A 144,179-nucleotide genomic window follows, 5' to 3' on the forward strand; every position below is an offset into this window, starting at 1 on the left:
TGGGCTGCTGACTGCCCCCAACAATATTTGGGACAACAGACAAGCTTTGGGACCCACGTACAAAAGCGCCGGGTGGCTATGGACCATGAGGCTGTGTACCCCACAGACACTGGACTAAGGATCCCTTTATTAAAGAGCGAGTCACTCCCAAACCAGAGATGTGAGTCTTACCTCCGAGAGCCACTTACCTGGCCCTAGCCAACCGGACTCCTGACCCAACCCCAAATGGGTTGGGTGAGGTACCTCAAGTCTGGGGTCCTTGTTAGCTGGAGGGCTCCTGCCGCGGGGACTTCGGATCTCTCTGGGGCCTCCATTAATGTCAACTACAAAAAACGCAGAACTATCAAATAGTCAAAATCACTCTTTAATCAAGGGAAATGGGGTTCGCGCTATTAATGCGACAACAGAGCTGCTTCCCATGACTGTACAGAGTCAAGACGCCCTGGTCACCAGCCCCTGGGAGTGCCACCGACTCAGGATGGACTCAGGGGAACAAAAGAACTTGGGGAACCTCTAGACCCTTTGGAAATCCAGGGGCAGGGAAAGATGAAGGACATCACTATGGCTACAAGGAAAATGGGAGTGTTCAAACTACAGTGACAGGATACAATCATAGCTAGAAGCTAGGGTGCAAGAGAAGGGGCTGCTTACAAAGGAAAGGATGGTTCATGCCCAGGTCTGACCTTCCTGAGAAAGGTTCTAATACAATAGGGGAAGCTACCAAAAACAAAGAAAGTCCTTAGCATATGCGTATAAACCCAGCAGTTCTATGGCTGGATCAAAGGGCAGACATTCTTTTTGTACCCTTTGGGAAGGTGTTAAATGTTGGAGGGGATGTGGCAAAGTTGGGAAACTAATGCATTGCTGGTGTAGTTGTGATTTGATCTCACTGGTGCTGGGTTTTTACCCCAAAGTGATAAGGGAAAACACTTGTACAAAAATATTTATAACTGCACTCTTTGTAGTGCTAAAAATTTTGGAAAACTGAAAGTATTTAATGGTCACAGTTTATATCAGATTAGTACATAATCAAATCTTAAATCAAAACTTTTGTTCTTAGAGGTCTTTCTAATTGTATCAGAGACCTCTTCCCAGGTAGCCCAGACCAAGCCTAGAATTATCCTTTTACATCCATTGTAAAGTATCTTACTTTCCCTGACAATTCAGCCCTGGATTCCTCAATTCCTTGAGGCCATTGTAAAGCTAATCAGTCATCCTTCCCTGTCCTTTATTCCCCAAAAGGTATATAAGACCCCCAAGTTTAGTTACTCTTTGGAAAATTTCTAGAGTGGGGGATGTTTTCCAAGAGACACTGTTCCCAGAGTCTCAGAGCTTTGACTCTGTGTGGTATGAAGGTCTTGACTATGGGTGGTGGAGGAATCTTGAGCACAGTCTGGTCCTGATTAAAGACTTGGCCTTTCTAACTGCTTTAGTGTTTCTGTGTTTTCCAAAACTGACACCAGGAACCAAACCTCCATCTCATTTCCTAGTCTGCAGCTGGATACTCAGGTGCCCCCAGAGCTCTATTCTCTTATCTACTTACTAAGGGCAAGGGTTGTTTCCTCTTCTTTGGATACTTAAACACTTAGCACAGTACCTGTTACAGAATAAGTACGCAATAAATAGCACAATTCTGTCTGTCTATCTATCTGTCTATTTGTCTCTCTGTATGTTGTCTATTCATCTGTCTGTATCTTTGTTCATCTCTCTGTCTGTCTCTCTGTCCATCTGCCTTTTGTTTAGTCTGTCATTTTAAGTGAGTATTGTGCAATTAGAATTTTGAACCCCAGGATTCTCTCTCTCAGCATCCCACTTTTTTTTCATGTTATATCCATCTGTTTTGGGGATAAAGTTTGTGTGTGACACACACCGTCTGTCTCTTTTCCTGTGAACATGGCTGGGAAAGCAGGCTACACTTAGCCTTTTACTTTTTTCCTTTTATTCCTTCTGCTTCAAGTGATTACTAATAAATCTTATAAAATATATAATAATGACTTGGAGTCATTGGATATAAATTTAAATTTACATTTCAATTTAAATTTAAAATTTTCCTGTATTTGAATAATGTGACACTCTGTGTGACCTTGGGTTAGTCACTACCCCTCCCCCCACCTCCTCCCGCACCACTAGGGCTTGGTGGTAGTCTTTTTCTTTACAAGCAGCAAAAAGCTGAGTGGAGGCTCAGGGAGTCCCTTTCCCCAGCAGGCCTCCCCTCTTGCTCACTCCACCAAATTTTTGGATGAGTGCTAAGGAGTACACTCACCATGACAGTACTTTTCTAGTAATCACAGCTCTTACAAGGAAACTATTGTCTTCCTCTTCCTCCAAGTTCTCTCCTGGATGGCTCTGCCCTTCCCTGAGCTTCAAGAAGGTGGGGCTATGACAAGCTTCTGTGAGATCACTGGCTTTGTTACCAAACATTCCCTTGTTGCTGTGACAATGGGGCCCAAACAAACTTCAATCTCAGCCAGCTGAGGCTTGTCACCCTTGGCACTGCACTCTCCAAAGAGGACCATAGGTAAGTGAGTGAATTTACCCCTCTCACTGCCATCTCCTTGACCACAGAGAGAATCCCGTGTCCTTTTTGTCACCAGGGCTCCCTTCATCCCTGGTTTATTGCTATTCTCTCATCTATGCCTCTGCCATTCTTGCCTATTAACCTCTTTCAGACTCAAGTTTCCTTATTTTAAAAATGAGAATAATCAGCATTGGCATTCCCTATACAGCTTTGGTAAGGTTTTCTCCATCTCAGAAAAATGAATTCTTCTGTCATTATTATTAATTCAAGGAATCTCTGTCCTGGTCCTAGGAAAGAGGAGGGAGGCAACAAAAAAGATTGAGTAAAGACCAGGAATGACAGAAAAGTGGGAATGCCAAGTATACACAGTACCAGGGAACATCATCATCTGCAATGGGGACAAACTAGAAGCCTTCCCAATAAGACCACCTCTATTATTTAACATTGTACTAGAAACTTTAGCTGCAGCAATTAGAGAAGAAAAAGAAATTGAAGGTATTAAAATAGGCAATGAGGAGTCCAAGTTATCACATTTTTAAAAAAAAACATTATTTTCATTTGGTCAATTTCACACGTTATTTATTGGATGCAAAAATCATTTTCTTTTTTTAAAAAATATATTTTATTTGATCATTTCCAAGCATTATTCGTGAAAGACATAGATCATTTTCTTTTCCTCCCCCCCAACCCCCATAGCCGAAGCGTAGATCCACTGGGCATTGGATGTTTTCTTGATTTAAATGCATTGCTTTGTTGATAATATTTGGATTAGAGTGTTCATTTAGAGTCTCTCCTCTGTCATGTCCCCTCAACCACTGTATTCAGGCAGTTGCTTTTCCTCGGTGTTTCCACTCCCATAGTTACACAGAGACTGATACACTGTGGTACAATCGAAGGTAATGGACTTCTCCATTAGTGGCAACACAGTGATCCTGAACACCTAGGAGGAATTTATGAGAAAAACCACTATCCACACCAAGAGGAAACAGTGTGGGAGTAAAAATACCAAAGAAAAACAACTGCTTGAATACATGGGTCATAGGGATATGGTTGGGGATGTAGACTCTGAATGAACATCCTAGTGTAAACAACATGAAAAATAGGTTCTGATCAAAGACACATATAATACCCAATGAAAGTGTGTGTTGGTTGTGGGAGGAGTTGGAGGAGGGGAGAGAGGGAAATAATGTGATTATTATAACCAAGGAATAATGTTCTAAATTGACTAAACTCATTCAAATGAAAAAATAATGAAACTGAGTCTGAAAGAGTTTAATAAGCAAGAGAAGCAGAGGCATAGGTGAGAGAATAGCAATAAACCAGGGATGAGGGGAGCCCTGGTGACAAAGAGGACACTGGATTCTCTCTGTGGTCAAGGAGAGATGGCAGTGAGAGGGGTAAATTCACTCAGTTACCCAACTTCCTCTTAGGAGAGTACAGTGTCAAGGGTGACAAGCCTCACCTGGCTGAGAGTGAAGTTTGTTTGGGCCCCATTGTCATAGCAACAAGGGATTGTTTGGTAACAGAGCCAGTGACTTCACAGAAGCTGGTCTTAATTCCACATTTCTGAAGCTCAGGGAAGAGCAGAGCCAGCCAGGCGAGAATGTGGAGGCAGAGGAAGACAATAGTTCCCTTGGAAGAGCTGTGACTACTACAAAAGTACTGTCCCGGTGAGTGTACTCCTTATTAATCTTAATACTCTAAAAAATTTTGGTAAAATAAGGAAAGAAGGAATCCCACCAAGTTTTTATGACAGAAATATGGTACGTATACTTAAATCAAGAAGACCAAAAACAGAAAGATAATTACAAATAAATTTCCTTAAATGAACATTGATGCAAAAATCTTAAACTGGCAAAGAGATTACAGCAATATATCACAAGGATTATTCAGAGGTCGGTATTTATAATAGGAATGCGAAGCTAATTTTATATTAGGCAATCTATCAGCAAAATTTACCATATGAATTATTAAACCAACATAAATTGTATGTTTATCTCAATAGATGCCGAAAAAGCCTTCGACAAAATAAAACACTCATTCCTGTTGAAAACACTAGAAAGTGTGTTCCTTTTTGTCCCTATTTATTTTTCTCCATATATCTGTTAACTCTAATTTTTGTAATATTTCATTCACAGCTTTAACCTCTTTCTTATTTATTTTTTGTTTTGATTTATCTAAATTTGATAGTGGTTGGATCAGGTCTCCCACTAATATAGTTGTACTATCTATTTTCTCCTTCAATTCTCCTAGTTTCTCCATTAGAAATTTGGGTGCTATACCATTTGGTGCATACATGTTGATTAGTCATTGTCTATACTCCCTTTTATCAGGATGTACTTACCTTCCCTATCCCTTTTGATCTGGTCTATTTTTGCTTTGGCTTTGTCAGAGATCATGCTTGCAACTCCTGCCTTCTTTCTATCAGTTGAGGCTCAATATGTCTTACTCCATCCTTTAATTCTGACCTTGTGAGTATCTATCCGCCTTATGTGTGTTGCTTGCGTTTGGATTCTAATCCAGTCTGCTATTTTTCTACGTTTCATGGGTGAGTTCATCCCATTCACGTTCAAGTTATGATTGTCACTTGTGACTTCCCTGGCATTTTGATCTCCTCCCCTAATTGGGACCTTTCTTCTTTTGCTATAACCTTTTAAACTGGTAGATTACTTTAAATCAGTCCCCATAATCCCCTCCCTTGATATGCTTCCCTTTCTAGTCCCTCCCTTTTTGTTCCCTTCTTTTTTTAAAGTCTGTTAATTTCTCTTCCCCCTTCTCCTTCCCTACCTTTTTGAACTCCCTACTCTCTACTCCCCCTTAATTTTCCCTTCCCTTTTACCCTGTTGTATAAGATAGAATTCAAGATCCCAATGGGTCTAGATGCTCTTCCCTCTCAGATTTGATTTCATGGAGAGTAAGGTTTAAGTCGTGCCAATAAACACTCTCTTCCTCTCATTCTTATAAGAGAATTCTTCCCCTCCCCTTCCCATGTGTATCTTTGTGGGAGAAGTATTATTCTATTTAATTTATTTCTACTTCTTCTAGTATATCTTGATACCATCACCGATTCCCTCCCTCCATTTTTTCGTACTGGCTAAGAGAAAGAAAAGAGGATCAGTGGAATAGACTTGGGGTAAATAACCTCAGCAGGACAGTCTATGATAAACCCAAAGATCCCAGTTTTGGGGACCAAAACCCACTTTTTGATAAAAACTGCTGGGGAAATTGGAAGACAGTATGGGAGAGATTAGGTTTGGATCAACATCTCACACCCTACACCAAGATAAACTCAGAATGGATGAATGAACTGAATATAAAGAAGGAAACTATAAGCAACTTAGGCAAACACAGGTACTTGTCAGATCATTGGGAAAGGAAAGACTTTAAAACCAAGAAAGAGCTAGAAAAAAATCGCAAAATGTAAAATCAATAATTATGATCACATCACATTAAAAAGTTTTTGTACAAACAAATCTAATGCATCCAAAATTAGAAGGGAAGCAACAAATTGGGAAACAATCTTCATTACAAAAACATCTGACAAAGGTCTAATTACATAAATTTATAAAGAGCTAAACCAATTCTACAAAAATCAAGCCATTCTCTAATTGAAAAATGGGCAAGGAACACGAATAGGCAATTTTCTGTTACAGAAATCAAAAGTATTAATAAGCACATGAAAAAGTGTTCTAAATCTCTTATAATCAGAGAAATGCAAATCAAAACAACTTTGAGATATCACCTCACACCTAGCAGATTAACTAACATGACAGGAAAGGAAAGTAATGAATGTGGGAGGGGATGTGGCAAAGTTGGGACATTAATTCATTGCTAGTGGAGCTGCGAATTGATCCAACCATTCTGGAGGGCAACTTGGAACTATGCCCAAAGGCCGATAAAAGACTGTCTGCCCTTTGATCCAGCCATAGCACTCCTGGGTTTGCAACCCAAAGAGATAATGGGGAAAAAGGCTTGTACAAAAATATTCATAGTCGTGCTCTTTGTGGTGGCCAAAAATTGGAAAATGAGGGGATGCCCATCAATTGGGGAATGGCTGAACAAATTGTGGTATATGTTGGTGATGGAATACTACTGTGCTCAAAGGAATAATAAAGTGGAGGAATTTCATGGGGCCTGGAACAATCTCCAGGAATTGATGCAGAGTGACAGGAGCAGAACCAGGAAAACAATGTACACAGAGACTGATACACGGTGGTACAATCGAAGGTAATGGACTTCTCCATTAGTGGCAATACAGTGATCCTGAACACCTAGGAGGAATTTATGAGAAAAACCACTATCCACACCCAGAGGAAACAGTGTGGGAGTAAAAATACCAAAAAAAAACAACTGCTTGAATACATGGGTCATAGTGATATGGTTGGGGATGTAGACTCTGAATGAACATCCTAGTGTAAACAACATGAAAAATGGGTTCTGATCAAGGACACATGTAATACCCAATGAAAGTGTGTGTTGGTTGTGGTAAGAGTGGGAGGAGGGGAGAGAGAGAAATAATGTGATGGAATAATTCAATGAAAGGATTATTTCATTGAATAATGTTCTAAAACATTATTCCAAGGAATAATGTTCTAAATTGACTAAACTTCAAATGAAAAAATAAGGAAACTGAGTCTGCAAGGGTTTAATAAGCAAGAGAAGCAGAGGCATAGGTGAGAGAGTAGCAATAAACCTTGGATGAGGGGAGCCCTGGTGACAAAAAGGACACTGGATTCTCTCTGTGGTCAAAGAGATGGCAGTGAGAGGGGTAAATTCACTCAGTTACCCAACTTCCTCTTAGAAGAGTACAGTGTCAAGGGTGACAAGCCTCACCTGGCTGAGAGTGAGGTTTGTTTGGGCCCCATTGTCATAGCAACAAGGGAATGTTTGGTAACAGAGCCAGTGACTTCACAGAAACTGGTCTTAATTCCACATTTCTGAAGCTCAGGGAAGGGCAGAGCCAGCCAGGAGAGAATGTGGAGGCAGAGGAAGACAATAGTTCCCTTGGAAGAGCTGTGACTACTAGAAAAGTACTGTCCTGGTGAGTGTATTCTTTTTGTGACTTCTAGAAAAGTGCTGTCCTGGTGAGTATACTCTTTATCTCTCATCCAAAATTTTTGGGGAGGGAGCAAGAGGGGAGGTCTGCTGGGGAAAGGGACCCACTGAGCCTCCACTCAGGTTTTTGCTGCTTGTAAAGGAAAAGATGGCCCCAATTCCTAGTGCTGTGGGTGGAGGTGGGGGGTAGTGACTAGCCCAAGGTCACACAGAGTGTCACGTTATTCAAATACAGGAAAATCTTGATACTGTAAATTTAAATCAATATCCAATGACTCCAAGAATTAGATTTTATAAGATTTAATAATAATTACTTGAAGCAGAAAGAATAAAAGGACAAAAGTAAAAGGCTAAGTACAGCCATCTTTCCCAGCCACGTTCACAGGAAAAGAGAAGAGAGGGTGTGTGTCACACACAAACTTTATCCCCAAAACTGATGAATGTAACAAAGCAAAAGTGGGATGCTGGGAAAGCAAATCCTGAGATTCAAAATTCTAATTACACAATACTCACTTAAAATGCCAGACTAAAGAAAAGACAGACAGAGAGATGAACAAAGAGACAAGAATAAATCGCAGATAGAGAGACAAATAGATAGATAGATACATACACAGACAGAATTGTGCTATTTATTGGGTACTTACTATGTAACAGGTACTGTACTAACTTTCAAATAAGAAAATAGAACTCTGGGGGCACCTGAGTATCAAGCTGCAGACTAGGAAATGAGATGAAGGTTTGGTTCCAGGTGTCAATTTTGGAAAACACACAAACACAAAAGCAGTTAGAAAGGCCAAGTCTTTAATCAGGAACATAGTTTGCTCAAGATTCCTCCACCACCCAGAGTCAAGAACTTCATACCACACAGAGTCAAAGCTCTGAGACTCTGGGAACAGTGTCTCTTGGAAAATATTCCCCAACCCAGAAATTTTCCAAAGCGTAATAAACCTTGAGGGTCTTATATAGCTGTTGGGGAATAAAAGACAGGGAATGATGACTTATTAGCTTTACAATGACCTCAAGGAAATGAGGAGTCTAGGGCTGGATTGTCAGGGAAAGTCTGATGCTTTACAATGGATACAAAAGTTTAATTCTAGCCTTGGTCTGAGCTACCTTGGAACAGGTCTCTGATACAATTGGAAAGACCTCTAAGAACAAAAGGTTACTTAAGATTTGATCAGGTACTAATCTTATGTAAACTGGAATCCTTAAATACTTTCAGTTTCTCAAATTTTTTTTGGCACTACAAAGAGGGCAGTTATAAATATTTTTGTACAAGTCTTTTCCCTAATTATCTCTTTGGGGTAAAAACCCAGTAATGGTATTGTTGGATCAAAGGACAGGCAGTCTTTTAAAGCCCTTGGGCATAGTTCCAATTGCCTTCTAGAATGGTGAGATCAAATCACAACTCCTTTGTCACATCCCCTCCAATATTTATCACTTTCCTTTGTTGCCCTATTGGCCAGTCTGCTAGGTGTGAGGTGGTACCTCAGAGGTGTTTTGATTTTCATTTCTCTACTTATGAGAGATTTAGAACTCATGTCCTTATTGATACTTTTGATTTCTTTATCTGAAAAGTGACTGTTCATGTCTCTTGCCCATTTATCAATTGGAGAATGGCTTGATTTACAATCGACTTAACTCCTTATGAATATGAGAAATTAGACCTTTGTCAGAGGTTTCTGTTATAGATTTTTTCCAATTTGGTGCTTCCCTTCTCATTTTGGTTACATTGATTTTGTTTGTACAAAAACATTTAATGTAATCAAAATTATTCATTTTACATTTTGTAATATTCTCTATCTCTTGTTCGGTCTTGAAAGCTTTACTTTCTCATAGATCTGACAAGTATACTTTTCTATGTTCACATAATTTACTTAAAATTTCCTTTTTTATCTCTTGTTCGGTCTTGAAAGCTTTACTTTCTCATAGATCTGACAAGTATACTTTTCTATGTTCACATAATTTACTTAAAATTTCCTTTTTTATATTTAAGTCATTTACCCATTTTAAATTTGATATAGGGTGTTGTGACTCTTAAAACTGCTCAGACTGTACCTTAGAAGATTTGGTTAAGTTTTTCCCCTATTTTGACAATGGAGATACTTGATCAGGAATGTATTGAGATCTTTTAGAATTACTCCACCCTACTCAGACAGTGCCTTAGGGGAAGATAAAGTTGAAAACTCCTGGTTGAACAATGAAAAGTCACTAACTCATACTTATAGTGAAGCTCAACCTTAAGCTAGGTCTATTTTTAGATCTAATACAAAAAGGTGCTCAGTACCTATAAAAGTTAAATTAGTACCTAAAAGGTCAAGCAACTTACAAAAGGCAAGCTTAACAAAAGAGGTGTGAAGTTCTCAATAGATTTTATCTAACCAGAGAAGGTGAGAACAAAAGAAAACGAGAACTAAGAATGGGCAGTCCTGGGGAAAAGCGTCTACTGTGATTGGTAGACGTGAAAATTTAGAGGAGGTGACATAAGAGAAAATTTCTTTAAAAGGAAGGGACTTATTGAGTTGGAGGGAGTTTTTGGATTGGAAGTTAGTTGGGGTGGGAGTTCAGAGGTTTGGAGCTTGCTTGAAAGCAATCTTGTGGTGAGTGATAAAGACTGACTTGTTCTCCCTTAGGCTCTGGCCTAGGCTCTTGCGACTATTTTATCTTTCTCTCTGTCTCTCCTTCCCTTAATTCCTTCATTTATATTAATTAAAACCTCCATAAAACCCAGCTGACTTGGGTATATTCATATTTGGGTATTTTTCCATGGTGACCACTTATTTTTAGATTTTAAGTCATCTTTACAGTTTGGCCAAAACCTTTACAGTTTTGGCAATTCACAGTCTTGGCAAACCACATTTTCACGGTTACAGTGTAAGATGTAGATCTAAACTTAATCTCTACCATAGTGTTATTTTTTTTTAAAAAAAACTCTTACCTTCTGTCTCAGAGTCAATACTTTGTCTTTTGGCTCCAAGGTAGAAGAGTGATAAGGGCTAGGCAATGGGAGTCAAGTGACTTGCCCAGGGTCACACAGCTGGGAAGTGTCTGCGGCCAGATTTGAAACTAGGACCTCTGCTCTCTAGGCCTGACTCTCAATCCACTGAATCACCCAGCTGTCCCTTCCCATACGGTTTTCCAGTTTTCCCATCAGTTTTTGTCAAAGAGTGGAGTCTTGTCCTCAAAGCTAGGATGTTTATCATACACTATATTACTGAGGTCATTTACCCCAAGTTTATTCCATTGGTCCTTCCTTCTGTTTCTTAGTCACTAGCATGTCATTTTCATGATCACTACTTTATAATATAGTTTAAGATCTGATACTGCTAGGTCTCCATTCATGACATTTTTTTCATTAGTTCCCCTGATATTCTTGATCTTTTGTTCTTCCAAATTAACTTTGTTATAATTCTATAAAAATGTTTCTTGGTAGGGTGATAGGTATGGCACTAAATAAGTAAACTAACTTGGGCAGGATTTTCATTTTTATTATATTCGCTCTTTCTACCCATGAGCCATCAATGTTTTTTTTTCCAATTCTACAGAACTAGTTTTAAGTGTGTGGAATGTGTTTTGTAGATGTGTTCATATAATTCATGTGTTTGTCTTAGTGAATATATTTCTAAATATTTAATATTGTCTAGAGTGATTTTAAATAGAATTTCTCTTTCTAACTCTTGCTACTGAGTTGTGATGGAAATATATAGAAATGCTGATGATTTACGTGGATTTATTTTGTATCCTGCAACTTGGCTAAAGTTGTTATTTTTACTAGTTTTTAGTTCATTCTCTAGGATTCATATAGTAGACCATCATATCATCTGCAAAAAGTGATAGTATAGTTACCTCATTGCCTACTTTAATCCCTTTAATTTCTTTTTCTTCTCTAATGGCTATAGCTAGTGTTTCAAGTACAACGTTATATAACAGAGGTGACTTGCATCACTCCGGATCTTACTGGGAAGGCTTCTAACTTGACCCCATTGAGGATGATGCTAGCTGATTGGTAAATATATACTGTTTATTAATTTTAGCAAAGGCCCTTCTACTCCTCTACTTTCTAGTATTTTCGATAGCAATGAGTGTTGTATTTTGTGAAAGACTTTTTCTGCATCTGTTGAGATAATCATGTGATTACTGTTGGTTTGGTAATGATATTGTCAATTAAGTGGATAGTTTTCCTAATATTAAACCATTCTGGTTTAAATCCCACATGATCATAGTGAATAATCTTTGGGATAACTTCCTTGAGTCTTTTTGCTAGTATTCTATTCAAGGTCTGTTAAAAGTCCTTCTTTGTTTCTTTTGTCAAAGAGTTTGGGGATATGATTAGGGTTTTGACATCAAAAGATGACTCTATTGAAAATATGAATAACATGGAAATAGATTTTGAACAATGATACATGTGTAACCCAGTGGAACTGCTTGTCAGATCTGGGAGGGGGGAAGTGAGGAGGGGGAATCATGAATCTTGTAACCATGGAAAAATATTCTAAACCAAAAAACATTTTTTTTAGTTTTTTTTTTAATATATTTTATTTGATCATTTCCAAGCATTTTTCATTAAAGACATAGATCATGTTTTTTTCCTCCCCACCACCCCCATAGCCAACGCGTAAATCCACTGGGCATTACATGTTTTCTTGATTTGAACCCATTGCTATGTTGATAATATTTGCATTAGAGTGTTCATTTAGAGTCTCTCCTCTGTCATATCCCCTCAACCGCTGCATTCAGGCAGTTGCTTTTCCTCGGTGTTTCCACTCCTATAGTTTATCCTTTGCTTATGAATAGTGTTTTTTTCTCCTAGATCCCTGCAAATTGTTCAGGGACATTATGCCGCCACTAATGGAGAAGTCTATTACTTTTGATTATACCACAGTGTATTAGTCTCTTTGTACAATGTTCTCCTGGGTCTGCTCCTCTCGCTCTGCATCACTTCCTGGAGGTTGTTCCAGTCTCCATGGAACTCCTCCACTTTATTATTCCTTTGAGCACAATAGTATTCCATCACCAACATATACCACAATTTGCTCAGCCATTCCCCAATTGATGGGCATCCCCTCATTTTCCAGTTTTTGGCCACCACAAAGAGCGCAGCTATGAATATTTTTGTACAAGTCTTTTTGTCCATTATCTCTTTGGGGTACAGACCCAGCAGTGCTATGGCTGGATCAAAGGGTAGATATTCTTTTGTCGCCCTTTGGGCATAGTTCCAAATTGCCCCCCAGAATGGTTGGATCAGTTCACAACTCCACCAGCAATGAATTAATGTCCCTACTTCGCCACATCCCCTCGAGCATTCATTACTTTCCTTTGCTGTCATGTTAGCCAATCTGCTAGGGGTGAGGTGATACCTCAGAGTTGTTTTGATTTGCATCTCTCTGATTATAAGAGATTTTGAGCACTTCTTCATGTGCTTATTAATAGTTTTGATTTCTTTATCTGAGAACTGCCTATTCATGTCCCTTGCACATTTATCAATTGGAGAATGGCTTGATTTTTTGTACAATTGATTTAGCTCTTTGATAAATATGAGTAATTAAACCTTTGTCAGAGGTTTCTATGAAGATTTTTTCCCAATTTGTTGTTTCCCTTCTGATTTTTAGTTACATTGGTTTTGTTTGTACAAAAGCTTTTTAGTTTGATGTAGTCAAAATTATTTATTTTACATTTTGTGATTCTTTCTATGTCTTGCGTGGTTTTAAAGCCTTTCCCCTCCCAAAGGTCTGACATGTATACTATTCTGTGTTTACCCAATTTACTTATGGTTTCCTCCTTTATGTTTAAGTGACTCACCCATTTTGAATTTATCTTGGTGTAGGGTGTGAGGTGTTGATCTAGTCCTAGTCTCTCCCACACTGTCTTCCAATTTTCCCAGCAGTTTTCATCGAATAGTGGATTTTTGTCCCAAAAGCTGGGATCTTTGGGTTTATCGTATACTGTCTTGCTGAGGTCGCTTTCCCCCAGTCTATTCCACTGATCTTCCTTTCTGTTTCTTAGCCAGTACCAAATTGTTTTGATGACTGCTGCTTTGTAATATAGTTTGAGGTCAGGGACTGCATGGCCCCCATCATATGTGGTTTTTTTTCATTATTTCCCTGGATATCTTTGATCTTTTTTTGTTCCAAAGGAATTTTGTTATTTTTTTTCTAAATCAGTGAAGAAGTATTTTGGTAGTTCAATGGGTATGGCACTAAATAGATAAATAAGTTTGGGTAGGATGGGCATTTTTATTATATTGGCTCGTCCTATCCATGAGCAGTTAATGTTTTTCCAATTGCTCAAGTCTAGTTTTAGTTGTGTGGAGAGTGTTTTGTAGTTTTGTTTATATAGTTCCTGTGTTTGTCTCGGGAGGTAGATTCCTAGGTATTTTATTTTGTCTGAGGTGATTTTGAAAGGGATTTCTCTTTCTAGTTCTTGCTGCTGAGGTGTGTTGGAGGTATATAGAAAAGCTGATGATTTATGTGGGTTTATTTTGTATCCTGCAACTTTGCTAAAGTTGTTGATTATTTCAATTAGCTTTTTGGTGGAATCTCTAGGTTTTTTTAAGTAGGCCATCATGTCATCTGAAAAGAGTGATAACTTGGTCTCCTCCTTGCCTATTTTGATGCCTCCAATTTCTTTTTCTTCTCTAATTGCTACTGCTAGTGTTTCTAGTACAATGTCAAATAGAAGAGGTGATAATGGGCATCCTTGTTTCACTCCTGATCTTATTGGGAATTCATCTAGTTTATCCCCATTGCAGATGATATTAGCTGATGGTTTTAGATATATACTGTTTATTATTTTTAGGAATGACCCTTCTATTCCTATGCTTTCTAGTGTTTTTAATAGGAATGGGTGTTGTATTTTATCAAATGCTTTTTCTGCATCTATTGAGATAATCATGTGGTTCTTGCTGGTTTGCTTGTTGATGTGGTCAATTATGTGGATGGTTTTCCTAATGTTGAACCAGCCCTGGATCCCTGGTATAAATCTTACTTGATCATGGTGAATGATCCTTTTGATCACTTGCTGGAGTCTTTTTGCTAAGATCCTATTTAAGATTTTTGCATCTATATTCATTAGGGAGATTGATCTATAGTTTTCTTTCTCTGTTTTTGACCTGCCTGGCTTTGGAATCAGTACCATGTTTGTGTTGTAAAAGGAGTTTGGTAGAACTCCCTCTTTGCTTATTATGTCAAATAGTTTGTATAGTATTGGGATTAACTGTTCTCTGAATGTTTGATAGAATTCACAGGTGAATCCATCAGGCCCTGGGGATTTTTTCTTAGGTAGTTCTTTGATGGCTTGTTGGATTTCATTTTCTGATATGGGATTATTTAAGAATTCTATTTCCTCTTCTGTTAGTCTAGGCAGTTTGTATTTTTGTATATATTCATCCATATCTCCTAAATTGGTGTATTTATTGCCATATAATTGGGCAAAGTAATTTCTAATGATTGCCTTAATTTCCTCTGCATCGGAGGTGCTGTCCCCCTTTTCATCTTTAATGCTGTTAATTTGCTTTTCTTCCTTCCTTTTTTAAATTAGATTGACCAGTACTTTGTCTATTTTGTTTGTTTTTTCAAAGTACCAGCTTCTTGTCTTATTTATTAAATCAATAGTTCTATCACTTTCGATTTTATTAATTTCTGCCTTAATTTTTAGGATTTCTAGTTTGGTTTTCTGCTGGGGGGTTTTAATTTGATTGCTTTCGAGTTTTTTCATTTGCATTTCCAATTGATTGATCTCTGCTCTCCCTAGTTTGTTAATATAAGCATTCAGGGATATGAATTTACCTCTGATTACCGCTTTGGCTGCATCCCAAAAGGTTTGAAAGGATGTCTCGCCATTGTCATTTTCCTCGATGAAATTATTGTTTCTATGATTTCTTCTAAATGGTTTTGGAGTATCATATTGTTAAATTTCCAATTGGTTTTAGATTTGGTTTTCCATGTACCATTACTGATCATTATTTTTATTGCCTTGTGATCTGAGAAGGCTGCATTCATTATTTCCCCTTTTCTGCATTTGTGTGCTATATTTCTGTGACCTAATGTATGGTCAATTTTTGTGAATGTGCCATGTGGTGCTGAGAAGAAGGTGTATTCCTTTTTTATTTATTTATTTATTGCCATATAATTGGGCAAAGTAGTTTTTAATGATTGCCTTAATTTCCTCTTTATTGGTAGTGAGTTCCCCCTTTTCATCATTAATGCTGTTAATTTGCTTTTCTTCTTTCCTCTTCTTAATTAGATTGACCAGTACTTTGTCTATTTTGTTTGTTTTTCAAAGACTAATTCTCGTCTCATTTATTAGTTCAATAGTTAAGTAGAGAAAAATAAATAGGGACAAAAGGGAATACATCTTCTTTTCAGCAGCACATGGTACATTCACAAAATTTCACCATGTACTAGGGCATAAAAATATTGCAAACAAGAGCAAAAGAGTGGAAATAATAAATGCAACCATCTCAATCCAAAATGAAATTAAAATAATAATTAGTAAAGGTATATGTGAATATTATTCTCCCTTTGAGCTAATCCTGATGAGAATAAGTTTCAAACATTTCCTGTCATCCTTCCATCTTCTTTACACTGTATGAACTTTTATGTGCCTCCTCAAATGAGATTATTTAACCCCCGTCTGTGTACCCCTTTTGTTCTCTCCTATTATTCATCCAATATTGGGGAATTTTAGATACCATTCCATTCTACTCCAGTTACTTCCATACTTATATTCATTTTCCTTTTCACTGCCCTAATAGTAACAAAGTTTTTAAGAATCTCAAGCATCATAGATGTCATTAGTGTCTTAATTATGACGTTTTCATGTAGGAAAGGAACCAATTTAACCTCATAGATGCCTTAAATTTTCATTTTTCTCTTTCTCTTTTTATTTTTCCCTTTAATGGCAAATTTGGTCATTGAATTTTCATCCCAGCTCGTTTTTTCCTCTTCAGACATGCTTAGATAGCTTCTATTTCTTTAAATATCAATTTGTTTTACCCTTGGATAATTATTCACAGTTTTGCTGGATATAGTTCTAAACTGTAAACTTAGATCCTTTACCTTTGGGAAGATCATATTTACTGCTTTCCAGTTCTTTAAAGTAGAAGCTGCTAGATCTAATGTAATCCTGACTGTGCCACCATGATATCTGATATTTTTCCTTTTGGCTTTTTTGGCCTGGGAGCTCTGGAATTTGGCTATAATAATCCTGGGATGTTTTATTTTAGGGGTTATTTTCAAGGAGGAGAACAGTGGATTCTTTCCATTTCTATCTTCTCATCATATTTGTGAATATCAGAGCAGTTTCCCCCAAATGATTTCTTGTAATATGGTATCCAGGTTTTTTTTCTTAATCCTGATATACATTAAAATGATCTTTCTTGTAAATATTCATCCATATCACCTAGATTGCCATATTTATTGCCATATAATTGGGCAAAATAGTTTTTAATGATTGCCTTAATTTCCTCTTCATTAGAGATGAGGTCTCCCTTTTCATCTTGGATACTGTCAATTAGGTTTTCTTCTTTCCTTTTTTTAAATTCGATTGACCAATACTTTGTTTATTTGTTTTTTCAAAGTACCAGCTTCTAGTCTTATTTATTAATTCAATACTTCTTTTATTTTTAATTTTATTAATTTCTCCTTTAATTTTTAGGATCTCTAATTTAGTTTTCATCTGGGGATTTTTAATTTGTTAACTTTCTAGTTTTTTTTTAATTTGCATGCCCAATCCATTGACCTCTTCCCTCTCTAATTTATTAATATATGAACTCAAGGATATGAAATTCCCCCTGAGTACTGCTTTAGCTGCATCCCATAGATTTTGAAAGAACATCTCATAATTGTCATTTTCTTAAAAGAAATTATTAATTGTTTCTATGATTTGTTCTTTAACCAATTTTGGAGAATCATATTATTTAATTTCCAATTAATTTTTTTACCTCTCCATATACCCTTACTAATTATTATTTTCATTGCATTGTGATCTGAGAAGGTTGCATTTATTATTTCTGCTCTTTTGCACTTGTTGGCAAAGTTTTTGTGCCCTAATACATAGTCAATTTTTGTGAATGTACCATGTGCGGCTGAAAAGAAGGTGTATTCCTTTTTCTCCCTATTTTTTTTGCCATATATCTACTAACTCTAATTTTTCTAAGACTTCATTCACTTCTCTTACTGCTTTTTAAATTTATTTTTCGATTTGATTTATCTAGTTCTGATAGAGGAAGGTTCATGTCTCCCACTAGTATAATTTTTCTGTCTACTGTATCCTTGAGCTCCACTAGTTTCTCCTTTAGAAATTTGGATGCTATGCCATTTGGTGCATACGTGTTGAGTACTCATTGTCTATACTGCCTTTTATCAGGATGTAATAACCTTCCCTATCTCTTTTAATTAGATCTATTTTTGTGACAAGGGAATCACTTTAAAAGACTGATATATATTAATTTAAGGTCGCCAAGGAATTCAGCTATGTAATTCCTAAATGAAAAACTCAAGTCAGCCGTCAGCCTTTTTTGGAGTTTAATTACAATAGGAGCAAGAAAGGAATTAGTGATAGACAGAGAGAAAAAGGGAGAGAAGGGAATAGGGCTTAAATACCCCTTCTGTTTAGGCTGGGCCTAAAGGCCCAAGCCCTTAGATAGCTGGGGCAAAGAAAAGAGATCAGTCCCTATCACTCACGTGACCAAAATGGAGAAACAGTCTCAGAGGCCCCCACCTTCAGCTTCCTTCAGCGCAAGCTTCTCCGAGTCCACCGCCACTACTTCCACAAACTCCTCCACCCTCCTCCAGTCTCCAGACCCTCCTATCTTTAAGGAAACCATCCAAGTTCCTCCTCTCAGTTTTCCCATCTACCAATCACTGTTCATCAATTTCCCTGTGCCAATGGAGGCTCTAGCTTAACCCAGGACCGCCCAGAGGTTTCTGGCTTTTGCACATGTCTGTTGAAGGTCATATTTTCAAATGATTAAATCTTTGATCTAGGCTGCAGCCCTTACTCAATCCTGTTAGGACTGAATAGGGTGGAGATTTATTCCAAGTATCTCCATTGTATCAATTCTAAAATCAATCATGATTCAAAGAAATTCCTGTTCTATGCTTAAGCATAGGTCAAAGTCCTTTCCATTGTTCAGCAAAAGGTTTCTGTCCTAAAGTAATCTGAAGAAGGGAAGAGAAGGAACCTCCCATGCCAATGGGGTTCCCATTCCAATAGACTATCAGTAAGAAATTTTCCAAGTATGAAATATCCCAATGGTGAAATTTCCAACATTTATAAGTCTAAGGAATTTTGAGGTTTACATTTTTTACTTTGGTTTTGTCAGATATCATGATTGTGACTCCTGCCTTCTTTTTCTCAGCTGATGCCCAATAGATTTTGGGATAACTGCTTATTTTTATTCTATGCATATATACCTTCCTGGTGTGTGTTTCTTATAGACAAAATATGGTAGGATTGTGGTTGCTAATCCACTCTCGTATTTGCTTTGGCTTTATGGCTGAATTCATCCCTTTCACATTCAAAGTCATGATGACTACCTGTGTATTCCCCATCGTTTTGAGTTTTCGCTTCTTGTCCTGCCCTTTCTTCTTTTGTTATTTCCTTCTACACCAGTATTCTGTTTTTAATCAGTCCCCCTAATCCCCAAACTTATTTTACTTTCCTCCCCCCCTTCTCATTCCTCTCTTAATTTTCTTTTGGGGTCTTTTTGAGCTACCACACACACACACTCTCCCCCTTGTATTGCTTCCCTCCCCACCCTCCCTTTCTGCCCCTCCATTTTTATTCCCCTTTTGGTTTTTTGAGTATATGAAATTCCTTTCCACCTCTCTTTCCCTCTGCCCTCTTTAAAACTCCCCTCCCCATCCCATACCTTAGTTTTCCCCTCTCAGCTTCCCTATAGGGTAAAATGCTCTTCCCTCTCAGGATTGATTCCACTGAGAATAATGTTTGGTGTTACCTTTTAGCACTCTCTTCTTCTCCATCTTATAGTTATATACTTTCCCTCCCACTCCCGTCTGCCTTATTGTGTAATATAGATTATCCACATTTTCTTATTCCTTCCAAATTTATTTTGGTGTCATTTTCTCCCCTCCCCTTTTTTTATTCTTCTTTTTTTAATATATGATTTTAAACCACTTAGTACCCCAATTTCTATCTATGGATAATTCTTCTAACTACTATAATAGTAAATACAGTTTTTTCAAAGTTACAAATAACATTTTCCATATAGGAACATAAACAATTTGGCCTTATCTGAGGCCCTTAGAGAACAGAAAAATAAGACTCCTCTCTTTCTTATTTACCTTTTCATGTTTGTTGTGCTTTTTGCATTTTGATGTCAAATTTTCTGTTTAGTTCTGGTCTTTTCTTTACAAATATTTGGAAGTCTTCTATTTCGTTAAAAGCCCATACTTTCCCATGGAAGTATATAGTCCTGGGAGTTGGAGGCCATTTCCCTGTTCCTGCCTGATCAGATGTCTAAGTGAGGAATGGGAGTGATCTTTGTATTGGACTCTGAAGAGGTTTTAGCCCTGAGGATATTTTTCCCAGTCCTCTAGAGTGTCTAGCTGCTCTTAGTGGCAGGTCCATCCCCTAAGAACTTGAAGATTGCCACCCCCTCTCCCCAAGCTCTACTGCACCTCATCTCCAAGTTTCCTCCGCCTCCTGCTATGCTTAGAGTTGCTGTACTTATGGGCAGATACAGCCCCTGAGAAATTAGAGAATGCCTGGAAGAGGTCTGGGTGTGGAGTGTAGGGAGGTCTCTGTATTGAGCACTGGAGAGGTTTTAGCCTGAGGGCTTTTTTTTTGGTTTTCTGTGGCATTTTGCTGTCAGCAGCCCCCTCTCCCCAATCTCCACCAAACCCTATCTCCACGTTTCCTCAGCCTCCCAGTATTCTGAGTCTAGTTTCTCTTAGAGGAAAGTCTATGTTGATCTCAGTCAGCCTCCCTCCTACAACTTGGGAGTTTGTCCCTTACTTGCTCTGACTCTGGAAAGGTAGGTGAAGTGGGGGTGGGGTGATGAGCTTGCCCCTTAGTGGGGGAAATTTCTCCACCTTTTACCATGGAAATGCCTTAACTTTGCCTACCTTCTGTGCTATGTCTTACTGTGGAACTCTTTCGCTTCTTTGATTTTGATTTTGTCGTTTTGAGGAATGGTAGAGAGGAGAAGTAGAGTCTTGCTTTTACTCTGGAGCCATCTTGACCCGTAAGTCCCTGGATATATGATTTAAAGACTGATACCACAACTCCAAGTTAGGGGAACACAAAATAGTTTCCCTTTGGATAAGGGAAGTATTTATGACCAAACAAGAAATAGTATTATAAGATGTAAAATGAATAATTTTGATTATGTTAAATTAAAAAAGCTTTTGTAAAAACAAAACTAGTATAACCAAGTTTAGAAGTGAAATAGGTGCGTTACATAAGGGTTTAAATATACACACACACACATATATATATATATATACACATACATATACATATATATATATATAACAAAATAACAGATTTATTTAACTCAAGGGGAAAAGGAAATGGGATCAGGGAATAACTAACTTTATTCGAAAATCTGAGACTAAAACCCTAACAACGTTTTATAAATCTTCTAAACTAACTCCTTAATTACTAATTAATATTGGGGAGTGTTTGGAAGGAGTTAAAACAAACAAGGGCCTAAATTAAAAGAAACATGATTTCTTAACAATGTTGAATTTCATCTAGTAATTTCATTCAAGTGATGCTTTTTAGATTGAACATGGCCTTTTAACTTCTTGGGTACATGATGCTCATTGCATAAGTTCCCTTATCTCAGCTTTGCCTTTTGATGAAATGAAAGATTGAAAAGAATTTTCCTAAAAAAATTGGTTTATGGCAGATACCAATGACTATAATATCAACTCTTAAGTAAGAAAGATGATGAAAAATGTCTGCAAGTGGGTGTCTCAGTGGATTGAGAGCCAGGCCCAGAGACGGGAGGTATGTGAATTCCACCAATTTCACCAAAATATAACATTCTAAAGTTAATTCCATACTATGGGATTTCTTGATGGATGGTGACTGGGAAAATCTCTCCTTGGCTAAACGGACTGACGATCCAAACCTTTTAGTTTATGGGAAAGTCAGAGAAGAAGAAAAGTCAAAAAGACTAATTTCATATGCTTCAGGAATAGAACTTCTGGAGAGAAGAAAAGAACAAATGGACTTCTTTAGTGTCAATGCAATGTCCCTGAACAATCTACAGGGATCTAGGAGAAAAAATACTATCCACAAGCAGAGGACAAACTGTGGGAGATTGAGGAGAGACTCTAAATGAACACCCTAATGCAAATACCAACAACATGGAAATGGGTTCAGATCAAGGAAACATGTGAAACCCAATGGAATCGCACGATGGTTATGGGAAGTGGTGGGGGGGGAGAAGGAAAAGAAAATGATCTTTGTTTTCAATGAATAATGTTTGAAAATGACCAAATAAAATAATGTTTAAAAGTAAAAAAATAAAATATTTTGCACACACAAAAAAATGAAAATAAAGTTAATTCCATACTATGAGGTTTCTTGATGGATGGTGAATGGGAAAATCTCTCCTTGACTACTGGGACTGAAGATCAAAACCTTTTAGTGTATAGGAAATTCAGGGAAGAAGAAAAGTCAAAAAGACTAATTTCCTGTGCTTCAGTCATAGAACTTCTGGAAAGAGGAAAAGAACATCACTGATCTTCAGAGACAAATAGATCCAATCCCGCCTCAGTCGGTATTTTTATTTTTATTCTCTTCTCTCTTCTGTTTAGAGATTTGGTCCTGGGAGATGCCATTGAGATATTGGTTCCCTAATATGACATTCAAGTAATTTCACCTCCCTTGGTTGGGTCCTCATCTGGATAAGGAGGATGGTGGAATAGATGGCACCCGAGGTGCTGTCTAAGCTATAGATCCATTTAGGGTTGAAATATAATGGACTGGGTGGAGAGGGAACTGAGAGAGAACTTTTAGGTTGCATATCAGAAATGTTGGCAGTGAAATAAAGGACAGAGGGATAGCTTTCTTCAGAAAAGAATGATATAGGTTAGGGATGGAGAGTGGCTGGGGGAGATGGAGAGCATGGTCCACATGCAAGAACACTGGGAACATATGCTTATTTTCCCCACTTATCATCAAAAATCATTGACTTGGTCCTTCCATGTCCATGACCTTCTCATCTTATTTTTCTCCTTTTTCTGGTTAGATTCCTAGTGAAGAGTATTGGCAATAATTGTTTTCATTTCTATTCTTCTCCTTGTAATTATTTAGTCGTCTTTGAGCACATGATTCAATGAAATAATTCAATGAAAAATTCTCTTTCCAAAGTTACTAACCATATTTTAATTGTGACATCAAGTGGCCTTTTCTCAATCCTTGTCCTTAGAAAAAATGCTTGCACAGCAGTCCTTTGAATTTTTTTGTGTTACTAATATCTTTTTCATCACTTTCATAAGTGTAATTATTAAAGTAAATCAAGCCTAGATCTGTACCGTATTTGTGCCAGATTCCATGATATAAATGTTCAGACTGAAAATTTATTATGGGCTCTTATATATATGGATATAAGTTTCTCTGTCTGTCTATGTCTCTAGCTGTGTGTCTGCCCATGCATGGTTGGTCATTTCATTGCCATGCAGGCAAGTACTTCTATGACATTTATTGTCCAAAAAGGATGCTGCAAAATCTTGAAAAGTTTATGCCAGAAAATGTTTTTCTCCTTCCGTGATCCACGTATCACCTGCTTTTCTATCCTTCATTCTCCTTCAGGTCCTATAGCCAGTCAGGTGCCAGGTTTTATATTAACCCCATGAACATTCATCTGCTTTTCTCCACTCATATAACCTCATCCCTGCTCCCATTGCCTTTTACAGTTGTCTTCTGAAGGGTCTCCCTGCCTCCAGCCATTTTCCTCTCCATTCCATTCTCCAATAAGCTGCCAAAGGGATTTTCTTGCTCTGTGGTCCTGATTATGTCAATTCTGCACTCAAAAAACTCCACTGGCTCACTATTAGCTCTGGGATCAAATTTCAACCACTGTATCATTGACTACCACTTATAAATACCTAAAACCTACCGATCTAAACTTATCAGATGTTATTTCACATTGTACACTCTAAGGCCCAGGCATATTAACCTCGTTGCTATTCTTCACCCACAACAAATCCTTTCTTCTCCATAAGCTTCTTCGCTGTGGCTCGGAATTCAATCCATTCTCACTTTTGCCTCTTGCAATTCTTAGTTTCCTTTGAAACCCAGCTAACATGTCATCTTGTGCTATTTATGGACTTTCGTAAGCTCTCTGCACTCAAATATTGAGTTCCTCCTTTCCCCCCAATCTTGAATTCATTATGTTTTAAACATAAATATGTATATGTTTTCTCCACGAATAGGATTTAAGCTCCTGGGATCCATAGAGTATTTAATTATTTCTCTATATCCCCAGTACCTAGCCTCTGGACTCACACATAGTAGGTGCTTGATAAACATTTCTTGACCACTTCATTGCCAGGTAGGAAGTCAGGACATCCATTCACTGGCGTCTTCTGGCCAGATAGAATACTGCAGCCTCTAAAAAAGTAGGACAGAAACCATTTGATATCAAGAGCAGTCTTGGGTCCATCACCTATCCAAATCTTAGTATTGCATTCTGACCCATCCCAAACCAGATTTTTATTGGTTCCATTATGTGACCACTGTTATGACGAGTAGAAGAGAACAAAAGAAATCCTTCAGTGTAAACAGGGGTCAATCTGAAAAAAAAAATTTAAAAGCAGGTATGATGATGGCCTTTAACTGAGACAGAAAAACTAAGCTGTGACTTCCACTGAACTCCAGAATGAAGGGAGAGGACTTATGCCCTGTCACTCACATGGGACCTGCACTACTCACACTCTCATATGACTAAGAGAGGCCTCCATTCCATAGCAGAGGCTGGGGTACCGGAGAGCCACCTAGATAGGACAGGAGAAACCAAGAAGACAAAAAGGTACATAAGATTTGACTTGTCCAGAGTGCTCAAGTTCCAATGGGACAAGGGGTCAACCTGGGGCTTCCTAAAACAAGGTTGCCCCAGGAAGTCAGACTAAATCAACAATGAATTCAACTATTTTACTCTTAATCCAATTGAAGGAGAAATGATGCAGGTTAAGATGAAAGAGGAGTAAAAACAAAATGATTAGATGTTGAGAAACCATTTTATAGATTTTTGCCTACAATGTATGGGTTTTAAGGGTAAAGGACTAATATAGTCCAATCGCAAGAGCAAAACTTGGGAGAAATAAGGCCTCCTCCCCCACTTCCTCACCCCATTTGTCAAAGAGCTTTGGGGAGCCTCCCTCTCCCAACATTTTGTCAGGAAATGACTGAGAATAATTCGGCACAGGGGAGGGAAAGGTAGATTGGTCACCTTCAAGGTGATAAAAGAATGGAAATGCCTCCATCCTGTATCCACTCATATAGAGCACTAACTGATGCCAACATCCCCTGGGTCGGCAGTCACCTTCCAAGGACTGTGATGTAGAGGAGTTTTAACTCAGAGCTCAAGGTACTGGGGGCTGGAGGGCTTGGCCTTGTGGCAGCTACTGATGATTTAGAATCTCCTGCTCTACCTCAGGTGGCCCCAGGAGAGAGAGTGTGCTTGGGAGATAATGTCTTAAGTTCAGGATTTTTGTTCTGTTATTTCCTGAGTCATCCTTATATTTCCCAGTTTCTATAATCCACGACTAAGTGTGGTCCCTATTCCCCCTGACACAGCCCAGTCTGTGATTGACCTCAGGTCATCTGGCCAGGGCCCCCCAAAATTCTGTCACTAGAAGCAGACAGTTTTTGTTCCTACAGTCCCCAGCTTTCTGCAGGAACCAGCTTGTTTTCCTTGCCTTCCCTGCCTCAGAAGGACAGCCAGGGTCTCCAGTCTCCTGTGAGTGACTACAGTTAGCAGGGGCAAACAACTCTCAGCAATCACATTCACCTAATGTACATTCCCTCCTCACTTATCCTCTCCTGATGTCCAGCCTGGGATGGAGTGGTGTCAGGTCAGAATGCCTAGACTCCCAAAGTCCTCCCCTGGTCTCAGGAGCTCAGGTTGTGGCCCACACAGCTGCTCCCAGAGCTTGTTGATTGACTCTGGTAGAATCTGCCCTTGGAGTGTAGGCTACCAAGTAAAGTCCACAAAATGAGGCGGGGGACTGGAGAGAGGGAGGGAGAGAGAGAGGGAGAGAGAGAGAGAGAGAGAGAGAGAGAGAGAGAGAGAGAGAGAGAGAGAGAGAGAGAGAGAGAGAGAGAGAGAGAGAGAGAGAGAGAGAGAGAGAGAGAGAGAGAGAGAGCGCTGCCCCCCAGGGATTGATATTAATTGATTCCCAGTTCTTTGTTCCATGGTGCACATGAGTCAGGTGAGACCACTGCCAGTACCTTAGAGATCTTCCTCCAATGTTATCCTTGACTGTTCTGCTTCATTAAGCTCTTAATTATTTTTACTGCTTTTAGAGTTAACTCAGAGTCATTATTTTTCTGGGAGGTGGATTTGGAGAGTGAGGTAACTCCATTAAACCACCTTCCCATAATCCTCTGACAATTTTTTAAACTTTGATGTAAAATTTTGACTCCCAATTTTGAATCGAAAATATTCACATCTCAGCTTCCATATTTTAGCTTCAAGTTCTGATTCTGAATTGTCTTTTTGACTCCCAAACTGTTTTCAACTTTTAACATCTTCTTTGCCAAATCTTGATGCCAACTTTTTGATCCCAATATTTTTGTAAACTGCTACCTTCCATGTCAGAATCAATACTCTATATTGGTTCCAAGGCAGAAGAGTGGTAAGGGCTAGGCAATGGGGATTAAATGACTTGCTTGGGGGTCACACAGCTAGAAAGTGTCTGAGGCCAGATTTGAACCAGAACCTTACATTTCTAGGCCTGGTTCTCAATCTACTGAGTAACCTAGCTGCCCTCATTCACCCCAACATTTTGACATTTTCTTTCCCAATATCTTGGCATGGCCACCATACTCCCCAAGCTCAGGCAAACTCTAAGCAGGGAAATTCTTTTGCTCCCTTCTGTCCTTGTGACTTCTAATCCAATAACATTTGATAACTTGTAGAAGACCCGGAGAAAATTATCATCCTTGGATAGTCCTTTAAATCTGAGGTGGATATAGAGATGCACCTCCACACCTTGATACCATCGGACTGTGTCTCAAATATCATCTATCCTCTAAACTATGAGGGTCATCCCTTATGTGTCCAGGCAGACCCAGTCAGATGACCGAATCCCTGACTGAATGCCTGAGTGTTTACCACTCTAGAGTCACTATGACACAGTATCACGTTCCCGCTGCTATAAAGAGTATATAATCCCCAGAATTGATGGTTTCTGGGAGAAGCCTTTCATCTTGCTGTTTCACCTATACTATCCTCCTGGCCAGATTCAACATTACTTTCTAAATTTTCTCCTTTTATTTTTGCGCTAAGTTTTGGCATCTTGTATTCTTCAAAGGTTATCCTTCATGAAACTTGGGGGTTCATCTCTAGTACCCCAAAACAATCTGACATTTCATTCCTATAATTTACTTGCAAGTTTACCAAATTCACATCCAAATATTGACTCTGAAATTTTCACAATTGAAGTCCCAAATGTTTTTATTATCCACTTCTGAATTTAGACACTAAGATGCTTGATTACATGGGTCGAGGGGAATATGATTGGGAATGGGGACTCTAAATGAACATCCTAGTGCAAACATCAACAACATGGAAATAGGTTCTGATCAAGGACACATGTAAAACCCAGTGGAATTGCGTGTCAGCTACAGGAAGGGGGTTGGGGAGGGTGGGAAAGAATATGATTCTTGTAACCAAGGAATAATGTTCTAAATTGACTAAATAAAAAAAATGGATCTGAACTCTGGGAGACTACATCTCCCAGGACTCTCTACCCCAACTTCCTCAGACACATCCCACTTCCTTTGTGGGAGATGTCTGAGAAAGTATAAAAGAAGAGAGAAGTGTGGATTTTGGTGCCTTTTCCCAGGAAAGAGCCTTTGGTCTCTGCATTGCTGCCAGAGATCACATTTTCTCTAGCTTTCCCAAACCTTTATTTTTCTAACCCAAACAAGCCTACCTATCCCTAGAGTCTGACTTGATTTAATTTAATTCCCTTGCATAACTATACTAGAAAAGAAAGCCTGGTCAATTTCCCTACAGGGACTGGGGGAGACCCAGCTACCTTCCTTTTCCTTCCTTTTTCCCTACCTTTCCCTCCAGTTTTCCCATCAACACTATGAATATTTTTGTACAACCATTTATTATGATCGCTGTGAGGTATAAACCAAGTAGTGATATTGCTGGATCAAAGGGCATGCATTCTTCTAAAGCCCTTTTGAATGATTCAAAATTGCCCTGCAGAATGGTTGGATCAATTCACAACTCCACCAGCAATACATTAGTGTCCCAATTTTGCCACATCCCCTCCAACATATATTATTTTCCTTTCCTGTCATATTGACCAATCTGCTAGGTGTGAGGTGGTATCTCAGATATTTTGATTCACATTTCTCTAATTAGGATGGATGTACAACCCTTACTTTCTGTTTTGTTAAAGCGGGTAGGCCTGCTGGCAGCCTTCCCACAAATAGGAAAGATAGAAAGAAAGCTGCCCTTGGGGGAAGGACTACAGTCGAGGAGATGGACAAGAAACAGGCAGACACACACGTAATATTTGCCTATGGAGCTCCACAGTAAAAGCCCTGACCACTTAGCTATCAGAAGAACATGATACCACTAAGCAGTCCCAAATAAGCAATATGTGGACACAGGAGTATAGAGATTAGCTGAGAGGAAAAGCCACGATCCCTTGCAGCCTGGGCTGCAGGCACAGATCAGTCCGGCTTGAGGAGAGGAGATAATGAAAGAATTCACTGGTTCCTTAGAGCTGGTACTCTAAGAAATTGAGGAGGAAAGGTCTTTCAGGAAGAGAGAGAGATAGAGAGGGAGGATGGAGCTTGGCCAGAGCTCCAGGAAAGACAGACATAGGTGAGAGGTGATGTGGCAAAGAGGGCTGGCCTTCTGTGGAGCTCCTATTTATTTCCTTTGAGATGCAAATGTGCACAATACATAGGGATGAGTGCAAGCTTATTATCATTGGTCACTTGTAAATTACTACAAGGTATAGGTGTGGTTTGTCTCAGGCCAGGTGAGCATACTAACCTGGGGGAAGCTGGGATCAAGGGTTAGAGGCTTTACTAGCCATGCGCAAGACTGAGCATGCTCTCTTCTAAGACAATCTTTACATTCTAACTGTTTCCCTTGTCCCTAGATAGGTGTGGACTGCTACACTTGGACTCAATACTGTGTATTGGTTCTAAGGTGGAACAGTGGTAAGGGCTAGACAATGGGGCTTAGGTAACTTATCCAGGGTCACCCAGCTAGGAAGTGTCTGAGGCCAAATTTGAGTACAGGACTTCCTGTTTCTGGGAGTGGTTTTCAATGCACTGAACTCTCCAACTTCCCAGTCATGTGACTATACATCGTTTTTTATTTCATCATCTGAAAACTGCCTATTCATGTCCCATGACCATTTGCCAATTAGGAATGATTTGATTTCTTGTACATTTGAATAAGTTTGTTAAAAATTTGATAAATTAGACCTTTGTCAGATATTTTTGTTATACAATTTTTCCCTAGTTTACTGCTTCCCTTTTAATTTTGGTTGCATTGGTTCTGTTTGTATAAAAATTTAACTTTATATAACCGAAATTATTCATTTTTCATCTTGTAATATTCTCTATCTCTTGTTTGTTTTTAAATTCTTTCATTTCCCATAGATCTGACAGGAATGCTGTTCTATGTTCACCTAATTTACTTAGAATTTCTCCTTTATACTTAAGTCATTTGCCCATTCTCAGTTTATCTTGGTATAGGTGTGCGATGTGGATCTGATCCTAATTTTTCCCATACTGCTTTCCATTTTCCCCAGCAGTTGTAGACAAATAGTGAGTTCTTGTCCCAAAAGCTGGGATCTTAGGGTTTATCAAACACTTCCTTGCTGAAATCATTTACCTCTAGTCTATTCCATTGATCCATCCTTCTATCTCTTAGCCAGTGCTATATTCTTCTTCTAAAATGTATTTTGGTTTAGAATATTTTTCCATGGTTACAAGATTCATGATTCCCCCTCCTCACTTCCCCCCTCCCAGATCTGACAAGCAGTTCCACTGGGTTACACATGTATCATTGTTCAAAATCTATTTCCATGTTATTCATATTTTCAATAGAGTCATCTTTTGATGTCAAAACCCTAATCATATCCCCAAACTCTTTGACAAAAGAAACAAAGAAGGACTATTACCAGACCTTGAAAAGAATACTAGCAAAAAGACTCAAGGAAGTTATCCTGAAGATTATTCACTATGATCAGGTGGGATTTATACCAGAATGGTTTAATATTAGGAAAACTATCCACTTAATTGACCATATCAATAACCAAACCAACAGAAATCACATGATTATCTCAACAGATACAGAAAAAGTCTTTCACAAAATACAACACTCATTGCTATTGAAAATACTAGAAAGTAGAGGAGTAGAAGGGCCTTTGCTAAAATTGATAAACAGTATATATTTAAACCAATCAGCAAGCATCATCTTCAATGGGGTCAAGTTAGACGCCTTCCCAGTAAGATCAGGAGTGATGCAAGGATGCCCTTTATCACCTCTGTTATATAACATTGTACTTGAAACACTAGCTATAGCCATTAGAGAAGAAAAAGAAATTAAAGGGATTAAAGTAGGCAATGAGGTAACTATACTATCACTTTTTGCAGAATATATGATGGTCTACTGTAGGAATCCTAGAGAATGAACTAAAAAGCTAGTAAAAATAATCAACAACTTTAGCCAAGTTGCAGGATACATAATAAACCCACATAAATCATCAGCATTTCTATATATTTCCATCACAACTGAGCAGCAAGGGTTAGAAAGAGAAATTCTATTTAAAATCACTCTAGACAATATAAAATATTTAGAAATATATTCACTAAGACAAACACATGAATTATATGAACACATCTACAAAACACATTCCACACACTTAAAACTAGTTCTGTAGAATTATAAAAAAAAAAACATTAATGGCTCATGGTTAGAAAGAGAGAATATAATAAAACTGAGAATCCTGCCCAAGTTAATTTACTTATTTAGTGCCATACCTATCACCCTACCAAGAAACATTTTTATAGAATTATAACAAAGTTAATTTGGAAGAACAAAAGATCAAGAATATCAGGGGAACTAATGAAAAAAATGTCATGAATGGAGACCTAGCAGTATCAGATCTTAAACTATATTATAAAGTAGTGATCATGAAAATGACATGCTAGTGACTAAGAAACAGAAGGAAGGACCAATGGAATAAACTTGGGGTAAATGACCTCAGTAATATAGTGTATGATAAACATCCCAGCTTTGAGGACAAGAATTCACTCTTTGACAAAAACTGATGGGAAAACTGGAAAACAGTATGGGAGGGGACAGCTGGGTGATTCAGTGGATTGAGAGTCAGGCCTAGAGAGCAGAGGTCCTAGGTTCAAATCTGGCCGCAGACACTTCCCAGCTGTGTGACCCTGGGCAAGTCACTTGACTCCCATTGCCTAGCCCTTATCACTCTTCTACCTTGGAGCCAAAAGACAAAGTATTGACTCTGAGACAGAAGGTAAGAGTTTTTTTTTAAAAAAAATAGCACTATGGTAGAGATTAAGTTTAGATCTACATCTTACACTGTAACCGTGAAAATGTGGTTTGCCAAGACTGTATATTGCCAAAACTCTAAAGGTTTTGGCCAAACTGTAAAGATGACTTAAAATCTAAAAATAAGTGGTCACCATGGAAAAATACCCAAATATGAATATACCCAAGTCAGCTGGGTTTTATGGAGGTTTTAATTAATATAAATGAAGGAATTAAGGGAAGGAGAGACAGAGAGAAAGATAAAATAGTCGCAAGAGCCTAGGCCAGAGCCTAAGGGAGAGCAAGTCAGTCTTTATCACTCACCACAAGATTGCTTTCAAGCAAGCTCCAAACCTTTGAACTCCCACCCCAACTAACTTCCAATCCAAAAACTCCCTCGAACTCAATAAGTCCCTTCCTTTTAAAGAAATTTTCTCTTATGTCACCTCCTCTAAATTTTCACTTTTACCAATCACAGTAGACACTTTTCCCCAGGACTGCCCATTCTTAGTTCTCATTTTCTTTTGTTCTCACCTTCTCTGGTTAGATAAAATCTATTGAGTACTTCACACCTCTTTTGTTAAGCTTGTCTTTTGTAAGTTGCTTGACCTTTTAGGTACTAATTTAACTTTTATATGTACTGAGCACCATTTTGTATTAGATCTAAAAATAGACCTAGCTTAAGGTTTGAGCTTCTCTATAAGTATGAGTTAGGGACTTTTCATTGTTCAACCAGGAGTTTTCAACTTCATCTTGCCCTAAGGCACTGTCTGAGTAGGGTGGAGTAATTCTAAAAGTTCTCAATACATTCCTGATCAAGTATCTCCATTGTCAAAATAGGGGAAAAACTTAACCAAATCTTCTAAGGTACAGTCTGAGCAGTTTTAAGATTCACAACACCCTATACTAAATTTAAAATGGGTAAATGACTTAAATATAAAAAAGGAAATTTTAAGTAAATTATGTGAACATAGAAAAGTATACTTGTCAGATCTATGAGAAAGTAAAGCTTTCAAGACCGAACAAGAGATAGAGAATATTACAAAATGTAAAATGAATAATTTTGATTACATTAAATGTTTTTGTACAAACAAAATCAATGTAACCAAAATGAGAAGGGAAGCAACAAATTGAAAAAAAATCTATAACAGAAACCTCTGACAAAGGTCTAATTTCTCATATTCATAAGGAGTTAAGTCGATTGTAAATCAAGCCATTCTCCAATTGATAAATGGGCAAGAGACATGAACAGGCACTTTTCAGATAAAGAAATCAAAAGTATCAATAAGGACATGAGTTCTAAATCTCTCATAAGTAGAGAAATGCAAATCAAAACACCTCTGAGGTACCACCTCACACCTAGCAGACTGGCCAATAGGGCAACAAAGGAAAGTGATAAATGTTGGAGGGGATGTGACAAAGGAGTTGTGATTTGATCTCACCATTCTAGAAGGCAATTGGAACTATGCCCAAGGGCTTTAAAAGACTGCCTGTACTTTGATCCAACAATACCATTACTGGGTTTTTACCCCAAAGAGATAATTAGGGAAAAGACTTGTACAAAAATATTTATAACTGCGCTCTTTGTAGTGCCAAAAAAAATTTGGGAAACTGAAAGTATTTAATGATTCCAGTTTACATAAGATTAGTACCTGATCAAATCTTAAGTAACCTTTTGTTCTTAGAGGTCTTTCCAATTGTATCAGAGACCTCTTCCCAGGTAGCTCAGACCAAGGCTAGAATTAAACTTTTGTATCCATTGTAAAGCATCAGACTTTCCCTGGCAATCCAGCCCTGGACTCCTCATTTCCTTGAGGTCATTGTAAAGCTAATCAGTCATCATTCCCTGTCTTTTATTCCCCAACAGCTATATAAGACCCTCAAGTTTTATTACTCTTTGGAAAATTTCTGGGTTGGGGATTATTTTCCAAGAGACACTGTTCCCAGAGTCTCAGAGCTTTGACTCTGTGTGGTATGAAGGTCTTGACTCTGGGTGGTGGAGGAATGTTGAGCACACTCTGGTCCCGATTAAAGACTTGGTCTTTCTAACTGCTTTAGTGTTTGTGTGTTTTCCAAAATTAACACCTGGAACCAAACCTTCATCTCATTTCCTAGTCTGCAGCTTGATACTCAGGTGCCCCCAGAGTTCTATTTTCTTATTTGAAAGTTAGTACAGTACCTGTTACAAAGTAAGTACCCAATAAATAGCACAATTCTGTCTGTCTATCTATGTATCTGTCTATTTGTCTCTCTGTCTGCGGTTTATTCTTGTCTCTTTGTTCATCTCTCTGTCTGTCTGTCTGTCTTTTCTTTAGTCTGGCATTTTAAGTGAGTATTGTGTAATTAGAATTTTGAACCTCAGGATTTGCTTTCCCAGCATCCCACTTTTGTTTTGTTACATTCATCAGTTTTGGGGATAAAGTTTGTGAGGGACACACACCCTCTCTTCTCTTTTCCTGTGAACGTGGCTGGGAAAGCTGGCTGTACTTAGCCTATTACTTTTGTCCTTTTATTCTTTCTGCTTCAAGTAATAATTATTAAATCTTATAAAATCTAATTCTTGGAGTCATTGGATATTGATTTAAATTTACAGTATCAAGATTTTCCTGTATTTGAATAACGTTACACTGTTTGTGACCTTGGGCTAGTCACTACCCCCACCTCCTCCCACACCACTAGGACTTGGGGCAGTCTTTTTCTTTACAAGCAGCAAAAAGCTGAGTGGAGGCTCAGTGGGTCCCTTTCCCCAGCAGACCTCCCCTCTTGCTCCCTCCCCAAAAATTTTGGATGAGAGATAAAGAGTATACTCACCAGGACAGTACTTTTCTAGAAGTCACAAAAAGAGTACACTCACCAGGACAGTACTTTTCTCCCAGTCACAGCTCTTCCAAGGGAACTATTGTCTTCCTCTGCCTCCACATTCTCTCCTGGCTGGCTCTGCTCTTCCCTGAGCTTCAGAAATGTGGAATTAAGACCAGCTTCTGTGAAGTCACTGGCTCTGTTACCAAACATTCCCTTGTTGCTATGACAATGGGGCCCAAACAAACCTCACTCTCAGCCAGGTGAGGCTTATCACCTTTGACACTGTAGTCTCCTAAGAGGAAGTTGGGTAACTGAGTGAATTTACCCCTCTCACTGCCATCTCCTTGACCACAGAGAGAATCCAGTGTCCTCTTTGTCACCAGGGCTCCCCTAATCCCTGGTTTATTGCTATTCTCTCACCTATGCCTCTGCTTCTCTTCCTTATTAAACTCTTGCAGACTCAGTTTCCTTATTTTTTCATTTGAAGGAGTTTAGTCAATTTAGAACATTATTCCTTGGTTATAATAATCACATTATTTTCCTCTCTCCCCTCCTCCCACTCTTCCCACAACCAACACACACTTTCATTGAGTATTACATGTGTCCTTGATCAGAACCCATTTTTCATGTTGTTTACACTAGGATGTTCATTTAGAGTCTACATCCCCAACCATATCCCTATGACCCATGTATTCAAGCAGTTGTTTTTCTTTGGTATTTTTACTCCCACACTGTTTCCTCTGGGTGTGGATTGTGGTTTTTCTCATAAATTCCTCCTAGGTGTTCAGGATCACTGTACTGCCACTAATGGAGAAGTCCATTACCTTCGATTGTACCACAGTGTATCAGTCTCTGTGTAACTATGGGAGTGGAAACACCGAGGAAAAGCAACTGCCTGAATACAGTGGTTGAGAGGACATGACAGAGGAGAGACTCTAAATGAACACTCTAATGCAAATATTATCAACAAAGCAATGCGTTTAAATCAAGAACACATCTAATGCCCAGTGGATTTACGCATCGGCTATGGGGTTTGGGGGGAGGAAAAGAAAATGATCTATGTCTTTAACGAATAATGCTTGGAAATGATCAAATAAAATATATTTTAAAAAAAAAGAAAATGATTTTTGCATCCAAGAAATAAAGTGTGAAATTGACCAAATAAAAATAATGTTTTTTTTTAAAAAAGAGTGATAGCTTGGTCTCCTCATTCCCTATTTTAATACCTTCAATTTCTTTTTCTTCTCTAATTGCTTCAGCTAATGTTTCTAGTACAATGTTAAATAATAGAGGTGGTCTTATTGGGAAGGCTTCTAGTTTGTCCCCATTGCAGATGATGATGTTCCCTGGTACTGTGTATACTTGGCATTCCCACTTTTCTGTCATTCCTGGTCTTTACTCAATCTTTTTTGTTGCCTCCCTCCTCTTTCCAAGGACCAGGACAGAGATTCCTTGAATTAATAATAATGACAGAAGAATTCATTTTTCTGAGATGGAGAAAACCTTACCAAAGCTGTATAGGGAATGCCAATGCTGATTATTCTCATTTTTAAAATAAGGAAACTTGAGTCTGAAAGAGGTTAATAGGCAAGAAAGGCAGAGGCATAGATGAGAGAAAGCAATAAACCAGGGATGAAGGGAGCCCTGGTGACAAAAAGGACACGGGATTCTCTCTGTGGTCAAGGAGATGGCAGTGAGAGGGGTAAATTCACTCACTTACCCATGGTCTTCTTTGGAGAGTGCAGTGCCAAGGGTGACAAGCCTCACCTGGCTGAGATTGAGGTTTGTTTGGGCCCCATTGTCACAGCAACAAGGGAATGTTTGGTAACAAAGCCAGTGATCTCACAGAAGCTGGTCATAGCCCCACCTTCTTGAAGCTCAGGGAAGAGCAGAGCCATCCAGGAGAGAATTTGGAGGAAGAGGAAGACAATAGATTCCTTGGAAGAGCTGTGAGTCCTAGAAAACTACTGTCCCGGTGCGTGTACTCCTTAGCACTCATCCAAAAATTTGGGGGAGTGAGCAAGAGGGGAGGCCTGCTGGGGAAAGGGACCCACTGAGCCTCCACTCAGCTTTTTGCTGCTTGTAAAGAAAAAGACTGCCACCAAGCCCTAGTGGTGTGGGAGGAGGTGGGGGCGGGGTGGTAACTAGCCCAAGGTCACACACAGTGTCACATTATTCAAATACAGGAAAATTTTAAATTTAAATGTAAATTTAAATTAATATCCAATGACTCCAAGTCATTATTATATATTTTATAAGATTTATTAGTAATCACTTGAAGCAGAAGGAATACAAGGAAAAAAGTAAAAGGCTAAGTATAGCCAGCTTTGTAATTAAACTCCATAAAAGGTTGACTGCTGACTTGAGTTTTCATCAAGGAATTACATAGTTGAATTCCTTGGTGACCTTAAATTAATATATATCAGTCTTTTAAGGGATTTCCTTGTCACACACCCTAGCTTCTAGCTATGATTGTATCTTGTCAGTGTAGTTTGAACACTCCCATTTTCCTTGTAGCCATAGTGATGTCAATCATCTTTCCCTGCCCCTGGATTTCCCAAAGGGTCTAGAGGTTCCCCAAGTTCTTTTGTTCCCTGGAGTCCATCCTGAGTCTGTGGCACTCCCAGGGGCTAGTGACCAGGATGTCTTGACTCTGTGCAGTCATGGGAAGCGGCTCTCTTGTCCTATTAGTAGCGCAAACCCCTTTTCCCTTCCTTGATTAAAGAGTGATTTTGACTATTTGATAGTTCTGAGTTTTTTCTAGTTGACACCATCAAGTCTCTCACAGACTTCCTCTGAATGTCTCACATAGATTCCTTCTGTCAATTTCAATCTCCAGGTTTTCTACCTTTTTCTTAAAGGTATAGCAACTATCCAAAGTATTTTGTTCTAATTTTTGGATAGAATTCAGATAGAATTATTTTGTTATTATATCCAATTCTTTGCAGAACAAATAAAAGCACTGCCTTTTGCAACTGACTTAAAGAGTCTCTGAAATGTGATTTTAATGCCTTCTGCTACAACTTTATATTTTGAAAGGTTTTCATCCAAAATGTTTTGGACATTGAGTATTTAGTGGCTTAATGAATTAAATGATTCTTTTATTCATTTTTATTAAATATTTATCTTATCATAATTATCTTGTTTTTATTAAATATTTTTACTTTTCAGTGAACAGATCATGAGGAAATTGTGGGTAAGCAACATCAACTTTTGTAATGCTATTCCATTTCCGCTAGAGTTTGTTGAATTCTGAAGGAAATGTAGGATTTGTGTTTGTAGTCTGGGATTTATTGTCCCTTGGTGAATAAAGGATAGTAATCTTCTGCTGTATAATTCCAGGTACATGTTTATATAAGTAAGTATCCAGTGGATACTGAGTGACTGTAATCTACAGTGATAGATTGTGCATGCTTTGTTTTTTTTTTACCACTTTATTCCAAAATCCAAACTGATCAGTAAATCTCATGTCCTTAAGGAAAATCTTTTCATTAACCTAATCTGGAATTGCAAGGAAAAGTCCTTTCACATCTCTAAATAAATCTATATCACTCAGCATTTGTTTGATGCTTCTTTTCTGACATATTATTTGAATGCATGAAGATGTTCTATGTGGAAGATCTTTTTTTACTATGTTTGTGGATCTTGGTAGTTTCAGAGTGTGAACCTTAAAAGTTCTCAGACCCTACTTCATAAGGTTAGGATTGTGAACCTTGAAAATTCCCCATTGGGACCATTCCCCATTGGGACCAATTCTCCATTTGGGCAGTGAAGGTAAGTAGATCAGGAATGTGAGACCTCTACTCCACCCCTACTTAAGTCTGCCCTAGGGGAAGATAAAGTTGTAAACTCCTTGCTGAACAATGAAAGATGCTTAAACCCATAGGTATAGTAGGACAAAAGTTCTTAAGCTATGCCTATTTGGGGTTTATTGAATAATTGGGACAAAAGGGTGCTAAGTACCTATAAAGGTCAGACAACTGGTGAACTTACAAGGAGCAAAGAGGTGAAAACTTACTCAGAGATTCTAGTCTACTCAGGTGTGAATACTCAAAAAGATTAGTCTACTCAGGTGTGAACCAAGAATGGTCTGTGCTTTGAAAAATGTCTACTGTGATTGGTAGATATAAGGACTTAGGGGAGGTGACATAGGAGAAAATGCCCTTTAAATAGGAGCTCAGATTCATTCAGATGGTGCATTCAGATTGAGGATTGAGCTGGTGGAGGCAGCTGAGATGATGCTGACCTGGTGTCACTAGAATCCTTGCTTGGACAGATCTTGTGGTGAATGATTAAGGACTGACTGATCTTTCTCTTAAGGGTTTAGGCCTGGGTTGGCCAGGGCTGCCCTGGGCTGGCCTATCCTTTTCTCATTATTCCCCTTTTTCTCTCTTTCTCTCCTTTTCTTTAACTCCTCATTTGTATTAATTAAAATTTCTATAAAACCCAGCTGACTTGGGTATATTTAAATAATTGGGAATATTTCCCTGGTGACCCCCTTATATTTGATTTAAAAACGAAATACTGTCGTGAAAACATATTTCCTGTGGTCAAAACTTACTCATACACTCTTATATCTACGACAATTTAAGTCTTCCACTATTTAATCACTACAGTTTATGGCCTCAACTATTTTGATTATTACAAGAGGCCCTGTCTGGAAGTAAGCCATTTTTTTGGTTCCATTTGACAAATGTAGTAGCCTATACTCATTGCCAACCTTTAATATTGCTCTTTGTTTTAAAAGGTTTCTGTCAACTTCTAATCTGTGTTCATTCATTTTTTATTATGCATACTAAGAACCTCTTTCACTCTTTTTTCTGCCATTGGCAAGAAGTGCTTACCACTATAACATTGTATGGGTTTTTATTCATATATACATTCTAGATCCGTTTTGGTACATTTTATAATGCTGAAGTTTTTTTAAACCCTTACCTTCCACTTTAGAATTAATACTATATTGCTTCCAAGGCAGAAGAGTGGTAAGAGCTAGGTAAGGGCTAGGTAAGGGGGTGGGGGGTAAGAGACTTGCCCAAGGTCATACAGCTAGGAAGTGTCTGAGGCTAGATTTGAACCTAGGACCTCTGGTCTCTGGGCCTGGTTCTCTACCCACTGGCACACCAAGCTACACCCCCACTCCCTTTTTAAAACATGTTAAGGCTACTATCACATAGTTGTTAATTGCTCTAAATATGTCCTTCTTAATCTTTGACTTCAGGGAAATGGTCCGTTTCGTAAGTAGCCTGACTTTTTTTCCTTGGTGTCCTTGGGGTCACGAGTCTTGCCTGGAGAAGATCACCTTTTTTGCCAGTTTATTTCAACCTATTCTATTCTTCCATAATGTACCTTAAGAATTTTACACTCATTGAATCCAAATGACATTTTGATCTTGTTAGAAAAAATTTCCATGAGATAAGTAAAGTGACTATTCTTTCCAGTGGAACCACATAACTTGAGAGCTCATCTCTGTTTAGGAAATAATATGTTTTGGTTTGATTACCTCCTTTACTGGAAAGTCCAACTTGATTCTCTTTAGGAGTGATCATAATGTGTTTAGTGCTAGAGCAGACTTACATTAAATTGTCTTTCTGGAAGATTCCTCTTTGAGTATAAATTGTTGTTGATGTTTATTGTGTTGGTTGTATGTATTGGAGAACATCTACAACCATGTAGATATCAAGTACCACAGTGCCATTGCTATGCTTGGGTGGAGTGTATATTTGCCTGAGGCAGCCCAGCGGGAGAGTGAGTGGGACACCTGACCAGAAGACATGAGTTTTCATAGAAATTTAAGCAAAGTCCAGATTCCTCTGTTTTAAGCAGTTGGGCTTGTGTGTATGTGTGGGGAGGTCCCTGCAGAATCACTCTCTTGCTGGATTTTGTTCTGCTCTTGGATTCTTTCTGTCAGGAATTCTGGAAAGAATTTGTTCTGATCCTGGGTAAAGAGGTGGAGGGTGGAGTGGGGACCATCTTGCCGAGGATCATGCCAACAGTTTCTTCTAGGAGAAAACCTTCAGGTATGAATCTGGTTTCCTGGTCTACATGCCTCTAAGTTGGAGAAAAGAAGCTCTGCTAGACCAGGGAGAGTAAGAACAATTACTGTGGGGTTTGGGAAAGGTGAAGGTCTACAGCCCTGACTTCTAATATTTTCAGAATTGAGAATGAAATCATGTTTGGCTTGTAGTTTATACCAGATATCTCCCTCAGGAAATGGGTCTTCTCCCCCTACCTATCAATAACCCTTCCTGACACAAACTCCATGGCAATATCAACCCATGATGGCGTGTCCAAAGGAGAGACTCGAATATTCTCCTTTGATTTTCATGAGGTTGAGGATGTTGATTTTTTATTTTTTTTGTTATTCTCACCTTTTAACCCACAAGCTACACTACTCAGAGAAATTTTGAAGTCCCTGGTAGGGAAGGAATGAGGAGGTTTTCCCTTTTCCCCAAACCAAGCCTTTCGTCTGCTCTTTGAATTTTCTCCATTCTATTTTTCCCTGCCTCCTCAACCAATGCATTTGTCTTTCTCATGTCTTAATTTATTTTTTATATGATCCCTTCCTATTTCACTTACACCCTTACATTCTGCCTGTGTAAACTTCTAACTGGCCTAGTAACGATAATGATCTTAAGAGTTATGAAAACCATCTTCCTGCAGAGGTATGTGCACAGTTTAACCTCATGGAATGGCTTTTGAGATCTCTAGTTTACCCTTTTTCCCTTGTTTTCAGATTTGTATTTGAGCCCACTTTTCCATTCAGCTCTGCTCTTTTTATCAGGAAGCGTTGAAAGTCCTCTATTTCACTGAATACCCATTTTTCCTGATAAAGTATTATGCTCAGTTTTGCTTAATGACTCTTGGTTGAAAGTCTAGTTCTTTTGTCCCATGGAATATCGTATTCTAGGCCCTTGGATCCTTTAATATAGAAGATGCTAAATCTTGTGTTATCTTGACTATGTCTCCATGATATTTAAATGATTTCTTTTTGGCTGTTGGAAATATTTTCTCTTTGACCTGATGATTTTGGAATTTGGATATAATATTCACTGGGAGTTAAGCTTTTGGAATCTATTTCAAGAGGTGATTGGCGCACTTTTAAAATGTTTATCTTACCTTGTGGTTCTGGAATATTAAGGTAGGTTTCCATTATCATTTCTTTTTCTTTCATTTTCTTTTTTAAATCATCCTGTTCATCACTCCTTAGAGTACAATAGTATTACATCACCATCACATACCACAGTTCATGGACATCCCTTTAATTTCTATTTCTTTGTGACTACAAAAACAGCAGCTATAATATTTTATATTATATAATATAAAATATTATATAATAATATATATATAATAATAAATATTTTTTGTGCAAGGAAATCTCCCTCCCCCCTTTTATCTCTCCAGGATACAGATACAGTGGTGATATTATTGTATCAAAAGGTATGCATTATTTCCCTTTCAGCATAATTCAAAATTGCCCTCCAGAATGATGGCTAAGTTCACAGATTCCACACTAATGCATGTGTTCCAATTTTGCCACATCCCCTCCAAAATTTATCATTTTCCTTAACTATCATATTGATCAATCTGATAGGCATGAGGTGGTACCTCAGAATTGTTTTACCTTGCATTTCTCTAATCAAGAGGAATTTAGAACATTTTAATATGTTTTTTTTTAACCCTTCCCTTCTGTCTCAGAATCATTATTTTTTACTGGTTCCAGTGCAGAGGACGGTAAGGGCTGGGTAATAGGGGATATGTGACTTGCTCAGGGTAACATAGCTAGGAAGTGTCTGAGGCCAGATTTGAGCCTGGTTTTTTAGGGATAGCAATTATATTGGAAATTATAGTGAAAATAAATAAAATGCAGATGATAATATTCATTTATATTGTATTCTGCAACTTTGTTAAAGCTATTATTTTCTGTTTTTGCTCTATCATTGTTGAATTATGAAAAGAATTAGGTAGGAAGTCCTTTTCTGTGTATTTTCCCAAATCATTTATACAATATTGGAATTAATTGCTCTTGAAATCTTTAGTAGTATCCACTTATGAATCCACCTAGCCCAAGGAATTTTTTTTCTTACAGGTTCCTTGATGATATATTCAATTTCTTGTTCTGAGATGGGAGCATTTAAGTATTCTACTTCCTCTTTTGTTAATCTGAGCAATTTGTATTTTTGTGAATATTCATCCATTTCACAGAGATTGTTAGATTTATTTGCATATATTTGGGCAAAATATCACCTAAAGTTTATTTAATATCCTCTTCATTGGTGGTGATTTAAAGCTTTTCATTTTTTATACTGATTATTGGATTTTTTTGTATGAATGTATTTGCTTACTTTGTGCCTTTCTCATTCGATTGTGAGCTTGTGGTGTGCAAGAGATGATCATTTTCCTCTTTTCTATCCCCAGAATTTAGCACAGAGCCTGGCACACAGCTTCTGTGTCTTAAATAATTTCTGATGAGTTAATATATTCTTGCATAGTTTTTTCATTCCTGGCTCCTTAGCTTGGCTTTTGTTGATATTTTGTATACAATTATACATGTACATCCTCTCCTAGAGAGAAGCTCGGTACCTTTTTGTCCCTACTAACTATAGCAACCAGAGGCATTAATGGGTGCTCATGAAAAGTTTTTGAACAAATATTTAATTGGATTGAGCAGCTTCATTTAACTGTTTTCATTTTTATTTGTATTTGTAGCTGTATCTCTAGCTCTCAGAACAGGCTCAGGAAAGTAGTCATTTAGATTGTTTATTTTTTTAAAAAACTTTTTCATTGTAAATTAAGGTTTCAGGTTTTGACTGATTGACTTAAATAACATGGTCTTTTGGTTCCATCTGGTGTCCCTCCAGGATACTGCAATTCAAAAAAAAAAAAAAATTAGGGTTTTTGCCCTCTTGTGGCCATCTCAGATACTGCAATTTTAGTCTGCCATCCTGTGTCCAAACGGCAGCATTACATTTCCACCCATTCTAAAACCAATTTTACTGGATTTTAGAACATGCAACAGTTGTTCTGATGAATCTGGCTTCTTGGCTTACACCGCTCCAAACAGCAAAACACTGTCAAAATGGGTATAATGTAGCCAAATGTAATTCTGAATCTAGGAAATGAAGTAGGAGGTTTAAGATTGAATTTAAATGTTAAGGCTAAATTACTAACACTGAAATAAGCCTCTCACATGAGATAACCTATAAATATGAATATCAATAAAGATAAATACGGTAGTGGTGAAGCCATCATTAAGCAGGTTTCATCCTACAGCATAACTTGCCCCTGCATATATTATTGATGCTTTCTACTCACAAAAGAAAAATGAGGAGATGACAAAAGTAAGAGAATGGGTGTGTTTAAGGTGGAGGTAAATGAATGAAGCAAACATCCATGTGTGCCCACGAGAATGGTGTGGTGAAGACTGCTCACAGCGGCTCCTACAAGCAATATCAATAATGATGATGTAGATACAGCACTGAATCAGGGCAGGCAACCAAAATAAACCATAGAAAAAGAACAAAGTAAAAATCCCCAATTAAACACTAATTAGTAAATCCTAACCCTCAAAGCAGAAATTAATAAAATTGAAAGTAAAAGAACTACTGAATTAATAAAGAAGAGGAGCTGGTTCAATGAAAAAATAGAGTATTGGTAAATTTGAGTTTTTAAAAAGGAAGAGAATCAAATGAATACTATCAAAAATTAAAAGGGCAATTTCACCTCTAATGAAGAGGAAATTTAAGCAATTGTTAGGAACCATTTTGCCCAATTATATGCATATAAATCTGATAATCTAGGGGAAATAGATGAAGATTTACAAAGATATAAATTGCCTGATTAAAAAAAGAGGAAATGCAACACTTAAATAAATAATCCCATCTCAGAAAAAGAAATTAAGCAAGGCATCAATGAACTCCCCAAGAAAAAAAATGACAAAAAGAGATGGATTCACAAGTGAATTCTATCAACCATTTATAGAATTATTAATCTTAATACTCTAAAAAAAAGTTGTAAATGTATAATATTCGATGTGCTTTTTCTACAAGCTTATCAGTGCCAATTTTTTCATATTTTTATTACATACTCCAAAAAGGAAAACTTAAGAGTATACTTTGCCCTTGCTCTATGTAGGTGTGTAATAGCCTATTCCCCCTAGGAGGGTCAACAACTGCGCGTCCACAGAAATTGTCCAACCTAGAGCACTCAGTTTATCACTGAGGCTTTATTTTCATATACCAGAACGTCTTCTAGTATTTGAAGGGGAAGCTAATGGACCCCAAATCCAGCTGCCTACCTGAATTCTAGGACTGGTGGGAGAGAGCAAGAAAGAGTTCCCATAAAGATATTACCCAAAAAGATGAGGATTCAGGAGTAATGATCAACAATGATATTAACATGTAACCACAGCAATGGTGGTTGACACAAAATGTCTACATAGGCATTGTCAGGAATGTAATCTTTACATAGATGAAAATGATCATTTTCAATAACATAGGTTCCTAATTAAAAATTTCAAAGTGCATTTTCCCTGACATCTCATTCCTTTTAAAGAGTAATATCAGGACTATCTGTCCATTATAAATCTTCAAACCTAAATTTTTGTTGTTGTCATGGTTACTAGGTTTAGGCTATCAATGAAAAATTTCTATCACAAACCATAACAAAATTCATTTCGAAGAAGAAAAGATCAAGGATGTCCAGGGAAATCATGAAAAAAAATGCAAAGGAACGAGGACTTGCAGTCCCAGATCTCAAACTGTCCTATAAAGCAGTGATTATCAAAACAATTTCATACTGGCTAAGAGAAAGAAAAGAGGATCAGATTAGGTTTGGATCAACATCTCACACCCTACACTAAGATAAACTCAGAATGGATGAATGAACTGAATATAAAGAAGGAAACTATAAGCAAATTAGGCAAACACAGGTACTTGTCAGATCATTGGGAAAGGAAAGACTTTAAAACCAAGAAAGAGCTAGAAAAAAATCACAATCAATAATTAGGTTACATCAAATTAAAAAGTTTTTGTACAAACAAAACTAATGCATCCAAAATTAGAAGGGAAGCAACAAATTGTAAACAATCTTCATTACAAAAACATCTGACAAAGGTCTAATTACTCAAATTTATAAAGAGCTAAACCAATTGTACAAAAATCAAGCCATTCTCCAGTTGAAAAATGGAAAAAGGACATGAATAGGCAATTTTTCCGTTACAGAAATCAAAATTATTAATAAGCACATGAAAAAGTGTTCTAAATCACTTATAATCAGAGAAATGCACATCAAAACAACTTTGAGATATCACCTCACACCTAGCAGATTGACTAACATGTCAGCAAAGGAAAGTAATGAATGTTGGAGGGGATGTGGCAAAGTTGGGACATTATTTCATTGTTAGTGGAGCTGCAAAATGATCCAATCATTCTGGAAGGCAATTTGGAACTATGCCCAAAGGGCGATTAAAGACTGTCTGCCCTTTGATCCAGACATAGCACTCCTGGGTTTGTACCCCAAAGAGATAATGGGGAAAAAGACTTGTACAAAAATATTCATAGTCGTGCTCTTTGTGGTGGCCAAAAATTGGAAAATGAGGGGATGCCCATCAATTGGGGAATGGCTGAACAAATTGTGGTATATGTTGGTGATGGAATACTATTGTGCTCAAAGGAATAATAAAGTGGAAGAATTCCATGGGGACTGGAACAATCTCCAGGAATTGATGCAGAGTGACAGGAACAGAACCAGGAAAACAATGTACACAGAGACTGATACACTGTGGTACAATCCAAGGTAATGGACTTCTCCATTTGTGGCAATACAGTGATCCTGAACACCTAGGAGGAATTTATGAGAAAAACCACTATCCACACCCAGAGGAAACAGTGTGGGAGTAAAAATACCAAAGAAAAACAACTGCTTGAATACATGGGTCATAGTGATATGGTTGGGGATGTAGACTCTAAATGAACATCCTAGTGTAAACAACATGAAAAATGGGTTCTGATCAAGGACACATGTAATACCCAATGAAAATGTGTGTTGGTTGTGGGAGGAGTGGGAGGAGGGGAGAGAGGGAAATAATGTGATTATTATAAGCAAGGAATAATGTTCTAAATTGACTAAACTCCTTCAAATGAAAAAATAAGGAAACTGAGTCTGAAAGAGTTTAATAAGGAAGAGAAGCAAAGGCATAGGTTAGAGAATAGCAATAAACCAGGGATGAGGGGAGCCCTGGTGACAAAGAGGACACTGGATTCTCTCTGTGGTCAAGGAGAGATGGCAGTGAGAGGGGTAAATTCACTCAGTTACCCAACTTCCTCTTAGGAGAGTACAGTGTCAAGGGTGACAAGCCTCACCTGGCTGAGAGTGAGGTTTGTTTGGGCCCCATTGTCATAGCAACAAGGTAAAGTTTGGTAACAGAGCCAGTGACTTCACAGAAGCTGGTCTTAATTCCACATTTCTGAAGCTCAGGGAAGAGCAGAGCCAGCCAGGAGAGAATGTGGAGGCAGAGGAAGACAATAGTTCCCTTGGAAGAGCTGTGACTACTAGAAAAGTACTGTCCTGGTGAGTGTACTCTTTTTGTGACTTCTACAAAAGTACTGTCCTGGTGAGTATACTCTTTATCTCTCATCCAAAATTTTGGGGGAGGGAGCAAGAGTGGAGGTCTGCTGGTAAAAGGGACCCACTGAGCTTCCACTCAGCTTTTTGCTGCTTGTAAAGAAAAAGACTGCCCCAAGTCCTAGTGGTGTGGGAGGAGGTGGGGGTAGTGACTAGCCCAAGGTCACACAGAGTGTCACGTTACTCAAATACAGGAAAATCTTGATACTGTAAATTTAAATCAATATCCAATGACTCCAAGAATTAGATTTTATAAGATTTAATAATAATTACTTGAAGCAGAAGGAATAAAAGGACAAAAGTAAAAGCTTTCCCAGCCACGTTCACAGGAAAAGAGAAGAGAGGGTGTGTGTCCCACACAAACTTTATCCCCAAAACTGATGAATGTAACAAAACAAAAGTGGGATGCTGGGAAAGCAAATCCTGAGGTGCAAAATTCTAATTACACAGTACTCACTTAAAATGCCAGACTAAAGAAAAGACAGACAGACAGACAGAGAGAAGAACAAAGAGACAAGAATAAACCTCAGACAGAGAGACAAATAGATAGACAGATACATAGACAGACAGACAGAATTGGGCTATTTATTGGGTACTTACTATGTAACAGGTACTGTTCTAACTTTCAAATAAGAGAATAGAACTCTGGGGGCACTTGAGTATCAAGCTGCAGACTAGGAAATGAGATGGAGGTTTGGTTCCAGGTGTCAATTTTGGAAAACACACAAACACTAAAGCAGTTAGAAAGGCCAAGTCTTTAATCAGGACCAGAGCGTGCTCAAGATTCCTCCACCACCCAGAGTCAAGACCTTCATACCACACAGAGTCAACGCTCTGAGACTCTGGGAACAGTGTCTCTTGGAAAACATCCCCCACCCTAGAAATTTTCCAAAGAGTAACTAAACTTGAGGGTCTTATATACCTTTTGGGGAATAAAGGACAGGGAAGGATGACTGATTAGCTTTACAATGGCCTCAAGGAAATGAGAAATCCAGGGCTGGATTGTCAGGGAAAGTCTGATACTTTACAATGGATATAAAAGGATGATTCAAAGCATGGTCTGGGCTACCTGGGAAGAGGTCTCTGATACAATTGGAAAGACCTCTAAGAACAAAAGTTTTGATTTAAGATTTGATTATGTACTAATCTGATATAAACTGGGACCATTAAATACTTTCAGTTTTCCAAATTATTTAGCACTACAAAGAGTGCAGGTACAAATATTTTTGTACAAGTCTTTTCCCTTATTATCACTTTGGGGTAAAAACCCAGCACCAGTGAATGGTGAGATCAATTCACAACTACACCAGCAATGCATTTGTTTACCAACTTTGCCACATCCCCTCCAACATTTAACACTTTCCCAAAGGGTGTGAAAAGAATGTCTGCCCTTTGATCCAGCCACAGAACTGCTGGGTTCATACACAGAAGAGGGGAGGCAGAGTCAGGATGGTGGCCTAAAAGGAGCAGAAGTTTAGACCTCTGAATACCCTTCCTTACCGATCACAAACTGAATGCTCCTAGGGGACTGAAAATCAAACCTAACAACAATACAGAGCCAAGGAACCCTCCTGCTGGACTCAATTCAAAAGGTGTACCCCCCCAAAGCCAGAATCTGAGAACACTCAGGTTTAAGGGGAAGGCAGAAGGAAGTTCCCAGGACCCCTCTCCCCGCCCACCAAGAGTGCTGAGACTCCAGAGGAAGTGGGAACTTCTGAATGGGCAAAGGAGCTGTTCTGGAGGGTGTACCATGTGGGCAGGGCTGTGCCAAGCTCAGAGCATCGAACACAGACGGCAGGGAAGAAGCTAGAGAGGGAGCATAGAGCTGGCAGCCTGGCCAGAGCTGTGGAGATCCTCCATATTTGCTCCAGCCTTAGAGAACGTGTTGGCCTCAGAGCACACCCAGCCCAGCCAAGCTAAGCTTAATCCCATCAAAATTCATCAGAACTCAGGGAAGCCCAGGCTCTGCACCCCTTCCTCATTGACTACTGGACTTTAATCCAATCAAAAGCATGCAGGGGACAGGGAAGCTCAAACCCCCAACAACCCTTCCCGAGACACTGCACTGAGAGGTCTTCTGTCAAAGTTCCAAGAGGGGAGACTGACAGAAACCCACAAAACCAAAAAAATGAGAAGAGCAAGAGCACAGACACATATGGGGAACAAAGAAGGATATGAGCAAAGAACAGAAAAAGAAGAAAGAAATTACAATAGATAGCTTCTATATAGTGAATGGAGCAGAGGGAGAGGGATCAGCAAATGATAAATCAGAAATCCCAGCAAATTGGATAAACTCAAAACACAGTTCAAAACACAATTAAGAGAGGCTGAAGACAACTTTAACAGCAAGATACATCGTCTTGAAAGCCAAAATTAATCAGCCAGAAAATGAGGCTAAGGAGATGAAAAATGAAGTAAAGAGGATGAAAGATGACCTCTATCGAAAATCAGACCAGAAAGAGAGGGATGACCAAAAATCCGGGGATGAAATCCAGTTTTTAAGAACCAGAATACAACAACGAGAATCAAGTGACCTCACAAGGCAGCAGGACACTATGAAACAAAACCAAAAGAGTGAAAAAATTGAGGAAAATATGAAGCATCTCATTCACAAAACAGAGGATTTAGAAAATTGTTCAAGGAGAGACAATTTACAAATCATTGCTCTACCAGAAGATCATGACAAAAGAAAAAGCCTGGATACAATACTACAGGAAATTATTCAAGAAAACTGCCCGGATATTCTAGAACAAGAGGGAAAAGTGGAGATTGATAGAATCCACAGATCACCTCCAGTACTTAATTCACCAACTGACAACACCCAGAAATCTTATAGCCAAATTCAAGAACTTTCCAAGTATTTTAAAGAAAAGACCAGAACTCCACAGTGGAAAGTTTGATATCCAAACACAAAGAGCAAGAGAAAAATGAAAAGGTAAATATTAAAGAAAGGGAAAAGGAGAAAAATGTTTTTTTTCTTGTATTCAAACTCCCTTCTATAAGGTCTACATTTCGAACGAATTGTATATATATTAATATGTGGGGGAAATGTTATGTGTAATTCTCAAAAATTGTATGCATTGTTATATTAATTAGAAGAATCACTCATAGGGAAGGATTAGGGCATTAAGATGATATGGAGAAAGGGGGGAAAGAAAGAAAAAGGGAGGGAGGGAATCGGTGATGGTATCAAGATATACTAGAAGAAATAGAAATAAATTAAATAGAATAATCCTTGTCCCACAAAGATACACATGGGAAGGGGAGGGGAAGAATTCTCTTATAAGAATGAGAGGAACAGAGTGTTTATTGGCACAACTTAAACCTTACTCTCCATGTAATCAAATCTGAGAGGGAAGAGCATCTAGACCCATTGGGATCTTGAATTCTATCTTATATAACAGGGTAAAAGGGAAGGGAAAATTAAGGGGGAGTAGAGGGTAGGGAGTTCAAAAAGGGAGGGAAGGAGAAGGGGGGAGAGAAATTAACAGACTCTAAAAAAAGAAGGGAACAAAAAGGGAGGGACTAGAAAGTGAAGCATATCAAGGGAGGGGATTATGGGGACTGATTTAAAGTAATCTACCAGTTTAAAAGGTTATAGCAAAAGAAGAAAGGTCAGAATTAGGGGAGGAGATCAAAATGCCAGGGAAGTCACAAGTGACAATCATAACTTGAACGTGAATGGGATGAACTCACCCATGAAACGTAGAAAAATAGCAGACTGGATTAGAATCCAAAACCCAAGCAACACACCTAAGGTGGATAGATACTCACAAGGTCAGAATTAAAGGATGGAGTAAGACGTATTGAGCCTCAACTGATAGAAAGAAGGCAGGAGTTGCAATCATGATCTCTGACAAAGCCAAAGCAAAAATAGACCAGATCAAAAGGGATAGGGAAGGTAAGTACATCCTGATAAAAGGGAGTATAGACAATGACTAATCAACATGTATGCACCAAATGGTATAGCACCCAAATTTCTAATAGAGAAACTAGGAGAATTGAAGGAGAATATAGATAGTACAACTATATTAGTGGGAGACCTGATTCAACCACTATCAAATTTAGATAAATCAAAACAAAAAATAAATAAGAAAGAGGTTAAAGCTGTGAATGAAATATTAGAAAAATTAGAGTTAACAGATATATGGAGAAAAATAAATAGGGAAAAAAAGGAATACACTTTCTAGTGTTTTCAACAGGAATGAGTGTTTTATTTTGTCAATGGCTTTTTCGGAATCCATTGAGATAAACATGGAATTTATGTTGGTTTATTAATTCCTATGGTAAATTTTGCTGATAGATTGCCTAATATAAAATTAGCTTCGCATTCCTATTATAAATACCTACTTGTGAATAATCCTTGTGATATATTGCTGTAATCTCTTTGCCAGTTTAAGATTTTTGCATCAATGTTCATTTAAGGAAATTTATCTGTATTTTTCTTTCTGTTTTTGTTCTTAATTTAACTATCCGCACCATATTTCTGTCATAAAAACTTGGTGGGATTCCTTCTTTCCTTATTTTACCAAATTTTTTTAAAGTATTAAGATTTATAATTATATAAATGGTTGATAGAATTCAGTTGTGAATCCATCTCGTTTTGTCATTTTTTTTCTTGGGGAGTTCATTGATGCCTTGCTCAATTTCTTTTTCTGAGATGGGATTATTTATTTAAGTGTTGCATTTCCTCTTTTTTAAATTAGGCAATTTATATCTTTGTAAATCTTCATCCATTTCCCCTAGATTATCAGATTTATATGCATATAATTGGGCAAAATGGTTCCTGACAATTGCTTTAATTTCCTCTTCATTAGAGGTGAAATTGCCCTTTTAATTTTTGACAGTATTCATTTGATTCTCTTCCTTTTTAAAAAACTCAAATTTACCAATACTCTATTTTTTCATTGAACCAGCTCCTCTTATTTATTAATTCAGTAGTTCTTTTACTTTCAATTTTATTAATTTCTGCTTTGAGGGTTAGGATTTACTTACTAATTAGTGTTTAATTGGGGATTTTTACTTTGTTCTTTTTCTCTGGTTTATTTTGGTTGCCTGCCCTGACTCAGTGCTGTATCTACATCATCATATTTGATATTGCTTGTAGGAGCCGCTGTGAGCAGTCTTCACCACACCATTCTCTTGGGCACACATGGATGTTTGCTTCATTCATTTACCTCCACCTTAAACACAGCCATTCTCTTACATTTGTCATCTCCTCATTTTTCTTTTGTGAGTAGAAAGCATCAATAATATATGCAGGGGCAAGTTATGCTGTAGGATGAAACCTGCTTAATGATGGCTTCACCACTACCGTATTTATCTTTATTGATATTCATATTTATAGGTTATCTCATGTGAGAGGCTTATTTCAGTGTTAGTAATTTAGCCTTAACATTTAAATTCAATCTTAAACCTCCTACTTCATTTCCTAAATTCAGAATTACATTTGGCTACATTATGCCCGTTTTGACAGTGTTTTGCTGTTTGGAGCGGTGTAAGCCAAGAAGCCAGATTCATCAGAACAACTGTTGCATGTTCTAAAATCCAGTAAAATCGGTTTTAGAATGGGTGGAAATGTAATGCTGCCGTTTGGACACAGGATGGCAGACTAAAATTGCAGTATCTGAGATGGCCACAAGAGGGCAAAAACCCTAATTTTTTTTTTTTTTTTGAATTGCAGTATCCTGGAGGGACACCAGATGGAACCATAAGACCATGTTATTTAGGTCAATCAGTCAAAAACTAAAACCTTAATTTACAATGAAAAAGTTTTTTAAAAAAATAAACAATCTAAATGACTACTTTCCTGAGCCTGTTCTGAGAGCTAGAGATACAGCTACAAATACAAATAAAAATGAAAACAGTTAAATGAAACCGCTCAATCCAATTAAATATTTGTTCAAAAACTTTTCATGAGCACCCATTAATGCCTCTGGTTGCTATAGGTAGTAGGGACAAAAAGGTACCGAGCTTCTGTCTAGGAGAGGATGTACATGTATAATTGTATACAAAATATCAACAAAAGCCAAGCTAAGGAGCCAGGAATGAAAAAACTATGCAAGAATATATTAACTCATCAGAAATTATTTAAGACACAGAAGCTGTGTGCCAGCCTCTGTGCTAAATTCTGGGGATAGAAAAAAGGAAAATGATCATCTCTTGCACACATACAAGCTCACAATCAAATGAGAAAGGCACAAAGTAATCAAATACATTTATACCAAAAAATCCAATAATCAGTATAAAAAATGAAAAGCGTTAAATCACCACCAATGAAGAGGATATTAAACAAAACTTTAGGAGATATTTTGCCCAAATATATGCAAATAAATCTAACAATCTCTGTGAAATGGATGAATAGTCACAAAAATATAAATTGCTCAGATTAACAAAAGAGGAAATAGAATACTTAAATGCTCCCATCTCAGAACAAGAAATTGAATATATCATCAAGGAACCTGTAAGAAAAAAAATTCCTTGGGCTAGGTGGATTCATAAGTGGATACTACTAAAGATTTCACGAGCAATTAATTCCAATATTGTATAAATGATTTGGGAAAATACACAGAAAAGGACTTCCTACCTAATTCTTTTCATAATTCAACAATGATAGAGCAAAAACAGAAAATAATAGCTTTAACAAAGTTGCAGAATACAATATAAATGAATATTATCATCTGCATTTTATTTATTTTCACTATACTTTCCAATATAACTGCCATCCCTAAAGAACCAGGCTCAAATCTGGCTTCAGACACTTCCTAGCTATGTTACCCTGAGCAAGTCACATATCCCCTCTTACCCAGCCCTTACCGTTCTTCTGCATTGGAACCAATAAAAAATATTGATTCTGAGACAGAAGGGAAGGGTTATAAAGACATATTAAAATGTTCTAAATTCCTCTTGATTAGAGAAATGCAAGGTAAAACAATTCTGAGGTACCACCTCATGCCTATCAGATTGATCAATATGATAGTTAAGGAAAATGATAAATTTTGGAGGGGATGTGGCAAAATTGGAACACATGCATTAGTGTGGAATCTGCGAACTTAGCCATCATTCTGGAGGGCAATTTTGAATTATGCTGAAAGGGAAATAATGCATACCTTTTGATACAATAATATCACCACTGTGTCTGTATCCTGGAGAGATAAAAGGGGGGAGGGAGATTTCCTTGCAGAAAAAATATTTATTATATATACATATATTATTATTATATAATATATTATATAATATAAGATATTATATCTGCTGTTTTTGTAGTCACAAAGAAATAGAAATTAAAGGGATGTCCATGAACTGTGGTATGTGATGGTGATGTAATACTATTGTACTCTAAGGAGTGATGAACAGGATGATTTAAAAAAGAAAATGAAAGAAAAAGAAATGATAATGGAAACCTAGCTTAATATTCCAGAACCACAAGGTCAGATAAACATTTTAAAAGTGCGCCAATCACCTCTTGAAAGAGATTCCAAAAGCTTAACTCTCAGTGAATATTATATCCAAATTCCAAAATCATCAGGTCAATGAGAAAATATTTCCAACAGCCAAAAAGAAATCATTTAAATATCATGGAGACATAGTCAAGATAACACAAGATTTAGCATCTTCTATATTAAAGGTTCCGAGGGCCTAGAATACGATATTCCATGGGACAAAAGAACTAGACTTTCAACCAAGAGTCATTAAGCAAAACTGAGCATAATACTTTCTCAGGAAAAATGGGTATTCAGTGAAATAGAGGACTTTCAACGCTTCCTGATAAAAAGAGCAGAGCTGAATGGAAAAGTGGGCTCAAATACAAAACTGGAAAGAAGGGAAAAAGGGTAAACTAGAGATCTCAAAAGCCAGTCCATGAGGTTAAACTGTGCACATACCTCTGCAGGAAGATGGTTTTCATAGCTCTTAAGATCATTATCGTTACTAGGGCAGTTAGAAGGAGTTTACACAGGCAGAATGTAAGGGTGTAAGTGAAATAGGAAGGGATGATATAAAAAATAAATTAAGACATGAGAAAGACAAATGCATTGGTTGAGGAGGCAGGGAAAAATAGAATGGAGAAAATTGACAGAGCAGACGAAAGGCTTGGTTTGGGGAAAAGGAAAACCTCCTCATTCCTTCCCTACCAGGGACTTCAAACTTTCTCTGAGTAGTGTAGCTTGTGGGTTAAAAGGTGAGAATAACAAAAAAAATAAAAAATCAACATCCTCAACCTCATGGAAATCAAAGGAGAATATTCGAGTCTCTTCTTTAGACACGCCATCATGGGTTGATATTGCCATGGAGTTTGTGTCAGGAAGGGTTATTGATAGGTAGCGGGAGAAGTCCCATTTCCTGAGGGAGATATCTGGTATAAACTACAAGCCAAACATGATTTCATTCTCAATTCTGAAAATATTAGAAGTCAGGGCTGTAGACCTTCACCTTTCCCAAACCCCACAGAAACTTGTTCTTACTCTCCCTGGTCTACCAGAGCTTCTTTTCCCCCAACTTAGAGGCATGTAGACCAGGAAACCAGATTCATACCTGAAGGTTTTCTCCTAGAAGAAACTGTTGGCATGATCCTCGGCAAGATGGTCCCCACTCCACCCTCCACCTCTTTACCCAGGATCAGAACAAATTCTTTCCAGAATTCCTGACAAAAAGAATCCAAGAGCAGAACAAAATCCAGCAAGAAATTGATTCTGCAGGGACCTCCCCACACATACACACAAGCCCAACTACTTAAAACACAGGAATCTGGACTTTGCTTAAATTTCTAAGAAAACTCATGTCTTCTGGTCAGGTGTCCCACTCACTCTCCTACTGGGCTGCCTCAGGCAAATATACACTCCACCCAAGCATAGGAATGGTACTGTGGTACTTGATATCTACATGGTTGTAGATGTTCTCTAATACATACAACCAACACAATAAACATCAACATCAATTTATACTAAAAGAGGAATCTTCCAGAAAGACAATTTAATGTAAGTCTGCTCTAGCACTAAACACATTATTATCACTTCTAAATAGAATCAAGTTGGACTTTCCATTAAAGGAGGTAATCAAACCAAAACATATTATTTCCTAAACATAGATGAGCTCTCAAGTTATGTGGTTCCACTGGAAAGAATAGTCACTTTACTTATCTCATGGAAATTTTTTCTAAAAATATCAAAATGTCATTTGGATTCAATGAGTGTAAAATTCTTAACCTACATTAAGGAAGAATAGAATAGGTTGAAATAAACTGGCAAAAAAGGTGATCTTTTCCAGGCAAGAAACGTGAACCCAAGGACACCAAGGAAAAAAAGTCAGGCTACTTAAGAAACGGACCATTTTCCTGAAGTCAAAGATTAAGAAGGACATATTTAGAGCAATTAAAAACTATGTGATAGCAGCCTTAACATGTTTTAAAAAGAGAGTGGCGGTGTAGCTGGGTGTGCCAGTAGGTAGAGAGCCAGGACCAGAGACCAGAGGTCCTAGGTTCAAATCTAGCCTCAGACACTTCCTAGCTGTATGACCCTGGGCAAGTCTCTTACCCCCCCACCCCCTTACCTAGCCCTTACCTAGCCCTTACCACTCTTCTGCCTTGGAAGCAATACATAGTATTAATTCTAAAGTGGAAGGTAAGGGTTTAAAAAAACTTCAGCATTATAAAATGTACCAAAATGGATCTAGAATGCATCTAAATAAAAACCCATACAATGTTATAGTGATAAGCACTTCTTGCCAATGGCAGAAAAAAGAGTGAAAGAGGTTCTTAGTATGCATAATAAAAAATAAATGAACACAGATTAGAAGTTGACAAAAACCTGTTAGAACAAATAGCAATATTAAAGGTTGGCAATGAGTATAGGCTACTAGATTTGTCAAATGGAACCAAAAAAATGGCTTACTTCCAGACAGGGCCTCTTGTAATAATTAAAATAGTTGAGGCCATAAACTGTAGTGATTAAATAGGGGAAAACTTAAATTGTAGTAGATATAAGAGTGTATGAGTAAGTTTTGACCACAGGAAATATGTTTTCACGACAGTGTTTCATTTTTAAATCAAATATAAGGTGGTCGCCAGGGAAATATTCCCAATTATTTAAATATACCCAAGTCAGCTGGGTTTTATAGAGATTTTAATTAATACAAATGAGGAGTTAAAGAAAAGGAGAGAAAGAGAGAAAAAGGGGAATAATGAGAAAAGGATAAGCCAGCCCAGGGCAGCCCTGGCCAACCCAGGCCTAAGCCCTTAAGAGAAAGATCAGTCAGTCCTTAATCATTCACCACAAGATCTGTCCAAGCAAGGATTCTAGTGACACCAGGCCAGCATCATCTCAGCTGCCTCAACCAGCTTTGCTCAGGGTAAATACAATTCTCAAGGGAAATAAAATGGCCAGTTTTATGTCTGCTACAGAATCATTTCTAGTCAATGAAAATGATGAGAAACAACACTTATCCGGATCCAGGATCTTGGGGCTCCTTCGGATTTCTCGGAGGTGTCTTCGTCAGATTCATGGTTGCAGGAAAATCTGGTCCAGGCTTTTGGCTCCTAAGAAACGTCTTGAAATAAAACTTTAAATAGGCTTTAATCGCTTCACCCACACTCCAGAACTGGGGTGGCAAAATACAGGACATTCCTAGAAATTTGAGTTTCCCAGGTGAGAAATTCCTTTATTAGCGGTCATGTGCCAAAGATCATCAGAAATAATGATCACAAAGCCATTAGTTCTCTCCACTTAAAAAAGTAAAATTAGTTCTCAGTATTCACTGGACTTTTAAAGCAAAAATTTATCTATTGTAATGGTTGCACTCTGGAAATTTACCTTAAAATTCAAAATCAGATTATAGTTCATGACTCTTTTTACTTCTTTTAAAAGCCAAAACCCGTAACATTTTTCTCCAAACACAAAACGTAGGATTGCTAAGAAAAGCTTATGCCTTTAACTGAATACCTCTACAATTCCTTTCTTTTCTCTCTCCCTCTCTCTCTTTTTATCCTGCTCCCATTTACTTTGGGCTCCATGTTTGCCTTTTTCTTATCCTTGCCTCAAACCACTTTGGCCCAAGGCTAAAGGCGCTCCTAGAGAGGAAATTTGTTGGTCAGTTTAAAGTGTTCAGGGTTTCCTCACCCTTCAAAGCGCTGCCTTTTGCCCAATATTTCTTGTCATTTACCACAATTCAATGACTGGTCAGGTCGGCAGTTGACCATCCTAAAATGAACTTTCTTTACTCCAGAACTCACACACATGCGTTGCTATTGGAAAATAATTAACAGCTAAAAAATGTGAAATTCTAGCACTCAGATAACCAGGTTAGTACCTAGAATACAACGCACCTTGTTACCAATATTAACCGCACTCGCTACACAATATTTCACCCATTAACCAGACCAAAACTTTTGGAAGAAAAATTGGACCTTAAAGTTAAGAATTTCTGGACCTCCTTTTGCCTCCTGCTGGATCGCCAGCTCCAGTCTCGCCTCTTCACCTTCGGGAGGAATTCATTGTTAACACAGCTTTCAGACATTATTTGCTAAAGCTTAAATCACCAGCATTTGAAGTTATTAGCGAAGTCTCCGCCTAAGCAACCATTAGACATGCAATATAAGCAATGGTGACAGAAAAAAAAATTTGTGAAGAAATCCAGAACTTAAGTTCTTAAACTTCTATGAGAAGCTTTTTTTTTTCAAAACTTTGTAACCATTTAAACCTTAAGCCATGGCATCTCAATTCATGAAGAAACTTTCTATATTTTAGTCAATTTAAAACAGTTACTCAGACCCTCAAGTGAACACTGAGGCTCTCACACTCCAACTTGAGTTTCCCATTCAAAGCGTTCAGCCAACCATTCCCGCCTCTGACCAGCTCTCCTGGCCCTCACCTCTCTCTTGTTCTTACCCTTTTGGTCTATGGCCCCTTCTGACCTGGTTTTTCCTTGGGTGCATTCCTCGAGTCTTTGGCTGAAGATTTCTCTTTCGTCTTCTTCAATTTCTCGACCTGCTTTGCTTAAAACAGACCATAGAAACAATTATCTTTTCCTCATTAAGTGAACCCCACCTTGGCCAGCTTACCTTCGGATTGGCCTTTGTCACTGTTTGCCATTTATCCAATTACTTGCTTGCATCAGGTCCATACTTCGAAACCAGGTAACTTGAGATCGTATTTCTAGGTGCTTCTTTGGGCTGCTGACCGCCCCCACTGGGCTGCTGACTCTCCCCACCAATATTTGGGACAACAGACAAGCTTTGGGACCCACGTCCAAAAGTGCCGGGTGGCTATGGACCATGAGGCTGTGTACCCCACAGACACTGGACTATGGATCCCTTTATTAAAGAGCGAGTCACTCCCAAACCAGAGATGCGAGTCCTACCTCCGAGAGCCACTTACCTGGCCCTAGCCAACCGGACTCCTGACCCAACCCCGTGAGGTACCTCAAGTCTGGGGTCCTTGTTAGCTGGAGGGCTCAGGCCGCGGGGACTTCGGATCTCCGTGGGGCCTCCATTAATGTCAACTAGAAAAAACGCAGAACTATCAAATAGTCAAAATCACTCTTTAATCAAGGGAAATGGGGTTCGAGCTACTAATGCGACAACAGACCTGCTTCCCATGACTGCACAGAGTTAAGACGCCCTGGTCACCAGCCCCTGGGAGTGCCACCGTCTCAGGATGGACTCCGGGGAACAAAAGAACTTGGGGAACCTCTAGACCCTTTGGAAATCCAGGGGCAGTGAAAGATGATGGACATCACTATGGCTACAAGGAAAATGGGAGTGTTCAAACTACAGTGACAGGATACAATCATAGCTAGAAGCTAGGGTGCAAGAGAAGGGGCTGCTTACAAAGTTACTAAAGGATGGTTCATGCCCAAGTCTGACCTTCTTGAGAAAGGTTCTAATACAATAGGGGAAGCTACCAAAAACAAAGAAAGTCCTTAGCATATGCATATAAACCCAGCAGTTCTATGGCTGGATCAAAGGGCAGACATTCTTTTCCTACCCTTTGGGAAAGTGTTAAATGTTGGAGGGGATGTGGCAAAGTTGGGAAACTAATGCATTGCTGGTGTAGTTGTGAATTGATCTCACTGGTGCTGGGTTTTTACCCCAAAGTGATAATAAGGGAAAAGACTTGTACAAAAATATTTATAACTGCACTCTTTGTAGTGCTAAAAATTTTGGAAAACTAAAAGTATTTAATGGTCCCAGTTTATATCAGATTAGTACATAATCAAATCTTAAATCAAACCTTTTGTTCTTAGAGGTCTTTCCAATTGTATCAGAGACCTCTTCCCAGGTAGCCCAGACCAAGCCTAGAATTATCCTTTTATATCCATTGTAAAGTATCAGACTTTCCCTGACAATCCAGCCCTGGATGCCTCAATTCCTGAGGCCATTGTAAAGCTAATCAGTCATCCTTTCCTGTCCTTTATTATCCAAAAGGTATATAAGACCCCCCACGTTTAGTTACTCTTTGGATAATTCCTAGTGTGGGGGATGTTTTACAAGAGACACTGTTCCCAGAGTCTCAGAGCTTTGACTCTGTGTGGTATGAAGGTCTTGACTATGGGTGGTGGAGGAATCTTGAGCACGCTCTGGTCCTGATTAAAGACTTGGTCTTTCTAACTGCTTTAGTGTTTGTGTGTTTTCCAAAACTGACACCAGGAACCAAACCTCCATCTCATTTCCTAGTCTGCAGCTGGATACTCAGGTGCCCCCAGAGCTCTATTCTCTTATCTGCTTACTAAGGGCAAGGGTTGTTTCCTCTTCTTTGGATACTTAAACACTTAGCACAGTACCTGTTACAGAATAAGTACCCAATAAATAGCACAATTCTGTCTGTCTATCTATCTGCCTATTTGTCTCTCTGTTGTCTATTCATCTGTCTGTCTCTTTGTTCATCTCTCTGTCTGTCTCTCTGTCCATCTGCCTTTTGTTTAGTCTGTCATTTTAAGTGAGTATTGTGCAATTAGAATTTTGAACCCCAGGATTCTCTCTCCCAGCATCCCACTTTTGTTTTCATGTTATATCCATCTGTTTTGGGGATAATGTTTGTGTGTGACACACACCCTCTCTCTCTTTTCCTGTGAACATGGCTGGGAAAGCTGGCTATTCTTAGCCTTTTACTTTTTTCCTTTTATTCCTTCTGCTTCAAGTGATTACTAATAAGTCTTATAAAATATATAATAATGACTTGGAGTCATTGGATATTAATTTAAATTTCCATTTAAATTTAAATTTAACATTTTCCTGTATTTGAATAATGTGACACTCTGTGTGACCTTGGGCTAGTCACTACCCCTCCCCCCACCTCCTCCCACATCACTAGGGCTTGGTGATAGTCTTTTTCTTTACAAGCAGCAAAAAGCTGAGTGGAGGCTCAGTGGGTCCCTTTCCCCAGCAGGCCTCCCCACTTGCTCACTCCCCCAAATTTTTGGATGAGTGCTAAGGAGTACACTTACCAGGACAGTACTTTTCTAGTACTCACAGCTCTTCCAAGGAAACTATTGTCTTCCTCTTCCTCCAAGTTCTCTCCTGGATGGCTCTGCTCTTCCCTGAGCTTCAAGAATGTGGGGCTGTGACCAGCTTCTGTGAGATCACTGGCTTTGTTACCAAACATTCCCTTGTTGCTGTGACAATGGGGCCCAAACAAACCTCAATCTCAGGCAGGTGAGGCTTGTCACCCTTGGCACTGCACTCTCCAAAGAGGACCATGGGTAAGTGAGTGAATTTACCCCTCTCACTGCCATCTCCTTGACCACAGAGAGAATCCCGGGTCCTTTTTGTCACCAGGGATCCCTTCATCCCTTGTTTATTTATATTCTCTCATCTATACCTCTGCCTTTCTTGCCTATTAACCTCTTTCAGACTCAAGTTTCCTTATTTTAAAAATGAGAATAATCAGCATTGGCATTCCCTATACAGCTTTGGTAAGGTTTTCTCCATCTCAGAAAAATGAATTCTTCTTTCATTATTATTAATTCAAGGAATCTCTGTGCTGGTACTAGGAAAGAGGAGGGAGGCAACAAAAAAGATTGAGTAAAGACCAGGAATGACAGAAAAGTGGGTATGCCAAGTATACTCAGTACCAGGAAACATCATCATCTGCAATGGGGACAAACTAGAAGCCTTCCCAATAAGACCACCTCTATTCTTTAACATTGTACTAGAAACTTTAGCTGCAGTAATTAGAGAAGAAAAAGAAATTGAAGGTATTAAAATAGGCAATGAGGAGACCAAGTTATCACTCTTTTAAAAAAAACATTATTTTTATTTGGTCAATTTCACACTTTATTTCTTGGATGCAAAAATCATTTTCTTTTCCTCCCTCCAAGGTGGGATTCCACTTGGTATCACATGTGCCCTTGATCCAAACCCATTTGTATGTTGTTGGTATTTGAACTAGAATGTTCATTTAAAGTCTACATCCCCAATCATATCCCCTCGGCCCCTGTAGTCAGGCAGTTGCCTTTCCTTGGTGTTTTTACTCCCACAGTTTGTCCTCTGCTTGTGGATAGTGTTTTTTCTCCTATATCCCTGCAGATTGTTCAGGGACATTGCACTGCCACTAATGGAGAAGTCCATTACGTTCAATTGTGCCACAGTGTATCAGTCTCTGTGTACATTGTTCTCCTGGTTCTGCTCATTTCGCTCTGCATTACTTCATGGTGGTTGTTCCAGTCCCCATGGAAATCCTCCAGTTTTTTATTCCTTTGTGTAACCTGCTAGTGGCAGTTACAAAAAGAAATTTTTCCTTTGTGGTTTGGGACTCAAGATGGAGCAAGGAGTCTGAGAATATGGGTGAAGAATGAGAGACACAGACAAGTCAGTATTACTGAACAGGGAAGGCATGATCCCGTATGACATTCTCCTTGGTTGGAAAATGTGAGAAGCTTACAGACACGTGGAAGCCAGAATTCTGAGGTAGGAAGCATGTGGCCAAAAGGCTTTAGGAAAGATAAAGGAGAAGGGTAGTAGTGAAAACTTCAAGATTGCAGGACCAGAAGAGAGAGTCATGGGGCCGCCTTCCGAATTTATTGCAGCATGGCTTGGGAGATACTCAAGGAATATGTAACAAAGCATAGATAATTCAGATTGGATGAGAAGGTAATGATGACACCTTTGGGGCGTTTTGGGCATGTTGACTTCAACCCTTTTCATATTCCTTTTACAAAGGAATTTGACTCCACACCAAATGTTAATGAGTGTAAACCTCAAAATTTCTTAGACTTATAAATGTTGGAAATTTCACTATTGGGAAATTTCATACTTGAAAAATTTCCTATTGATAGTGGGTCTTGACTATTGGAATGTGAACCCCATTGGCATGGGAGGTTCCTTCTCCTACCTTCTTAAGATTACGTTAGGACAGAAACCTTTTGCTGTACAATGGAAAGGACTTTGACCTATGCTTAAGCATAGAACAGGAATTTCTTTGAGTCATGATTGATTTTAGAATTGATACAATGGAGATAGTTGGAATCAATCTCCACCCTATTCAGTCCTAACAGGATTGAGGAAGGGCTGCAGCATAGATCAAAATTTAATTATTCCAATCTCTACCCTACTCAGGTTAACAGGATTTAGAAACGGCTGTAGCAAAGGATCAAAGATTTAATCATTTGAAAATATGACCTTCAACAGACATGTGCAAAAGCCAGAGACCTCTGGGCGGTCCTGGGTTAAGCTAGAGCCTCCATTGGCACAGGGAAATTGATGGACAGGTGATTGGTAGATGTGAGGACTGAGGGGAGGGAACTTGGATGGTTTCCTTAAGGATAGGGGGGTCTGAAGACTCGAGGTGGGGGGTTGAGAAGTTGGTCGGTGTGGTTGGTGTGTGCTCTGAGAAGCTTGCGCTGAAGGAAGCTGAAGGTGGGGGCCTCTGAGACTGTTTCTCCATTTTTGGTCACGTGAGTAATAGGGACTGATCTCCTTTCATTGCCCCAGCTATCTAAGGGCTTGGGCCTTTTGGCCCAGCCTAAACAGAAGGGGTATTTAAGCCCTATTCCCTTCTCTCCCCTTTCTCTCTCCCTCTATCTCTCTATCTCTAATTCCTTTCTTCCTCCTGTTTGTAATTAAAACTCCATAAACGGTTGACAGCTGACTTGAGTTTTCCTTAAGGAATTACATAGCTGAATTCCTTGGTGACCTTAAATTAATATATATCAGTCTTTTAAAAGTGATTTCCTTGTAACATTTGGCTGACCACACGGGAGTCTAAAGAATCCTCTCAATAAACTTTTGAAATTCCTTGCCTTTTTACTATACCGTCTCACACTTAGTCCCTTCTTTTAACAAAAAACTTGGCTTAAAGACACAGCTGCTAGAACACGTGAGTATAAAAAACTTTTTCTCTCTTCTCCTTTCTCCTTAAGTTAAATTGGAATCAGCAGTTTTTCTTTTTCTTCCCTTTAATCTTAAGGGACAGCTGGGTAGCTCAGCGGATTGAGAGCCAGCCCTAGAGACAGAAGGTCCTGGGTTCAAATCGGACCTCGGATACTTCCCAGCTGTGTGACTCTGATAGACAGAAAACAGCTGTTTTAAATCTCAGCAACAGGACTCTAAAGTCCTGGCTGGAAGAGCTTTTTCTAAATATCCTTTCCCTTAAGGAACAACTTCCTGGATTAGAAAAAAAAAACCCTGTGGAAAGTTTGTTGCTTTGCCCTGCTCCCCAAGTGTTTTGTGAAATTACAAAATATATATATACAAAAATGAGTACTACATTCTTTGACAATTATATGGCAGCTGAAGAAGTAGGGGCATTGGGGAATGCAGGATACCTCCAAATTTTTATATTAATAGGTACTGTCATTTTTGTAATCCTCAATACTATATTTAGAGATGATAAAATAAGAAAAATTGAGGATAAAATGCAAGCCCAATTAGAAGATCTAAAAAGTTTCTTACAGGATCAATTGGCAAACAACCACTCTACCAGAAACAGACCTGTTTCTGAACCTTTGAATGAGGAAATTTCCTTCCCTGAAATAGAGATGGAAAACACCTTCCCTATAGCCCAGTTAACAGACTGCTTCTCTCATGTAGTGGAAATCTTGTCTGAATTTAATCCCCAAAACCCTTCCCCTGCAATCCCAGCTTCTCATGTTCCTTCTCCTACAGAAAACCAAATTCCAATGCAAGGGAGATCTTGTCCTCCTAGAGAAACCTGTCCTTGTCAAACTGACCCACAGGTGAAAAATTCAACTAGAGGTCTGTTTCCTCTAAGAGAAGTACCTGAAATAGGATGGAATGGGGATGTGGTGTAGCAGTCCACCCCTAGCTATGGGCAAGGGGAATGGCTGGTATGTGCAGATTGCCTTAGAAGAGAGCATGCTCAGTCTTGAGCATGCTCAGTATTGCTCATGGCTGGGAAGGCCTCTGACCTTTGACCCCAGCTTCTCCCAGGTTAGGCGGGAAAACAAGTTTCTTTCTTCTCTCCTGGTTAAGAGAAACCACACCTATACCTTCTCATTAACCAATGAGGATCATCCCTATGTACTGTGTATCAGAGGGTATAAGTAGCCCAGCAAGCTCCGCCTCTTTCTCTCTCTCTCTCTCTCTCTCTCTCTTTCAGGCTAGCTGATGGCTGTCGTTGCAGGAGCTTGGCCTCTGGCCAAGCTCCATCTTTAATCTTTCTCTATTCATCTCTCTGACCTGTGTGGTATTAAATATGGATCTCTGGACTGGTAAAAGCCTTCGGAATGGTCCTTTGATCAGAGCTTGGCTGTGGCTCATTGATAATTAATAAAGACTCATTCTGACCACCTCATATCTCTAATTTGACTCCGTCATCCCCCTCGTGGTATCTAAAACTTCTATCCTGTCTCTATCTTCCTACCTTGAAGCTCCTCTCCCCTCTGAGAGAGCTACATGTGGTGACTTTAAGACATAGGATACCGTTTACTCCCCAAGAAATAAATGAATTTACACGAAATATCCCCACATATGAACAAGATCCTTTTCTAGTAACAAAAAAGATGGGAGACATATTTTTTCAGTATAATCCGTCTTACAAGGACGTTGAGAACTTACTACAGGCTTTTTTAAGTGAACGTGAAAAAAATAAAATAATTGCCCATGTCAACAAAACCCAGGGGCGTAATGCAGCACATTGGCCATCTCAGGATCCCGAATGGGACTATAACAATCCTGAGGATTATCTACAACTATACCGTTGTATAGTTGCTTATAGAATATAAGAAGCTTATATATATTATTATATATATTATTATATTATATATATAGAAGCTTAAGTTGCTTTCCATGAAGAATCAATTTCTACAGTTACTTGTTCATATAGAATTTGATGTAACTAGTTTTTTCCTAGTTGTAAATGTATAATATTTGATGTGCTTTTTCTACAAGCTTATCAGTGCCAATTTTTTCCTACTTTTAATACGTACTCCAAAAAGGAAAACTTAAGAGGATACTTTGCCCTTGCTCTATGTAGGTGTGTAATAGCCTATTCCACCTAGGAGGGTCAAGAACTGAGCGTCCACAGAAATTGTCCAACCTAGAGCACTCAGTTTACCACTGAGGCTTTATTTTCATATACCAGAACGTCTTCCAGTATTTGAAGGGGAAGCTAATGGACCCCAAATCCAGCGGCCTGCCTGAATTCTGGGACTGGTGGGAGAGAGCAAGAAAGAGTTCCCATAAAGATATTACCCAAAAAGACAAGGTTTCAGGAGTAATGATCAACAATGATATTAACATGTAACCACAGCAATGGTGGTTGGCACAAAATGTCTACATAGTCATTGTCAGGAATGTAATCTTTACATAGATGAAAATGATCATTTTCAATAACATAGGTTCCTAATTAAAAATTTCAAAGTGCATTTTTCCTGACATCTCATTCCTTTAATAGAGTAATATCAGGACCATCTGTCCATTATAAATCTTCAAACCTAATTCTTTGTTGTTGCCATGGTTACTAGGTTTATGCTATCAATGAAAAATTTCTATCACAAACCTTAACAAATTTCATTTGGAAGAAGAAAAGATCAAGGATGTCCAGGGAAATCATGAAAAAAAATGCAAAGGAAGGAGGACTTGCAGTCCCAGATCTCAAACTATACTATAAAGCAGTGATTATCAAAACAATTTCATACTGGCTAAGAGAAAGAAAAGAGGATCAGTGGAATAGACTTGGGGTAAATGACCTCAGCAGGACAGTCTAGATAAACCCAAAGATCCCAGTTTTGGGGACCAAAACCCAGTTTTTGATAAAAACTGCTGGGGAAATTAGAAGACAGTATGGGAGAGATTAGGTTTGGATCAACATCTCACACCCTACACTAAGATAAACTCAGAATGGATGAATGAACTGAATATAAAGAAGGAAACTATAAGTAAATTAGGCAAACACAGGTACTTGTCAGATCATTGGGAAAGGAAAGACTTTAAAACCAAGAAAGAGCTAGAAAAAAATCACAAAATGTAAAATCAATAATTTTGATGACATCAAATTAAAAAGTTTGTGTACAAACAAAACTAATGCAACCAAAATCAGAAGGGTAGCAACAAATTGGGAAACAATCTTCATTACAAAAACATCTGACAAAGGTCTAATTACTCAAATTTATAAAGAGCTAAACCAATTGTACAAAAATCAAACCATTCTCCAATTGAAAAATGGGCAAGGGACATGAATAGGCAATTTTTCCGTTACAGAAATCAAAAGTATTAATAAGCACGTGAAAAAGTGTTCTAAATCTCTTATAATCAGAGAAATGCAAATCAAAACAACTTTGAGATATCACCTCACACCTAGCAGATTGACTAACATGACAGCAAAGGAAAGTAATGAATGTTGGAGGGGATGTGGCAAAGTTGGGACATTAATTCATTGCTAGTGGAGCTGCGAATTGATCCAACCATTCTGGAGGGCAATTTGGAACTATGCCTAAAGGGCGATTAAAGACTGTCTGCCCTTTGATCCAGCCATAGCACTGCTGGGTTTGTACCCCAAAGACATAATTGGGAAAAAGAATTGTACAAAAACACTCATAGCCGTGCTCTTTGTGGTGGCCAAAAAGTGGAAAATGAGGGGATGCCCATCAATTGGGGAATGGCTGAACAAATTGTGGTATATGTTGGTGATGGAATACTATTGTGCTCAAAGGAATAATAAAGTGGAGGAATTCCATGGGGACTGGAACAATCTCCAGGAATTGATGCAGAGTGACAAGAGCAGAACCAGGAAAACAATGTACACAGAGACTGATACACTGTGGTACAATCGAAGGTAATGGACTTCTCCATTAGTGGCAATACAGTGATCCTGAACACCTAGGAGGAATTTATGAGAAAAACCACTATCCACACCCAGAGGAAACAGTGTGGGAGTAAAAATACCAAAGAAAAACAACTGCTTGAATACATAGGTCATAGGGATATGGTTGGGGATGTAGACTCTAAATGAACATCCTAGTGTAAACAACATGAAAAATGGGTTCTGATCAAGGACACATGTAATACCCAATGAAAGTGTGTGTTGGTTGTGGGAAGAGTGGGAGGAGGGTAGAGAGGGAAATAATGTGATTATTATAACCAAGGAATAATGTTCTAAATTGACTAAACTCTTTCAAATGAAAAAATAAGGAAACTGAGTCTGAAAGAGTTTAATAAGGAAGAGAAGCAGAGACATAGGTGAGAGAATAGCAATAAACCAGGGATGAGGGGATCCCTGGTGACAAAGAGGACACTGGATTCTCTCTGTGGTCAAGGAGAGATGGCAGTGAGAGGGGTAAATTCACTCAGTTACCCAACTTCCTCTTAGGAGAGTACAGTGTCAAGGGTGACAAGCCTCACCTGGCTGAGAGTGAGGTTTGTTTGGGCCCAATTGTCATAGCAACAAGGGAATGTTTGGTAACAGAGCCAGTGACTTCACAGAAGCTGGATTTAATTCCACATTTCTGAAGCTCAGGGAAGAGCAGAGCCAGCCAGGGGAGAATGTGGAGGCAGAAGAAGACAATAGTTGCCTTGGAAGAGCTGTGACTACTAGAAAAGTACTGTCCTGGTGAGTATACCCTTTATCTCTCATCCAAAATTTTGGGGGAGGGAGCAAGAGGGGAGGTCTGCTGGGGAAAGGGACCCACTGAGCCTCCACTCAGCTTTTTGCTGCTTGTAAAGAAAAAGACTGCCCCAAGTCCTAGTGGTGAGGGAGGAGGTGGGGGGTAGTGACTAGCCCAAGGTCACACAGAGTGTCACGTTATTCAAATACAGAAAAATTTTGATACTGTAAATTTAAATCAATATCCAATGACTCCAAGAATTAGATTTTATAAGATGTAATAATAATTACTTGAAGTAGAAAGAATAAAAGGACAAAAGTAATAGGCTAAGTACAGCCAGCTTTCCCAGCCACATTCACAGGAAAAGAGAAGAGAGGGTGTGTGTCACACACAAACTTTATCCCCAAAACTGATGAATGTAACAAAACAAAAGTGGGATGCTGGGAAAGCAAATCCTGAGGTTCAAAATTCTAATTACACAATACTCACTTAAAATGACAGACTAAAGAAAAGACAGACAGACAGACAGAGAGATGAACAAAGAGACAAGAATAAACCGCAGAAAGAGAGACAAATAGATAGACAGATACATAGACAGACAGACAGAATTGTGCTATTCATTGGGTACTTACTATGTAACAGGTACTGTACTAACTTTCAAATAAGAGAATAGAACTCTGGGGGCACCTGAGTATCAAGCTGCAGACTAGGAAATGAGATGGAGGTTTGGTTCCAGGTGTCAATTTTGGAAAACACACAAACACTAAAGCAGTTAGAAAGGCCAAGTCTTTAATCGGGACCAGACTGTGCTCAAGATTCCTCCACCACCCAGAGTCAAGACCTTCATACCACACAGAGTCAAAGCTCTGAGACTCTGGGAACAATGTCTCTTGGAAAACATCCCCCACCGTAGAAATTTTCCAAAGAGTAATAAAACTTGAGGGTCTTATCTAGCTGTTGGGGAATAAAGTACAGGGAATGATGATTGATTAGCTTTACAATGACCTCAAGGAAATGAGGAGTCCAGGGCTGGATTGTCAGGGAATGTCAGATGCTTTACAATGGATACAAAAGTTTAACTCTAGCCTTGGTCTGAGCTACCTGGGAAGAGGTCTCTGAAACAATTGGAAAGACCTCTAAGAACAAAAGGTTACTTAAGATTTGATCAGGTACTAATCTTATGTAAACTGGAATCATTAAATACTTTCAGTTTCCCAAATTTTTTTTGGCACTACAAAGAGCGCAGTTATAAATATTTTTGTACAAGTCTTTTCCCTAATTATCTCTTTGGGGTAAAAACCCAGTAATGGTATTGTTGGATCAAAGGACAGGCAGTCTTTTAAAGCCCTTGGGTATAGTTCCAATTGCCTTCTAGAATGGTGAGATCAAATCACAACTCCTTTGTCACATCCCCTCCAACATTTATCACTTTCCTTTGTTGCCCTATTGGCCAGTCTGCTAGGTGTGAGGTGGTACCTCAGAGGTGTTTTGATTTTCATTTCTCTACTTATGAGAGTTTTAGAACACATGTCCTTATTGATACTTTTGATTTCTTTATCTGAAAAGTGCCTGTTCATGTCTCTTGCCCATTTATCAATTGGAGAATGGCTTGATTTACAATCGACTTAACTCCTTATGAATATGAGAAATTAGATCTTTGTCAGAGGTTTCTGTTATAGATTTTTTTCAATTTGTTGCTTCCCTTCTCATTTTGGTTACATTGATTTTGTTTGTACAAAAACATTTAATGTAATCAAAATTATTCATTTTACATTTTGTAATATTCTCTATCTCTTGTTTGGTCTTGAAAGCTTTACTTTCTCATAGATATAACAAGTATACTTTTCTATGTTCACATAATTTACTTAAAATTTCCTTTTTTATATTTAAGTCATTTACCCATTTTAAATTTGGTATAGGGTGTTGTGACTCTTAAAACTGCCCAGACTGTACCTTAGAAGATTTGGTTAAGTTTTTCCCCTATTTTGACAATGGAGATTCTTGATCAGGAATGTTTTGAGAACTTTTAGGATTACTCCACCCTACTCAGACAGTGCCTTAGCATAAGATAAAGTGGAAAACTCCTGGTTGAACAATGAAAAGTCACTAACTCATACTTATAGTGAAGCTCAAACCTTAAGCTAGGTCTATTTTTAGATCTAATACAAAAAGGTGCTCAGTACCTATAAAAGTTAAATTAGTACCTAAAAGGTCAAGCAACTTACAAAAGGCAAGCTTAACCAAAGAGGTGTGAGGTACTCAATAGATTTTATCTAACCAGAGAAGGTGAGAACAAAAGAAAATGAGAACTAAGAATGAGTAGTCCTGGGGAAAAGCTTCTACTGTGATTGGTAGAAGTGAAAATTTAGAGGAGGTGACATAAGAGAAAATTTCTTTAAAAGGAAGGGACTTATTGAGTTGGAGGGAGTTTTTGGATTGGAAGTTAGTTGGGGTGGGAGTTCAGAGGTTTGGAGCTTGCTTGAAAGCAATCTTGTGGTGAGTGATAAAGACTGACTTGCTCTCCCTTAGGCTCTGGCCTAGGCTCTTGAGACTATTTTACCTTTCTCTCTCTCTCTCTCCTTCCCTTAATTCCTTCATTTATATTATTTAAAACCTCCATAAAACCCAGCTGACTTGGGTATATTCATATTTGGGTATTTTTCCATGGTGACTACTTATTTTTAGATTTTAAGTCATCTTTACAGTTTGGCCAAAACCTTTACAGTTTTGGCAATTCACAGTCTTGGCAAACCACATTTTCACGGTTACAGTGTAGGATGTAGATCTAAACTTAATCTCTACCATACTGTTATTTTTTTAAAAACCTCTTACCTTCTATCTTAGAGTCAATACTTTGTCTCTTGGCTCCAAGGTAGAAGAGTGATAAGGGCTAGGCAATGGGAGTCAAGTGACTTGCCCAGGGTCACACAGCTGGGAAGTGTCTGCGGCCAGATTTGAAACTAGGACCTCTGCTCTCTAGGCCTGACTCTCAATCCACTGAATCCCCCAGCTGTCCCCTCCCATACTGTTTTCCAGTTTTCCCATCAGTTTTTTTCAAAGAGTGGATTCTTGTCCTGAAAGCTAGGATGTTTATCATACACTATATTACTGAGGTCATTTACCCCAAGTTTATTCCATTGGTCCTTCCTTCTGTTTCTTAGTCACTAGCATGTCATTTTCATGATCACTACTTTATAATATATTTTAAGATCTGATACTGCTAGGACTCCATTCATCACATTTTTTTCATTAGTTCCCCTGATATTCTTGATCTTTTGTTCTTCCAAATTAACTTTGTTATAATTCTATAAAAATGTTTCTTGGTAGGGTGATAGGTATGGCACTAAATAAGTAAATTAATTTGGGCAGGATTCTCATTTTTATCATATTCGCTCTTTTTACCCATGAGCAATTAATGTTTTTTTTCCAATTTTTTTCCAATTCTACAGAACTAGTTTTAAGTGTGTGGAATGTGTTTTGTAGATGTGTTCATATAATTCATGTGTTTGTCTTAGTGAATATATTTCTAAATATTTTATATTGTCTAGAGTGATTTTAAATAGAATTTCTCTTTCTAACTCTTGCTGCTGAGTTGTGATGGAAATATATAGAAATGCTGATGATTTACGTGGGTTTATTTTGTATCCTGCAACTTGGCTAAAGTTGTTGATTATTTTTACTAGCTTTTTAGTTCATTCTCTAGGATTCCTACAGTAGACCATCATATCATCTGCAAAAAAGTGATAGCATAGTTACCTCATTGCCTACTTTAATCCCTTTAATTTCTTTTTCTTCTCTAATGGCTATAGCTAGTGTTTCAAGTACAACGTTATATAACAGAGGTGATAAAGGGCATCCTTGCATCACTCCTGATCTTACTGGGAAGGCTTCTACCTTGACCCCATTGAAGATGATGCTTGCTGATTGGTTTAAATATATACTGTTTATTAATTTTAGCAACGGCCTTTCTACTCCTCTACTTTCTAGTATTTTCGATAGCAATGAGTGTTGCATTTTGTGAAAGACTTTTTCTGCATCTGTTGAGATAATCATGTGATTTCTGTTGGTTTGGTTATTGATATGGTCAATTAAGTGGATAGTTTTCCTAATATTAAACCATTCTGGTATAAATCCCACCTGATCATAGTGAATAATCTTTGGGATAACTTCCTTGAGTCTTTTTGCTAGTATTCTATTCAAGGTCTGGTAAAAGTCCCTCTTTGTTTCTTTTGTCAAAGAGTTTGGGGATATGATTAGGGTTTTGACATCAAAAGATGACTCTATTGAACATATGAATAACATGGAAATAGATTTTGAACAATGATACATGTGTAACCCAGTGGAACTGCTTGTCAGATCTGGGAGGGGGGAAGTGTGGAGAGGGAATCATGAATCTTGTAACCATGGAAAAATATTTTAAACCAAAAAACATTTTTTTTAAAATATATTTTATTTGATCATTTCCAAGCATTTTTCATTAAAGACATAGATCATGTTTTTTTCCTCCCCACCACCCCCATAGCCGACGCGTAAATCCACTGGGCATTACATGTGTTCTTGATTTGAACCCTTTGCTATGTTGATAATATTTGCATTAGAGTGTTCATTTAGAGTCTCTCCTCTGTCATGTCCCCTCAACCGCTGTATTCAGGCAGTTGCTTTTCCTCGGTGTTTCCACTCCCATAGTTTATCCTTTGCTTATGAATAGTGTTTTTTTCTCCTAGATCCCTGCAAATTGTTCAGGGACATTACGCCGCCACTAATGGAGAAGTCCATTACATTCGATTGTACCACAGTGTATTAGTCTCTGTGTACAATGTTCTCCTGGTTCTGCTCCTCTCGCTCTGCATCACTTCCTGGAGGTTGTTCCAGTCTCCATGGAACTCCTCCACTTTATTATTCCTTTTAGAACAATAGTATTCCATCACCAACATATACCACAATTTGCTCAGCCATTCCCCAATTTATGGGCATCCCCTCGTTTTCCAGTTTTTGGCCACCACAAAGAGCGCAGCTATGAATATTTTTGTACAAGTCTTTTTGTCCATTATCTCTTTGGGGTACAGACCCAGCAGTGCTATGGCTGGATCAAAGGGTAGATATTCTTTTGTTGCCCTTTGGGCATAGTTCCAAATTGCCCTCCAGAATAGTTGGATCAGTTCACAACTCCACCAGCAATGAATTAATGTCCCTACTTTGCCATATCCCCTCCAGCATTCATTACTTTCCTTTGCTGTTATGTTAGCCAATCTGCTAGGTGTGAGGTGATACCTCAGAGTTGTTTTGATTTGCATCTCTCTGATTATAAGAGATTTAGAACACTTCTTCATGTGATTATTAATAGTTTTGATTTCTTTATCTGAGCCTCTTCCCTCTCTAATTTATTAATATATGAACTCAAGGATATGAAATTCCCCCTGAGTACTGCTTTAGCTGCATCCCATAGATTTTGAAAGAACATCTCATCATTGTCATTTTCTTAAAAGAAATTATTAATTGTTTCTATGATTTGTTCTTTAACCAATTTTGGAGAATCATATTTAATTTCCAATTAATTTTTTTACCTCTCCATATACCCTTACTAATTATTATTTTCATTGCATTGTGATCTGAGAAGGTTGCATTTATTATTTCTGTTCTTTTGCACTTGTTTGCAAAGTTTTTGTGCCCTAATACATAGTCAATTTTTGTGAATGTACCATGTGCGGCTGAAAAGAAGGTGTATTCCTTTTTGTCCCTATTTTTTTTTTTGCCACATATCTACTAACTCTAATTTTTCTAAGACTTCATTCACTTACTGCTTTTTAAATTTATTTTTCATTTTGATTCATCTAGTTCTGATAGAGGAAGGTTCATGTGTCCCACTAGTATAGTTTTTCTGTCTACTGTATCCTTGAGCTCCACTAGTTTCTCCTTTAGAAATTTGGATGCTATGCCATTTGGTGCATACGTGTTGAGTACTGATATTTCCTCATTGTCTATACTGCCTTTTATCAGGATGTAATTACCTTCCCTATCTCTTTTAATTAGATCTATTTTTTACTTTGGCTTTGTCAGATATCATGACTGTGACTCCTGCCTTCTTTTTCTCAGCTGATGCCCAATAGATTTTGTGCCATCTGCTTATTTTTATCCTATGCATATATACCTTCCTCGTGTGTGTTTCTTATAGACAAAATATGGTAGGATAGTGGTTGCTAATCCCCTCTGGTATTTGCTTTGGCTTTATGGCTGAATTCATCCCTTTCACATTCAAAGTTATGATGACTACCTGTGTATTCCCCATCATTTTGAGTTTTCGCTTCTTGTCCTGCCCTTTCTTCTTTCATTATTTCCTTCTACACCAGTATTCTGTTTTTAATCAGTCCCCCTAATCCCCAAACTTATTTTACTTTCCTCCCCCCCTTCTCATTCCTCTCTTAATTTTCTTTTGGGGTCTTTTTGAGCTACCACACACACACTCTCCCCCTTGTATTGCTTCCCTCCCCACCCTCCCTTTCTGCCCCTCCCTTTTTATTCCCCTTTTGGTTTTTTGAGTATATGAAATTCCTTTCCACCTCTCTTTCCCTCTGCCTTTTTTAAAACTCCCCTCCCCATCCCATACCTTAGTTTTCCCCTCTCAGCTTCCCTATAGGGTAAAATGCTCTTCCCTCTCAGGATTGATTCCACTGAGAATAATGTTTGAGTGTTACCTTTTAGCACTCTCTTCTTCTCCATCTTATAGTTATATACTTTCCCTCCCAATCCCGTCTGCCTTATTGTGTAATATAGATTATCCACATTTTCTTATTCCTTCCAAATTTATTTTGGTGTCATTTTCTCCCCTCCCCCTTTTTTTATTCTTCTTTTTTTAATATATGATTTTAAACCACTTAGTACCCCAATTTCTACCTATGGATAATTCTTCTAACTACTATAATAGTAAATACAGTTTTTTCAAAGTTACAAATAACATTTTCCATATAGGAACATAAACAATTTGGCCTTATTTGAGGCCCTTAGAGAACAGAAAAATAAGACTCTTCTCTTTCTTATTTCCCTTTTCATTTTTCTTGTGCTTTTTGCATTTTGATGTCAAATTTTCTGTTTAGTTCTGGTCTTTTCTTTACAAATATTTGGAAGTCTTCTATTTCGTTAAAAGCCCATACTTTCCCATGGAAGTATATAGTCCTGGGAGTTGGAGGCCATTTCCCAGTTCCTGCCTGATCAGATGTCTAAGTGAGGAATGGGAGTGATCTTTGTATTGGACTCTGAAGAGGTTTTAGCCCTGAGGATATTTTTCCCAGTCCTCAACAGTGTCTAGCTGCTCTTAGTGGCAGGTCCATCCCCTAAGAACTTGAAGATTGCCACCCCCTCTCCCCAAGCTCTACTGCACCTCATCTCCAAGTTTCCTCTGCCTCCTGGGATGCCTAGACTTGCTGTACTTATGGGCAGATGCAGCCCCTGAGAAATTAGAGAATGCCTGGAAGAGGTCTGGGTGTGGAGTGTAGGGAGGTCTCTGTATTGAGCACTGGAGAGGTTTTAGCCTGAGGGCTTTTTTTGGTTTTCTGTGGCATTTTGCTGTCAGTATCCCCTTTCCCCAATCTCCACCAAACCCTATCTCCATGTTTCCTCAGCCTTCCAGTATTCTGAGTCTAGTTTCTCTTAGAGGAAAGTCTATGTTGATCTCAGTCAGCCTCCCTCTTACAACTTAGGAGTTTGTCCCTTACTCGCTCTGACTCTGGAAACTTAGGTGAAGTGGGGGTGGGGTGATGAGCTTGCCCCTTAGTGGGGGAAATTTCTCCCCCTTTTACCATGGAAATGCCATAACTTTGCCTACCTTCTGTGCTATGTCCTACTGTGGAACTCTTTCGCTTCTTTGATTTTGGTTTTGTCGTTTTGAGGAATGGTAGAGAGGAGAAGTAGAGTCTTGCTTTTACTCTGGAGCCATGTTGACCCATAAGTCCCTGGATATATGATTTAAAGACTGATACCACAACTAAGTTAGGGGAACACAAAATAGTTTCCCTTTGGATAAGGGAAGTATTTATGACCAAACAAGAAATAGTATTATAAGATGTAAAATGAATAATTTTGATTATGTTAAATTAAAAAAGCTTTTGTAAAAACAAAACTAGTATAACCAAGTTTAGAAGTGAAATAGGTGTGTTACATAAGGGTTTAAATACACACACCCACACACACACACACACACACACACACATATATATACACATACATATACATATATATATATATATATATATAACAAAATAACAGATTTATTTAACTCAAGGGGAAAAGGAAATGGGATCAGGGAATAACTAACTTTATTCAGAAATCAGAGACTAAAACCCTAACAAAGTTTTATAAATCTTCTAAACTAACTCCTTAATTACTAATTAATATTGGGGAGGGTTTGGTAGGAGTTAAACCAAACAAGGGCCAAATTTAAAAGAAACATCATTTCCTAACAATGTTGAATTTCATCTAGTAATTTCATTCAAGTGATGCTTTTTAGATTGAACATGGACTTTCCATGTTCCATGTTTCCAACTTTAACTTCTTGGGTACATGATGCTCATTGCATAAGTTCCCTTATCTCAGCTTTGCCTTTTGATGAAATGAAAGATTGAAAAGAATTTCCCTAAAAAATTGGTTTATGGCAGATACCAATGACTATAATATCAACACTTAAGTAAGAAAGTTGATGAAAAATGTCTGCAAGTGGGTGTCTCAGTGGATTGAGAGCCCGGCCCAGAGACGGGAGGTATGTGAATTCCACCAATTTCACCAAAATATAACATTCTAAAGTTAATTCCATACTATGGGATTTCTTGATGGATGGTGAATGGGAAAATCTCTCCTTGGCTACTGGGACTGAAGATCAAAACCTTTTAGTGTATAGGAAATTCAGGGAAGAAGAAAAGTCAAAAAGACTAATTTCCTGTGCTTCAGTCATAGAACTTCTGGAAAGAGGAAAAGAACATCACTGACCTTCAGAGACAAATAAATCCAATCCTGCCTCAGTCAGTATTTTTATTTTTATTCTCTTCTCTCTTCTGTTGAGAGATTTGGTCCTGGGATATGCCATTGAGATATTGGTTCCCTAATATGACATTCAAGTAATTTCACCTCCCTTGGTTGGGTTCCTCATCTGGATAAGGAGGATGGTGGAATAGATGGCACCCGAGGTGCTGTCTAAGCTATAGATCCATTTAGGGTTGAAATGTAATGGACTGGGTGGAGAGGGAACTGAGAGAGAACTTTTAGGTTGCATATTAGAAATGTTGGCAGTTACTGAAAGGAGAGAGGGATAGCTTTCTTCAGGAAGGAATGATATAGGTTAGGGATGGAGAGTGGCTGGGGGAGATGGAGAGCATGGTTCACATGCAAGAACACTGGGAACATATGCTTATTTTCGCCACTTATCATCAAAAATCATTGACTTGGTCTTTCCATGTCCATGACCTTCTCATCCTATTTTTCTCCTTTTTCTGGTTAGATTCCTAGTGAAGAGTATTGGCAATAGTTGTTTTCATTTCTATTCTTCTCCTTGTAATCATTTAGTCTTCTTTGAGCACATGATTCAATGAAAAATTCTCTTTCCAAAGTTACTAACCATATTTTAATTGTGACATCAAGTGGCCTTTTCTCAGTCCTTGTCCTTGTCCTAATCAATAATCCTTCCAAGTCCTTTATTCCCCAACAGGTATATAAGACCCCCAAGTGTGGTTACTCTTTGGAAAATCGCTGAGGTGGGGTTCCAAGAGACACTGTTTCCAGAGCTTTGACACTTGGTGGTATGAAGTGCTTGATTCTGTGTGGTGGAGAAATCTTGAGCACTCTCTTGTCCTGATTAAAGACTTGGCCTTTCTAACTACTTTGGTGCTTGTGTGTTTTCCAAAGTTGACACCTGGAACCAAACCTCCATCTCATTTCCTAGTCTGCAGCTTGACACTCAGGTGCCCCCAGAGTTCTATTCTCTTCTCTGCTCACTAAGGGCAGGGGTTGTTTTCTCTTATTGGATGTTTAAAGTCTACGCTTAGCAAGTCCCTGTTACATAGTAAGTACCCAATAAATATCACAACTCTGTCTATCTCTCTGTCTGTCTTTTGCCCATCTCTCTGTCTTTCTCTCTGTCTGTCAGTCAGGCTGTCTGACTGTCTAGCCATCCATCTCTCTATCTTTCTATCTATCTTTCTATACTTTGTTGTCCTGGTGAATGTCTGAAAACCAGCTCTTAGAAAAAATGCTTGCACAGCAGTCCTTTGAATTTTTTTGTGTTACTAATATCTTTTTCATCACTTTCATAAGTGTAATCATTAAAGTAAATCAAGCCTAGATCTGTACCGTATTTGTGCCAGATTCCATGATGTAAATGTTCAGACTGAAAATGTATTATGGCTCTTATATATATGGATATAAGTTTGTCTGTCTGTCTATGTCTCTAGCTGTGTGTCTGCCCATGCATGGTTGGTCATTTCATTGCCATGCAGGCAAGTACTTCTATGACATTTATTGTCCAAAAAGGATGCTGCAAAAGCTTGAAAAGTTTATGCCAGAAAATATTTTTCTCCTTCCGTGATCCACGTATCACCTGCTTTTCTATCCTTCATTCTCCTTCAGGTCCTATAGCCAGTCAGGTGCCAGGTTTTATATTAACCCCATGAACATTCATCTGCTTTTCTCCACTCATATAACCTCATCCCTGCTCCCATTGCCTTTTACAGTTGTCTTCTGAAGGGTCTCCCTGCCTCCAGCCATTTCCCTCTCCATTCCATTCTCCAATAAGCTGCCAAAGGGATTTTCTTGCTCTGTGGTCCTGATTATGTCAATTCTACACTCAAAAAACTCCACTGGCTCACTATTAGCTCTGGGATCAAATTTCAACCACTGTATCATTGACTACCACTTATAAATACCTAAAACCTACCGATCTAAACTTATCAGATGTTATTTCACTTTGTACACTCTAAGGCCCAGGCATATTAACCTCGTTGCTATTCTTCACCCACAACAAATCCTTTCTTCTCCATAAGCTTCTTCGCTGTGGCTCGGAATTCAATCCATTCTCACTTTTGCCTCTTGCAATTCTTAGTTTCCTTTGAAACCCAGCTAACATGTCATCTTGTCCTATTTATGGACTTTCGTAAGCTCTCTGCACTCAAATATTGAGTTCCTCCTTTCCCCCCAATCTTGAATTCATTATGTTTTAAACATAAATATGTATATGTTTTCTCCACGAATAGGATTTAAGCTCCTGGGATCCATAGAGTATTTAATTATTTCTCTATATCCCCAGTACCTAGCCTCTGGACTCACACATAGTAGGTGCTTGATAAACATTTCTTGACCAATTCATTGCCAGGTAGGAAGTCAGGACATCCATTCACTGGCGTCTTCTGGCCAGATAGAATACTGCAGCCTCTAAAAAAGTAGGCAAGAAACCAGTTGATATAAAGAGCAGTCTTGTGTCCATCACCTATCCAAATCTTAGTATTGCATTCTGACCCATCCCAAACCAGATTTTTATTGGTTCCATTATGTGACCACTGTTATGACGAGTAGAAGAGAACAAAAGAAATCCTTCAGTGTAAACAGGGGTCAATCTGAAAAAACTATTTAAAAGCAGGTATGATGATGGCCTTTAACTGAGACAGAAAAACTAAGCTGAGACTTCCACTGAACTCCAGAATGAAGGGAGAGGACTTATGCCCTGTCACTCACATGGGACCTGCACTACTCACACTCTCATATGACTAAGAGAGGCCTCCATTCCATAGCAGGGGCTGGGGTACCGGAGAGCCACCTAGATAGGTCAGGAGAAACCAAGAAGCCAAAAAGGTAGATAAGATTTGACTTGTCCAGAGTGCTCAAGTTCCAATGGGACAAGGGGTCAACCTGGGGCTTCCTAAAACAAGGTTGTCCCAGGAAGTCAGACTAAATCAACAATGAATTCAACTATTTTACTCTTAACCCAGTTGAAGGAGAAATGATGCATGTTAAGACGAAAGAGGAGTAAAAACAAAATGATTAGATGTTGAGAAACCATTTTATAGATTTTTGCCTACAATGTATGGGTTTTAAGGGTAAAGAACTAATATAGTCCAATCGCAAGAGCAAAACTTGGGAGAAATAAGGCCTCCTTCCCCACTTCCTCACCCCATTTGTCAAAGAGCTTTGGGGAGCCTCAAAATTGACCAAATAAAAATAATATTTTTTTTTAAAAAGAATGATAGCTTCGTCTCCTCATTGCCTATTTTAATACCTTCAATTTCTTTTTCTTCTCTAATTGCTGCAGCTAAGGTTTCTAGTACAATGTTAAATAATAGAGGTGGTCTTATTGGGAAGGCTTCTAGTTTGTCCCCATTGCAGGTGATGATGTTCCCTGGTACTATGTATACTTGTCATAAACACTTTTCTGTCATTCCTTGTCTTTACTCAATCTTTTCTGTTGCCTCCCTCCTCTTTCCTAGGACCAGGACAGAGATTCCTTGAATTAATAATAATGACAGAAGAATTCATTTTTCTGAGATGGAGAAAACCTTACCAAAGCTGTATAGGGAATGCCAATGCTGATTATTCTCATTTTTAAAATAAGGAAACTTGAGTCTGAAAGAGGTTAATAGGCAAGAATGGCAGAGGTATAGATGAGAGAATAGCAATAAACCAGGGATGAAGGGAGCCCTGGTGACAAAAAGGACACGGGATTCTCTCTGTGGTCAAGGAGATGGCAGTGAGAGGGGTAAATTCACTCACTTACCCATGGTCCTCTTTGGAGAGTGCAGTGCCAAGGGTGACAAGCCTCACCTGCCTGAGATTCAGGTTTGTTTGGGCCCCATTGTCACAGCAACAAGGGAATGTTTGGTAACAAAGCCAGTGATCTCACAGAAGCTGGTCATAGCCCCACCTTCTTGAAGCTCAGGGAAGAGCAGAGCCACCCAGGAGAGAACTTGGAGGAAGAGGAAGACAATAGTTTCCTTGGAAGAGCTGTGAGTCCTAGAAAAGTACTGTCCCGGTGAGTGTACTCCTTAGCACTCATCCAAAAATTTGGGGGAGTGAGCAAGAGGGGAGGCCCGCTGGGGAAAGGGACCCACTGAGCCTCCACTCAGCTTTTTGCTGCTTGTAAAGAAAAAGACTATCACCAAGCCCTAGTGGTGTGGGAGGAGGTGGGGGGAGGGGTAGTGACTAGCCCAAGGTCACACAGAGTGTCACATTATTCAAATACAGGAAAATTTTAAATTTAAATGTAAATGTAAATTTAAATTAATATCCAATGACTCCAAGTCATTATTATATATTTTATAAGATTTATTAGTAATCACTTGAAGCAGAAGGAATAAAAGGAAAAAAGTAAAAGGCTAAGAATAGCCAGCTTTCCCAGCCATGTTCACAGGAAAAGAGAGAGAGGGTGTGTGTCACACACAAACATTATCCCCAAAACAGATGGATATAACATGAAAACAAAAGTGGGATGCTGGGAGAGAGAATCCTGGGGTTCAAAATTCTAATTGCACAATACTCACTTAAAATGACAGACTAAACAAAAGGCAGATGGACAGAGAGACAGACAGAGAGATGAACAAAGATACACACAGATGAATAGACAACAGACAGAGAGACAAATAGACAGATAGATAGACAGACAGAATTGTGCTATTTATTGGGTACTTATTATGTAACAGGTACTGTGCTAAGTGTTTTAGTATCCAAAGAAGAGGAAACAACCCTTGCCCTTAGTAAGCAGATAAGAGAATAGAGCTCTGGGGGCACCTGAGTGTCAAGGTGCAGACTAGGAAATGAGATGGAGGTTTGGTTCCTGGTGTCAATTTTGGAAAACACACAAACACTAAAGCAGTTAGAACGGCCAAGTCTTTAATCGGGACCAGAGTGTGCTCAAGATTCCTCCACCACCCAGAGTCAAGACCTTCATACCACACAGAGTCAAAGCTCTGAGACTCTGGGAACAGTGTCTCTTGGAAAACATCCCCCACCCTAGAAATTTTCCAAAGAGTAACTAAACTTGGGGGTCTTATATACCTTTTGGGGAATAAAGGACAGGGAAGGATGACTGATTAGCTTTACAATGGCCTCAAGGAAATGAGAAATCCAGGGCTGGATTGTCAGGGAAAGTCTGATACTTTACAATGGATATAAAAGGATAATTCTAGGCTTAGTCTGGGCTCCCTGGGAAGAGGTCTCTGATACAATTGGAAAGACCTCTAAGAACAAAAGGTTTGATTTAAGATTTGATTATGTACTAATCTGATATAAACTGAGACCTTTAAATACTTTCAGTTTTCCAAATTTTTTAGCACTGATGTAGCAGTCCGCCCCCTAGCTATGGGCAAGGGGAAAACAGTTGGTATTTGCAGATTGCTTAGTCTTGAGAATGCTCAGTATTGCTCATGGCTGGGAAGGCCTCTGACCCTTGACCCCAGCTTCTCCCAGGTTAGGCGGGAAAACAGGTTTCCCTGTTCTCACCTGGTTAAGAGAAACCACACCTATGCCTTGTCATTAACCAATGAGAATCATCCCTATGTACTGTGTATATTTGCATATCAAAAACTATAAGTAGCCCAGCAAGCTCCGCCTCTCTCTCTCTCTTCTCTTTCAGGCTAGCTGATGGCTGTCCTTGCAGGAGCTTGGCCTCTGGCCAAGCTCCATCTTTAATCTTTCTCTATTCACCTCTCTGACCTGTGTGGTATGGATCTCTGGACTGGAAAAGCCTACGGAATGGTCCTTTGATCAGAGCTTAGCTGTGGCTCATTGATAATTAATAAAGACTCATTCTGACCACCTCATATCTCTAATAAGACTCCATCACTCCCCTCGTGGGATCAAAAACTTCTATCCTGTCTCTATCTTCCTACCTTGTGGCTTCTCTCCCCTCTGAGAGAGCCACAACTACAAAGAGTGCAGGTACAAGTATTTTTGTACAAGTCTTTTCCCTTATTATCACTTTGGGGTAAAAACCCAGCACCAGTGAATGGTGAGATCAATTCACAACTACACCAGCAATGCATTAGTTTCCCAACGTTGCCACATCCCCTCCAACATTTAACACATTCCCAAAGGGTACGAAAAGAATGTCTGCCCTTTGATCCAGCCACAGAACTGCTGGGTTTATACACAGAAGAGGGCAGGCAGAGTCAGGATGGTGGCCTAAAAGGAGCAGAAGTTCAGACCTCTGAATACCCTTCCTTACCGATCACAAACTGAATGCTCCTAGGGGACTGAAAATCAAACCTAACAACAATACAGAGCCAAGGAACCCTCCTGCTGGACTCAATTCAAAAGGTGTACCCCCCTCAAAGCCAGAATCTGAGAACACTCGGATTTAAGGGGATGGCAGAAGGAAGTTCCCAGGACCCCTCTCCCCGCCCACCAAGAGTGCTGAGACTCAAGTGGCAGTGGGAACTTCTGAATGGGCAAAGGAGCTGTTCAGGAGGGTGTACCTTCTGGGCAGGGCTGTGCCAAGCTCAGAGCATCGAACACAGATGGCAGGGAAGAAGCTAGAGAGGGAGCATAGAGCTGGCAGCCTGGCCAGAGCTGTGGAAATCCTCCATATTTGCTCCAGCCTTAGAGAACGTGTTGGCCTCAGAGCACACCGAGCCCAGCCAACCTAAGCTTAATCCCATCAAAATTCTTCAGAACTCAGTGAAGCCCAGGCTCTGCACCCCTTCCTCATTGACTACTGGACTTTAATCCAATCAAAAGCATCCAGGGGACAGGGAAGCTCAAACCCCCAACAACCCTTCCCGAGAGACTGCACTGAGAGGTCTTCTTTCAACGTTCCAATAGGGGAGACTGACAGAAACCCACAAAACCAAAAAAGTGAGAGGAGCAAGAGCACAGACACATATGGGGAGCAAAGAAGGATATGAGCAAAGAACAGAAAAAGAAGAAAGAAATTACAATAGATAGCTTCTATATAGTGAATGGAGCAGAGGGGGAGGGATCAGCAAATGATAAATCAGAAATCCCAGCAAATTGGATAAACTCAAAACACAGTTCAAAACACAATTAAGAGAGGCTGAAAACTTTAACAGCAAAATACATCGTCTTGAAAGCCAAAATTAATCAGCCAGAAAATGAGGCTAAGGAGATGAAAAATGAAGTAAAGAGGATGAAAGATGACCTCCATCGAAAATCAGACCAGAAAGAGAAGGATGACCAAAAATCCGGGGATGAAATCCAGTTTTTAAGAACCAGAATACAACAACTAGAATCAAGTGACCTCACAAGGCAGCAGGACACTATGAAACAAAACCAAAAGAGTGAAAAAATTGAGGAAAATATGAAGCATCTCATTCACAAAACAGAGGATTTAGAAAATTGTTCAAGGAGAGACAATTTACAAATCATTGCTCTACCAGAAGATCATGACAAAAGAAAAAGCCTGGATACAATACTACAGGAAATTATTCAAGAAAACTGCCCGGATATTCTAGAACAAGAGGGAAAAGTGGAGATTGATAGAATCCACAGATCACCTCCTGTACTTAATTCACCAACTGACAACACCCAAAAATGTTATAGCCAAATTCAAGAACTTTCCAAGTATTTGTAAAGAAAAGACCAGAACTCCACAGTGGAAAGTTTGATATCCAAACACAAAGAGCAAGAGAAACATGAAAAGGTAAATATTAAAGAAAAGGAAGAGGAGAAAAATGTTTTTTTCTTGTATTCAAACTCTCTTCTATAAGGTCTACATTTTGAACAAATTGTATATATATTAATATGTGGGGGAAATGTTATGTGTAATTCTCAAAAATTGTATGCATTGTTATATTAATTAGAAGAATCACTCATAGGGAAGGATTAGGGCATTAAGATGATATGGAGAAAGGGGGGGAAAGAAAGAAAAAGGGAGGGAGGGAATCGGTGATGGTATCATCATATACTAGAAGAAATAGAAATAAATAAAATAGAATAATCCTTGTCCCACAAAGATACACATGGGAAGGGGAGGGGAAGAATTCTCTTATAAGAATGAGAGGAACAGAGTGTTTATTGGCACGACTTAAACCTTACTCTCCATGAAATCAAATCTGAGAGGGAAGAGCATCTAGACCCATTGGGATCTTGAATTCTATCTTATACAACAGGGTAAAAGGGAAGGGAAAATTAAGGGGGAGTAGAGGGTAGGGAGTTCAAAAAGGGAGGGAAGGAGAAGGGGGGAGAGAAATTAATAGACTCTAAAAAAAAGAAGGGAAAGGAAAGGGAGGGACTAGAAAGGGAAGCATATCAAGGGAGGGGATTATGGGGACTGATTTAAAGTAATCTACCAGTTTAAAAGGTTATAGCAAAAGAAGAAAGGTCAGAATTAGGGGAGGAGATCAAAATGCCAGGGAAGTCACAAGTGACAATCATAACTTGAATGTGAATGGGATGAACTCACCCATGAAACGTAGAAAAATAGCAGACTGGATTAGAATCCAAAACCCAAGCAACACACATAAGGAGGATAGATACTCACAAGGTCAGAATTAAAGGATGGAGTAAGACGTTTTGAGCCTCAACTGATAGAAAGAAGGCAGGAGTTGCAATCATGATCTCTGACAAAGCCAAAGCAAAAATAGACCAGATCAAAAGGGATAGGGAAGGTAAGTACATCTTGATGAAAGGGAGTATAGACAATGACTAATCAACATGTATGCACCAAATGGTATAGCACCCAAATTTCTAATGGAGAAACTAGGAGAATTGAAGGAGAAAATAGATAGTACAACTATATTAGTGGGAGACCTATTCCAACCACTATCAAATTTAGATAAATCAAAACAAAAAATAAATAAGAAAGAGGTTAAAGCTGTGAATGAAATATTAGAAAAATTAGAGTTAACAGATATATGGAGAAAAATAAATAGGGACAAAAAGGAATACACTTTCTAGTGTTTTCAACAGGAATGAGTGTTTTATTTTGTCAAAGGCTTTTTCGGAATCCATTGAGATAAACATGCAATTTATGTTGGTTTATTAATTCATATGGTAAATTTTGCTGATAGATTGCCTAATATTAAATTAGCTTCGCATTCCTATTATAAATACCTACTTGTGAATAATCCTTGTGATATATTGCTGTAATCTCTTTGCCAGTTTAAGATTTTTGCATCAATGTTCATTTAAGGAAATTTATCTGTATTTTTCTTTCTGTTTTTGGTCTTCTTGATTTAAGTATCCGCACCATATTTCTGTCATAAAAACTTGGTGGGATTCCTTCTTTCCTTATTTTACCAAATTTTTAGAGTATTAAGATTAATAATTCTATGAATGGTTGATAGAATTCACTTGTGAATCCATCTGGTTTTGTCATTTATTTTTCTTGGGGAGTTCATTGATGCCTTGCTCAATTTCGTTTTCTGAGATGGGATTATTTATTTAAGTGTTGCATTTCCTCTTTTTTTAATCAGGCAATTTATATCTTTGTAAATCTTCATCCATTTCCCCTAGATTATCAGATTTATATGCATATAATTGGGCAAAATGTTTCCTGACAATTGCTTTAATTTCCTCTTCATTAGAGGTGAAATTGCCCTTTTAATTTTTGACAGTATTCATTTGATTCTCTTCCTTTTTAAAAAACTCAAATTTACCAATACTCTATTTTTTCAATGAAACAGCTCCTCTTATTTATTAATTCAGTAGTTCTTTTACTTTCAATTTTATTAATTTCTGCTTTGAGGGTTAGGATTTACTAATTAGTGTTTAATTGGGGATTTTTACTTTGTTCTTTTTCTATGGTTTATTTTGGTTGCCTGCCCTGATTCAGTGCTGTATCTACATCATCATTATTGATATTGCTTGTAGGAGCCGCTGTGAGCAGTCTTCACCACACCATTCTCTTGGGCACACATGGATGTTTGCTTCATTCATTTACCTCCACCTTAAACACACCCATTCTCTTACTTTTGTCATCTCCTCATTTTTCTTTTGTGAGTAGAAAGCATCAATAATATATTCAGGGGCAAGTTATGCTGTAGGATGAAACCTGCTTAATGATGGCTTCACCACTACCGTATTTATCTTTATTGATATTCATATTTATAGGTTATCTCATGTGAGAGGCTTATTTCAGTGTTAGTAATTTAGCCTTAACATTTAAATTCAATCTTAAACCTCCTACTTCATTTCCTAAATTCAGAATTACATTTGGCTACATTATGCCCATTTTGACAGTGTTTTGCTGTTTGGAGCGGTGTAAGCCAAGAAGCCAGATTCATCAGAACAACTGTTGCATGTTCTAAAATCCAGTAAAATTGGTTTTAGAATTTGTGGAAATGTAATGCTGCCGTTTGACACAGGATGGCAGACTAATTTTGCAGTATCTGAGATGGCCACAAGAGGGCAAAAACCCTAATTTTTTTTTTTTGAATTGCAATATCCTGGAGTGACACCAGATGGAACCAAAAGACCATGTTATTTAAGTCAATCTGTCAAAAACTAAAACCTTAATTTACAATGAAAAAGATTTAAAAAAAAATAAACAATCTAAATGACTACTTTCCTGAGCCTGTTCTGAGAGCTAGAGATACAGCTACAAATACAAATAAAAATGAAAACAGTTAAATGAAGCTGCTCAATCCAATTAAATATTTGTTCAAAAACTTTTCATGAGCACCCATTAATGCCTCTGGTTGCTATAGTTAGTAGGGACAAAAAGGTACCGAGCTTCTCTCTAGGAGAGGATGTACATGTATAATTGTATAGAAAATATCAACACAAGCCAAGCTAAGGAGCCAGGAATGAAAAAACTATGCAAGAATATATTAACTCATCAGAAATTATTTAAGACACAGAAGCTGTGTGCCAGGCTCTGTGCTAAATTCTGGGGATAGAAAAGAGGAAAATGGTCATCTCTTGCACACCACAAGCTCACAATCAAATGAGAAAGGCACAAAGTAAGCAAATACATTCATACAAAAAATCCAATAATCAGTATAAAAAATGAAAAGCGTTAAATCACCACCAATTAAGAGGATATTAAATAAAACTTTAGGAGATATTTTGCCCAAATATATGCAAATAATTTTAACAATCTCTGTGAAATGGATGAATATTCACAAAAATATAAATTGCTCAGATTAACAAAAGAGGAAATAGAATACTTAAATGCTCCCATCTCAGAACAAGAAATTGAATAAGCCATCAAGGAACCTGTAAGAAAAAAATATTCCTTGGGCTAGATGGATTCATAAGTGGATACTACTAAAGATTTCAAGAGCAATTAATTCCAATATTGTATAAATGATTTGGGAAAATACACAGAAAAGGAGTTCCTACCTAATTCTTTTCATAATTCAACAATGATAGAGCAAAAACAGAAAATAATAGCTTTAACAAAGTTGCAGAATACAATATAAATGAATATTATCATCTGCATTTTATTTGTTTTCACTATAATTTCCAATATAATTGCAATCCCTAAGGAACCAGGCTCAAATCTGGCCTCAGACACTTCCTAGCTATGTTACCCTGAGCAAGTCACTTATCCCCTATTACCCAGCCCTTACCGTTCTTCTGCATTGGAACCAATAAAAAATATTGATTCTGAGACAGAAGGGAAGGGTTATAAAAAAATATTAAAATGTTCTAAATTCCTCTTGATTAGAGAAATGCAAGGTAAAACAATTCTGAGGTACCACCTCATGCCTATCAGATTGATCAATATGATAGTTAAGGAAAATGATAAATTTTGGAGGGGATGTGGCAAAATTGGAACACATGCATTAGTGTGGAATCTGTGAACTTAGCCATCATTCTGGAGGGCAATTTTGAATTATGCTGAAAGGGAAATAATGCATACCTTTTGATACAATAATATCACCACTGTATCTGTATCCTGGAGAGATAAAAGGGGGGGGAGCTTTCCTTGCACAAAAAATATTTATTATTATATATATTATTATATAATATGTTATATTATATAATATATTATATTATATAACATATTATATCTGCTGTTTTTGTAGTCACAAAGAAATAGAAATTAAAGGGATGTCCATGAACTGTGGTATGTGATGGTGATGTAATACTATTGTACTCTAAGGAGTGATGAACAGGATGATTTAAAAAAGAAAATGAAAGAAAAAGAAATGATAATGGAAACCTAGCTTAATATTCCAGAACCACAAGGTCAGATAAACATTTTAAAAGTGCACCAATCACCTCTTGAAAGAGATTCCAAAAGCTGAACTCCCAGTGAATATTATATGCAAATTCCAAAATCATCAGGTCAATGAGAAAACATTTCCAACAGCCAAAAAGAAATCATTTAAATATCATGGAGACATAGTCAAGATAACACAAGATTTAGCATCTTCTATATGAAAGGATACGAGGGCCTAGAATATGATATTCCATGGGACAAAAGAACTAGACTTTCAACCAAGAATCATTAAGCAAAACTGAGCATAATACTTTCTCAGGAAACCAGGCTCCAGATTGAAAATAAATTTATCTAGTATTACTAACAATCATTTCTAGGCTCCGTCATTCCTCCTAACTTCTTCTGATACTACTTTGAGACAAACTAGCACTCTGGCATCTCTGCTGCAAATTCTCCAATGAACAGATGTTACTTTTAAACCTCTTAACCAGGTAAAATTCTCCTATTTAAACTTTTCCTACTTCGACTCACTTTGGGGAATAGCTCTGTCCTTTCTAGGCTCTCTACTTAAAGGGACTTTGCTCAGGGTAAATACAATTCTCAGGGGAAATAAAATGGCCAGTTTTATGTCTGCTACAGAAACGTTTCTAGTCAATGAAAATGATGAGAAACAACACTGATCCGGATCCAGGATCTTGGGGCTCCTTCGGATTTCTCGGAGGTGTCTTCTTCAGGAATTCTTCAGATTCATGGTTGCAGGAAAATCTGGTCCAGGCTTTTGGCTCCTAAGAAACGTCGTGAAATAAAACTTTAAATAGGCTTTAATCGCTTCACCCACACTCCAGAACTGGGGTGGCAAAATACAGGACATTCCTAGAAATTTGAGTTTCCCAGGTGAGAAATTCCTTTATTAGCGGTCATGTGCCAAAGATCATCAGAAATAATGATCACAAAGCCATTAGTTCTCTCCACTAAAAAGTAAAATTAGTTCTCAGTATTCATTGGACTTTTAAAGCAAAAATTTATCTATTGTAATGGTTGCACTCTGGAAATTTACCTTAAAATTCAAAATCAGATTATAGTTCATGACTCTTTTTACTTCTTTTAAAAGCCAAAACCCGTAACATTTTTCTCCAAACACAAAATGTAGGATTGCTAAGAAAAGCTTATGCCTTTAACTGAATACCTCTACAATTCCTTTCTTTTCTCTCTCCCTCTCTCTCTTTTTATCCTGCTCCCATTTACTTTGGGCTCCAAGTTTGCCTTCCTCTTATCCTTGCCTCAAACCACTTTGGCCCAAGGCTAAAGGCGCTCCTAGAGAGGAAATTTGTTGGTCAGTTTAAAGTGTTCAGGGTTTCCTCACCCTTCAAAGCGCTGCCTTTTCCCCAATATTTCTTGTCATTTACCACAATTCAATGACTGGTCAGGTCGGCAGTTGACCATCCTAAAATGAACTTTCTTTACTCCAGAACTCACACACATGCGTTGCTATTGGAAAATAATTAACAGCTAAAAATGTGAAATTCTAGCACTCAGCTAACCAGGTTAGTACCTAGAATACAACGCACCTTGTTACCAATATTAACCGCACTCGCTACACAATATTTCACCCATTAACCAGACCAAAACTTTGGGGAGAAAAATTGGACCTTAAAGTTAAGAATTTCTGGACCTCCTTTTTCCTCCTGGTGGATCGCCAGCTCCAGTCTCGCCTCTTCACCTTTGGGAGGAATTCATTGTTAACACAGCTTTCAGACATTATTGGCTAACGCTTAAATCACCAGCATTTGAAGTTATTAGCGAAGTCTCCGCCTAAGCAACCATTAGACATACAATATAAGCAAAGGCGACAGAAAAAAAAAATTTGTAAAGAAATCCAGAAGTTAAGTTCTTAAACTTCTATGAGAAGCTGTTTTTTTTTTTCAAAACTTTGTAACCATTTAAACCTTAAGCCATGGCATCTCAATTCATGAAGAAACTTTCTCTATTTTAGTAAATTTAAAGCAGTTACTCAGACCCTCAAGTGAACGCTGAGGCTCTCACACTCCAACTTGAGTTTCCCATTCAAAGCGTTCAGCCAACCATTCATGCCTCTGACCAGCTCTCCTGGCCCTCACCTCTCTCTTATTCTTACCCTTTTGGTCTATGGACCCTTCTGACATGGTTTTTCCTCGGGTGCATTCCTCGAGTCTTTGGCTGAAGACTTCTCTTTCGTCTTCTTCAATTTCTCGACCTGCTTTGCTTAAAACAGACCATAGAAACAATTATCTTTTCCTCATTAAGTGAACCCCACCTTGGCCAGCTTACCTTCGGATTGGCCTTTGTCACTGTTTGCCATTTATCCAATTACTTGCTTGCATCAGGTCCATACTTCGAAACCAGGTAACTTGTGATCGTATTTCTAGGTGCTTCTTTGGGCTGCTGACCACCCCCACTGGGCTGCTGACTCTCCCCACCAATATTTGGGACAACAGACAAGCTTTTGGACCCACGTCAAAAAGTGCCGGGTGGCTATGGACCATGAGGCTGTGTACCCCACAGACACTGGACTAAGGATCCTTTTATTAAAGAGCGAGTCACTCCCAAACCAGAGTTGCGAGTCTTACCTCTGAGAGCCACTTACTTGGCCCTAGCCAACCGGACTCCTGTACCTCAAGTCTGGGGTCCTTGTTAGCTGGAGGGCTCAGGCTACGGGGACTTCGGATCTCCCTGGGGCCTCCATTAATGTCAACTAGAAAAAACGCAGAACTATCAAATAGTCAAAATCACTCTTTAATCAAGGGAAAAGGGGTTTTCGCTACTAATGCGACAACAGAGCTGCTTCCCATGACTGCACAGAGTCAAGACGCCCTGGTCACCAGCCCCTGGGAGTGCCACCGACTCAGGATGGACTCCGGGGAACAAAAGAACTTGGGGAACCTCTAGACCCTTTGGAAATCCAGGGGCAGGGAAAGATGATGGACATCACTATGGCTACAAGGAAAATGGGAGTGTTCAAACTACAGTGACAGGATACAATCATAGCTAGAAGCTAGGGTGCAAGAGAAGGGGCTACTTACAAAGTTACTAAAGGATGGTTCATGCCCAGGTCTGACCTTCTTGAGAAAGTTTCTAATACAACAGGGGAAGCTACCAAAAACAAAGAAAGTCCTTAGCATATGCTTATAAACCCAGCAGTTCTATGGCTGGATCAAAGGGCAGACATTCTTTTTGTACCCTTTGGGAAAGTGTTAAATGTTGGAGGGGATGTAGCAAAGTTGGGAAACTAATGCATTGCTGGTGTAGTTGTGATTTGATCTCATTGGTGCTGGGTTTTTACCCCAAAGTGATAATAAGGGAAAAGACTTGTACAAAAATATTTATAACTTCACTCTTTGTAGTGCTAAAAATTTTGGAAAACTGAAAGTATTTAATGGTTCCAGTTTATATCAGATTAGTACATAATCAAATCTTAAATCAAACCTTTTGTTCTTAGAGGTCTTTCCATTTGTATCAGAGACCTCTTCCCAGGTAGCCCAGACCACGCCTAGAATTATCCTTTTATATCCATTGTAAAGTATCAGACTTTCCCTGACAATCCAGCCCTGGATTCCTCAATTCCTTGAGGCCATTGTAAAACTAATCAGTCATACTTCCCTGTCCTTTATTCCCCAAAAGGTATATAAGACCCCCAAGTTTAGTTACTCTTTGGAAAATTTCTAGGGTGGGGGATGTTTTCCATGAGACACTGTTCCCAGAGTCTCAGAGCTTTGACTCTGTGTGGTATGAAGGTCTTGACTCTGGGTGGTGGAGGAATCTTGAGCACGCTCTTGTCCTGATTAAGGACTTGGCCTTTCTAACTGCTTTAGTCTTTGTGTGTTTTCCAAAACTGACACCAGGAACCAAACTTCCATCTCATTTCCTAGTCTGCACCTTGACACTCAGGTGCCGCCAGAGTTCTATTCTCTTATCTGCTTACTAAGGGCAAGGGTTGTTTCCTCTTCTTTGGATGCTTAAACACTTAGCACAGTACCTGTTACATAATAATTACCCAATAAATAGCACAATTCTGTCTGTCTATCTATCTGTCTATTTGTCTCTCTGTTGTCTATTCATCAGTCTGTATCTTTGTTCATCTCTCTGTCTGTCTCTCTGTCCATCTGCCTTTTGTTTAGTCTGTCATTTTAAGTGAGTATTGTGCAATTAGAATTTTGAACCCCAGGATTCTCTCTCCCACCATCCAACTTTTGTTTTCATGTTATATCCATCTGTTTTGGGGATAAAGTTTGTGTGTGACACACACCCTCTCTCTCTTTTCCTGTGAACATGGCTGGGAAAGCTGGCTATTCTTAGCCTTTTCCTTTCTTCCTTTTATTCCTTCTGCTTCAAGTGATTACTAATAAGTCTTATAAAATATATAATAATGACTTAGAGTCATTGGATATTAATTTAAATTTACATTTACATTTAAATTTAAAATTTTCCTGTATTTTAATAATGTGACACTCTGTGTGACCTTGGGCTAGTCACTACCCCTCCCCCCACCTCCTCCCACACCACTAGGGCTTGGTGGTAGTCTTTTTCTTTACAAGCAGCAAAAAGCTGAGTGGAGGCTCAGTGGGTCCCTTTCCCCAGCAGGCCTCCCCTCTTGCTCCCTCCCCCAAATTTTTGGATGAGTGCTAAGGAGTACACTCACCAGGACAGTACTTTTCTAGTACTCACAGCTCTTCCAAGGAAACTATTGTCTTCCTCTGCCTCCAAGTTCTCTCCTGGATGGCTCTGCTCTTCCCTGAGCTTCAAGAAGGTGGGGCTATGACCAGCTTCTGTGAGATCACTGGCTTTGTTACCAAACATTCCCTTGTTGCTGTGACAATGAGGCCCAAACAAACCTCAATCTCAGCCAGGTGAGGCTTGTCACCCTTGGCACTGCACTCTCCAAAGAAGACCATGGGTAAGTGAGTGAATTTACCCCTCTCACTGCCATCTCCTTGACCACAGAGAGAATCCCGTGTCCTTTTTGTCACCAGGGCTCCCTTCATCCCTGGTTTATTGCTATTCTCTCATCTATGCCTCTGCCTTTCTTGCCTATTAACCTCTTTGAGACTCAAGTTTCCTTATTTTAAAAATGAGAATAATCAGCATTGGCATTCCCTATACAGCTTTGGTAAGGTTTTCTCCATCTCAGAAAAATGAATTCTTCTGTCATTATTATTAATTCAAGGAATCTCTGTCCTGGTCCTAGGAAAGAGGAGGGAGGCAACAAAAAAGATTGAGTAAAGACCAGGAATGACAGAAAAGTGGGAATGCCAAGTATACACAGTACCAGGGAACATCATCATCTGCAATGGGGACAAACTAGAAGCCTTCCCAATAAGACCACCTCTATTATTTAACATTGTACTAGAAACTTTAGCTGCAGCCATTAGAGAAGAAAAAGAAATTGAAGGTATTAAAATAGGCAACGAGGAGACCAAGTTATCACTCTTTTTAAAAAAAAAACATTATTTTTATTTGGTCAATTTCACACTTCATTTCTTGGATGCAAAAATCATTCTTTTTTTTTTTAATATATTTTATTTGATCATTTCCAAGCATTATTCATTAAAGACATAGATCATTTTCTTTTCCTCCCCCCCAAACTCCATAGCCGACGCGTAAATCCACTGGGCATTAGATGTTTTCTTGATTTAAACGCATTGCTTTGTTGATAATATTTGCATCAGAGTGTTCATTTAGAGTCTCTCCTCTGTCATGTCCCCTCAACCACTGTATTCAGGCAGTTGCTTTTCCTCGGTGTTTCCACTCCCATAGTTACACAGAGACTGATACACTGTGGTACAATCGAAGGTAATGGACTTCTCCATTAGTGGCAATACAGTGATCCTGAACACCTAGGAGGAATTTATGAGAAAAACCACTATCCACACCCAGAGGAAACAGTGTGGGAGTAAAAATACCAAAGAAAAACAACTGCTTGAATACATGGGTCATAGGGATATGGTTGGGGATGTAGACTCTAAATGAACATCCTAGTGTAAACAACATGAAAAATGGGTTCTGATCAAGGACACATGTAATACCCAATGAAAGTGTGTGTTGGTTGTGGGAGGAGTGGGAGGAGGGGAGAGAGGGAAATAATGTGATTATTATAACCAAGGAATAATGTTCTAAATTGACTAAACTCCTTCAAATGAAAAAATAAGGAAACTGAGTCTGCAAGAGTTTAATAAGCAAGAGAAGCAGAGGCATAGGTGAGAGAATAGCAATAAACCAGGGATGAGGGGAGCCCTGGTGACAAAGAGGACACTGGATTCTCTCTGTGGTCAAGGAGAGATGGCAGTGAGAGGGGTAAATTCACTCACTTACCCATGGTCTTCTTTGGAGAGTGCAGTGCCAAGGGTGACAAGCCTCACCTGGCTGAGAGTGAGGTTTGTTTGGGCCCCATTGTCATAGCAACAAGGGAATGTTTGGTAACAGAGCCAGTGACTTCACAGAAGCTGGTCTTAATTCCACATTTCTGAAGCTCAGGGAAGAGCAGAGACAGCCAGGAAAGAATGTGGAGGCAGAGGAAGACAATAGTTCCCTTGGAAGAGCTGTGACTACTAGAAAAGTACTGTCCCGGTGAGTATACTCCTTATTAATCTTAATACTCTAAAAAAATTTGGTAAAATAAGGAAAGAAGGAATCCCACCAAGTTTTTATGACAGAAATATGGTGCGGATACTTAAATCAAGAAGACCAAAAACGGAAAGAAAATTACAGATAAATTTCCTTAAATGAACATTGATGCAAAAATCTTAAACTGGCAAAGAGATTACAGCAATATATCACAAGGATTATTCACAAGTACGTATTTTTAATACTAATGCAAAGCTAATTTAATATTAGGCAATCTATCAGCAAAATTTACCATATGAATTATTAAACCAACATAAATTGCATGTTTATCTCAATAGATGCCGAGAAAGCCTTTGACAAAATAAAACACTCATTCCTGTTCAAAACACTAGAAAGTGTATTCCTTTTTGTCCCTATTTATTTTTCTCCATATATCTGTTAACTCTAATTTTTCTAATATTTCATTCACAGCTTTAACCTCTTTCTTATTTATTTTTTGTTTTGATTTATCTAAATTTGATAGTGGTTGGATCAGGTCTCCCACTAATATAGTTGTACTATCTATTTTCTCCTTCAATTCTCCTAGTTTCTCCATTAGAAATTTGGGTGCTATACCATTTGGTGCATACATGTTGATTAGTCATTGTCTATACTCCCTTTTATCAAGATGTACTTACCTTCCCTATCCCTTTTGATCTGGTCTATTTTTGCTTTGGCTTTGTCAGAGATCATGATTGCAACTCCTGCCTTCTTTCTATCAGTTGAGGCTCAAAACGTCTTACTCCATCCTTTAATTCTGACCTTGTGAGTATCTATCTGCCTTATGTATGTTGCTTGGGTTTTGGATTCTAATCCAGTCTGCTATTTTTCTACGTTTCATGGGTGAGTTCATCCCATTCACGTTCAAGTTATGATTGTCACTTGTGACTTCCCTGGCATTTTGATCTCCTCCCCTAATTCTGACCTTTCTTCTTTTGCTATAACCTTTTAAACTGGTAGATTACTTTAAATCAGTCCCCATAATCCCCTCCCTTGATATGCTTCCCTTTCTAGTCCCTCCCTTTTTGTTCCCTTCTTTTTTTAGAGTCTGTTAATTTCTCTTCCCCCTTCTCCTTCCCTCCCTTTTTGAACTCCCTACCCTCTACTCCCCCTTAATTTTCCCTTCCCTTTTACCCTGTTGTATAAGATAGAATTCAAGATCCCAATGGGTCTAGATGCTCTTCCCTCTCAGATTTGATTTCATGGAGAGTAAGGTATAAGTCGTGCCAATAAACACTCTCTTCCTCTCATTCTTATAAGAGAATTCTTCCCCTCCCCTTCCCATGTGTATCTTTGTGGGACAAGTATTATTCTATTTAATTTATTTCTATTTCTTCTAGTATATCTTGATACCATCACCGATTCCCTCCCTCCACTTTTTCGTACTGGCTAAGAGAAAGAAAAGAGGATCAGTGGAATAGACTTGGGGTAAATAACCTCAGCAGGACAGTCTATGATAAACCCAAAGATCCCAGTTTTGGGGACCAAAACCCACTTTTTGATAAAAACTGCTGGGGAAATTGGAAGACAGTATGGGAGAGATTAGGTTTGGATCAACATCTCACACCCAACACCAAGATAAACTCAGAATGGATGGATGAACTGAATATAAAGAAGGAAACTATAAGCAAATTAGGCAAAAACAGGTACCTGTCAGATCATTGGGAAAGGAAAGACTTTAAAACCAAGAAAGAGCTAGAAAAAAATCACAAAATGTAAAATCAATAATTATGATCACATCACATTAAAAAGTTTTTGTACAAACAAAATTAATGCGTCCAAAATTAGAAGGGAAGCAACAAATTGGGAAACAATCTTCATTACAAAAACATCTGACAAAGGTCTAATTACTCAAATTTATAAAGAGCTAAACCAATTGTACAAAAATCAAGCCATTCTCTAATTGAAAAATGGGCAAGGGACACGAATAGGCAATTTTCCGTTACAGAAATCAAAAGTATTAATAAGCACATGAAAAAGTGTTCTAAATCTCTTATAATCAGAGAAATGCAAATCAAAACAACTTTGAGATATCACCTCACACCTAGCAGATTAACTAACATGACAGGAAAGGAAAGTAATGAATGTGGGAGGGGATGTGGTAAAGTTGGGACATTAATTCATTGGTAGTGGAGCTGCGAATTGATCCAACCATTCTGGAGGGCAATTTGGAACTATGCCCAAAGGCCGATAAAAGACTGTCTGCCCTTTGACCCAGCCATAGCACTCCTGGGTTTGCAACCCAAAGAGATAATGGGGAAAAAGACTTGTACAAAAATATTCATAGTCATGCTCTTTGTGGTGGCCAAAAATTGGAAAATGAGGGGATGCCCATCAATTGGGGAATGGCTGAACAAATTGTGGTATATGTTGGTGATGGAATACTATTGTGCTCAAAGGAATAATAAAGTGGAGGAATTCCATGGGGACTGGAACAATCTCCAGGAATTGATGCAGAGTGACAGGAGCAGAACCAGGAAAACAATGTACACAGAGACTGATACACTGTGGTACAATAGAAGGTAATGTACTTCTCCATTAGTGGCAATACAGTGATCCTGAACACCTAGGAGGAATTTATGAGAAAAACCACTATCCACACCCAGAGGAAACAGTGTGGGAGTAAAAATACCAAAGAAAAACAACTGCTTGAATACATGGGTCATAGGGATATGGTTGGGGATGTAGACTCTAAATGAACATCCTAGTGTAAACAACATGAAAAATGGATTCTGATCAAGGACATATGTAATACCCAATGAAAGTGTGTGTTGGTTGTGGGAAGAGTGGGAGGATGGGAGAGAGAGAAGTAATGTGATTATTATAACCAAGGAATAATGTTCTAAATTGACTAAACTACTTCAAATGAAAAAATAAGGAAACTGAGTCTAAAAGAGTTCAATGAGCAAGAGAACCAGAGGCATAGGTGAGAGAATAGCAATAAACCAGGGATGAGGGGAGCCCTGGTGACAAAGAGGACACTGGATTCTCTCTGTGGTCAAGGAGAGATGGCAGTGAGAGGGGTAAATTCACTCACTTACCCATGGTCTTCTTTGGAGAGTGCAGTGCCAAGGGTGACAAGCCTCACCTGGCTGAGAGTGAGGTTTGTTTGGGCCCCATTGTCATAGCAACAATGGAATGTTTGGTAACAGAGCCAGTGACTTCACAGAAGCTGGTCTTAATTCCACATTTCTGAAGCTCAGGGAAGAGCAGAGCCAGCCAGGACAGAATGTGGAGGCAGAGGAAGACAATAGTTCCCTTGGAAGAGCTGTGACTACTAGAAAATGTACTGTCCTGGTGAGTGTACTCTTTTTGTGACTTCTAGAAAAGTACTGTCCTGGTGAGTATACTCTTTATCTTTCATCCAAAATTTTGGGGGAGGGAGCAAGAGGGGAGGTCTGCTGGGGAAAGGGACCCACTGAGCCTCCACTCAGCTTTTTGCTGCTTGTAAAGAAAAAGACGACCCCAAGTCCTAGTGCTGTGGGAGGAGGTGGGGGGTAGTGACTAGCCCAAGGTCACACAGAGTGTGACATTATTCAAATACAGGAAAATCTTGATACTGAAAATTTAAATCAATATCCAATGACTCCAAGAATTAGATTTTATAAGATTTAATAATAATTACTTGAAGCAGAAAGAATAAAAGGACAAAAGTGAAAGGCTAAGTACAGCCAGCTTTCCCAGCCACGTTCACAGGAAAAGAGAAGAGAGGGTGTGTGACACACACAAACTTTATCCCCAAAACTGATGAATGTAACAAAACAAAAGTGGGATGCTGGGAAAGCAAATCCTGAGGTTCAAAATTCTAATTACACAGTACTCACTTAAAATACCAGACTAAAGAAAAGACAGACAGACAGACAGAGAGATGAACAAAGAGACAAGAATAAACCGCAGACAGAGAGACAAATAGATAGACAGATACATAGATAGACAGACAGAATTGTGCTATTTATTGGGTACTTACTATGTAACAGGTACTGTACTAACTTTCAAATAAGAAACTAGAACTCTGGGGGCACCTGAGTATCAAGCTGCAGACTAGGAAATGAGATGAAGGTTTGGTTCCAGGTGTCAATTTTGGAAAACACACAAACACTAAAGCAGTTAGAAAGGCCAAGTCTTTAATTGGGACCAGAGTGTGCTCAAGATTCCTCGACCACCCAGAGTCAAGAACTTCATACCACACAGAGTCAAAGCTCTGAGACTCTGGGAACAGTGTCTCTTGGAAAATATTCCCCAACCCAGAAATTTTCCAAAGAGTAATAAAACTTGAGGGTCTTATATAGCTGTTGGGGAATAAAAGACAGGGAATGATGACTGATTAGCTTTACAATGACCTCAAGGAAATGAGGAGTCCAGGGCTGGATTGTCAGGGAACGTCTGATGCTTTACAATGGATACAAAACTCTAGCCTTGGTCTGAGCTACCTGGGAAGAGGTCTCTGATACAATTGGAAAGACCTCTAAGAACAAAAGGTTACTTAAGATTTGATCAGGTACTAATCTTATGTAAACTGGAATCATTAAATACTTTCAGTTTCCCAAATTTTTTTTGGCACTACAAAGAGCGCAGTTATAAATATTTTTGTACAAGTCTTTTCCCTAATTATCTCTTTGGGGTAAAAACCCAGTAATGGTATTGTTGGATCAAAGGACAGGCAGTCTTTTAAAGCCCTTGGGCATAGTTCCAATTGCCTTCTAGAATGGTGAGATCAAATCACAACTCCTTTGTCACATCCCCTCCAAGGTTTATCACTTTCCTTTGTTGCCCTATTGGCCAGTCTGATAGGTGTGAGGTGGTACCTCAGAGGTGTTTCGATTTGTATTTCTCTACTTATGAGAGATTTAGAACTCATGTCCTTATTGATACTTTTGATTTCTTTATCTGAAAAGTGCCTGTTCATGTCTCTTGCCCATTTATCAATTGGAGAATGGTTTGATTTACAATCGACTTAACTCCTTATGAATATGAGAAATTAGACCTTTGTCAGAGGTTTCTGTTATAGATTTTTTCCAATTTGTTGCTAACCTTCTCATTTTGGTTACATTGATTTTGTTGGTACAAAACATTTAATGTAATCAAAATTATTCATTTTACATTTTGTAATATTCTCTATCTCTTGTTCGGTCTTGAAAGCTTTACTTTCTCATAGATATGACAAGTATATTTTTCTATGTTCACATAATTTACTTAAAGTTTCCTTTTTTATATTTAAGTCATTTACCCATTTTAAATTTGGTATAGGGTGTTGTGACTCTTAAAACTGCTCAGACTGTACCTTAGAAGATTTGGTTAAGTTTTTCCCCTATATTGACAATGAAGATACTTGATCAGGAATGTATTGAGATCTTTTAGAATTACTCCACCCTACTCAGACAGTGCCTTAGGGTAAGATAAAGTTGAAAACTCCTGGTTGAACAATGAAATGTCCGTAATTCATACTCATAGTGAAGCTCAAACCTTAAGCTAGGTCTATTTTTAGATCTAATACAAAAAGGTGCTCAGTACCTATAAAAGTTAAATTAGTACCTAAAAGGTCAAGCAACTTACAAAAGGCAAGCTTAACAAAAGAGGTGTGAAGTACTCAATAGATTTTATCTAACCAGAGAAGGTGAGAACAAAAGAAAATGAGAACTAAGAATGGGCAGTCCTGGGGAAAAGTGTCTACTGTGATTGGTAGACGTGAAAATTTAGAGGAGGTGACATAAGAGAAAATTTCATTAAAAGGAAGGGACTTATTGAGTTCGAGGGAGTTTTTGGATTGGAAGTTAGTTGGGGTGGGAGTTCAGAGGTTTCGAGCTTGCTTGAAAGCAATCTTGTGGTGAGTGATAAAGACTGACTTGCTCTCCCTTAGGCTCTGGCCTAGGCTCTTGCGACTATTTTACTTTTCTCTCTCTTTCTCCTTCCCTTAATTCCTTCATTTATATTAATTAAAACCTCCATAAAACCCTGCTGAATTGGGTATATTCATATTTGGGTATTTTTCCATGGTGACCACTTATTTTTAGATTTTAAGTCATCTTTACAGTTTGGCCAAAACCTTTACAGTTTTGGCAATTCACAGTCTTGGCAAACCACATTTTCATGGTTACAGTGTAAGATGTAGATCTAAACTTAATCTCTACCATAGTGTTATTTTTTTTTTAAAAAACTCTTACCTTCTGTCTCAGAGTTAATACTTTGTCTTTTGGCTCCAATGTAGAAGAGTGATAAGGGCTAGGCAATGGGAGTCAAGTGACTTGCCCAGGGTCACACAGCTGGGAAGTGTCTGCGTCCAGATTTGAACCTAGGACCTCTGCTCTCTAGGCCTGACTCTGAATCCACTGAATCACCCAGCTGTCCCCTCCCATACTGTTTTCCAGTTTTCCCATCAGTTTTTGTCAAAGAGTGGATTCTTGTCCTCAAAGCTAGGATGTTTATCATACACTATATTACTGAGGTCATTTACCCCAAGTTTATTCCATTGGTCCTTCCTTCTGTTTCTTAGTCACTAGCATGTCATTTTCATGATCACTACTTTATAATATAGTTTAAGATCTGATACTGCTAGGTCTCCATTCATCACATTTTTTTCATTAGTTCCCCTGATATTCTTGATCTTTTGTTCTTCCAAATTAACTTTGTTATAATTCTATAAAAATGTTTCTTGGTAGGGTGATAGGTATGGCACTAAATAAGTAAATTAACTTGGGCAGGATTCGCAGTTTTATTATATTCGCTCTTTCTACCCATGAGCCATTAATGTTTTTTTTTTCCAATTCTACAGAACTAGTTTTAAGTGTGTGGAATGTGTTTTGTAGATGTGTTCATATAATTCATGTGTTTGTCTTAGTGAATATATTTCTAAATATTTTATATTGTCTAGTGTGATTTTAAATAGAATTTCTCTTTCTAACTCTTGCTGCTGAGTTGTGATGGAAATATATAGAAATGCTGATGAATTATGTGGGTTTATTTTGTATCCTGCAACTTGGCTAAAGTTGTTGATTATTTTTACTAGCTTTTTAGTTCATTCTCTAGGATTTCTATAGTAGACCATCATATCAGCTGCAAAAAGTGATAGTATAGTTACCTCATTGCCTACTTTAATCCCTTTAATTTCTTTTTCTTCTCTAATGGCTATAGCTAGTGTTTCAAGTACAATGTTATATAACAGAGGTGATAAAGGGAATCCTTGCATCACTCCTGATCTTACTGGGAAGGCTTCTAACTTGAGGCCATTGAAGATGATGCTTGCTGATTGGTTTAAATATATACTGTTTATCAATTTTAGCAAAGGCCCTTCTACTCCTCTACTTTCTAGTATTTTCGATAGCAATGAGTGTTGTATTTTGTGAAAGACTTTTTCTGTATCTGTTGAGATAATCATGTGATTTCTGTTGTTTTGGTTATTGATATGGTCAGTTAAGTGGATAATTTTCCTAATATTAAACCATTCTGGTATAAATCCCACCTGATCATAGTGAATAATCTTTGGGATAACTTCCTTGAGTCTTTTTGCTAGTATTATATTCAAGGTCTGGTAAAAGTCCTTCTTTGTTTCTTTTGTCAAAGAGTTTGGGGATATGATTAGGGTTTTGACATCAAAAGATGACTCTATTGAACATATGAATAACATGGAAATAGATTTCGAACAATGATACATGTGTAACCCAGTGGAACTGCTTGTCAGATCTTAGAGGGGGGAAGTGAGGAGGGGGAATCATGAATCTTGTAACCATGGAAAAATATTCTAAACCAAAAAACATTTTAGAAGAAGAATATAGCACTGGCTAAGAGATAGAAGGATGGATCAATGGAATAGACTAGAGGTAAATGATTTCAGCAAGGAAGTGTTTGATAAACCCTAAGATCCCAGCTTTTGGGACAAGAACTCACTATTTGTCTACAACTGCTGGGGAAAATGGAAAGCAGTATGGGAAAAATTAGGATCAGATCCACATCGCACACCTATACCAAGATAAACTGAGAATGGGTAAATGACTTAAGTATAAAGGAGAAATTCTAAGTAAATTAGGTGAACATAGAACAGCATTCCTGTCAGATCTATGGGAAATGAAAGAATTTAAAACCAAACAAGAGATAGAGAATATTACAAGATGAAAAATGAATAATTTCGGTTATATAAAGTTAAATTTTTATACAAACAGAACCAATGCAACCAAAATTAAAAGGGAAGCAGTAAACTAGGGGAAAATTGTATAACAAAAATATCTGACAAAGGTCTAATTTATCAAATTTTTAACAAACTTATTCAAATGTACAAGAAATCAAGTCATTCCTAATTGGCAAATGGTCATGGGACATGAATAGGCAGTTTTCAGATGATGAAATAAAAAGTATCTATAGTCACATGACTGGGAAGTTGGAGAGTTCAGTGCATTGAAAACCACTCCCAGAAACAGGAAGTCCTGTACTCAAATTTGGCCTCAGACACTTCCTAGCTGGGTGACCCTGGATAAGTTACCTAAGCCCCATTGTCTAGCCCTTACCACTCTTCCACCTTAGAACCAATACACAGTATTGAGTCCAAGTGTAGAAGTCCACACCTATCTAGGGACAAGGGAAACAGTTAGAATGTAAAGATTGTCTTAGAAGAGAGCATGCTCAGTCTTGCACATGGCTAGTAAAGCCTCTAACCCTTGTTCCCAGCTTCCCCCAGTTAGTGTGCTCACCTGGCCTGAGACAAACCACACCTATAGCTTGTCGTAATTTACAAGTGACCAATGATAATAAGCTTGCACTCATCCCTATGTATTGTGCACATTTGCATCTCAAAGGAAATAAATAGGAGCTCCACAGAAGGCCAGCCCTCTTTGCCACATCACCTCTCACCTATGTCTGTCTTTCCTGGAGCTCTGGCCAAGCTCCATCTTTAACTTCCTCCCTCTCTATCTCTCTCTCTTCCTGAAAGACCTTTCCTCCTCAATTTCTTAGAGTACCAGCTCTAAGGAACCAGTGAATTCTTTCATGATCTCCTCTCCTCAAGCCGGACTGATCAGTGCCTGCAGCCCAGGCTGCAAGGGATCGTGGCTTTTCCTCTCAGCTACTCTCTATACTCCTGTGTCCACATATTGCTTATTTGGGACTGCTTAGTGGTATCATGTCCTTCTGATAGCTAAGTGGTCAGGGCTTTTACTGTGGAGCTCCATAGGCAAATATTACGTGTGTGTCTGCCTGTTTCTTGTAGATCTCCTCGACTGTAGTCCTTCCCCCAAGGGCAGCTTTCTTTCTATCTTTCCTATTTGTGGGAAGGCTGCCAGCCGGCCTACCCGCTTTAACAAGACAGAAAGTAAGGGTTGTACATCCATCCTATTTAGAGAAATGTGAATCAAAATATCTGAGATACCACCTCACACCTAGCAGATTGGTCAATATGACAGGAAAGGAAAATAATATATGTTGGAGGGGATGTGGCAAAATTGGTACACTAATGTATTGCTGGTGGAGTTGTGAATTGATTCAACCATTCTGCAGGGCAATTTTGAATCATTCAAAAGGGCTTTAGAAGAATGCATGCCCTTTGATCCAGCAATATCACTACTTGGTTTATACCTCACAGCGATCATAATAAATGGTTGTACAAAAGTATTCATAGTGTTGATGGGAAAACTGGAGGGAAAGGTAGGGGAAAAGGAAGGAAAAGGAAGGTAGCCCAGTCCCTGTAGGGAAATTGATCAGGCTTTCTTTTCTAGTATAGTTATGCAATGGAATTAAATTAAATCAAGTCAGACTCTAGGGATAGGTAGGCTTGTTTGGGTTAGAAAAATAAAGGTTTGGGAAAGCTAGAGAACATGTGATCTCTGGCAGCAATGCAGAGATCAAAGGCTCTTTCCTGGGAAAAGGCACCAAAATCCACACTTCTCTCTTCTTTTATACTTTCTCAGACATCTCCCACAAAGGAAGTGGGATGTGTCTGAGGAAGTTGAGGTAGAGAGTCCTGGGAGATGTAGTCTCCCAGAGTTCAGATCCATTTTTTTTATTTAGTCAATTTAGAACATTATTCCTTGGTTACAAGAATCATATGCTTTCCCACCCTCCCCAACCCCCTTCCTGTAGCTGACACGCAATTCCACTGGGTTTTACATGTGTCCTTGATCAGAACCTATTTCCATGTTGTTGATGTTTGCACTAGGATGTTCATTTAGAGTCCCCATTCCCAATCATATCCCCCTCGACCCATGTAATCAAGCATCTTAGTGTCTAAATTCAGAAGTGGATAATAAAAACATTTGGGACTTCAATTGTGAAAATTTCAGAGTCAAAATTTGGATGTGAATTTGGTAAACTTCAAGTAAATTATAGGAATGAAATGTCAGATTGTTTTGGGGTACTAGAGATGAACCCCCAAGTTTCATGAAGGATAACCTTTGAAGAATACAAGATGCCAAAGCTTAGCGCAAAAATAAAAGGAGAAAATTGAGAAAGTAATGTTGAATCTGGCCAGGAGGATAGTATAGGTGAAACAGCAAGATGAAAGGCTTCTCCGAGAAACCATCAATTCTGGGGATTATATACTCTTTATAGCAGCGGGAACGTGATACTGTGTCATAGTGACTCTAGAGTGGTAAACACTCAGGCATTCAGTCAGGGATTCGGTCATCTGACTGGGTCTGCCTGGACACATAAGGGATGACCCTCATAGTTTAGAGGATAGATGATATTTGAGATACAGTCCGATGGTATCAAGGTGTGGAGGTCCATCTCTATATCCACCTCAGATTTAAAGGACTATCCAAGGATGATAATTCTCTCTGGGTCTTCTACAAGTTATCAAATGTTATTGGATTAGAAGTCACAAGGACAGAAGGGAGCAAAAGAATTTCCCTGCTTACAGTTTTCCTGAGCTTGGGGGGTATGGTGGCCATGCCAAGATCTTGGGAAAGAAAATGTCAAAATGTTGGGGTGAATGAGGGCAGCTAGGTTACTCAGTAGATTGAGAACCAGGCCTAGAAATGTAAGGTTCTGGTTCAAATCTGGCCTCAGACACTTTCTAGCTGTGTGACCCCCAAGCAAGTCATGTAATCCCCATTGCCTAGCCCTTACCACTCTTCTGCCTTGGAACCAATATAGAGTATTGATTCTGACATGGAAGGTAGCAGTTTACAAAAATATTGGGATCAAAAAGTTGGCATCAAGATTTGGCAAAGAAGATGTTAAAAGTTGAAAACTGTTTGGGAGTCAAAAAGACAATTCAGAATCAGAACTTGAAGCTAAAATATGGAAGCTGAGATGTGAAAATTTTCGATTCAAAATTGGGAGTCAAAATTTTACATCAAAGTTTAAAAAATTTTCAGAAGATTATGGGAAGGTGTTTTAATGGAGTTACCTCACTCTCCAAATCCACCCCCCAGAAAAATAACGACTCTGAATTAACTCAAAAAGCAGTAAAAATAACTAAGAGCTTAATGAAGAAGAACAGTCAAGGATAACGTTGGAGGAAGATCTCTAAGGTACTGGCAGTGGTCTCACCTGACTCATGTGCACTATGGAACAAAGAACTGGGAATCAATTAATATCAATCCCTGGGGGGCAGCTCTCTCTCTCTCTCTCTCTCTCTCTCTCTCTCTCTCTCTCTCTCTCTCTCTCTCTCTCTCTCTCTCTCTCTCTCTCTCTCTCTCTCTCTCTCTCTCTCTCTCTCTCCATTTCTCTCTCTCTCTCTCCCTCTCTCCAGTCTCCAGCCTAATTTAGTAGACTTTACTTGGTAGCCTACACTCCAAGGGCAGATTCTACCAGAGTCAATCAACAAGCTCTGGGAGCAGCTGTGTGGGCCACAACCTGAGCTCCTGAGACCAGGGGAGGACTTTGGGAGTCTAGGCATTCTGACCTGACACCACTCCATCCCAGGCTGGACATCAGGAGAGGATAAGTGAGGAGGGAATGTACATTAGGTGAATGTGATTGCTGAGAGTTGTTTGCCCCTGCTAACTGTAGTCACTCACAGGAGACTGGAGACCCTGGCTGTCCTTCTAAGGCAGAGAAGGCAAGGAAAACAAGCTGGTACCTGCAGAAAGCTGGGGACTTTAGGAACAAAAACTGTCTGCTTCTAGTGACAGAATTTTGGGGGGCCCTGGCCAGATGACCTGAGGTCAATCAGAGACTGGGCTGTGTCAGGGGGAATAGGGACCACACTTAGTCGTGGATTATAGAAACTGGGAAAAATAAGGATGACTCAGGAAATAACAGAACAAAAATCCCGAACTTAAGACATTATCTCCCAAGCACATTCTCTCTCCTGGGGCCACCTGAGGTAGAGCAGGAGATTCTAAATCATCAGTAGCTGCCACAAGGCCAAGCCCTCCAGCCCCCAGTACCTTGAGCTCTGAGTTAAAACTCCTCTACATCACAGTCCTTGGAAGGTGACTGCTGACCCAGGGGATGTTGGCATCAGTTAGTGCTCTATATGAGTGGATACAGGATGGAGGCATTTCCATTCTTTTATCACCTTGAAGGTGAGCAATCTACCTTTCCCTCCCCTGTGCCGAATTATTCTCAGTCATTTCCTGACAAAATGTTGGCAGAGGGAGGCTCCCCAAAGCTCTTTGACAAATGGGGTGAGGAAGTGGGGGAGGAGGCCTTATTTCTCCCAAATTTTGCTCTTGCGATTGGACTATATTAGTCCTTTACCCTTAAAACCCATACCCATTGTAGGCAAAACTCTATAAAATGGTTTCTCAACATCTAATCATTTTGTTTTTACTCCTATTTCATCTTACCCTGCATCATTTCTCATTCAATTGGGTTAAAAGTCAAATAGTTGAATTCATTGTTGATTTAGTCTGACGTCCTGGGGCAACCTTGTTTTAGGAAGCCCCAAGTTGACCCCTTGTCCCATTGGAACTTGAGCACTCTGGACAAGTCAAATCTTATGTACCTTTTTGTCTTCTTGGTTTCTCCTGTCCTATCTAGGTGGCTCTCCTGTACCCCAGCCTCTGCTATGGAATGGAGGCCTCTCTTAGTCATATGAGAGTGTGAGTAGTGCAGGTCCCATGTGAGTGACAGGGCATAAGTCCTCTCCCTTCATTCTGGAGTTCAGTGGAGGGCACAGCTTAGTTTTTCTGTCTCAGTTAAAGGCCATCATCATACCTGCTTTTAAATAGTTTTTTCAGATTGACCCCTGTTTACACTGAAGGATTTCTTTTGTTCTCTTCTACTCGTCATAACAGTGGTCACATAATGGAACCAATAAAAATCTGGTTTGGGATGGGTCAGAATGCAATACTAAGATTTGGATAGGTGATGGACCCAAGACTGCTCTTGATATCAACTGGTTTCTGGCCTACTTTTTTATTGGCTGCAGTATTCTATCTGGCCAGAAGACGCCAGTGAATGGATGTCCTGACTTCCTACCTGGCAATGAAGTGGTCAAGAAATGTTTATCAAGCACCTACTATGTGTGAGTCCAGAGGCTAGGTACTGGGGATATAGAGAAATAATTAAATACTCTATGGATCCCAGGAGCTTAAATCCTATTCGTGGAGAAAACATATACATATTTATGTTTAAAACATAATGAATTCAAGATTAGGGGGAAAGGAGGAACTCAATATTTGAGTGCAGAGAGCTTACGAAAGTCCATAAATAGGACAAGATGACATGTTAGCTGGGTTTCAAAGGAAACTAAGAATTGCAAGAGGCAAAAGTGAGAATGGATTGAATTCCGAGCCATAGCGAAGAAGCTTATGGAGAAGAAAGGATTTGTTGTGGGTGATGAATAGCAACGAGGTTAATATGCCTGGGTCTTAGAGTGTACAAAGTGAAATAACATCTGATAAGTTTAGATCGGTAGGTTTTAGGTATTTATAAGTGGTAGTCAATGATACAGTGGTTGAAATTTGATCCCAGAGCTAATAGTGAGCCAGTGGAGTTTTTTGAGTGCAGAATTGACATAATCAGGACCACAGAGCAAGAAAATCCCTTTGGCAGCTTATTGGAGAATGGAATGGAAAGGGAAATGGCTGGAGGCAGGGAGACCCTTCAGAAGACAACTGTAAAAGGCAATGGGAGCAGGGATGAGGTTATATGAGTGGAGAAAAGCAGATGAATGTTCATGGGGTTAATATAAAACCTGGCACCTGACTGGCTATAGGACTTGAAGGAGAATGAAGGATAGAAAAGCAGGTGATACGTGGATCACGGAAGGAGAAAAACATTTTCTGGCATAAACTTTTCAAGATTTTGGAGCATCCTTTTTGGACAATAAATATCATAGAAGTACTTGCCTGCATGGCAATGAAATGACCAACCATGCATGGGCAGACACACAGCTAGAGACATAGACAGACAGACAAACTTATATCCATATATATAAGAGCCCATAATATATTTTCAGTCTGAACATTTACATCATGGAATCTGGCACAAATACGGTACAGATCTAGGCTTGAATTACTTTAATGGTTACACTTATGAAAGTGATGAAAAAGATATTTGTAACACAAAAAAATTCAAAGGACTGCTGTGCAAGCATTTTTTCTAAGAGCACACAAATGCAGAAAAGGAGAAATAATGAATGCAGCCTTCTCAGATGACAAGGCAATAAAAATAATGATCAGTAATGGTACATGGAAAACCAAATCTAAAACCAATTGGAAATTAAACAATATGATACTCCAAAACAATTTAGTTAAAGAAGAAATCATAGAAACAATTAATAATTTCATCGAGGAAAATGACAATGGCGAGACATCCTTTCAAAACTTTTGGGATGCAGCCAAAGTGGTAATCAGAGGTAAATTCATATCCCGGAATGCTTATTAACAAACTAGGGAGAGCAGAGATCAATCAATTGGAAATGCAAATGAAAAAACTCAAAAGCGATCAAATTAAAACCCCCCAGCAGAAAACCAAATTAGAAATCCTAAAAATTAAGGGAGAAATTAATAAAATCGAAAGTGATAGAACTATTGATTTAATAAATAAGACAAGAAGCTGGTACTTTGAAAAAACAAACAAAATAGACAAAGTACTGGTCAATCTAATTAAAAAAAGGAAGTAAGAAAAGCAAATTAACAGCATTAAAGATGAAAAGGGGGACAGCACCTCCGATGAAGAGGAAATTAAGGCAATCATTAGAAATTACTTTGCCCAATTATATGGCAATAAATACACCAATTTAGGCGATATGGATGAATATATACAAATATATACAAAAATACAAACTTCCTAGACTAACAGAAGAGGAAATAGAATTCTTAAATAATCCCATATCAGAAAATGAAATCCAACAAGCCATCAAAGAACTTCCTAAGAAAAATTCCCCAGGGCCTGATGGATTCACCAGTGAATTCTATCAAACATTCAGAGAAGAGTTAATCCCAATACTATACAAACTATTTGACATAATAAGCAAAGAGGGAGTTCTACCAAACTGCTATTACAACAGAAACATGGTACTGATTCCAAAGCCAGGCAGGTCAAAAACAGAGAAAGAAATCTATAGACCAATCTCCCTAATGAATATAGATGCAAAAATCTTAAATAGGATCCTAGCAAAAAGACTCCAGCAAGTGATCAGAAGGATCATTCACCATGATCAAGTAGGATTTATACCAGGGATGCAGGGCTGGTTCAACATTAGGAAAACCATCCACATAATTGACCACATCAACAAGCAAACCAGCAAGAACCACATGATTATCTCAATAGATGCAGAAAAAGCATTTGATAAAATACAACACCCATTCCTATTAAAAACACTAGAAAGCATAGGAATAGAAGGGTCATTCCTAAAAATAATAAACAGTATATATCTAAAACCATCAGCTATTATCATCTGCAATGGGGATAAACTAGATGCATTCCCAATAAGATCAGGAGTGAAACAAGGATGCCCATTATCACCTCTACTATTTGACATTGTACTAGAAACACTAGCAGTAGCAATTAGAGAAGAAAAAGAAATTGAAGGCATCAAAATAGGCAAGGAGGAAACCAAGTTATCACTCTTTGCAGATGACATGATGGTCTACTTAAAGAATCCTAGAGATTCAACCAAAAAGCTAATTGAAATAATCAAAAACTTTAGCAAAGTTGCAGGATACAAAATATACCCACATAAATCATCAGCTTTTCTATATACCTCCAACACACCTCAGCAGCAAGAACTAGAAAGAGAAATCCCATTCAAAATCACCTTAGACAAAATAAAATACCTAGGAATCTACCTCCCGAGACAAACACAGGAACTATATAAACAAAACTACAAAACACTCTCCACACAACTAAAACTAGACTTGAGCAATTGGGAAAACATTAACTGCTCATGGATAGGACGAGCCAATATAATAAAAATAACCATCCTACCCAAACTTATTTATCTATTTAGTGCCATACCCATTGAACTACCAAAATACTTCTTCACTGATTTAGAAAAAAAACATAACAAAATTCATTTGGAACAACAAAATATAAGGATATCCAGGGAAATAATGAAAAAAAAAACCACATCTGATGGGGGCCTTGCAGTCCCTGACCTCAAACTATATTACAAAGCAGCAGTCATCAAAACAATTTGGTACTGGCTAAGAAACAGAAAGGAAGATCAGTGGAATAGACTGGGGGAAAGCGACCTCAGCAAGACAGTATACGATAAACCCAAAGATCCCAGCTTTTGGGAGAAAAGTCCACTATTTGATAAAAACTGCTGGGAAAATTGGAAGACAGTGTGGGAGAGACTAGGACTAGATCAACACCTCATACCCTACACCAAGATAAATTCAAAATGGGTGAGTGACTTCAACATGAAGAAGGAAACCACAAGTAAATTGGGTAAACACAGAATAGTATACATGTCAGACCTTTGGGAGGGGAAAGGCTTTAAAACCAAGCAAGACATAGAAAGAATCACAAAATGTAAAATAAATAATTTTGACTACATCAAACTAAAAAGCTTTTGTACAAACAAAACCAATGTAACTAAAATCTGGCATTTTAAGTGAGTATTTTTTAATTAATTAATTAATTAATTAATTAATTAATTTTAAAGTCTGGCATTTTAAGTGAGTATTGTGTAATTAGAATTTTGAACCTCAGGATTTGCTTTCCCAGCATCCCACTTTTGTTTTGATACATTCATCAGTTTTGGGGATAAAGTTTGTGTGTGACACACACCCTCTCTTCTCTTTTCCTGTGAACGTGGCTGGGAAAGTTGGCTGTACTTAGCCTTTTACTTTTGTCCTTTTATTCCTTCTGCTTCAAGTAATTATTATTAAATCTTATAAAATCTAATTCTTGGAGTCATTGGATATTGATTTAAATTTACAGTATCAAGATTTTCCTGTATTTGAATAACGTGACACTCTGTGTGACCTTGGGCTAGTCACTACCCCCCACCTCCTCCCACACCACTAGGACTTGGGGCAGTCTTTTTCTTTACAAGCTGCAAAAAGCTGAGTGGAGGCTCAGTGGGTCTCTTTCCCCAGCAGACCTCCCCTCTTGCTCCCTCCCCCAAAATTTTGGATGAGAGATAAAGAGTATACTCACCAGGACAGTACTTTTCTAGAAGTCACAAAAAGAGTACACTCACCAGGACAGTACATTTTCTAGTAGTCACAGCTCTTCCAAGGGAACTATTGTCTTCCTCTGCCTCCACATTCTCTCCTGGCTGGCTCTGCTCTTCCCTGAGCTTCAGAAATGTGGAATTAAGACCAGCTTCTGTGAAGTCACTGGCTCTGTTACCAAACATTCCCTTGTTGCTATGACAATGGGGCCCAAACAAACCTCACTCTCAGCCAGGTGAGGCTTGTCACCCTTGGCACTGCACTCTCCAAAGAAGACCATGGGTAAGTGAGTGAATTTACCCCTCTCACTGCCATCTCTCCTTGACCACAGAGAGAATCCAGTGTCCTCTTTGTCACCAGGACTCCCCTCATCCCTGGTTTATTGCTATTCTCTCACCTATGCCTCTGCTTCTCTTGCTTATTAAACTCTTGCAGACTCAGTTTCCTTATTTTTTCATTTGAAGGAGTTTAGTCAATTTAGAACATTATTCCTTGGTTATAATAATCACATTATTTCCCTCTCTCCCCTCCTCCCACTCCTCCCACAACCAACACACACTTTCATTGGGTATTACATGTGTCCTTGATCAGAACCCATTTTTCATGTTGTTTACACTAGGATGTTCATTTAGAGTCTACATCCCCAACCATATCCCTATGACCCATGTATTCAAGCAGTTGTTTTTCTTTGGTATTTTTACTCCCACACTGTTTCCTCTGGGTGTGGATAGTGGTTTTTCTCATAAATTCCTCCTAGGTGTTCAGGATCACTGTATTGCCACTAATGGAGAAATCCATTACCTTCGATTGTACCACAGTATATCAGTCTCTGTGTAACTATGGGAGTGGAAACACCGAGGAAAAGCAACTGCCTGAATACAGTGGTTGAGAGGACATGACAGAGGAGAGACTCTAAATGAACACTCTGATGCAAATATTATCAACAAAGCAATGCGTTTAAATCAAGAAAACATCTAATGCCCAGTGGATTTACGCGTCGGCTATGGAGTTTGGGGGGGAGGAAAAGAAAATGATCTATGTCTTTAATGAATAATGCTTGGAAATGATCAAATAAAATATATTAAAAAAAAAAAAGAAAATGATTTTTGCATCCAAGAAATGAAGTGTGAAATTGACCAAATAAAAATAATGTTTTTTTTTTAAAAAGAGTGATAACTTGGTCTCCTCATTGCCTATTTTAATACCTTCAATTTCTTTTTCTTCTCTAATTGCTGCAGCTAAAGTTTCTAGTACAATGTTAAATAATAGAGGTGGTCTTATTGGGAAGGCTTCTAGTTTGTCCCCATTGCAGATGATGATGTTCCCTGGTACTGTGTATACATGGCATTCCCCCTTTTCTGTCATTCCTGGTCTTTACTCAATCTTTTGACAGAGATTCCTTGAATTAATAATAATGACAGAAGAATTCATTTTTCTGAGATGGAGAAAACCTTACCAAAGCTGTATATGGAATGCCAATGCTGATTATTCTCATTTTTAAAACAAGGAAACTTGAGTCTGAAAGAGGTTAATAGGCAAGAAAGGCAGAGGCGTAGATGAGAGAATAGCAATAAACCAGGGATGAAGGGAGCCCTGGTGACAAAAAGGACACGGGATTCTCTCTGTGGTCAAGGAGATGGCAGTGAGAGGGGTAAATTCACTCACTTACCCATGGTCCTCTTTGGAGAGTGCAGTGCCAAGGGTGACAAGCCTCACCTGGCTGAGATTGAGGTTTGTTTGGGCCTCACTGTTACAGCAACAAGGGAATGTTTGGTAACAAAGCCAGTGATCTCACAGAAGCTGGTCATAGCCCCACCTTCTTGAAGCTCAGGGAAGAGGAGAGCCATCCAGGAGAGAACTTGGAGGCAGAGGAAGACAATAGTTTCCTTGGAAGAGCTGTGAGTACTAGAAAAGTACTGTCCTGGTGAGTGTACTCCTTAGCACTCATCCAAAAATTTGGGGGAGGGAGCAAGAGGGGAGGCCTGCTGGGGAAAGGGAGCCCCTGAGCCTCCACTCAGCTTTTTGCTGCTTGTAAAGAAAAAGACTACCACCAAGCCCTAGTGGTGTGGGAGGAGGTGGGGGGAGGGGTAGTGACTAGCCCAAGGTCACACAGAGTGTCACATTATTGAAATACAGGAAAATTTTAAATTTAAATGTAAATGTAAATTTAAATTAATATCCAATGACTCCAAGTCATTATTATATATTTTATAAGACTTATTAGTAATCACTTGAAGCAGAAGGAATAAAAGGAAAAAAGGAAAAGGCTAAGAATAGCCAGCTTTCCCAGCCATGTTCACAGGAAAAGAGAGAGAGGGTGTGTGTCACACACAAACTTTATCCCCAAAACAGATGGATATAACATGAAAACAAAAGTTGGATGGTGGGAGAGAGAATCCTGGGGTTCAAAATTCTAATTGCACAATACTCACTTAAAATGACAGACTAAACAAAAGGCAGATGGACAGAGAGACAGACAGAGAGATGAACAAAGAGACAGACAGATGAATAGACAACAGACAGAGAGACAAATAGACAGATAGATAGACAGACAGAATTGTGCTATTTATTGGGTACTTATTATGTAACAGGTACTGTGCTAAGTGTTTAAGTATCCAAAGAAGAGGAAACAACCCTTGCCCTTAGTAAGCAGATAAGAGAATAGAGCTCTGGGGGCACCTGAGTATCAAGCTGCAGACTAGGAAATGAGATGGAGGTTTGGTTCCTGGTGTCAGTTTTGGAAAACACACAAACACTAAAGCAGTTAGAAAGGCCAAGTCTTTAATCAGGAACATAGTGTGCTCAAGATTCCTCCACCACCCATAGTCAAGACCTTCATACCACACAGAGTCAAAGCTCTTAGACTCTGGGAACAGTGTGTCTTGGAAAACATCCCCCACCCTAGGAATTATCCAAAGAGTAACTAAACTTGGGGGTCTTATATACCTTTTGGGGAATAAAGGACAGGGAAGGATGACTGATTAGGTTTACAATGGCCATCAAGGAATTGAGGAATCCAGGGCTGGATTGTCAGGGAAAGTCTGATACTTTACAATGGATATAAAAGGATAATTCTAGGCTTGGTCTGGGCTACCTGGGAAGAGGTCTCTGATACAATTGGAAAGACCTCTAAGAACAAAAGGTTTGATTTAAGATTTGATTATGTACTAATCTGATAAAAACTGGGACCATTAAATACTTTCAGTTTTCCAAAATTTTTAGCACTACAGAGAGTGCAGTTATAAATATTTTTGTACAAGTCTTTTCCCTTACTATCACCTTGGGTTAAAAACCCAGCACCAGTGAGATCAAATCACAACTACACCAGCAATGCATTAGTTTCCCAATGTTGCCACATCCCCTCCAACATTTAACACTTTCCCAAAGGGTGGGAAAAGAATGTCTGCCCTTTGATCCAGCCATAGAACTGCTGGATTTATACGCATATGCTAAGGACTTTCTTTGTTTTTGGTAGCTTCCCCTATTGTATTAGAACCTTTCTCAGGAAGGTCAGACCTGGGCATGAACCATCCTTTAGTAACTTTGTAAGCAGCCCCTTCTCTTGCACCCTAGCTTCTAGCTATGATTGTATCCTGTCACTGTAGTTTGAACACTCCCATTTTCCTTGTAACCATAGTGCTGTCCATCATCTTTCCCTGCCCCTGGATTTCCAAAGGGTCTAGAGGTTCCCCAAGTTCTTTTGTTCCCCTGAGTCCATCCTGAGTCGGTGGCACTCCCAGGGGCTGGTGACCAGGGCGTCTTGACTCTGTGCAGTCATGGGAAGCAGCTCTGTTGTCGCATTAGTAGCGCAAACCCCTTTTCCCTTGATTAAAGAGTGATTTTGACTATTTGATAGTTCTGCGTTTTTTCTAGTTGACACTAATGGAGGCCCCACCGAGATCTGAAGTCCCCATGGCCTGAGCCCTCCAGCTAACAAGGACCCCAGACTTGAGGTACCTCACGGGGTTGGGTCAGGAGTTCGGTTAGCAGGGCCAGGTACGTGGCTCTCGGAGGTAGGACTCGCATCTCTGGTTTGGGAGTGACTCGCTCTTTAATAAAGGGATCTATAGTCCAGTGTCTGTGGGGTACACAGCCTCATGGTCCATAGCCCCTCGGCGCTTTTGGACGTGGGTCCAAAAGCTTGTCTGTTGTCCCAAATATTGGTGGGGGCGGTCGGCAGCCCAGTGGGGGCGGTCAGCAGCCCAAAGAAGCACCTAGAAATAGGATCTCAAGTTACCTGGTTTCGAAGTATGGGCCTGATGCAAGCAAGTAATTGTATAAATGGCAAACAGTGACAAAGGCCAATCCGAAGGTAAGCTGGCCAAGGTGGGGTTCACTTAATGAAGAAAAGATAATTGTTTCTATGGTCTGTTTTAAGCAAAGCAGGTCGAGAAATTGAATAAGACGAAAGACAAGTCTTCAACCAAAGGCTCGAGGAATGCACCCGAGGAAAAACCAGGTCAGAAGGGTCCATAGACCAAAAGGGTAAGAAGAGAGAGGTGACCACCAGGAGAGCTGGTCAGAGGCGTGAATGGTTGGCTGAACGCTTTGAATGGGAAACTCGAGTTGGAGTGTGAGAGCCTCAGCGTTCACTTGAGGGTCCGAGTAACTGTTTTAAATTGACTAAAATAGAGACTATCCAAAGTATTTTGTTCTAATTTTTGGATGGAATTCAGATAGAATTATTTTGATATTATATCCAATTCTTTGCAGAACAAATAAAAGCACTGCCTTTTGCAACTGACTTAAAGAGTCTCTGAAATGTGATTTTAATGTCTTCTGCTACAACTTTATATTTTGAAAGGTTTTCATCCTAAATGTTTTGGACATTGAGTATTTAGTGGCTTAATGAATTAAATGATTCTTTTATTCATTTTTATTAAATATTTATCTTATAATAATTATCTTGTTTTTATTAAATATTTTTACTTTTCAGTGAACAGATCATGAGGAAATTGTGGGTAAGCAACATCTACTTTTGTATTGCTATTCCATTTCCGCTAGAGTTTGTTGAATTCTGAAGGAAATGTAGGATTTGTGTTTGTAGTCTGGGATTTATTGTCCCTTGGTGAATAAAGGATAGTAATCTTTTGCTGTATAATTCCAGTTACATGCTTATATAAGTAAGTATCCAGTGGATACTGAGTGACTGTAATCTACAGTGATAGATTGCGCATGCTTTGTTTTTTTTTTTACCACTTTATTCCAAAATCCAAACTGATCAGTAAATCTCATGTCCTTAAGGAAAATCTTTTCATTAACCTAATCTGGAATTGCAAGGAAAAGTCCTTTCACATCTCTAAATAAATCTATATCACTCAGCATTTGTTTGATGCTTCTTTTCTGACATATTATTTGAATGCATGAAGATGTTCTATGTGGAAGATCTTTTTTTACTATGTTTGTGGATCTTGGTAGTTTCAGAGTGTGAACCTTAAAAGTTCTCAGACCCTACTTCATAAGGTTAGGATTGTGAACCTTGAAAATTCCCCATTGGGACCATTCCCCATTGGGACCAATTCTCCATTTGGGCAGTGAAGCTACTTAGATGAGGAATGTGAGACCTCTACTCCACCCCTACTTAAGTCTGCCCTAGGGGAAGATAAAGTTGTAAACTCCTTGCTGAACAATGAAAGATGCTTAAACCCATAGGTATAGTAGGACAAAAGTTCTTAAGCTATGCCTATTTGGGGTTTATTGAATAATTGGGACAAAAGGGTGCTAAGTACCTATAAAGGTCAGACAACTGGTGAACTTACAAGGAGCAAAGAGGTGAAAACTTACTCAGAGATTCTAGTCTACTCAGGTGTGAATTACTCAAAAAGATTAGTCTACTCAGGTGTGAACCAAGAATGGTCTGTCCTTTGAAAAATGTCTACTGTGATTGGTAGATATAAGGACTTAGGGGAGGTGACATAGGAGAAAATGCCCTTTAAATAGGAGCTCAGATTCATTCAGATGGTGCATTCAGATTGAGGATTGAGCTGGTGGAGGCAGCTGAGATGATGCTGGCCTGGTGTGACTAGAATCCTTGCTTGGACAGATCTTGTGGTGAATGATTAAGGACTGACTGATCTTTCTCTTAAGGGCTTAGGCCTGGGTTGGCCAGGGCTGCCCTGGGCTGGCTTATCCTTTTCTCATTATTCCCCTTTTTCTCTCTTTCTCTCCTTTTCTTTAACTCCTCATTTGTATTAATTAAAATCTCTATAAAACCCAGCTGACTTGGGTATATTTAAATAATTGGGAATATTTCCCTGGCGACCACCTCATATTTGATTTAAAAACAAAACACTGTAGTGAAAACATATTTCCTGAGGTCACAACTTACTCATACACTCCTATATCTACTACAATTTAAGTCTTCCACTATTTAATCACTACAGTATATGGCCTCAACTATTTTAAATATTACAAGAAGCCCTGTCTGGAAGTAAGCCATTTTTTAGGTTCCATTTGACAAATCTAGTAGCCTATACTAATTGCCAACCTTTAATATTGCTATTTGTTTTAAAAGGTTTTTGTCAACTTCTAATACGTGTTCATTTATTTTTTATTATGCATACTAAGAACCTCTTTCACTCTTTTTTCTGCCATTGGCAAGAAGTGCTTACCACTATAACATTGTATGGGTTTTTATTTAGATACATTCTAGATCCATTTTGGTACATTTTATAATGCTGAAGTTTTTTTAAACCCTTACCTTCCACTTTAGAATTAATACTATGTATTGCTTCCAAGGCAGAAAAGTGGTAAGGGCTATGTAAGAGCTAGGTAAGGGGGTGGGGGTGGGGTAAGAGACTTGCCCATGGTCATACAGCTAGGAAGTGTCTGAGGCTAGATTTGAACCTAGGACCTCTGGTCTCTGGGCCTGGTTCTCTACCCACTGGCACACCCAGCTACACCGCCACTCCCTTTTTAAAACATGTTAAGGCTACTATCACATAGTTGTTAATTACTCTAAATATGTCCTTCTTAATCTTTGACTTCAGGAAAATGGTCCGTTTCGTAAGTAGCCTGACTTTTTTTTCTTGGTGTCCTTAGGTTCACGAGTCTTGCCTGGAGAAGATCACCTTTTTTGCCAGTTTATTTCAACCTATTCTATTCTTCCTTAATGTACCTTAAGAATTTTACACTTATTGAATCCAAATGACATTTTGATCTTGTTAGAAAAAATTTCCATGAGATAAGTAAAGTGACTATTCTTTCCAGTGGAACCACATAACTTGAGAGCTCATCTATGTTTAGGAAATACTATGTTTTGGTTTGATTACCTCCTTTACTGGAAAGTCCAACTTGATTCTATTTAGGAGTGATCATAATGTGTTTAGTGCTAGAGCAGACTTACATTAAATTGTCTTTCTGGAAGATTCCTCTTTTAGTATAAATTGTTGTTGATGTTTATTGTGTTGGTTGTATGTATTGGAGAACATCTACAACCATGTAGATATCAAGTACCACAGTGCCATTACTATGCTTGGGTGGAGTGTATATTTGCCTGAGGCAGCCCAGCGGGAGAGTGAGTGGGACACCTGACCAGAAGACATGAGTTTTCATAGAAATTTAAGCAAAGTCCAGATTCCTGTGTTTTAAGCAGTTGGGCTTGTGTGTATGTGTGGGGAGGTCCCTGCAGAATCAATTTCTTGCTGGATTTTGTTCTGCTCTTGGATTCTTTCTGTCAGGAATTCTGGAAAGAATTTGTTCTGATCCTGGGTAAAGAGGTGGAGGGTGGAGTGGGGACCATCTTGCCGAGGATCGTGCCAACAGTTTCTTCTAGGAGAAAACCTTCAGGTATGAATCTGGTTTCCTGGTCTACATGCCTCTAACTTGGGGAAAAGAAGCTCTGGTAGACCAGGGAGAGTAAGAACAAGTTTCTGTGGGGTTTGGGAAAGGTGAAGGTCTACAGCCCTGACTTCTAATATTTTCAGAATTGAGAATGAAATCATGTTTGGCTTGTAGTTTATACCAGATATCTCCCTCAGGAAATGGGACTTCTCCCGCTACCTATCAATAACCCTTCCTGACACAAACTCCATGGCAATATCAACCCATGATGGCGTGTCTAAAGAAGAGACTCGAATATTCTCCTTTGATTTTCATGAGGTTGAGGATGTTGATTTTTAATTTTTTTTGTTATTCTCACCTTTTAACCCACAAGCTACACTACTCAGAGAAATTTTGAAGTCCCTGGTAGGGAAAGAATGAGAAGGTTTTCCCTTTTCCCCAAACCAAGCCTTTCGTCTGCTCTTTGAATTTTCTCCATTCTATTTTTCCCTGCCTCCTCAACCAATGCATTTGTCTTTCTCATGTCTTAATTTATTTTTTATATGATCCCTTCCTATTTCACTTACACCCTTACATTCTGCCTGTGTAAACTCCTTCTAACTGCCCTAGTAACGATAATGATCTTAAGAGTTATGAAAACCATCTTCCTGCAGAGGTATGTGCACAGTTTAACCTCATGGAATGGCTTTTGAGATCTCTAGTTTACCCTTTTTCCCTTCTTTTCAGTTTTGTATTTGAGCCCACTTTTCCATTCAGCTCTGCTCTTTTTATCAGGAAGCGTTGAAAGTCCTCTATTTCACTGAATACCCATTTTTCCTGATAAAGTATTATGCTCAGTTTTGCTTAATGACTCTTGGTTGAAAGTCTAGTTCTTTTGTCCCATGGAATATCGTATTCTAGGCCCTCGGATCCTTTAATATAGAAGATGCTAAATCTTGTGTTATCTTGACTATGTCTCCATGATATTTAAATGATTTCTTTTTGGCTGTTGGAAATATTTTCTCATTGACCTGATGATTTTGGAATTTGGATATAATATTCACTGGGAGTTAAGCTTTTGGAATCTCTTTCAAGAGGTGATTGGCGCACTTTTAAAATGTTTATCTGACCTTGTGGTTCTGGAATATTAAACTAGGTTTCCATTATCATTTCTTTTTCTTTCATTTTCTTTTTTAAATCATCCTGTTCATCACTCCTTAGAGTACAATAGTATTACATCCCCATCACATACCACAGTTCATGGACATTCCTTTAATTTCTATTTTTTGTGACTACAAAAACAACAGATATACTATGGTATATTATATAATATAATATATTATATAATAATAATAATATATATATATATAATAATAAATATTTTTTGTGCAAGGAAAGCTCCCCCCCCCTTTATCTCTCCAGGATACAGATACAGTGGTGATATTATTGTATCAAAAGGTATGCATTATTTCCCTTTCAGCATAATTCAAAATTGCCCTCCAGAATGATGGCTAAGTTCACAGATTCCACACTAATGCATGTGCTCCAATTTTGCCACATCCCCTCCAAAATTTATTATTTTCCTTAACTATCATATTGATCAATCTGATAGGCATGAGGTGGTACCTCAGAATTGTTTTACCTTGCATTTCTCTAATCAAGAGGAATTTAGAACATTTTAATATGTTTTTTTTTAACACTTCCCTTCTGTCTCAGAATCATTATTTTTTACTGGTTCCAGTGCAGAGGACGGTAAGGGCTGGGTAATAGGGGATAAGTGACTTGCTCAGGGTAACATAGCTAGGAAGTGTCTGAGGCCATATTTGAGCCTGGTTCTTTAGGGATTGCAATTATATTGGAAAGTATAGTGAAAATAAATAAAATGCAGATGATAATATTCATTTATATTGTATTCTGCAACTTTGTTAAAGCTATTATTTTCTGTTTTTGCTCTATCATTGTTGAATTATGAAAAGAATTAGGTAGGAAGTCCTTTTCTGTGTATTTTCCCAAATCATTTATACAATATTGGAATTAATTGCTCTTGAAATCTTTAGTAGTATCCACTTATGAATCCACGTAGCCCAAGGAATTTTTTTTCTTACAGGTTCCTTGATGATATATTCAATTTCTTGTTCTGAGATGGGAGCATTTAAGTATTCTACTTCCTCTTTTGTTAATCTGAGCAATTTATATTTTTGTGAATATTCATCCATTTCACAGAGATTGTTAGATTTATTTGCATATATTTGGGGAAAATATCACCTAAAGTTTTATTTAATATCCTCTTCATTGGTGGTGATTTAACGCTTTTCATTTTTTATACTGATTATTGGATTTTTTTGTATGAATGTATTTGCTTACTTTGTGCCTTTCTCATTCGATTGTGAGCTTGTGGTGTGCAAGAGATGATCATTTTCCTCTTTTCTATCCCCAGAATTTAGCACAGAGGCTGGCACACAGCTTCTGTGTCTTAAATAATTTCTGATGAGTTAATATATTCTTGCATAGTTTTTTCATTCCTGGCTCCTTAGCTTGGCTTTTGTTGATATTTTGTATACAATTATACATGTACATCCTCTCCTAGACAGAAGCTCGGTACCTTTTTGTCCCTACTACCTATAGCAACCACAGGCATTAATGGGTGCTCATGAAAAGGTTTTGAACAAATATTTAATTGGATTGAGCAGTTTCATTTAACTGTTTTCATTTTTATTTGTATTTGTAGCTGTATCTCTAGCTCTCAGAACAGGCTCAGGAAAGTAGTCATTTAGATTGTTTATTTTTTTAAAAAACTTTTTCATTGTAAATTAAGGTTTCAGGTTTTGACTGATTGACTTAAATAACATGGTCTTTTGGTTCCATCTGGTGTCCCTCCAGGATACTGCAATTCAAAAAAAAAAAAATTAGGGTTTTTGCCCTCTTGTGGCCATCTCAGATACTGCAATTTTAGTCTGCCATCCTGTGTCCAAACGGCAGCATTACATTTCCACCCATTCTAAAACCAATTTTACTGGATTTTAGAACATGCAACAGTTGTTCTGATGAATCTGGCTTCTTGGCTTACACCGCTCCAAACAGCAAAACACTGTCAAAATGGGCATAATGTAGCCAAATGTAAGTCTGAATTTAGGAAATGAAGTAGGAGGTTTAAGATTGAATTTAAATGTTAAGGCTAAATTACTAACACTGAAATAAGCCTCTCACATGAGATAACCTATAAATATGAATATCCATAAAGATAAATACGGTAGTGGTGAAGCCATCATTAAGCAGGTTTCATCCTACAGCATATCTTGCCCCTGTATATATTATTGATGCTTTCTACTCACAAAAGAAAAATGAGGAGATGACAAAAGTAAGAGAATGGGTGTGTTTAAGGTGGAGGTAAATGAATGAAGCAAACATCCATGTGTGCCCAAGAGAATGGTGTGGTGAAGACTGCTCACAGCGGCTCCTACAAGCAATATCAATAATGATGATGTAGATACAGCACTGAATCAGGGCAGGCAACCAAAATAAACCATAGAAAAAGAACAAAGTAAAAATCCCCAATTAAACACTAATTAGTAAATTCTAACCCTCAAAGCAGAAATTAATAAAATTGAAAGTAAAAGAACTACTGAATTAATAACTGAGAGGAGCTGGTTCAATGAAAAAATAGAGTATTGGTAAATTTGAGTTTTTTAAAAAGGTAGAGAATCAAATGAATAGTATCAAAAATTAAAAGGGCAATTTCACCTCTAATGAAGAGGAAATTAAAGCAATTGTCAGGAACCATTTTGCCCAATTATATGCATATAAATCTGATAATCTAGGGGAAATAGATGAAGATTTACAAAGATATAAATTGCCTGATTAAAAAAAGAGGAAATGCAACACTTAAATAAATAATCCCATCTCAGAAAAAGAAATTAAGCAAGGCATCAATGAACTCCCCAAGAAAAAAAATGACAAAAAGAGATGGATTCACAACTGAATTCTATCAACCATTTATAGAATTATTAATATTAATACTCTAAAAAAAAGTTGTAAATGTATAATATTCGATGTGCTTTTTCTACAAGCTTATCAGTGCCAATTTTTTCATATTTTTATTATATACTCCAAAAAGGAAAACTTAAGAGTATACTTTGCCCTTGCTCTATGTAGGTGTGTAATAGCCTATTCCCCCTAGGAGGGTCAACAACTGGGCGTCCACAGAAATTGTCCAACCTAGAGCACTCAGTTTACCACTGAGGCTTTATTTTCATATACCAGAACGTCTTCCAGTATTTGAAGGGGAAGCTAATGGACCCCAATTCCAGCTGCCTGCCTGAATTCTGGGACTGGTGGGAGAGAGCAAGAAAGAGTTCCCATAAAGATATTACCCAAAAAGATGAGGATTCAGGAGTAATGATCAACAATGATATTAACATGTAACCACAGCAATGGTGGTTGGCACAAAATGTCTACATAGTCATTGTCAGGAATGTAATCTTTACATAGATGAAAATGATCATTTTCAATAACATAGGTTCCTAATTAAAAATTTCAAAGTGCATTTTTCCTGACATCTCATTCCTTTTAAAGAGCAATATCAGGACTATCTGTCCATTATAAATCTTCAAACCTAAATTTTTGTTGTTCTCATGGTTACTAGGTTTAGGCTATCAATGAAAAGTTTCTATCACAAACCATAACAAATTTCATTTCGAAGAAGAAAAGATCAAGGATGTCCAGGGAAATCATGAAAAAAAAATGCAAAAGAAGGAGGACTTGCAGTCCCAGATCTCAAACTATCCTATAAAGCAGTGATTATCAAAACAATTTCATACTGGCTAAGAGAAAGAAAAGAGGATCAGATTAGGTTTGGATCAACATCTCACACCCTACACTAAGATAAACTCAGAATGGATGAATGAACTGAATATAAAGAAGGAAACTATAAGCAAATTAGGCAAACACAGGTACTTGTCAGATCATTGGGAAACGAAAGACTGTAAAACCAAGAAAGAGCTAGAAAAAAATCACAAAATGTAAAATCAATAATTAGGTTACATCAAATTAAAAAGTTTTTGTACAAACAAAACTAATGCATCCAAAATTAGAAGGGAAGCAACAAATTGGGAAACAATCTTCATTACAAAAACATCTGACAAAGGTCTAATTACTCAAATTTATAAAGAGCTAAACCAATTGTACAAAAATCAAGCCATTCTCCAGTTGAAAAATGGGCAAGGGACATGAATAGGCAATTTTTCCGTTACAGAAATCAAAACTATTAATAAGCACATGAAAAAGTGTTCTAAATCACTTATAATCAGAGAAATGCACATCAAAACAACTTTGAGATATCACCTCACACCTAGCAGATTGACTAACATGTCAGCAAAGGAAAGTAATGAATGTTGGAGGGGATGTGGCAAAGTTGGGACATTATTTCATTGTTAGTGGAGCTGCAAAATGATCCAATCATTCTGGAAGGCAATTTGGAACTATGCCCAAAGGGCGATTAAAGACTGTCTGCCCTTTGATCCAGACATAGCACTCCTGGGTTTGTACACCAAAGAGATAATGGGGAAAAAGACTTGTACAAAAATATTCATAGTCGTGCTCTTTGTGGTGGCCAAAAATTGGAAAATGAGGGGATGCCCATCAATTGGGGAATGGCTGAACAAATTGTGGTATATGTTGGTGATGGAATACTATTGTGCTCAAAGGAATAATAAAGTGGAAGAATTCCATTGGGACTGGAACAATCTCCAGGAATTGATGCAGAGTGACAGGAACAGAACCAGGAAAACAATGTACACAGAGACTGATACACTGTGGTACAATCGAAGGTAATGGACTTCTCCATTAGTGGCAATACAGTGATCCTGAACACCTAGGAGGAATTTATGAGAAAAACCACTATCCACACCCAGAGGAAACAGTGTGGGAGTAAAAATACCAAAGAAAAACAACTGCTTGAATACATGGGTCATAGGGATATGGTTGGGGATGTAGACTCTAAATGAACATCCTAGTGTAAACAACATGAAAAATGGGTTCTTATCAAGGACACATGTAATACCCAATGAAAATGTGTGTTGGTTGTGGGAGGAGTGGGAGGAGGGGAGAGAGGGAAATAATGTGATTATTATAAGCAAGGAATAATGTTCTAAATTGACTAAACTCCTTCAAATGAAAAAATAAGGAAACTGAGTCTGAAAGAGTTTAATAAGGAAGAGAAGCAAAGGCATAGGTGAGAGAATAGCAATAAACCAGGGATGAGGGGAGCCCTGGTGACAAAGAGGACACTGGATTCTCTCTGTGGTCAAGGAGAGATGGCAGTGAGAGGGGTAAATTCACTCAGTTACCCAACTTCCTCTTAGGAGAGTACAGTGTCAAGGGTGACAAGCCTCACCTGGCTGAGAGTGAGGTTTGTTTGGGCCCCATTGTCATAGCAACAAGGGAATGTTTGGTAACAGAGCCAGTGACTTCACAGAAGCTGGTCTTAATTCCACATTTCTGAAGCTCAGGGAAGAGCAGAGCCAGCCAGGAGAGAATGTGGAGGCAGAGGAAGACAATAGTTCCCTTGGAAGAGCTGTGACTGGGAGAAAAGTACTGTCCTGGTGAGTGTACTCTTTTTGTGACTTCTAGAAAAGTACTGTCCTGGTGAGTATACTCTTTATCTCTCATCCAAAATTTTGGGGGAGGGAGCAAGAGTGGAGGTCTGCTGGGAAAAGGGACCCACTGAGCTTCCACTCAGCTTTTTGCTGCTTGTAAAGAAAAAGACTGCCCCAAGTCCTAGTCGTGTGGGAGGAGGTGGGGGGTAGTGACTAGCCCAAGGTCACACAGAGTGTCACGTTACTCAAATACAGGAAAATCTTGATACTATAAATTTAAATCAATATCCAATGACTCCAAGAATTAGATTTTATAAGATTTAATAATAATTACTTGAAGCAGAAGGAATAAAAGGACAAAAGTAAAAGCTTTCCCAGCCACGTTCACAGGAAAAGAGAAGAGAGGGTGTGTATCCCACACAAACTTTATCCCCAAAACTGATGAATGTAACAAAACAAAAGTGGGATGCTGGGAAAGCAAATCCTGAGGTGCAAAATTCTAATTACACAGTACTCACTTAAAATGCCAGACTAAAGAAAAGACAGACAGACAGACAGAGAGAAGAACAAAGAGACAAGAATAAACCGCAGACAGAGAGACAAATAGATAGATACATAGACAGACAGACAGAATTGGGCTATTTATTGGGTACTTACTATGTAACAGGTACTGTACTAACTTTCAAATAAGAGAATAGAACTCTGGGGGCACTTGAGTATCAAGCTGCAGACTAGGAAATGAGATGGAGGTTTGGTTCCAGGTGTCAATTTTGGAAAACACACAAACACTAAAGCAGTTAGAAAGGCCAAGTCTTTAATCAGGACCAGAGCGTGCTCAAGATTCCTCCACCACCCAGAGTCAAGACCTTCATACCACACAGAGTCAACGCTCTGAGACTCTGGGAACAGTGTCTCTTGTAAAACATCCCCCACCCTAGAAATTTTCCAAAGAGTAACTAAACTTGGGGGTCTTATATACCTTTTGTGGAATAAAGGACAGGAAAGGATGACTGATTAGCTTTACAATGGCCTCAAGGAATTGAGGAATCCAGGGCTGGATTGTCAGGGAAAGTCTGATACTTTACAATGGATATAAAAGGATAATTCTAGGCTTGGTCTGGGCTACCTGGGAAGAGGTCTCTGATACAATAAGAAAGACCTCTAAGAACAAAAGGTTTGATTTAAGATTTGATTATGTACTAATCTGATATAAACTGTGACCATTAAATACTTTCAGTTTTCCAAAATTTTTAGCACTACAAAGAGTGCAGTTATAAATATTTTTGTACAAGTCTTTTCCCTTATTATCACTTTGGGGTAAAAACCCAGCACCAATGAGATCAAATCACAACTACACCAGTAATGCATTTGTTTACCAACTTTGCCACATCCCCTCCAACATTTAACACTTTCCCAAAGGGTGTGAAAAGAATGTCTGCCCTTTGATCCAGCCACAGAACTGATGGGTTCATACACAGAAGAGGCGAGGCAGAGTCAGGATGGTGGCCTAAAAGGAGCTGAAGTTTAGACCTCTGAATATCCTTCCTTACCGATCACAAACTGAATGCTCCTAGGGGACTGAAAATCAAACCTAACAACAATACAGAGCCAAGGAACCCTCCTGCTGGACTCAATTCAAAAGGTGTACCCCCCCCCAAAGCCAGAATCTGAGAACACTCGGGTTTAAGGGGAAGGCAGAAGGAAGTTCCCAGGACCCCTCTCCCCGCCCACCAAGAGTGCTGAGACTCCAGAGGCAGTGGGAACTTCTGAATGGGCAAAGGAGCTGTTCTGGAGGGTGTACCATGTGGGCAGGGCTGTGCCAAGCTCAGAGCATCGAACACAGATGGCAGGGAAGAAGCTAGAGAGGGAGCATAGAGCTGGCAGCCTGGCCAGAGCTGTGGAGATCCTCCATATTTGCTCCAGCCTTAGAGAACGTGTTGGCCTCAGAGCACACCCAGCCCAGCCAAGCTAAGCTTAATCCCATCAAAATTCATCAGAACTCAGGGAAGCCCAGGCTCTGCACCCCTTCCTCATTGACTACTGGACTTTAATCCAATCAAAAGCATGCAGGGGACAGGGAAGCTCAAACCCCCAACAACCCTTCCCGAGACACTGCACTGAGAGGTCTTCTGTCAAAGTTCCAAGAGGGGAGACTGACAGAAACCCACAAAACCAAAAAAATGAGAAGAGCAAGAGCACAGACACATATGGGGAACAAAGAAGGATATGAGCAAAGAACAGAAAAAGAAGAAAGAAATTACAATAGATAGCTTCTATATAGTGAATGGAGCAGAGGGAGAGGGATCAGCAAATGATAAATCAGAAATCCCAGCAAATTGGATAAACTCAAAACACAGTTCAAAACACAATTAAGAGAGGCTGAAGACAACTTTAACAGCAAGATACATCGTCTTGAAAGCCAAAATTAATCAGCCAGAAAATGAGGCTAAGGAGATGAAAAATGAAGTAAAGAGGATGAAAGATGACCTCTATCGAAAATCAGACCAGAAAGAGAGGGATGACCAAAAATCCGGGGATGAAATCCAGTTTTTAAGAACCAGAATACAACAACGAGAATCAAGTGACCTCACAAGGCAGCAGGACACTATGAAACAAAACCAAAAGAGTGAAAAAATTGAGGAAAATATGAAGCATCTCATTCACAAAACAGAGGATTTAGAAAATTGTTCAAGGAGAGACAATTTACAAATCATTGCTCTACCAGAAGATCATGACAAAAGAAAAAGCCTGGATACAATACTACAGGAAATTATTCAAGAAAACTGCCCGGATATTCTAGAACAAGAGGGAAAAGTGGAGATTGATAGAATCCACAGATCACCTCCTGTACTTAATTCACCAACTGACAACACCCAGAAATCTTATAGCCAAATTCAAGAACTTTCCAAGTATTTGTAAAGAAAAGACCAGAACTCCACAGTGGAAAGTTTGATATCCAAACACAAAGAGCAAGAGAAAAATGAAAAGGCAAATATTAAAGAAAGGGAAAAGGAGAAAAATGTTTTTTTCTTGTATTCAAACTCTCTTCTATAAGGTCTACATTTCGAACGAATTGTATATATATTAATATGTGGGGGAAATGTTATGTGTAATTCTCAAAAATTGTATGCATTGTTATATTAATTAGAAGAATCACTCATAGGGAAGGATTAGGGCATTAAGATGATATGGAGAAAGGGGGGAAAGAAAGAAAAAGGGAGGGAGGGAATCGGTGATGGTATCATGATATACTAGAAGAAATAGAAATAAATTAAATAGAATAATCCTTGTCCCACAAAGATACACATGGGAAGGGGAGGGGAAGAATTCTCTTATAAGAATGAGAGGAACAGAGTGTTTATTGGCACAACTTAAACCTTACTCTCCATGTAATCAAATCTGAGAGGGAAGAGCATCTAGACCCATTGGGATCTTGAATTCTATCTTATACAACAGGGTAAAAGGGAAGGGAAAATTAAGGGGGAGTAGAGGGTAGGGAGTTCAAAAAAGGAGGGAAGGAGAAGGGGGGAGAGAAATTAACAGACTCTAAAAAAAGAAGGGAACAAAAAGGGAGGGACTAGAAAGGGAAGCATATCAAGGGAGGGGATTATGGGGACTGATTTAAAGTAATCTACCAGTTTAAAAGGTTATAGCAAAAGTAGAAAGGTCAGAATTAGGGGAGGAGATCAAAATGCCAGGGAAGTCACAAGTGACAATCATAACTTGAACGTGAATGGGATGAACTCACCCATGAAACGTAGAAAAATAGCAGACTGGATTAGAATCCAAAACCCAAGAAACACACCTAAGGTGGATAGATACTCACAAGGTCAGAATTAAAGGATGGAGTAAGATGTATTGAGCCTCAACTGATAGAAAGAAGGCAGGAGTTGCAATCATGATCTCTGACAAAGCCAAAGCAAAAATAGACCAGATCAAAAGGGATAGGGAAGGTAAGTACATCCTGATAAAAGGGAGTATAGACAATGACTAATCAACATGTATGCACCAAATGGTATAGCACCCAAATTTCTAATAGAGAAACTAGGAGAATTGAAGGAGAATATAGATAGTACAACTATATTAGTGGGAGACCTGATTCAACCACTATCAAATTTAGATAAATCAAAACAAAAAATAAATAAGAAAGAGGTTAAAGCTGTGAATGAAATATTAGAAAAATTAGAGTTAACAGATATATGGAGAAAAATAAATAGGGAAAAAAAGGAATACACTTTCTAGTGTTTTCAACAGGAATGAGTGTTTTATTTTGTCAAAGGCTTTTTCGGAATCCATTGAGATAAACATGCAATTTATGTTGGTTTATTAATTCATATGGTAAATTTTGCTGATAGATTGCCTAATATTAAATTAGCTTCGCATTCCTATTATAAATACCTACTTGTGAATAATCCTTGTGATATATTGCTGTAATCTCTTTGCCAGTTTAAGATTTTTGCATCAATGTTCATTTAAGGAAATTTATCTGTATTTTTCTTTCTGTTTTTGGTCTTAATTTAACTATCCGCACCATATTTCTGTCATAAAAACTTGGTGGGATTCCTTCTTTCCTTATTTTACCAAATTTTTTTACAGTATTAAGATTTATAATTCTATAAATGGTTGATAGAATTCAGTTGTGAATCCATCTTGTTTTGTCATTTTTTTTTCTTGGGGAGTTCATTGATGCCTTGCTCAATTTCTTTTTCTGAGATGGGATTATTTATTTAAGTGTTGCATTTCCTCTTTTTTAAATTAGGCAATTTATATCTTTGTAAATCTTCATCCATTTCCCCTAGATTATCAGATTTATATGCATATAATTGGGCAAAATGGTTCCTGACAATTGCTTTAATTTCCTCTTCATTAGAGGTGAAATTGCCCTTTTAATTTTTGATAGTATTCATTTGATTCTCTACCTTTTTAAAAAACTCAAATTTACCAATACTCTATTTTTTCATTGAACCAGCTCCTCTTCTTTATTAGTTCAGTAGTTCTTTTACTTTCAATTTTATTAATTTCTGCTTTGAGGGTTAGGATTTACTAATTAGTGTTTAATTGGGGATTTTTACTTTGTTCTTTTTCTATGGTTTATTTTGGTTGGCTGCCCTGATTCAGTGCTGTATCTACATCATCATTATTGATATTGCTTGTAGGAGCTGCTGTGAGCAGTCTTCACCACCCCATTCTCTTGGGCACACATGGATGTTTGCTTCATTCATTTACCTCCACCTTAAACACATCCATTCTCTTACATTTGTCATCTCCTCATTTTTCTTTTGTGAGTAGAAAGCATCAATAATATATGCAGGGGCAAGTTATGCTGTAGGATGAAACCTGCTTAATGATGGCTTCACCACTACTGTATTTATCTTCATTTATATTGATATTTATAGGTTATCTCATGTGAGAGGCTTATTTCAGTGTTAGTAATTTAGCCTTAACATTTAAATTCAATCTTAAACCTCCTATTTCATTTCCTAAATTCAGACTTACATTTGGCTACATTATGCCCATTTTGACAGTGTTTTGCTGTTTGGAGCGGTGTAAGCCAAGAAGCCAGATTCATCAGAACAACTGTTGCATGTTCTAAAATCCAGTAAAATTGGTTTTAGAATGGGTGGAAATGTAATGCTGCCGTTTGGACACAGGATGGCAGACTAAAATTGCAGTATCTGAGATGGCCACAAGAGGGCAAAAACCCTAATTTTTTTTTTTTGAATTGCAGTATCCTGGAGGGACACCAGATGGAACCAAAAGACCATGTTATTTAAGTCAATCAGTCAAAAACTAAAACCTTAATTTACAATGAAAAAAGTTTTTTAAAAAAATAAACAATCTAAATGACTACTTTCCTGAGCCTGTTCTGAGAGCTAGAGATACAGCTACAAATACAAATAAAAATGAAAACAGTTAAATGAAACTGCTCAATCCAATTAAATATTTGTTCAAAAACTTTTCATGAGCACCCATTAATGCCTCTGGTTGCTATAGGTAGTAGGGACAAAAAGGTACCGAGCTTCTGTCTAGGAGAGGATGTACATGTATAATTGTATACAAAATATCAACAAAAGCCAAGCTAAGGAGGCAGGAATGAAAAAACTATGCAAGAATATATTAACTCATCAGAAATTATTTAAGACACAGAAGCTGTGTGCCAGGCTCTGTGCTAAATTCTGGGGATAGAAAAGAGGAAAATGATCATCTCTTGCACACCACAAGCTCACAATCGAATGAGAAAGGCACAAAGTAAGCAAATACATTCATACAAAAAAATCCAATAATCAGTATAAAAAATGAAAAGCGTTAAATCACCACCAATGAAGTGGATATTAAACAAAACTTTAGGAGATATTTTGCCCAAATATGTGAAAATAAATCTAACAATCTCTGTGAAATGGATGAATAGTCACAAAAATATAAATTGCTCAGATTAACAAAAGAGGAAACTTAAATGCTTCCATCTCAGAACAAGAAATTGAATATATCATCAAGGAACCTGTAAGAAAAAAAATTCCTTGGGCTAGATGGATTCATAAGTGGATACTAGTAAAGATTTCACGAGCAATTAATTCCAATATTGTATAAATGATTTGGGAAAATACACAGAAAAGGAGTTCCTACCTAATTCTTTTCATAATTCAACAATGATAGAGCAAAAACAGAAAATAATAGCTTTAACAAAGTTGCAGAATACAATATAAATGAATATTATCATCTGCATTTTATTTATTTTCACTATACTTTCCAATATAACTGCCATCCCTAAAGAACCAGGCTCAAATCTGGCCTCAGACACTTCCTAGCTATGTTACCCTGAGCAAGTCACATATCCCCTATTACCCAGCCCTTACCGTCCTCTGCATTGGAACCAGTAAAAAATAATGATTCTGAGACCGAAGGGAAGGGATAAAAAAAAACATATTAAAATGTTCTAAATTCCTCTTGATTAGAGAAATGCAAGGTAAAACAATTCTGAGGTACCACCTCATGCCTATCAGATTGATCAATATGATAGTTAAGGAAAATGATAAATTTTGGAGGGGATGTGGCAAAATTGGAACACATGCATTAGTGTGGAATCTGTGAACTTAGCCATCATTCTGGAGGGCAATTTTGAATTATGCTGAAAGGGAAATAATGCATACCTTTTGATACAATAATATCATCACTGTGTCTGTATCCTGGAGAGATAAAAGGGGGGGGGGAGATTTCCTTGCACAAAAAATATTTATTATATATACATATATTATTATTATATAATATATTATATAATATAAGATATTATATCTGCTGTTTTTGTAGTCACAAAGAAATAGAAATTAAAGGGATGTCCATGAACTGTGGTATGTGATGGTGATGTAATACTATTGTACTCTAAGGAGTGATGAACAGGATGATTTAAAAAAGAAAATGAAAGAAAAAGAAATGATAATGGAAACCTAGCTTAATATTCCAGAACCACAAGGTAAGATAAATATTTTAAAAGTGCGCCAATCACCTCTTGAAAGAGATTCCAAAAGCTTAACTCCCAGTGAATATTATATCCAAATTCCAAAATCATCAGGTCAATGAGAAAATATTTCCAACAGCCAAAAAGAAATCATTTAAATATCATGGAGACATAGTCAAGATAACACAAGATTTAGCATCTTCTATATTAAAGAATCAGAGAGCCTAGAATACGATATTCCATGGGACAAAAGAACTAGACTTTCAACCAAGAGTCATTAAGCAAAACTGAGCATAATACTTTATCAGGAAAAATGGGTATTCAGTGAAATAGAGGACTTTCAACGCTTCCTGATAAAAAGAGCAGAGCTGAATGGAAAAGTGGGCTCAAATACAAAACTGGAAAGAAGGGAAAAAGGGTAAACTAGAGATCTCAAAAGCCATTCCATGAGGTTAAACTGTGCACATACCTCTGCAGGAAGATGGTTTTCATAACTCTTAAGATCATTATCGTTACTAGGGCAGGTAGAAGGAGTTTACACAGGCAGAATGTAAGGGTGTAAGTGAAATAGGAAGGGATGATATAAAAAATAAATTAAGACATGAGAAAGACAAATGCATTGGTTGAGGAGGCAGGGAAAAATAGAATGGAGAAAATTGAAAGAGCAGACGAAAGGCTTGGTTTGGGGAAAAGGAAAACCTCCTCATTCCTTCCCTACCAGGTACTTCAAACTTTCTCTGAGTAGTGTAGCTTGTGGGTTAAAAGGTGGGAATAACAAAAAAAAATTAAAAATCAACATCCTCAACCTCATGGAAATCAAAGGAGAATATTTGAGTCTCTTCTTTAGACATGCCATCATGGGTTGATATTGCCATGGAGTTTGTGTCAGGAAGGGTTATTGATAGGTAGGGGGAGAAGTCCCATTTCCTGAGGGAGATATCTGGTATAAACTACAAGCCAAACATGATTTCATTCTCAATTCTGAAAATATTAGAAGTCAGGGCTGTAGACCTTCACCTTTCCCAAACCCCACAGAAACTTGTTCTTACTCTCCCTGGTCTACCAGAGCTTCTTTTCTCCAACTTAGAGGCATGTAGACCAGGAAACCAGATTCATATCTGAAGGTTTTCTCCTAGAAGAAACTGTTGGCATGATCCTCGGCAAGATGGTCCCCACTCCACCCTCCACCTCTTTACCCAGGATCAGAACAAATTCTTTCCAGAATTCCTGACAGAAAGAATCCAAGAGCAGAACAAAATCCAGCAAGAAATTGATTCTGCAGGGACCTCCCCACACATACACACAAACCCAACTGCTTAAAACACAGGAATCTGGACTTTGCTTAAATTTCTATGAAAACTCATGTCTTCTGGTCAGGTGTCCCACTCACTCTCCCGCTGGGCTGCCTCAGGCAAATATACACTCCACCCAAGCATAGGAATGGCACTGTGGTACTTGATATCTACATGGTTGTAGATGTTCTCCAATACATACAACCAACACAATAAACATCAACAACAATTTATACTAAAAGAGGAATCTTCCAGAAAGACAATTTAATGTAAGTCTGCTCTAGCACTAAACACATTATTATCACTCCTAAATAGAATCAAGTTGGACTTTCCAGTAAAGGAGGTAATCAAACCAAAACATATTATTTCCTAAACATAGATGAGCTCTCAAGTTATGTGGTTCCACTGGAAAGAATAGTCACTTTACTTATCTCATGGAAATTTTTTCTAACAAGATCAAAATGTCATTTGGATTCAATGAGTGTAAAATTCTTAAGGTACATTAAGGAAGAATAGAATAGGTTGAAATAAACTGGCAAAAAAGGTGATCTTCTCCAGGTAAGACTCATGAACCTAAGGACACCAAGGAAAAAAAGTCAGGCTACTTACGAAACGGACCATTTTCCTGAAGTCAAAGATTAAGAAGGACATATTTAGAGCAATTAAAAACTATGTGATAGCAGCCTTAACATGTTTTAAAAAGAGAGTGGCGGTGTAGCTGGGTGTGCCAGTGGGTAGAGAACCAGGCCCAGAGACCAGAGGTCCTAGGTTCAAATCTAGCCTCAGACACTTCCTAGCTGTATGACCCTGGGCAAGTCTCTTACCCTCCCCCCCTTACCTAGCCCTTACCTAGCCCTTACCACTCTTCTGCCTTGGAAGCAATACATAGTATTAATTCTAAAGTGGAAGGTAAGGGTTTAAAAAAACTTCAGCATTATAAAATGTACCAAAATGGATCTAGAATGTATCTAAATAAAAACCCATACAATGTTATAGTGGTAAGCACTTCTTGCCAATGGCAGAAAAAAGAGTGAAAGAGGTTCTCAGTATGCATAATAAAAAATAAATGAACACAGATTAGAAGTTGACAAAAACCTGTTAAAACAAATAGCAATATTAAAGGTTGGCAATGAGTATAGGCTACTAGATTTGTCAAATGGAACCAAAAAAATGGCTTACTTCCAGACAGGGCCTCTTGTAATAATTAAAATAGTTGAGGCCATAAACTGTAGTGATTAAATAGGGGAAGACTTAAATTGTAGTAGATATAAGAGTGTATGAGTAAGTTTTGACCACAGGAAATATGTTTTCACGACAGTGTTTCGTTTTTAAATCAAATATAAGGTGGTCACCAGGGAAATATTCCCAATTATTTAAATATACCCAAGTCAGCTGGGTTTTATAGAGATTTTAATTAATACAAATGAGGAGTTAAAGAAAAGGAGAGAAAGAGAGAAAAAGGGGAATAATGAGAAAAGGATAGGCCAGCCCAGGGCAGCCCTGGCCAACCCAGGCCTAAGCCCTTTAGAGAAAGATCAGTCAGTCCTTAATCATTCACCACAAGATCTGTCCAAGCAAGGATTCTAGTCACACCAGGCCAGCATCATCTCAGCTGCCTCCACCAGCTCAATCCTCAATCTGAATGCACCATCTGAATGAATCTGAGCTCCTATTTAAAGGGCATTTTCTCCTATGTCACCTCCCCTAAGTCCTTATATCTACCAATCACATTAGACATTTTTCAAAGGACAGACCATTCTTAGTTCACACCTGAGTAGACTAATCTTTTTGAGTAATTCACACCTAAGTAGACTAGAATCTCTGAGTAAGTTTTCACCTCTTTGCTCCTTGTAAGTTCACAAGTTGTCTGACCTTTATAGGTACTTAGCATCCTTTTGTCCCAATTATTCAATAAACCCCAAATAGGCATAGCTTAAGAACTTTTGTCCTACTATACGTATGGGTTTAAGCATCTTTCATTGTTCAGCAAGGAGTTTACAACTTTATGTTCCCCTAGGGCAGACTTAAGTAGGGGTGGAGTAGAGGTCTCACATTCCTGATCTAAGTAGCTTCACTGCCCAAATGGAGAATTGGTCCCAATGGGGAATGGTCCCAATGGGGAATTTTCAAGGTTCACAATCCTAACCTTATGAAGTAGGGTCTGAGAACTTTTAAGGTTCACACTCTGAAACTACCAAGATCCACAAACATAGTAAAAAAAGATCTTCCACATAGAACATCTTCATGCATTCAAATAATATGTCAGAAAAGAAGCATCAAACAAATGCTGAGTGATATAGATTTATTTAGAGATGTGAAAGGACTTTTCCTTGCAATTCCAGATTAGGTTAATGAAAAGATTTTCCTTAAGGACATGAGATTTACTGATCAGTTTGGATTTTGGAATAAAGTGGTAAAAAAAAACAACAAAGCATGTGCAATCTATCACTGTAGATTACAGTCACTCAGTATCCACTGGATACTTACTTATATAAGCATGTACCTGGAATTATACAGCAGAAGATTACTATCCTTTATTCACCAAGGGACAATAAATCCCAGACTACAAACACAAATCCTACATTTCCTTCAGAATTCAACAAACTCTAGCGGAAATGGAATAGCATTACAAAAGTTGATGTTGCTTACCCACAATTTCCTCATGATCTGTTCACTGAAAAGTAAAAATATTTAATAAAAACAAGATAATTATGATAAGATAAATATTTAATAAAAATGAATAAAAGAATCATTTAATTCATTAAGCCACTAAATACTCAATGTCCAAAACATTTAGGATGAAAACCTTTCAAAATATAAAGTTGTAGCAGAAGGCATTAAAATCACATTTCAGAGACTCTTTAAGTCAGTTGCAAAAGGCAGTGCTTTTATTTGTTCTGCAAAGAATTGGATATAATATCAAAATAATTCTATCTGAATTCTATCCAAAAATTAGAACAAAATACTTTGGATAGTTGCTATATCTTTAAGAAAAAGGTAGAAAACTTGGAGATTGAAATTGACAGAAGGAATCTATGTGAGACATTTAGAGGAAGTCTGTGAGAGACTTGATGGTGTCAACTAGAAAAAACTCAGAACTATCAAATAGTCAAAATCACTCTTTAATCAAGGGAAAAGGGGTTTGCGCTACTAATAGGACAAGAGAGCTGCTTCCCATGACTGCACAGAGTCAAGACGTCCTGGTCACTAGCCCCTGGGAGTGCCACCGACTCAGGATGGACTCCGGGGAACAAAAGAACTTGGGGAACCTCTAGACCCTTTGGGAAATCCAGGGGCAGGGAAAGATGATTGACATCACTATGGCTACAAGGAAAATGGGAGTGTTCAAACTACACTGACAAGATACAATCATAGCTAGAAGCTAGGGTGTGTGACAAGGAAATCCCTTAAAAGACTGATATATATTAATTTAAGGTCGCCAAGGAATTCAACTATGTAATTCCTTGATGAAAACTCAAGTCAGCAGTCAACATTTTATGGAGTTTAATTACAAACAGGAGGAAGAAAGGTATTAGAGAGAGAGAGAGAGAGAAAAGGGAGAAAAGGGAATAGGGTTTAAATACCCCCTCTCTTTAGGCTGGGCCAAAAGGCCCAAGCCCTTCGATAGCTGAGGCAAGAAAAAAAGATCAGTCCCTATCACTCACGTGACCAAAATGGAGAAACAGTCTCAGGGGCCTCCAGCTTCCTTCAGAGCAAGCTTCTCAGAGCACAACCTCTCAGAGCAAAACCTCTCCAACCACCCCTCAGTCCTCAGACCCCTCTATCTTTAAGGAAACCATCCAAGTTCCCTCCCCTCAGTTCTCACATCTACCAATCACTGTCCATGGCTTCCCTGTGCCAATGGTGGCTCTAGCTTAACCCAGGACCACCCAGAGGTCTGTGGCTTTGCACATGTCTGTTGAAGGTCATATTCTCAAATAATTAAATCTTGATCCTTTGCTGCAGCCCTTCCTAAATCCTGTTACCCTGAGCAGGGTAGAGATTGGAAGTTTCAAGATCTGGTTCTGTCATTCCAAGTATCTATATTGTATCAATTCTAAAATCAATCATGACTCAAAGAACTTCCTGTTCTATGCTTAAGCATAGGTCAAAGCCCTTTCCATTGTTCAGCAAAAGGTTTCTGTCCTAAAGTAATCTTAAGTAGGGAGGAGGAATACCCTCCCATGCCAAGGGGGGTTCACATTCCAATAGACTATCAGTAGGACATTTTTCAAGTATGAAATTTCCCAATGGTGAAATTTCCAACATTTATAAGTCTAAGAAATTTTAAAGTTTACAGGTGCAAGAGAAGGGGTTGCTTACAAAGTTACTAAAGGATGGTTCATGCCCAGGTCTGACCTTCCTGAGAGAGGTTCTAACACAATAGGGGACGCTACCTAAAATAAAGAATGTCCTTAGCATATGCTTATCTCACCCAACCAGGGTCATCATTTCCCTTCAGGGTCGATTCCATGGGAACAGGGAACAAGGACAAGCTTTTGGGGTCTCCAATCTATGAGCTAAATCTAAAATTGGGGTTCATCAGATCCCACTAGGCCACAAGTTTGGGATTCCTAAATTCCATGTTGACACCCCCCCCCTTTTTGTTCAAGACCGAACGTCGCTGACCAACCAAATGGGCAAATGGGTATCCCTAATGGTGGGAAAGCTCAGGGATACAGGTTTGGGGAACTGGCATTTGGGGGCATTCCTCAATGCCTCCGGCGCATTGACATTTGAGCCAGAAAGGCAGGCCGTCTGCCTTTGGCCAAGAGAGTAACTAACAATCAAACAGGACCCCATTTCCCAAAGTCTTAAGTCTTTCACATCTGGTGGCTCCTGATGATGCCTTCAGCCTCCTCTCCCAGACTTCTGTCCTCCTTTGGTATCAGCCAGCTTCCCTGCTGCTGCTGCTACAAGAGAGAGAAAACTAAGAGAAATCCGTTAACATGTTCTTTAACAGGACTTGCCCTATTTGCTCACTCACTACAAAGACTATCCACGCTGCTAACCTTAAATCTGCCACCCCATCTCTTTCTTCTAGCAATGTCTTTTCCACACAAATTATAAAATTAGGTCATTTACATGCTTAGTCAGAAAGATTGCCTCACTTTACCTAAATATAAAATCCTACAAACTACAGAAGTATAAAAGCAGAAACAGAATCCACATCACAGGTTACTCAGGACTTTGTAAATCTGGGAGTGGCCCCACCTCCTGTTTGTGGCCAAAAATTAATATTTGTCTACCACCAAGTAATATGCTAACTAGATATTCTATCAGCCAAAAATCCAAAACCACATTAGAATGACTTTCATGGCAATTTCAGCTTCAAAACGACTTTTAAAGTCAAACTTAAGTTTCAATATTAGAAAGAACTCCAAAACTTCTCACGATTACAAATGCTTCTAGTTTTCCTTAATTTTAAAACCTCTCACACCCCCGCCTTTGGGGAGGCTGAGATGCTAGGGATTTTGCAACTGTTTTCATTCACCTTAAACTACTTAACAACCATAGCCATGCTTACATAGCTTAGGCTTTTTACTTCTATTAACTATTACCTAGTATGAAAAAAATGTTGCAACTGAGTCAGCTAATGTAAAGCCTGTAGATAAAAATTTGTTAAAATAATTCTTCTGACAGTTTTGGGTGCACATTTCATTCTCCTGAGTATTTATTCATTGGCAATAAGGACTCATTTACCATTGAACTTGTGCCTAAATCTATAAGTGAATGGATTAGCTTTCCTAGTCACAAAGGTTCTCTTCTTATCTCCCTGTTTCCTGCCTTGAGGCTTCAAAATGCATAAACTTTAGGGGTACTGGGGAGCCATTCAGTGTTCTATCAGAACCTTGTTTATTAAAACTGCTGCTTAGAATCTACTATTTATGTGCTGGGCCTCCCCCCTTTTGGCACTGATATTTTGCCAGGTTTTCCTTATGACCTAAACTCTTCTTTTAAGAAAAGGGACCTCTTTGAATTTGCTTACTTATTCATAATGGCTAATAATTTCTATCTGCCTCTATAATTTCCCATATTCTACGCCTTGCCTTCCTGAGGCTCCTTTCATATTACAGAAAATTTGCTAATAACAGAAGAAAAGTGGGAAGTAACTTAAGATGAGGGAGAATTGGCCATGATCAGCGGTCACCTGTAGAACTTGGCATAAACTCGGCCTTTCCATTCACCCTTGTGACTGTATCAATAACCAATTTCCTCCATAGCTTATCTTTTTCCCAATTACCTTCCCATACAATTTACTATTAGATGGCAATTCTCTAACCAGGCTCCAGATTGAAAATAAATTTATCTTCTATTACTAACAATCATTTCTGGGCTCCGTCATTCTTCCTAACTTCTTCTGATACTACTTTGAGACAAACTAGCACTCTGGCATCTCTGCTGCAAATTCTCCAATGAACAGATGTTACTTTCAAACCTCTTAACCTGGTAAAATATAGCTCTGTCCTTTCTAGGTTCTCTACTTTGCTCAGGGGAAATACAATTCTCAGGGGAAACAAAATGGCCAGTTTTATGTCTGCTACAGAAACATTTCTAGTCAATGAAAATGATGAGAAACAACACTTATCCGGATCCAGGATCTTGGGGCTCCTTCGGATTCTGGGCTGCAGGAAAATCTGGTCCAGGCTTTTGGCTCCTAAGAAACGTCGTGAAATAAAACTTTAAATAGGCTTTAATCGCTTCACCCACACTCCAGAACTGGGGTGGCAAAATACAGGACATTCCTAGAAATTTGAGTTTCCCAGGTGAGAAATTCCTTTATTAGCGGTCATGTGCCAAAGATCATCAGAAATAATGATCACAAAGCCATTAGTTCTCTCCACTAAAAAGTAAAATTAGTTCTAAGCATTCACTGGACTTTTAAAGCAAAAATTTTTCTATTGTAATGGTTGCACTCTGGAAATTTACCTTAAAATTCAAAATCAGATTATAGTTCATGACTCTTTTTACTTCTTTTAAAAGCCAAAACCCGTAACATTTTTCTCCAAACACAAAACGTAGGATTGCTAAGAAAAGCTTATGCCTTTAACTGAATACCTCTACAATTCCTTTCTTTTCTCTCTCCCTCTCTCTCTTTTTATCCTGCTCCCAT

Source organism: Monodelphis domestica, chromosome X, assembly GCF_027887165.1.
Source record: "Monodelphis domestica isolate mMonDom1 chromosome X, mMonDom1.pri, whole genome shotgun sequence".
NCBI classification, from domain to species: domain Eukaryota; kingdom Metazoa; phylum Chordata; class Mammalia; order Didelphimorphia; family Didelphidae; genus Monodelphis; species Monodelphis domestica.